The sequence below is a fragment of the Centrocercus urophasianus genome, unplaced genomic scaffold (assembly GCF_019232065.1).
Source record: "Centrocercus urophasianus isolate 14NV4802_14NV808 unplaced genomic scaffold, USGS_Curo_1.0 seq_14, whole genome shotgun sequence".
NCBI lineage: Eukaryota > Metazoa > Chordata > Aves > Galliformes > Phasianidae > Centrocercus > Centrocercus urophasianus.
Window position 1 is genome coordinate 20,845,825 of NW_024884586.1, and position 143,101 is coordinate 20,988,925.

The 143,101-nt window shown below is 45.3% G+C and overlaps 2 protein-coding genes and 1 long non-coding RNA gene across 14 annotated transcripts in view; 1 reads left to right on the forward strand and 2 right to left on the reverse strand.

Moving 5' to 3' along the window:
• The first annotated feature begins 13,972 nt into the window (after positions 1-13,972).
• Positions 13,973-96,741, forward strand: SLC8A3 (solute carrier family 8 member A3). Of its 7 annotated transcripts, none has more exons than XM_042814584.1 (7): positions 13,973-15,738; positions 79,528-79,636; positions 82,427-82,436; positions 94,134-94,255; positions 94,749-94,848; positions 95,505-95,780; positions 95,935-96,741. In XM_042814584.1, exons 1-7 carry the CDS (start codon positions 13,973-13,975, stop codon positions 96,309-96,311), a joined length of 2,760 nt encoding a protein of 919 aa, XP_042670518.1. In that variant the 3' UTR covers positions 96,312-96,741. The 7 variants fall into 7 exon arrangements, with proteins under 7 accessions (XP_042670518.1, XP_042670513.1, XP_042670519.1 ...); XM_042814579.1 differs by lacking the exon at positions 82,427-82,436 and adding an exon at positions 87,842-87,859 and having other exon boundaries at positions 79,528-79,634; positions 94,131-94,255; XM_042814585.1 differs by lacking the exon at positions 79,528-79,636 and adding an exon at positions 80,600-80,705.
• LOC122158146 lies at positions 39,295-46,898 on the reverse strand. The gene is made up of 2 exons (XR_006168146.1): positions 46,542-46,898; positions 39,295-46,382 (listed from the first exon to the last, which is right to left on the reverse strand). It is a non-coding gene; the product is annotated as an uncharacterized LOC122158146 (long non-coding RNA).
• A 7,831-nt stretch (positions 96,742-104,572) lies between the features above and the next one.
• Positions 104,573-143,101, reverse strand: part of SMOC1 (SPARC related modular calcium binding 1) — a 163,333-nt gene continuing 124,804 nt past the window's right edge. For 3 of the 6 annotated variants that reach the window (XM_042813562.1, XM_042813561.1, XM_042813565.1), the window contains 6 exons: positions 128,515-128,707; positions 127,549-127,631; positions 124,097-124,202; positions 114,591-114,841; positions 109,587-109,637; positions 104,573-107,971 (listed from right to left, as the gene is read on the reverse strand). In XM_042813562.1, coding sequence (XP_042669496.1) covers positions 107,955-107,971; positions 109,587-109,637; positions 114,591-114,841; positions 124,097-124,202; positions 127,549-127,631; positions 128,515-128,707 — 701 coding nt within the window. In that variant the 3' untranslated portion in view covers positions 104,573-107,954. The remainder of the gene's footprint in view (positions 107,972-109,586; positions 109,638-114,590; positions 114,842-124,096; positions 124,203-127,548; positions 127,632-128,514; positions 128,708-143,101) is intronic. The other 3 variants (XM_042813566.1, XM_042813563.1, XM_042813564.1) reach the window with 2 other exon arrangements.

Consider the following 143,101-nt stretch of genomic DNA (forward strand, 5'->3'; position numbering starts at 1 on the left):
TTCTGCTGTCTGGATGTGCCCTAGCTCCCCTTTGAGGGAGAAGTGATAGCAGGGAATCTGTTGCCAGGTTCTAGGCAGGCTGTGAAACCTACCCCTGGGCTCTGGGTGCCTTCTGCCACAGCTCCCCATGCCCACAGGGGTTGCCCAAGTGGTGATGTTCTATGTGGAGAAGCTATTGTCCTTCCCTCTCTGCAGTTTGCTATCAGGCCCCATTTGTTTGAGGGGCCCTAAGGCCTAGGTGTCTTGGTTTTCCACCTTGATGTGTCTGTTCCTAGATGAGAAGTAATATTTTATACTGAGTTGAAAGTTTACCTCCATCATCTTTCAAGATTTTGATTGAGTTTATGTGGTGACCCTTGGATGTGCATGTTGGCTGAAAAAGATATATGTGGAAGACCTTTATGTAGCAGGACAAGCCTGATAAGTGGTCCAGCAGATGCTGAAGGGGGAGACCTGTCCCTGCCTGTACAGCTGATGCCCCTGCCGTTAGTCATTTTTATCTTGATTTCTACAGCCTTCCCATCTGCTTGTTCCTGCTCCTGTTCCATCCCCTACAGGCAATGGGCACAGCAGTGTGTGAGCAGTTGTTGCATTCAGCTTCCTTTAGTGCCCGATCAGTTCCTGGTCATTATTCATGGCGTAGCTGTGCAGACTGTTAGGCCAGCAAAAAGGCAAGAAATAGTGCAGATAGGAGCAGGTGACTGGACATGGAAAATGTTCCGCTTGGCTTAAGAAGCCCTGCTTCCACCTGTAAAGCTGCTGTCTGTATTGCCTGAAGCAGTAAAGGCTTGGAGTGGGTTCAGCCTTGAAGTCTACTGTTGATGAGATGGATAGTCCTGAATGCAAATCAGTTGCACAGAACCTAAGAGTGATGGGATCTGCAAAGTACTTGATAAGCTATTAGGAGACACAGGGAAAAAAAAAAAAAGAAGATAAAGGAATTTTTAATGTAAAATCTTCCCAAGAACACGTACAGCGGTTGATCTAGATTGAAAAATAACATCAAATACAAGGAGTGCAGGCCAAGCTATTTCTCAGATGCAACATGCCAAATGGACCTCTTCAAGAAGAGAATAAAATAATAACTTCCCCTCTGCTCTCAATTCTTTCAAGTCCCTTGAAAGCTTTGCACTAGTGCTCAGCACTTCATCAGCAATGATCTCACCACGTTGAAGCTTCTATACTGTATTCCCTGGCAGTACAAATGTGAGCAGCACCGCTTGTTTTATTAGGTTTGCACCCACAAAATCCACTTATGGGGGAGGACTTGCCCCTCCTCCTCATGAGGCATCAATGGGCTGATTGCCTGCTGCCCTGTGCTCATGGAACGTGCCGCGATTGATTAGGCAGCATGGCCTGAGGTCCACGGGGGAGCTGCCTGCCACACAGATAACTGAGGGCCCTGGTTTGTGGACCCAAAGACCGGAGTGAGAGGAAGGTCCCAGTGTTGCTGTCTTGAAGGTACAATGCAAGCTGGATCTCTCTGCGTAAACTTTTCATTTGTGTAGGATCCCGATGAGGCATAATGGCATGCTGCTGCATATCCCAGACAGGAATGGGCCTTTCAGAATGTACAGTATAAGAGGTAAGCATAGGGAATGCATTTGGTGTTAGATGTGATGGAGAATTCTCCTGCCTGAGCACCCTAAAAAAGGGTGCAGGAGAAGTTGCCTTTACTTAAATTACCACCTGCCCTGACTATTCAAGCATCATTTTTTTGCTTCTGTTTTAACCTTACAGAGTAGTTTCAGGTTCACTTCTTCTAGTAAATGTTTCCTCTTCCCTAACTTCAATAATCTATCTCCCCAAACCTGGCCTGACAGATGTTTCCCCTGCAGTGACCCTGCGCACACAGTGCACTTCATGAAACCCTGGCTTCCATGGGGAAATGCAGCACCAGCAGTGATCCTGCTGCTGTCCCAGCTAAAAATAAGCCTGTCCCTTCTGGCAGTGTTGGGGTTTGCTTTTTAGTAGGTAGGCAGTTTTACCCATTGGCTGCAATGTGCTCTTATACCAGGCAGAAGGCACAGCTTCACCTTCAGAGCATGACAGAGCTGCCTCCCTTTTGGGGAATCACTCCAGGAAACTGAAGGTGAGAAGATACTCAGCTGCACTTGATGCACTTCTGTCAGCCAAATGGCTGCCAGCGCTTGTTGCTTGCCTAGATCTTCTCCTTGCTACCTCAATACACCCCAGTGAGTCACAGCCACCTCTCTTTCCCTCAGCTCTGGCCCTTTCCCTCTGCTTTTCCTACTTAAGTATATGGAATTATTCATTATACTCCAGTCGTTGTCCCAGCTCACTGAATCAAAAGTGGTTTGGGTTGGAAGGGACCTTAAAGGCCAACTTGCTATAGGCATGGACACTTTTGCACTAGATCAGAGTGCCTGGCCTTTAACTCCTCCAGGGATGGGGCATACACATCACACAGCAACTCCATGCCTTCCCCAGGCTTCTAACAGTATCTCTCACACATCCAATCCTTCATTTATGCTATGTGTAGCCTTCTGTCTGTTTCATGGGCCCATAGGGACTTGGATTTTAGGTTGAAGAGAGCATCTGGGCCAGTTAGGGCACAGACACTCGGTTAAGAAGGGCCTTCCCAGCTTGTGCTGCATGTGTACATTACGAAGTTTTGTGAAAACTCGTAAGCAAGCAGTTGAAATATGTTCTGGAGCAGGAGGGTTGCATCCCACCTGGTGAACCTATGGATATTTTGAGTATTTACATGCATATCTAGTTTTCCTTTGAGCCTTTCAGTACTTCTCTATTTATTTGTGAATTCCACAGATTGTACAAGTGCTCATCATAATAAGTATCCAGTGCTTGCTATGTAAAACACCACTGAGTCTGGGAGCTCTCTGGTGGTACCCTGCGGCTTTTTTTGGCCTGGTTCACTGTCCTTCTAGCCAATGCTCATTTTCCAAGAGATAGTGAGGAAGAGGCATGGGTACAATAACAGCTGAGAATGTGGTTGGTCATGCAGGACTCTGGGAACTTACTCTACTTATTGATGCTGAGATCTTGAAGAGGTGGCATGATTGTAATTTTCACATACCTACATGGGAGTCAATGCTTTCGTGTTGATCTTTCATTTGAAGGGATAAAGGGGGGACAACTCCTGCAACTGGAAGCTGCAACTTGATGTTCTTAAATTGAGACTAGGATTATGCCTCGTAACGCTGGATGTGATGAAGCAGTGGAACAGTTTAACAAATGCTGCCAATCTTGTAGTGCTGAAGTTGAAATGGGCTGCTTCTTGCTTGGCTGGGTGCTGAGTATTTATAGGTTCAGAGGAAGGGGCATGAAATATCGCTGTGCACCTGCGTGGACAGTGGAGAATGAAGACAACAGGCAGAGGATGGATTACTGATGAGTGGGGATCCTGTTGGGATACAGGGCTCAAATTCATTGGAAAACTATATTTATTCATTGCCTGCTCATTTTGCTCCCTCAGCAAAATAGATTCATTTCAAGTCTTTGGCTTTAAGAGTGACTGTCTTTTATTTTCTGGAGAGGCTGTCATCAGTGACTACAGGGACAGCTGGGTTCAGGATGCTGCTGGGGAAGTATGATGAGCAGGAGAGGCTTTGTGGCCCGAGGGGCCAGGGGATGGGCTGAGTGTGGAATAATGGGAAAATGCAAGCTGCTAATTTTTGCCTTAGCTGTTGCTCAAGCCAGTTCTCCACACATACTCCCAGTAAGTGAGGTACCCTGCCATTTTCTTGCCTAAACCTTGTCTTAGGAGAGATTTGGACTTCAAAGCAAATAGAGCACATCTCTATTCTAATCTTCTCTCTACAAAAATGGATGGAAGAGTAGTATCAATAGAAAAGGCTGTGCTCCTTGGTGGCAAGGCTGAGGCTGACCTCTCTGCCCCAGTGGCTTAAATGGCCCATGCAGCGGGAGGCTGTGTGTGCTGAACATGCTGTTCAAGCACTAGCAAGTAACTAGCACTAGTGACTGTGTCATTGCACTTTCAGGATGAGGTGCTTCAGGAAGTTGATCCAAAGTGACTCTGAACATGTGTTGGAGAAGAGACCTTTGCTGAGACTTGGGACTGTGGAAAGAGGTTTTTCTCCTTCCCTTCTCTCCTTTCAGTGCCTTTGGCTGATGTGGTCATCACTCATGACTCAGCTGCTCCTATTGGCAGGACTAACTGTAGCAAACCTGGGTCCAGTACAGAGGGAAGGCGGGAAGCAGGGGGTTGGTGAGAAGAGTGTTTGGTATGGCGAAAGCAGGAAGGTCCCTCCAACTGCTGGGTGTGATGTGAGTGAGTTACAGGAAGTAGATTAAGCTTTCCTGTTGGGGGATTATACTGTATGCAGTGATGCCAGAGCTCCTCTGGCAACTGTTCTTGGATTCATGGGAACTATGCTGAGTTGTACCAAAGAAGAGCTGGCCCAAGGACCTCTTTCTCGTCTGTCTTACCAGCCTTCATCTAATTGCTGGTAATCATCTAATCATCAGGTTGACAGGAATAGAAAGACAGTGCTCATCACACAAAAGTGAGGTGACTTTGCACAAAATGGAGACCATTGGGAAGGAAGCTAGCCAAAGTAGTGCTCTGAATACATGAAAGTGGTACTTCTCCCACTTTGGAGAAGAACGACACTACAACTGTCATGTACTGTGCTAGGAAATTCTTCTGATAGACACTGTCATGCATCCAAGTTACTACGTGTTCCTCGTTAATATCTCAGTTGAGACTTGAGTGCTGGGTATTAGGGTCTTGTCACTACCAGTATGTTTGACATGGTGAGGGGGGGATCGTCCATGTCAGGCAAGGTGTTTTGTTTTATGCCCCCATCATGACATCTATATTGTATCACCTTTATGTCAGCATACCTGCAGGAAATCTTGAGATTTTTGGAATCTTCTGGAAGAATCAAGCTACATACATGGCTTAGCTGTATACCTTTCAAATGTGAGACCTGCCCAATGCTCTTGTCAGGAACCAAATGAAAAAAAAAATTCATGAATTTCTTTGGAGAAAAGAGCAGTGGCCTCTTGTAGTAATCTGTTTGGGTTTCTGTGGAAATGTGAAATCACGTCTAGATGGCAAGTGGAAAATTCATTAATTCATGAGGTCAAGGTGTCCAAATAGGTTTAAAGAGATGCTCCATTAGACTTATAACTACCCTGTAAAATCTGGTCTCTTAGGATTCCCTCAGGAAATTTCTGAGGGGTGGCATGCTGCGCTCCTGTTTGGGGCAAAGGAGGAAGGTAGTTCTGTTGCAAAAGTAGAAGGGAAAAAGCAGATATTTAGGGTGACCAGCTCTAGGCTGCAATTCAGTTGTCTACCCTTGACAGAACAGAGTGGGGCAGACAGCCAGGCAGGGCAGACCAGCAGATAAAATGCAGACCAAAAGGTGAATAAACCTGTGCAGTAATGCCATAGCAAAGAACAAATCTCTGTGCTATGGAGATCAGAATGGCATGTGGGTTTGTACAGCCCGTAAGGAAAAACATCAGAGGGTGAGGGGGAAAGACATGAAGGTGGGGCAGCAGATAGCTTGGAGACTGCTGCCACTTACTGTAATTGCTGTAACAGCTCAGCTTCCACTGCTTGTTGTCCATGTGATCTCTGCAATTACCATATGGTAAATATGGCTTGAGTCTCTAGCAAATAATAGAGCTAATATTAAGAGAGAATCTGTAAACAGCTAGTGCGTAAATGAACAAAGAGCAGTAAACAGGCTGGACTTGAAAAGAATGAATTAATCATGCTAGATGTGAGGTTATGGGTGTTGGTTTTTTTTTTTTTTTTTTTTTTTTTTTAAGCAGATGCAGAATTAACAGCTGAAAAAAAAAATACCGAAGGATTAAGATGTCTAAATTGTCAATAAAATATACGTGTCAGTAAAAGCCGAGGGTGCTGTATGAAATCTTACTTGAGAACTGCATTCAAATGGATGAATTTACAGGTTTTGGCACCTTCCGAGTGAAGTGGGAGGTATTTTGAGGATAACCCGTATCAGTGTATTTTTCACATCCCCTGCTGCGATCAGATCTGCAGAGGCAGTGAGTGTTACAGTGCATTTCACTCCTCTCAGCTGGAGACCTGACTTTTGGGTTGAAACTCTGGAAATGTCACTGCCCTCCTTTGTGTGCCAGTCAGCACAGCAGTCCTCATGCAAGCACTGGGTGTGCAGAAAGAGATGGCGAGACCCTCAAAGGGGTGGACAAGGAAGGCAGCTTGTATGTATCGCTCTAGATTTAAGCTTCATAACAGTCCAGCTTCTCTTGAAAACCTGTTGTTTTGGAAACCAGCAGATGATCTGCTGCTGGCTTTGGTGGGAGCAGGCACTCCCAGATATTAGGCTGCTGCTGACCATCTCAAAGGAACCAGGAGCAGAGCAAGATGTATATGAAAGGGCTGCCCGAGCTAATTTATAAAGATTAAAATAAATTCGTGTGCTGTGGCCAAAGAATAACTGTGGAGGAGAACAGCTATTTACAAGTATTTGAAGCATGTAAATCTCAGGCAGGGAGGAGAGTGGTTGAGAGTGCTCCAAGGACGTGATAATGAGAACTAGAGGCATAAATTTCCTTAATTTCATCCTAAATGTAAGGAAGACGTCTAAAACCTCTGAGATAAATTACATTGTGGCACAGTGTCTTTGGGGAGCTGTGGAAGTGCCATCGCTTGGGTAATTTAAAACTGGGCTGGACAAAGTGCTGGGAAATAGCGTTCACAAGGGGAACAATGCAGCAGTGGCCCCAAAGGAGCAGGCCAGACAACTCTTCTGGTTCTAATTTGACTAATGCTGTGAAGTCTGTAGTAATTGGGCTATGCAGGAGCCTTTCCCATCTACATCGTTTCTGTGCCTGTTGCATAGAGGATTGTAGAAGTCTTCAGTTTAATGTGACAAACACTGAGCTTCTCATTCTGCTCTGCTTTGGTGAAGATGGTTTCTGAAGCATGGCCTTCTCTCCCTCCCAGCTCCTCATTGGCTTCTGCCCCTTCTCCCACCACCCTGCTTACACTGCTTCTGCCTCCATTCACTTTTTAACGAATGTTTTCTTTCTCTCTGAGCCAGGAGCTGAGTCCCTTCTGAAAAGAACTGTGGAAGACTCATAATTTCTTTTGTGGAAGGCTTATAATTTCTTTTGTGTGTAATTGGAAATTTTGGTTAAAATGTACTTTTGTCTGTGTTCAGACCAAAAATCAGAAATACTCATTTTTCCCTTTCTTTAGGGGAGGCATTGAGGAAGGAGGGAGGCCATATTAGAAGGATTGGAGTGGTGCATGAACGAGCACCAATCTGGCTGCCCAGTGCCAGCCCCCAGGTTTCTTCCCTGCTGCTCAGTGCTACAAACCCAGCATACCACCCGGCTTGCTCTGTTTGCCTCAAATGAGTGTTTTCTGCCAGAAAACTTCTTCAGATGTATTTTTCTTAACTAGTTCTGCATCTAAAGAGTGAAATATGACTGTAACAGTTTTTCCCCTTCTTCATTACAAGTTAGCACACCTCTGTGTACAAATAACTACTGGCTCCACAGCACAACTGTGCAGTTGACAACAAATCCTAAGGTCTTTAATTGTAGCTACTGCAGACCTGTCACCAGAATGCTAAACAAATGTCACAAGTTGCCACTGTCATCCTTCCTGTAGGCTGCTGTGAGCCACCAGGTGATAAGTTACACTCCAATGGTGGTGCCTGAACCAGCAGTATAATATGTCCACAGAGCAGGAGCACTAAATAACATGCCATGCTGCCACAGGCATTACATAAAATGTCTTTTACTGATGAGAAGTTTTCCTCACACCTCTAGAATCATTTTTTTTTTCCCCTTCACCTTCCCCAAATGGTCTTTGCTGCTCTTTGTAACCCAGCAAGACGGAGCAGTGAAAACTGCCTTCCAACCTGTGGCTCTGAAGAAAGCTGTGCTAGCCCTTGCCATGAATAAGAGCTGGGTCAGCAGTGTGACCCAGTGAAGGGCTTCCTTCAGTGCCTCCTCACGTGCTATTGCACAGACTGTAACCCACAGTTGGGTGAGTGGCTGCCTGCCTGGCGGTGCTTGGGTGCCTGGCTCCCGGAGCTCAGGGCTTTGCAGTGCGTGTCTCAGCATAGCAAGGCAGCTGTAATTTTTCAGCTGAGGTGAGAGTGAGGAAGTAAAATGCCCGGCCAGTCAAGTGCAGAGTGTGCAGTATGGGAAAGGGACAATTAAGTATGGGCATCTTTATGGGCTGGCTATTTATGGCACTGCTTCTCTAGGAGCATCACGGATACTAAAATACAGAAGAAACATCATAGAGCAGTTCCGTAGGGTGAGTTGAGCATTTGGAGATTGCTCTAGCTGTCCATGGACTTGTGATTCATTTAGGCCATCCTCTGGGAACAGCTAATGTAACTGGATCCTGTCACTGCCGCATTTCTGTAGGGAAATATTAGGCATCAGTTGTGTCAATTAACATCCCTTTGGAATGGAAGAAACCACTCAAATTAGTAGAGGCTCCAGCTTGTCCGTATTAAAGACTTGCTACAACGTCTAGATTTTTTTACAGTAGCTATGTGCATGATCTTGAGAGGAGAAAAAGGGCTTGGACATGTATTGAGGGGTTATTCTGTGGGCGGCTAATTCCAGTTTCAGGCATGTTTCCTGTGGAACACAAAGGAACAAGCAGCTACAGCTCCCTGCCATGACTATTCTATAGAGCCAAACTCTGGAGATACGTCATGGCCTAAGCATGATTTATCAAAAATACAGGTGGTGCAGTAGTAGGAAGCTGAGCTACCTGCAGCTGTACAGTATCCAATGTTTGCTGTGTTCCTGTCAGATAGATGCATGCCATCAGTGTGATTACTTAAGGCCTCACGTGTGTTTGGAAATTTGCATTTGTCTGACACAGTGGATCTAATTGCGCTGCTCTGGCTTTTGGATTGCGGATAAATCTTAATTTACACTTTGGGTCCTATTGTAGTGATGAGCAAAGGACTAGATGGTACTTGAATAATGATGACTGAAAAATATACTGTGTTTTGTGTTAAATACTTTTTATGGTTTTATTTTGGTGAACGAAGGAATGTGAATCAGGAACAATACCTATGTGAAAAATTTGTGTTCTTTGGCAGAAAGGCTATAATTTCCTTTTTTGCTGATGCTTATTAAAATCTTATGCTCAGTCAAAAAGCTTTTACGTGCTTTGGACTGAGGAACGTGAGAAAAATTTTGATTCTTCTGCTCATCTGTGTTATTAACATGAACCTCATTTCTGTCTCCTCCAACTTGAGAGCAGGACTGTAAGATTAGATGAATAGCAGTACCGCATCCGCTCTGCTCTGGGGCAGATGTTTGTCAAGCAGACAAAGCCCTTGATCCTGAGATGTCTGTGTCTGGACCTAGAGCTTCGCCCACGCCTGAGTGGGGCTCAACCAGCACTCCTATCTGATCTGTACCATTTCCTGTCTAGGCTGGAGCCAGGGGGAGAAAGGATGTGTGGCCCCAGATGTGCTCCGTGTGCCTCATATTTGGGGGTGGGAGGGAGGTGCCAGGCAACCTAATATTATTTGCAGGTCAATTTCAAAAGTTCTAGTTTTTATGGTAGTTCAGGGAGAGTCTTACCTAAATTAGAAATGAGTAGGAACTTAAAGCTTTGCCTTTGATTTTGTATGTACTGAGCGGTAATCTTGGGACTGTGCTGTATGGAGGGTTACTCCCTGTTATCTTGCCTCTTGATTTGATTTCTAGTCATGAATGTTTCCTTTTGAAAATATTTTTGTCTAAAGAGTCGTGTGAGAAGATGTATGCTTAATGGTGAAGTGCAGGGGATCAATCAATACAGCCTTCCCAGCTCCCTGCCTTGCCTTGCCATAGGTCTGCAGCAGAAAAACCGCCTGTCTTCTGAAACCTAGCTCTTATAAAAGATGTAAGGAGCTTGATAGTTATCCAAAGTCATTTTCAATTGCAAGCTTAATAGTGACAAGCATGGTCCATGCTTCCTTCTGGACTGTCTCCAGAAGTATTTCAAGAACTGATCTTTTTATTTATGGGTTTTATTTATGGATTTACAGATCACACAGCCGTTGTTAACTCTTGTGGAGGGAGTTTCCCCCACTATAATAACTATTACACATCTTCCCACAGCCTTCTTATTGAACACTAACTCCTCGTCCTCTCCACTTTTTGTCTCTCTTGGCACCAACAGGATGCTTTCAGAACTTATCCTATCAGATAGGGAACAATTCATTCAGAACCACTGCCCTTATTTGCGTGTATTCAGTGCATTAATAATAGCAGGGCTGAGATCTGTGGAAGAAAATGATGTCTGATGGCAAAGAGATAGCAGAAATCAGCAGAATCATGATCTCAGTGGTATAAAGCCAAAGATCAGCTGATGCCAACTGACTTTTCACTGCTGCTGATGCAGCCTCCTGTTTGCAACCTCCAGGGGCTGGCCCATAGTGCAGCTGGAATTTCATCTCTGCACCAGATGTGGATGGGCTTTGTTGGGCTGGAGCTGAAGGAGTGACACCGTACCACCTCCTGGGTGGCAAGCTGTGTCTCTGGAGTGTGCTGCCAGCCCACCCCAAGGCTCCATCCTCAGAGGGAGTGGCTCTCATTGCAGCTAGCCCTGCTAAGATCAGTGCTGTTGCAGGGTCAGAGATAGGGAGAGCTGTGTCTTCCTTCTGGGAAGGCTACAGCTACACAGGTCCATGGCTGTGGTTTTGTAGGAGGTACACGTGGGGCAGACTTGCATCTTGTGTAAGCAGCCTTGCTGACCTAGAGCTACAAAGTGAGTTTTGAATCTTCCATCCTCTGACCGCTGAATGGTAAAATTGTTTCCTCAATATTTTATTAACAGCTGTTTTAAAATTTAATAGTTTTATTCTGCACTTTTGCACCAGTTCCCAAGTGTGGAGAGGAGGAGTAAGAATGCTTTCCTGTGCTTTTCGAATGGGTTAGTTTAACCCTGTTTGTGTTAATGAATGCATATTAAGGTCTTATTAGGCAGTTTGTCCATGGGCAAAGTTTCTGTTGATCTCACTGGGGAGCTTCGTCTGCATCAAAGAATTGCAAGATCAGGTTGTAATTTCAGAAAATGATTGTGACCTCCACTTAATGTTACAGTGTTTGTCAAGGCAAGTGAAAAGCAATGGAAAGACATGCTCCCAAATCCTGAGATTTTAGTTTACAACCAATAGCCTGAGTTTGGATGTCCAAAAGGATGTCCACAGAGGTTGCCCTGACAGAAGTTGTTTTTGAAATAATAATAATTTGAGGAATAATGATAGAATTAGGCTATGCTTAAGATCAAATATAAAATTAAAGGACTAGGAAGCTCCTGAAGTGACTAGTGTGACTGGTGACAGGAACCATCCCAGCATTATGTGAGGTTGGCAGACAGTATCAATGACACAAGGTGGCTGTACCACCTCATGGTGGTGGCAGCAATTAGTTTCAGTTTAGTCATTGTACTATTCCTAGACAGGGCTCTGAATTTATGCAATAATTAAACTATTAAGTCATTTTTGAAACCAAATTTAGGTGCTTGAGTCACGTAGATGGTTCTGAAATGACTCCTGTCTTTCTGTCAGCCGTTCCTACATGGCTGATCCTGGAGGACACTGCGCCTACTGGCTGCTGTTCAGTTAATGAGACGCTGGAAGAGTCAAGAGGCTGGTGGATATGTGCCAGCAATTGCAGCACAGAAAGGGATGAGCTGGTGTGCCTGGGGTGTAACAGAGCCGTACCTTGAGCCAGGGACACCTGGAACTTGTAATCTTGATGGGGATGTGCATGCATCTTCCTTGCAGATTAGGGATGGGCTTGTTGCTCCTCGTTTCTCTGTCTGTTTCTAAGGGATTCCTCTCGGTCTGGTAAAATACCCTGTGGAGAGGGAGGAAAAACAAAATGGCAGATGGGAGTGTCAAACTGAACCCAAGTTGCACATGCTGACTGAGTAGCTCAGTCTACCCTGCAAGAAGTATGGTGATGAGATAGAGCGGTTGGGGCTGCACCCCCCACCCCAGGCTGTGGTTTCCCCAAACTGTGGGGTCTGGACTGGGATGAAAAGGAAGATAAGTAGGCATTTGAAAGAGAAGATAAGTAGACTAATGTGAGAGAACCTGTCTCTTCTGGATTAGTCCAGGTAACGTGAAGAAGTGTATTATTTTTTCATATCAAGGGTGTCAGATATGGATTTGTGATCCTGATACTGCATAATCAATTCTTTCCCCTCTGCTGTGCTCTGTCAGGGATGGTTTCGCTCATTTGCAGTTCTTGTTTACACTTTCCTTCCTGTTTTGCTTGTCTTCATAGATTTTTATTTGAAAGTTGAAAAATTTTTGTTGATGCTGGGAAGATTTTGGGAAGATGTGAGTGATACAATGTGACGATAAAAGAGCCATTTGAGATGCATTTCTTAATGTTGATAACGTTAAAATGTTGCCTGGAATCCATACAGTGCAAAGGAGAGGCAGGACCTCAGCAAGGACTCAGGGGCCAGTTAATCCCTTTGAACTCTCTCCATCCCAAGGTCAGGCATTTGCTCTAAACTGACTGTTTGGACACCCTCTCTAGAGCATGGAAAGAGACGGTAAAGGACAAAATCCTTTCTAGAGATGTGCATCTTAAATAGTTCTTTTGGATTAGATCATCCCCTGGAAGTAGCTGTCTTTTTCCTCTAACAACAAAGAGAGCCTAGGCGACTTAATTTAATTTACTGTCCAAGATTTAGATAGTTACAGTAGGGGAAATGAATCCCCATCCTACTGATTTAGCAGTACAAACCTCAATGAATGTTAGTGGGAGTTAAGGCTCTTGAACCTTCCAAGTGCTTTAGATAATGCTGTTATTAAGTTTGATGTTTCCTGTGAGATACTTGGCTGTGGCTGGACTCACAAATGTGATTTTTCAGCTAAGCCTGAGACCAAGTTCTTCCTGGCGTAAAGGGAATACAGTAGTGTGTGAATGGCTGAACTTCTGCTTGCAACTGATGCAAGTTCTACAGTGATGCAGTCCATAAGACACACTACTGTGCAATGATTCACCAAATCTACATTAGACACCATTTGGCTTCTTTGTTTCTACCTGGTGTTTCAGGTTAGATATTACTTTCATTTTAGAAGATATTTGAAAATGCATTAATTTCTTAGGGACACAGAAGGAATCTTTGTAGGCACAATTTACTGTATCTTAAGTCTCTTTCTAATAACAGTCTTTTTGTAGGTTTTCTTGCCCTTTCACAAGTGGGATTACTGATGTAAAATGTGACCCTCCAGATCACAGTGGCAAAGTTAGTGAAAAATGGCCTTCAGAGCCTTTGCCAAGCACGGTAGTCTTCTGCCCTACTTTCCTGCTGACATCTTTACCTCCTGATGTGGGGGCCCTGTGCTTCAGAAGCTTAGGGGAGCCCTGGAACCATTCTGAATATTCTGCAGCCTATCAGGAGGTACTGGCCAGGGGGATGTTTGGCCACTAAGGTACTCCATAACTTAATTATGTCCTGCAAATGGACTTAATTTGGAGATTGCTCACTGGCCTTAAATTATGTTCCTTTCGTTCCAGTGATTCCTTGACTTGTCTTATCCCCTTGAAGATGAGACAGGGTTGCCTTCAGATTAGGTTTCTTGTGTTGAGCTTAAACACAGCATTCCGGGCAACATGGTGGCATCATTAGGAGAGTGACAGCTGAGCTAGCAGTATTCCTATGGCATATGCTGCAGGTCAATTGTGGGCTGTTGCATAGTTTTCCTCTCAGCTAGTTTTCTAGCAATTCATCCTCATCTGCTGGGCATGTAAATGCTGCAGTTTGTTATAGTCCCTGCTAAATGTCTTCTTCAAAGTGACAGAGAGAGACAACCTTTGCATCTCTACCAGTACTCTTCCATGGTGAGATACTGAAGTGCATTTGGATAAATGTTACATCTTCCTTTTCTCTCATGCTTCCCTCCCCCCTCTCTGTTTTGTTTGTTTCAGGTTCTCGGCCCTTTTGGATCTACACAGTGGAAGTTGCATCTTGTGTATGGCGTGGTTAAGCTTGCAGCCTCTCACCTCGGCCTTCCTCCATTTTGGGCTGGTTACTTTTGTGCTGTTTTTGCATGGTTTGCAGGTGGATGCTGGCCTGACGGGAGACTCAACCAGTTCAGTACAAAACAGCTCGTGTTCAGGATCTTTTGACTGCAAGGAAGGTGTTATCCTGCCAATATGGTACCCAGAAAACCCATCCCTTGGGGACAAAATTGCCCGTGTTATTGTATACTTTGTAGCACTGATCTACATGTTCCTTGGAGTCTCCATCATTGCAGATCGATTCATGGCATCTATAGAGGTCATTACATCACAAGAAAAAGAAATCACGATTAAGAAACCCAATGGAGAGACCACAACAACAACCATTCGGATTTGGAATGAAACTGTTTCCAACTTGACCCTCATGGCTCTGGGCTCCTCTGCTCCTGAGATCCTTCTGTCTCTGATAGAAGTGTGTGGGCATGGATTCATAGCTGGAGACCTGGGGCCATCTACAATTGTTGGCAGTGCTGCCTTCAATATGTTTATCATCATTGCCATCTGTGTCTATGTGATCCCTGATGGGGAAACCAGAAAGATAAAACACCTGAGAGTTTTCTTTGTCACAGCTGCATGGAGCATCTTTGCTTACATCTGGTTGTACATGATCCTTGCTGTCTTCTCTCCAGGTGTGGTTCAGGTCTGGGAAGGTCTGCTCACACTTTTCTTCTTTCCACTTTGTGTTCTTCTGGCTTGGATAGCAGATAGACGCCTGCTTTTCTATAAGTATATGCACAAAAAGTACCGTACTGACAAGCACAGGGGCATCATCATAGAATCAGAAGGTGATCACCCTAAGGGAATTGAGATGGATGGCAAGATGATGAACTCCCATTTTCTGGATGGAAACTTAGTGACTGTGGAGGGGAAAGAGGTAGATGAATCTCGCAAAGAGATGATCCGGATCCTTAAGGATCTGAAGCAAAAACACCCAGAAAAGGATTTGGACCAGCTGGTAGAAATGGCTAACTACTACGCCTTGTCACATCAGCAGAAGAGCAGAGCCTTTTATCGCATTCAGGCTACCAGAATGATGACAGGGGCTGGCAATATTCTGAAGAAGCATGCAGCTGAGCAAGCCAAGAAGAGCACCAGCTTGCATGAGGTGCGGCCGGATGAACCTGAGGAATTTATCTCCAAAATTTATTTTGACCCATGTTCCTATCAGTGTCTTGAGAACTGTGGTGCCGTTCTCCTGACTGTGGTTCGGAAAGGAGGGGATGTGTCCAAGACCATCTATGTAGACTACAAAACCGAGGATGGCTCTGCCAATGCTGGTGCTGACTATGAGTTCACAGAGGGGACTGTTGTCTTGAAATCAGGGGAGACCCAGAAGGACTTTGCAGTGGGAATTATTGATGATGACATCTTTGAGGAGGATGAACATTTCTTTGTGCGGCTCAGTAACCTCCGTGTGGTGGACAGTGAAGAACCTCCAGAGCTCGGTAACTCCCCATACCCAAAGGCCATACTGGCTTCTCCTTGTGTGGCCACAGTGACTATCTTGGATGATGACCATGCTGGCATCTTCACATTTGAGTGTGATGTTATACATGTCAGCGAGAGCATTGGTGTGATGGAAGTCAAAGTTCTAAGGACATCAGGTGCTCGGGGTACAGTCATAGTGCCATTTAGGACAGTAGAAGGGACAGCAAAAGGAGGTGGAGAAGACTTTGAAGACACTTACGGGGAGTTGGAGTTCAAGAATGATGAAACTGTGTAAGTACCCTATTCATTCTTGATCCTCACTCTAGTTTTGGTGTTTAACCTCACACTTTGCCCCCATTACAGGTGAATGCTGACAAGGGACAGGCTCCTTTCTTCAGCTTTTCTTCAATTTCCCTACTTACCTCTTTCAGGCAAGAACCGACAGCAGGATGTAAGATCTCAAAGTCTTTTGTCCCTTCCCTCTTGGGAATAACAAAGTGAGGCTTAGAAATACTGCAGGGGACAGGGGGAAAATATTTCATTTTATGAGGTCCTATACTCATGCTATGGGTTAATGGTGAGTTGAGGTAGAGGAAAGGGGGAAGCTTTTAACTGGCTGGGCAAATATGGGAAAGCCTCCTTTTGGAAAAAAAAAAAAAAAAAAAAAAAAGTAAAAAAAGAGGGTAGAAAAAATTCTTGATATCCCCACATGAAAATTTTACAACAGTTATTCCCATGCAGTCAAGAGCTACTCAGTAGATATGGGGCTTTATTCTCAAATGAACAACACATCATACCTGCGTCCTTAGGCTTCCTGTGCAACTTGCAGGTCTATGTGGCAGCTAATTCAAAGCATAGCCATAGCTGCAAGCTGTTCTGCTGGACTTGTGCAACTCTTACAGTACTTACATCCCCTTGGTCTACCTATATTCCCTATGTCACCTTCTCTATGATCTCCCTATATCTGTTTTTTTTTTTTTGCTACCTGTTGTTTTTCTCCTCATAAAATACCACGGCAATTGGCAGTAATGGACTAAAGCACTGCACTCACAGCCTGTCCATGTGGCTCTATGACCCAGTGTTTTCATACAGAATTAAGAAAGGAAGCAAAATAGTCTGCACCAGTCCTGTTAATTCAGCTCTTTTATTGCGTACAAAGTAGCTGATACGAAGCTAGGTAGTAATAAAGACCAGAGAGGCGATAATGGCTAATTGCTTTAAGTACCTGCTGTTAACATTAGTGGGGAATGAGAAAAATACCTTAGCTGAGCTGGGAGAGGGAGGGGGTGTGAACCTGGTGCTAAAACTCCCTAGTGTTAAGTGCCTAGGTTGCTCTTGTTAACGCCTAATCACTTGAGCCATCAAAAGAATTGTACAGACTTGCAACTGGCATCAGAGAAAGGAAGTCTTTGTACCCAGCCTGTACAGTATCCGAAAGGATGTTAATGTGTATTAAATGCCGTGGAATAGGGATGCCCTAATTCAAAAGCACCTTCTGCCTTAGCCTGCTAAACCACTTAATCCAGCTAATGTACATTAATGTCCTCATGCTTGATTGTAAGCACATGTTCTTCCCTATTAAAAGAACAGAAGTTCCTGGTTGGCTGAATTCAACCACAAGCAGATAAGGGGAAGGATCATCTGTGAATCTGGCCTTTTCTCGGAGATGGGCCAGGCAAGTTACTCTCCTAAATTGTCCCTCAAGCTAATTTCTCCAGGGAAAGCAAGGAAGAATGTTGACTGCGTGGATGCAGTCTTCTGTGAGACTTCTATCTACAGTGTAATATGTACTACCACGCTTCACCCAGATCTTGAAGAAGAAGGGCTTTAAGGGCCATCAGTGAGAGGCTAATATATTTGGGGTAACAGAGAATAAGCCCAAGTGCTCCATTTGCCTTCCTGCTGATAGAAAACTTCTGTTTGTCTTAGAAAAGTCAGAGCATACTCACATAGTTGCTCCCTTGCATTAAAACAAATTACATTCGGCAGGACCACGTACATTCCTGTAGAACAGACTAATGATGAGGAAGGTAGTCCAGAAAACAGATGTGCTCTGGGTGCTTAATTTGTAGCCCAGAGAAAATGCCACGGAGCACAGGTTGGACCTTTGTGTGGTCAAAACAATGTCCCTACCTAATACACAATGCATCTTTCACTTCTGTGTCAGAAGGCTGCTGGGAACAGTTTCCAATCCACAGGGGATAAGGGGCTAATGGAGAGAAATCTATTTTGAAGTTATGTTAGTTTTAACTTCTATGTGGTTGGAGACCCTACCCACAGAGGGGGGGTTGAAACTAGGTGATCATTATGGTCCCTTTCAACCCAGGCCATTCTGTGATTCTGTAATTAAATCAAACTAATAAACAAGGAGATGAGTCTTGTCAGCCTAACCATGTAGGCCAGCAAGCTGCCATTATTCATTGTCAGGTTTCATTTTAACTGTTTAGGTCTTCTGGGAATGGAGTTTTGGACTGGAAACACTGGAGGGTAGTTTTGATAATCACCCTTTGGACTTAAGCTCAATGAACACAAGTCAGGTGCTGTATGTTGCCAGTTCTTTGTTGCTGTGCAGGCAGCTACAATAGTACTTTTCCAGCAAATGCTATCTAGTTTGGGTCATCCCTAGTTCAGAAGGACAGGTGCACTGGGTGTTTGGGGAAATTTTGCAGGTTCAGAGGATGAAGTTCAAGTGTCTGGTGACTGCATTGTGCAGTACAAGGCTGTATGAAAACACTGGGTTACCAAACAGCTGGAGTTCTGCCTGGCTGGATGCTTTAAAGCCTGCCTCTTAAATGTCTTGCCACTGAGGGGAATCTACCACGAGGTGTCCCTATGTGCTGAAGGGGAAACTGTGGGTCCACAAAACCCTGGGTAAGAGAGAAGAAATAGAAGGGAAACAGTGCTCAGTGTGCAGTGCTAAGGATGCGTAGCCTGAAGGCAACAAAAGTTTTTGTGCTTCCCACTTCAGCCTGCTGGTCAGACCCTTACTTAGGAAAGGTGAAACTTGAACCTTCCTCATGGAAGTCGTAAAAGCTTTTTGGCTCAAGAAGGAAGCATGTGAATTGGAGCCTCATGCAAACATCTAAGATAGTGTTGAGTTTTACTGTGGCTATGCATGTATGCTACTGCCAAAAAGAAATGCTCATCGGCATATGCCAGAAGAGGGCAAAAGCTGCAGTTTATACTTAGCTCATTCTCTGATGGGAAATAAGGACCCTCAGATTGTATTCTGCAGTAGCAGGCTATCTGTAAGTAGATTTTAGGTCAGCCTCCTTAAGTATAGCAATGCCTAAATTAATCTGAGGGACACTGGATTACACAGCATCTTTGAGATCAAACTTTTGGAGGACCACCGCTTACCAAATCTGGAGGGCAAGGGGTGGCTACAGTGAGTGCTCTCCCTTAAAATGAAGTGGAGAAGGGGTCTTCCCTTAAGTCTGTCAGGTAAAGTTAACTATTACTGGACTTGTCCTTAAGAGGCTTTCCCTGAGGTATGTGGGACTGAAAGAATTTGATTAGCTGTATGAATTACAGATAAGAGGGAAATGGATCCTGCCGCCGGCTCTTGCTTTCTGCCTCTGTGATTCTTTCTAGATTAACAAAGTCAAAGTTTCCTCACTTACATTTGGGTGGGAGCACAGAGAACCTGTGCTGAGATGAGGAGATTCAGAACAATGCCATCATTACTGAAACATGCAGTGTGTGCGTATGAATGTGTATGGATGTTGGATAGCTATAAATCAAACCATAAGGTCTTGAATTCTGTCATCTGGCAAGAGGAGAATTGATCAAGTTTCAAACGCTTGATTCTGCTGCTGCTGCTTTTTCATTACACTTGTGATTTCTGAATTCGTGTTCCAGTGAGGCTCAGATATGACCTAATCAGCTGGAGGACACTTTTAGTTTACTTTTTGACTAAAAAGAGGAAGCAAGCCCAAAACTTAGATTTTTTTTTACAAGGTGGTCAAACATTTTTTCTATTAAATAATATTGTGTGGAAGCAAGTTGGGTTCTTGGATGTGTGAAAATGTAGAAAGGTGATTGACCATGCTGCTTTATTATGTCCAAGCAATACAGAAATCAAAGATTAAGAGCCAGCAGCAAAAAGTGAATTGGATTTTAAAGGATTTTCTTTCTGCATAATAAAGGGAACTCCAAGCAAGTAAGGAAAGAAAATTAAAGTTAAGTTTTATTGCTTTGAATTGGTTCCTCTGTTTAAAACTGTTTAAATTCATGTGAAAAATTATCTATGTCTTGCTTTAGAAATTTTCAGAAAATGCACAAGTTACCAGGAGCTGATATGCCAGCTGGAAGGCAAATTCTGCCATGGCCATGTCATTTGCTGCAGTTAAGGTTTAGGCCAAGAGATCTTCTTTGTTGCTTGCCCATGTTACTGGTTGCTTAATTATGTGTAGGATTTGTAGTCTAGTGGAAGTGTAGCCATCAGCCCTGAGGCAGTTTTCTCTGAGTGTTGCCTGTGGCTCAAGTTGTGATACTGTGGTTGAATTGGTATTAAATGTCTTGTGAAGTCAATCTGCAAAGTCAGCGTGGCTGGTCGTTGGTACAGCCATTTATGTGTCATTTATGTATTAGGCATAACTCACATTAATAAAAGGCAGATAGTGCTAGAGATAAATGCACTTAGGACATCCTGATAGCCAGTGAAATTTTGTTTGATTTTGGCCTTTATGATTTGGAGATGAAGTAGTGAGTTTATACATATCCTTTCCTTGCCTGCTTCCTCCCAGTAAGCCTTGGGCCGCCTCTGAGTGCATTCTCAGCTTGGTGGTCCTCCAGAGCTCTCCCAGAGCAGAAGGCAATGGAAAACCACATGCACTTCCTCCTATTTGGAGGCATTTGCTAGCAGGGGTGTTCATGGGGTGTGTTTGTGTTTATATACATGAGAGCCAGAGCTGTGCTAGAGACGGACCTGTTTCAGGTTGTACTGTGTCCTAGGAATGGTGGCTAATAACTGCCCCAAGCAGCCACCATGTGCTGCTGCTGCCTTCTGTTCTCCATGCTGTGCCACCATGTTTGGTGGGAAGGTCAGTAGTCACTCCTTTGCCTCCTTTCCCTCTCCTGTCCAGCCATGCTTGGACTCAGGGCTACCTAGGCCATCACCTCTTGCTCGTACCCCTGATGTGGTGGATGTTAGCTTCCCCCCATGGATCTGGTGGAGATAATAGTAGGGAAAGGTGAATAGCAGTTTTCTGTGTGAAGGATGTCATACTGAGGTTGGGTGCAATTAATTATCCTTCCTTCTTTCCTGCCCCTTGGTGCTTGAAGAAACTGTCAACTTAATTTGTTAATCTGATCACCTACGCAGTCATGGTTGTGGCATTTTGAGGAGAATGCTATTAACAACACTTAGCTCTTTTGCATGGTGCTTCCTCAGTAGATGTAAAGGCATTTTGCAGAGGAGATCAAGGGTTGTTATTTCCATTTTGTAGCTGGGGGAACAAAGCAGAGAAAGTCATTTCTCTTCCCTCTGGATTATCCAACAAAGGCAGAGGCAGGAATAAAACTGATTCCCTGAACTGCTGGCCTATGCTCTATGCAGAGAAGGGCCTGCGTACACTAAGCTTCTAATTTCGTGTCACTGAAAACCACAGTGAATTTATGCAAATTCACTGACCTCTCCCCGGCTATCAGGAAGCAGACTGGTACAGTCCATCTTCCCCTCAGGCTGTCAACAGTAACTGCAATTTTGGGTGCTCATTTTCCTAAATTGAATTTTGTATATGGTATGGAGGTGTATGGGAATCTGAAGCCCTTGGTTTATCTGTGTCAGCTGTAGTGACTCAAATTAATGACCTAGGTCATGATGAAATGATTGTGATAATCTAGTCTGAACTCTTGTCCAGCAGCTCTCGTGTACTCAGTGCTGCTCCTAATACTCTGGACTTGAAGTAGGACAGCTCTCAACAAATTAAGACAGCAGTGGGAATTTAGGAAATGAGAATTTGCTGTATGAATCTGATAGTTCCCTTCTCTAAGGACACTGTTCCTTCCCATTTCAACTCTCTTGAGATTTATCTTCTAATGAATCCTCCAGACTCTTCTTCAGTCTGTTTCCATCAGAGGATGAGCTCCTTCTGGCTTTCTCTTCCTACATTTTCACAGAAATTGGAAGTTCTTGATTCTTATTTTAATCCAGATTAATGAAAAGCAGTGACAGCTGTCTTTGAGAAGAGATAATGGTCTTGCAAGAAACAGTCAGAGGAGAAGCTCCAAAGTCGCACTGTGGCCTCATTTAATGACTTCCTGAAAGGGAAAGAGAAGGGCAACTTTTTTTCTCGTGGCTAGTTATCTCACCTGTACATCTGAACTTTTACTTGCTACAGGCAACATGTTCCTTGTCCACCCCAATTTGGTCACTTATACTGACAGTGTTGCATATGGTCCCAGTAAAGAAACAAACGAACAAACAAAACCCCAAGCAAACAAAAAAAACCCCAAACTACTCTAGTGGCTTCCCCCTCATGTTGCTGGTAGTGAAAGGCTATTGTATTTGTTTCTTGCAGTGAAATTATTATGTTAGAGTTTCTAAAAGTAGCGGTTTCTGATCTAACTGAAGTCATTTACACACGTACCTACTGTGAGCATCTGCATTAGTCCTGCCATGAGGTCTAAGTGGTGTGACCTGCAGGGATTAGTGTAAGGTGTCAAGGGGCTGCTCCTGGAGTGTTTGTGAAGTCATTGTGCAGAAATGTGAGACAGTGACACCATTCTGGGAAGAAGAGAAACCCTGAGCTGACCTTTCCCTTCCCAGATAGCCTTGTTGGCAGGTGTCGAATGGACATGCCATCCATTCATGAAGAAGGACAAATGCCATGCTGTCTCAGGGTCTGTGACTTCTTGCCTATCAAAGGAGCCATTTGTATGGATTAATGTAACAGTGTTAAACAAGGGGGTCTGGGACCTCAGCTGAAAGAGAAGCATGGACTAGGGAGTGGCTTTTCCAAGTTGGTGGATGCTCCAGACAAGTCCCTGTGAGCCTGATGGGTTCCTAAGGTAAGAGGCCCTGAGAGGGGCAGATCTGAGGTATCAGGGTGAGTAGTGATGTTCAGAGTTTAGAGCAAACACAGGGAAATTCATTGTGCCAAACAACACAGCCAAATTCTGGATTTAAAAACAATCCAAGCAGAACTGATCCAAGACGAAAACAAGCTTACTGTGTGTTGAGTTGAGTTTTGCCTCCTCCTCAGTCATGCAGTTCTGCAGAAATCACCTTTGGATGAGTGGCCAATAGATGTGCATTTTACATGTGGGATTGCAGAGCACAAATCACATTTTTTTTGCCCACTTACAAAAAGAAGGATAAGGCACAGTTTGAGTAGTGCTGCCTCAGGGCTGAGAGCAGATGCTGGGGCAAGGCTTGGCAGACTTTACATCGCTCAGTACAGGTATGGGTTTTTTGTGTGTTTTTTGTTTGTTTTGTTTTCACAGAATCACAGAATCACAGAATTGTAGGGGTTGGAAGGGACCTCCAGAGATCATCGAGTCCAACCCCCCTGCCAAAGCAGGTTCCCTACAGTAGGTCGCACAGGTAGGCATCCAGGCAGGTCTTGAACATCTCCAGAGAAGGAGACTCCACCACCTCCCTGGGCAGCCTGTTCCAGTGCTCCGTCACCCTCACTGTAAAGAAGTTCTTGTGCACATTTGTGCAGAACTTCCTATGCTGCAGTTTCCAGCCGTTTCCCCTTGTCCTGTCTCCACTCACCACTGAAAACAGTCTGGCCTCGCCATTCTGCCCCCCACACCTTAGATATTTATAGACCTGGATCAGGTCCCCTCTCAGTCTCCTTTTCTCCAGGCTGAACAGACCCAGTTCACTCAGCCTTTCCTCGTAGGAGAGATGCTCCAGGCCCTTCACCATCTTCGTGGCCCTCCACTGGACTCTTTCCAAGAGATCCTTGTCTTTTTTGTACTGGGGAGCCCAGAACTGGACACAGTACTCCAGATGAGGTCTTACCAGGGCAGAGTAGAGGGGGAGGATCACCTCCTTCGACCTGCTGGACACGCTCTTTTTAATGCACCCTAGTAAGCCATTGGCCTTTTTGGCCACAAGGGCACACTGCTGGCTCATGGCCAACCTGTCGTCCACCAGGACACCCAGGTCCCTCTCCGCAGAGCTCCCCTCCAGCAGGTCATCCCCCAACCTGTACTGGTGCATGGAATTATTCCTCCCCAGATGCAAGACTCTACACTTGCTTTTGTTAAACCTCATCCGGTTTTTTTCTGCCCAGCTCTCCAGCCTATCCAGGTCTTGCTGAATGGCAGCACAGCCTTCAGGCGTGTCAGGCAATCCTCCCAACTTCGTATCATCAGCAAACTTGCTGAGGGTGGCCATTATCCCCTCATCAAGGTCATTGATGAAGATGTTGAACAAGACCGGACCCAGTACAGACCCCTGAGGAACACCACTGCTTACAGGTCTCCAACCGGACTCTGCACCACCAACAACGACCCTTTTTTTAAATCTACAGTGGGAGCATTAATTATAGCATCACTTCAACGCCTCTCTAACTTTTAACAGTTAGATCAGAGTATGAACAAAGTTTCCAAGTAAAATATGGGCTTATCCTTTTCTATAGGAGATAGGGAGGCAGAATCTAGAGTATCCTTGACAAGTGGTCCTTCAGCACATTTCTGTTGTGTCTGAATAGAAGCAGCTGGCCCTGTCCATGGAGGTTTTCAAGGCCAGATTGGACGGGGCCCTGAGCAGCCTGGTCTAGTATTAAATGTGGAGGTTGATGGCCCTACATGTGGCAGGGGGGTTGGAGATTCATGATCCCTGAGGTTCCTTCCAACCCTGGCCATTCTGTGATTCTGTGAAAGAGGGGGCAGCTTTTTCAAATAAAAGGGAACTTGTCTGTTGCTAGCAACATGGCTTGTTTCTTATTTACCTCATGTCAGAATAAACTATGATGGTAAAAGAACTTGCTGCTCTAGCTGTTGCGAGCACTGTGAACCAAGTTCACCCTCTTTTTAGCTTCAGTGAAAACAGCAGATTTAAAGCTGGGAGGAATCTGGACTGGTACGTGCTTACAGCTGTCCTGGCAGATGGACCGCTGACAGATGAGGCCCTCAGGCCTATGCCCGGATGCCAGCATTTAGTGCTGCTAGCTTTTCACCTGGAGCCAGCTCTGCTGCTGAGCAGGCACTGGTGCTCCCAGCGTGGGGCCTTCTGAGTGGACTGTGCTGCACACCAGCTAACTGGGAGCGATGACTGTCCTTTCCACTTGCTAGCTCCTCCCAAGTGGTGGTGTTGAGCTCTTCTGGTTATTCAAGGAGCCTGGGGCTTGGTGCTGCATCTCACATGAATAAGAGCCGTTGCTCTGATCTCCTGGTTTTTCTGTTAGGCCGTGGAAGATTTCCTCTAGCTCTTAGAGTTTAGTGGGTTTTTTTTGCTTGTTTGTTTATTTTTGGCTCTTTATTGTTCTTCTCACCAAACAGAGCTTCCAGGGGTGGCTGCCTTTGCAGCTCTGGTGTGTTGAGTGTGTCCAAGTGGTTTGCCTACTGCTGTACCTCTTTAGTGCTCCATGTAAAGGTGTGTTGTTAAAGTGAAAAGTACGAGGAATTACCTTTTGTGCCTCTGTGTTTCTTTCCATCAGATAAGCAAGGCAACCAGTCGTACCTTCATAAAAGCTACCACCTGAGCACCGTGCTGCTCAGCTTTTATCCTAACGCAATAAAGCCATCAATATTTAATGCAGAAATTCTGCTCCTGTTATCTTTGCTGTTTCTGTCTTCCCTCCTGAGTTAGTCTCTCCTTTATTTCATCTGCTTGATGGTGTTGGCTTCGTGCTTCTATCTCTTTCTTCTTCAGTAAAGATAACTGGCCTACAGCGCTGGTGAGGAAGAACATACCAGGAGCAGTGTACTGACTCTGCAGGAGTAAATAAGCACACAGCTGTCTGCATCTAAGATATCAGAAGTACTTCTTGAAGATGTCCAAAGTATTTTTGGGTTGACTGTGGTTACTTTTGATAGCTCGTAGTACTTTTTCTGTAGTGTGGTTGTGGAGGGAAAATGTGTGATTTGGCAGGTTTTCACAGATGTGCCCTATTAGCTGACACCACCAGAGGTGGGCAGAGCTCTGAATAATGCAGAAATGCAGCAAATGGACTACATATGAGCAATAACTGCCTGCCTGGCAGCCAGGCTTCTAGGGCTGGATGGGCTGGACGCTGCAGAGCAGGGCTACATGCAGGATGGTGCAGCACGTCAGATTCCCGCCTGCTGCTTGGCACCATGGCAGCGTCAGCAGCTGCATGCCTTATCTCGGCACTGACTCTGGTGCCTTTCCTGCAGGGACGTCTTCATTTTCTATAATTAGCAAGTCCTTGGCATAACTATCTTCCTTGCTCTTTTTGCGGCCTGACAAGTGGAGCGGTGCTAGACACAGGAGTGAGCACAGTCTGTAGGAGTCAAAGCTGGTGACAGCTTCAGTAGGTCATTCCATCTTGTGGTGGGCAGCTGGTGCTGGCTTTCCCTTGAGGTGATGGAAAAAATAATAGGCTCAGGGGCCTGATTATCCCATCCTTGTTATGGTACAGAGCAGCAAAAAAAGGCATTGCAGATGTGACATCTCCGCTGGCTGTCAGTAAGTTGTAGGCAGAGGTCTTGGAGCAGAAGAGAAGCAGTTTCCCTGATGCACAGCACCCAGAGGAGAGGTTGGGGGATGACCCTGTTCCAGGGCTGCACCACTGCTTCTGAGTCACTGTGACAGTTGCTTGCAGCTCCTTGTGTTGTAGGACAGGCAGACAGGTAGGCTGTGTGTCCAATAGTCCCTGCTGTCTTTGAGGACTCCTCCTCGCGGGGTCCTCAGCTTTCCTAAAGATGCTGAGATCTCCCTTGTATGTCTACCCTGGCATTGATGCCTTGTGCAGCACTGTATCTGCTGAGCCTTGTGCTGGGAGTTGACCCAGAAAGGGTCACTACCCATCCTGGAAATGGGCCATGACTGCCCTCAATGGGGTATTTCTCCCTTGGGATGCAGGGCAGGGAGTTTGATGTAGTGGCAAGTCTGCAGAAGTGTCCCAAGGAAAAAAATACATAGCAGCAATAAAACTTTTGCTAAAGACACCTCCCTTCCAATTTTGTTTGGGGAGGGAGAGGGTTTTTAAGTGAATTGCTGCATGGTATAGCAGCCCACTCCCTGGAGGGTGCATCTAATGGAATTAAAGGGTATCTTTATCTTGTTCTGGGCAGTGAGAGCTTCCTCGAACCACTGCCCAGAATACTTGTGAGACACCCTATAATTCAATTAGAAGTACCCTCCAGGGAACATATAATTATATCATATCTATGAAACGTAATGACAGCCCCCTCGTATCACATGGTGAGCAACTCTCTGCTGCTGCCCAGAACCTTTCACCGGTAAGGAACTAATCTGCTTAGCGCAGATTGAGCTCGCTGGTCTGCAGAGCTCACCCGTCTGCCGCTTAAGGGAATCCCTGCCAGCGGAATAAACCTGTTAGCAGCACGCCTGCTCCACCACTCTGTATCCTCCTACCCTCCAGCTGGGTCTGCTGTCCTCTGCCTTGCTGTCTGCTCTGACCAGCTTGCTCTCTGAAGTTTGCTGGGGAATCTGACGGATGGGGAAGTTTCCCTTAACCTCTTCTTTTTGCCCTTTGTTGAGCAGTAACAGCCTGTGATAGCAAGTATGCTGAAGGAATTCAGCTGCAGAACAGGCAAGGTGGCCTACCTTCCTGCCCCAGCATGTGAATTTTGATAGGGGTTGGTATGCTTTGGGTAAAAGACTAGTTATTATTCATAGTTACAAACTCACCCAGCCCTTTCCAGCATTTGAGATAGTTTAAGGCCGGAATTGAGGAACACCAGACATGACAAACGTAGAGGGGATTTCCATGGGATACTGCAAGTTCAATTTACTTACGCTAGCTTAAATCAGTCTGCAGAAAACTAGAGAGGGATGGTGAGGAGGGGCCACGGAGTGACTTTGTGTAGCCTAAAGAAAAATCACATGGTGGAATTTCCTGTTGGAAAGTCCTCTGGGAAACAGCACCAGCTGCCTTCCAGGTGCCTCGTGATCAAGAGACACCCCTAGTCTATTCAGGTCTGGTGGATGTATTGTATCAGGTCTACTGGCAAGGCTGTATTGCTCCAGCCCTCTATGGTTCAGCTGCTCCAGACGGCTCTCACAGGTTTGCCCACTCACACAATTAATTAGTTCTGTCTACCTGCCATGAGATTGTACTTGCTGTCAATGCTGTCACATCACTGGCTGTCAGTCCCAAAGTGTCTTTTTGCCCTCGAATGCTGGAGCTGTGAGTAAGCTGGACACTCTGGAATATGAGATAAAAGCAGTGAAGAGGGTAGAGAAGGCACTGTTGGGAAGTGATGAAGGAAGTGAGTGACATTTGCTTCTGTTTGAGGCAGAAGAACGTTGTGCTGACCTTGAAGGGATCTGATCCAAATCTCAGTATGTGTCCTTGCCTGGTGTTTTGTGGGTGCGTCATCAACTGTGGAGCAGAGGTGTGTTTAACCGGAGTTTTTCTCTCCTTGGGGATAATTATACAGGTAATCATTGGCCAGCAGGGCCGCTGTGGGGATATGTTCAGGGTTTGAGAAGCTTAGGGGTAGATTGCTGAGTACTCTGGAAAAGGGCAGATGGAGAATAAGGTGGTCAGAATGGTAAAGGTAACGAATTGGGGTCGCTTGCGCATAGCCATGCTCTTCTCTCCAAATGTGGGACTAGGGTTCAGTTTCTTGTCGAGAGGCCAGTACTTCAGTTTGAACTTCTCAGTCAGTGGGGATGTCTTGGATGTGGATTCTGATTGGTCTCTGAGCTCTCTGCCATTAATTGGTAAGAGACGAAACTTCCAGCCTGTTGAGGCAAGCTAAGAAAGGAAGGGCTATTTTCAGCTTCCTTCTTTTTCCTGCTGCTTTCTCTGCTCAGACCCCCAAAAACTATTGCATCTTGGAGCCTACTTTCTCCCACTGTCTATTCCTTATGAACACTTCAGATCACACTGGGAAGCCATCTGCTCTTTTTCAGGCATCAATGCCTTTAACTTAGCATAGTGCAGACTGAAGAAAGAAGCAGTTTTCCTGCCAGTGCACATCTTCTCCTCCCCTCTTGGCATCCAAGTGCCTATAATGATGGTCCTAGTTCTGAAGGTTGCTACAAAGTGAGATATAGCACAGAAAGAAAACTTGAACCATTATGTAGCCCCTGATGGCTCTCAAGCACCATATCTTTGTTTAGAACTGGAGTGGGAGGTAGGCAAGCCGTTATGGCAGGACCTTCCCTGCCTGTTAGGGGTTATGTTTTCACTAAAGCTCTGGAGTAACTCTCACTGCTGACCTGCATTTGCATAAAGAAACTGTGAAACAACACTTTGGTTATGCTTAACTTACATAGAATTGTTTCAGTTGGAAGAGACCCTTAGTGGCCATCTAGCCCAATTCCCTTGCAGTGAACAGGGACACCCACAGCTAGTTCAGGGTGCTCAAAGCCCAGTCTGGCCTGACCTTGAGTGTGTCCAGGGGTGCGGCATCCACCAGCTCTCTGGGCAGTCAAAGAAACAGTGCCTCACCACCCTTATTGTAAAAATCTTCTTCATTATATCCAATCTATATCTCCCCTCTTTTTGTTCGAAACCATTTCCCCTTGTCCTATCACAATAGACTCTGCTAAAGAGTCTGTCCCCTTCTTTCTTACAGCCCCATTTAGATACTGAAAGGCCGCTTTCAGGACTCCCTGGAGCCTTCTTTTCTCCAGGCTGTGTGGCCCCAGCTCTCTCAGCCTGTCCTTGTAGATGAGGGGGTTCCATCCCTTGGAGCATTTTTATGGTCCTCCTCTGGATGCACTCCAACAGGACTTTGTCTCTCTCATATGGGGGACTCCACAGCTGGAGTCCAGATTTGGCCTCACCAACACAGAGGAGCAGATCACCTCCCTTGATGTGCCCAGGCAGCCTTGAGACTAGCAGCACTGGATGCAGTGCCTGGCCTGTGACGAGTCACGCATTGCTCTCAAGACGTGCAGTGACTGCCAGAAGGGTGTTCAGGGAGCGCTGGTCACATGGCGCTCAGCGCAGGTGGGGCTGTCAGTAGGGATGTTGGTAGCCCTCATGTCATGCTGTGCCCCACTGGCCTGGGCTGCGACAACGTGCTGCAGGCTATCTTCCCTGAAGAGAACGCTGGGAGCTGAATGTCAGCTGCTGCTGGAGGGCTGCTGTGGGCCTTACTGGAGCCCCGCCATTTATAGTACCTAACCCTGTAGCAGCTGCAGAAATACTTATTTGTCTGGTGTGTTTGCAGCCACTGGGCACACTGATCTCTCTGTCTCACACACACACACACACACACACACACACCCCACATATGTTGTGTCCAAGGTGAGGGGAGATAGGGCTGCTGTCGTCTTTGCTTGTGCTGCCTATCCAGAGAGCACTAGGATCCTTAAAAACTTGATCAGTCTAAGCATCCTTGTGCAAGGAGCCCAGGTGGGGCCCAGGGAGCCATCAGCAGTTGCAGGGTGCAGGCTGGGGGCCATCTGGCTGCCAGCAGCTCTGCATGCAGGAACTGTGCTGCAGGGAAGCTTCTCGCTTCAGACAGCTCCAACCAAATCAGGATTGAAGTGGTGTATTGACTTATAAGCAGTGTGTAATTAACCATCAATCAGTGAACTCTATAAGGAGGATCAATATCAGCAATGCAGTGGATAAACCACAATAGTAGGCACCTACGCATTGCTGTTGTTCAACTGTGGATTACTTAACAGCCTTCTATAAATGATCTCTTCATGGTGGTCTTACCTCAATGGTTGTTTTGCCCAGGATGGACTCTGTATACCCCCACCAGACCTGCTAGTCTCCTTGGACATGAGTCAGCATCCTCAGTATTAGCACTGTACATCTGCACTGCTGACCTGGGATCCCTATAAAAAGAGAAGCACCTGCATCCCTCCTGGGGGGTGCGGGGAGCAGGAAGGGCCCCAGGGAAGATCTCCCTGGGCTGCCTGCCTTCTGCCCTGCTTCTGGGGAGAGAGATATCTGTATTGAGCTGGAATTTTCCAGCAGAAGTCCATTTTGTGCCTTTTTTTTTCTTTTCTGCATCTGGAACAGGTGAGATGTTAAGCATCTCAGCTGTTGGTTGTTAGACATACAGCAGAGTTCCCTGGAAGAGCACAGCCAGCACTGTAGCATATAATGTTCGGCAAAAAGGTGGAAAAAGCAGAATTATATTGGAGTAGTAGTTTGTGGGTTTTTCTTTTTTTTTTTTTTTTTTTTTTTTTTTTCCCAATGCTAATGGTAAAAATGATATCTTTTTGAGATCTCAAATACTGTGTATTTCATGCAGAGTAACAAAACAGCCAGCCTGGATGTCTTTCAACCCTAAAGCCTGGTTGAATTTCTTCTTCTTTTTTCTGTTAGTGTTCAATTTTAAATAGAGTAGTCCTCTGAGGGCCTCAGCTGAAGCCTGTTACGTGTGATAGAAAGGCTCCTGCCTTTGTAGCGGGTAGAGGGATTGCATTAACCATGTCACTGCTGGCATTTGCTGTTCTCTTGACAAGGACAGTGTTCACCCAGCACAGAACATTTTGATGTCATTTTGATGTGATGGGATGGAAGAACAGAAGCCATGCAGTCATGGCAGCTTATATAAAGCACCCCTGCTCAGGCATCCATGTGCCATGAGGGCACATCAGTAAATAGACTTGAAACTGGGACAATTTTAACCAAGATCTGCCAAGACAGGAGTGCATGCAAGCATTGAAAATATTTAAGTCCTATGCTGGGTGGAAGAGCTTTCTTTTTCATAGCTGAGAGGGTATGGAAATTTCACAGGCCCAGAGGATGAGCAAGTGAAATTATCCTTGGGAACTCCAATTTTTCTGGTGGCATTTCTTAGTGAAAAAAAGGAATAAAAAGGCAGTTTAAACACCTTCAGCTGCATATTTTTGTTTCTTCCAGTAACTTGAAAGTACAAGAAGTGATAAGAAGATGCAGTAACCAGTAATAGCTGCAATTTGGGGCTTTTCCTGCAATTGTCCCTACTTCCCCTGGGTTTCAGTGAGAGTAGGAAATCTGTGTCTCTTCCATACGCTTTCTTTACCTCTGTGAGCATTAGGAAGTTTCCTCTGAAGTCTGTTGCGTCAGTCGTTGGGAGGGTTAAATCTCCATGATCAGGGTAGGAAATGTGACATAGGAGATTAGATCTAGAATCCCATTTTGCTGCTGCACTGATTACAGGATCTTATCAGCCTGCCACTCTTATTTGATTACTAACACTGCTACTGCAGAAACTGAAAGGGAGAGATGGGAAGTGGCTATTGATTGGCAATCAATAGGATCTGAGGTACTTTCATCAACCCCAGAAGACAGCACATTCACCTGCTAATTGCAGCCTGAAAATCCCAAAGGGGATGCTCTGGGCGCTGGTATTGGCATGGCTGCTTGTCATGCTATCAGACCTACGACGAAGAGATCAGTCTTGAAATTAGTGCTTTTGGCACTGGCCCCATGAGCTGTGCCATTCTGTGACAGCCACCCACACTCCAGCCTAAGGTTAGCTGCATTGACTGAATTCATCTAACGTACTCTGGGAGGAGGAAGAACAACTCAGTATTGTATGGTGGAGCAGACTGTGCTTACTGTTTGAATACTGATTCTTCATTAAACAATAGAGGCTTGTGCAGTTGGGAATAGGAGCGTCTGTGATCTTGAAAGAAGCTGGATGGAAATTTATTTTTTTCACTTTTTTTTTTTCTTATGTATAGTTCTCTATTATCTTTCATCTCCTCTCCTTCTCCTTCATTTCTTGATTCACTTGTGATTTCATCTCCAAGTGCATCTTTGCTTCATATGCTTTAAAGTACCTTGGAGAAAGGAGCCAGGATTGGCAAGCAATGCAAATACAAGGAAAGCTGAGGGGTGCCATACATAATGTCAGCATCACCTTCACAACGGGAATATTAAGAGGTTGCAAAGGACAGTCTCTTCTACAGTCCCCTGCATTCAGCATGCTGTTGTAGATACAGGCTCAGGTACAGATGGCCCCTAAGCGACTAGTGACTGGAAGCTGGGTGCCAGTGGAGATCCTCTGCCCTTTCTTGAACTAGAGGTGATGCTGGGTAGGACCAAGATCCCTCCTGCTATGCCTGGTTATCCTTGCAGAGCTGATATGCTGTGGCCTAGTACAGGGCCATCAGTGGCAAAGTGGGACATCACTGGGCCCAGCTAAATGGTCTTTGATGCTCAGTACATATCAGCGTGACAGACATTTGATGATTTTTAGCAGCAGGCAGGGAATGTAGCTTTGTTCTGCACTAGCAGTTGCTGAACTGTGTTCAGCAGTGGGATTGGCATGAAATGGAGACTTTGGACACAACTGAGTTTCTGATGTGGATGTTCATGAATGCTATGTGTTCCAACCAAACCTGCTCTTCTTCCACTTATTCCTTTTTACTGTTAGGATTCCCCCACACCTGTGCAGACTGTTTGAAGCAGGAACTGGGATAGGATGCTTAATGTAGTTGAGAGCCCTTCTGAAATACTAAGGTGGGGTGTGATCATCTCTAAGGTTGATCCTCTGACCCACAGATTACTGGCTGGAGCTGCCTGGGGCAAATGTGATGTTTTTGCACTAAATCCAGTCCTGGGATGGAGAGCCTTCTTTCTTGTGTTCTCCATTTAAGCTCATGAGAGGCTATTTTAAAAAATCTCGTTAAGCGAATGCTCCATTTGCATGATTAAGTCCTAGAAGTCAATAATGCCAAGCAGAACATTAATTTTGCCTCCAGTGTGTATAGTTATAAAGTGATATTTAATTACACAATTACAAACTGTTTATCTGATAATCAAATGTACTCTTAGTGTCTTCCACACACAGAGCTTCATATGTGAAACATCTTGTCATATTTTTGCAGTCTGTTGTACTTCCACCAATTTAATTACCCTGATCCTGCCGCATGACCTGTGCTTAATTCTCTCTTAATTTTTACTGAGCCACTGGCATTCATTAGAAGATATTCTCTTTGCATTGATTGAGTTATGCTGGTGTAAACCAGGCAAAATAAGATAAGAACCTTGTCCTTGTGCAGGGGTTGCCGGCCTCCCTCAATTTGTGAGCCCTTCGAAATATTCTAGAGGGATACATAAGCCCCTTTGAAAAAGCTTCACTTAGTTTGCTTTATGGTGTGTAATGATCTTGTTTTTTTTGCAGTAGCCTTTCATGAATCCCTTAGGAGCAGCCTGCAGTCTGCCATCAAAACGGCAGGCTGAAAGCCACCACTCTAGACTTTTTAGGCTAAACGTTCCTTTCCAAGTCAGTGAGTGTGTGCTGTACCATTCACTGTCCATTAGCACTCCATTTTAGAGGATGAAGTGTTTAACTTCAGAGCTATTCTAGCTGCAAAACTTAGGTGGCCTAAATATGCCTGCAGTGTTTCTCTCTTATTATGCACTATTATATTTAATTTCTAGTAGGTTGCATAACAGCAGTCTACTACACTCTTCTCTCATGAATGACTCCAAGAAGTTCTGTCTGTAATATCTGAAGCAATTCTTTCTACTGAGAGGTATTGCACCTTGGGAAATAAATATAGCTTTGTAGTATTGAAATAACAAGTTGTGGTTGTGTTGGTAGTATCCGTACCACGTGTGAAGAGAGAACTGTGGGTAAGCATCTCTGTTGTGCCATGGAACAAAATTAATTGCCATCATCATGTTCTCCGTGACATTGTCATTCAATTTTATCTATGTAGTACATGTGCCAGAGCACTAACCTAAAATGCAGATTCAAGCACTGCTTTCCTTACCAATATCAAGTCGTGCTTTTTAGGTTTGGTTTTTTTTTTTTTTTTGAGTTCACTTCATACAAACATATTTGTATTGTTTTACTCTTGCCATCAAGAAATATGTACCTTTTTTTAGTGCATAAAAGATTCTGAGTTGGAAGGTATTGAAAAGGACCATGAAGTCCAACTTACAGCACCATCCAAAATGGTGCCCTATGTCTCAGAGTGTTGTTCAAATGCTTCTTGAACTCTGTGCTGCTCTTCAGGAAGCTCATGGTGGCTTTAGGCTTCTGCAACCACAGTGGGAGAAGTCTGTGGTCATTGTTACAACGTAGTCTTTTTAATTGAGATAAAGATATGCCTGGAAGCTGTGGAAAACTTGGAACAAAACTGGAGGGCAGTGCTGCTGGTGTTTAGGTTTGTGGCCATGCACTGAGCATACACAGGCTGCTCTCTCTCAAAACCAGGCCGGGCCACTTGTATTTTTATTGACTAAGGGATTGTCTGCAGACATTAGTTAAAGTCTGTTAAATCCTTGTGTGGCTGATCTCATTCCCTTGGCCTTATGCTAGCCTAATTGCCTTTGCAGGAAGATTAAGCTGAACTGAACTGAGGTCGTGTTCCTTCAGAGTGAGAGCGTTCACATGGGGCTTTCTCACGCCTGAACTCCACACTCCTAATTAACGCAGCTAGTCTTTCAGGAGCATCCCCAGGCAGGTGAATGCTTCCCAGTATTGCTGGGCTGCAGCTTCCTTATGTGACATCTGGAGCATGTGCTCTTCTTCGTGCTGAATCTGGAAGACAAGGGGAGCAGAAGTAATCTAAAAGTCCTCAAAGAAACAGCAACTGGTCCTGAGGCTTTATCCTGGGGCACCTGCAAACACCTCTGAGATTTGGCATCAGTGGAAGTGACTGGCCATGTGAACTATGGGGGACCAGAGCAAGTGCAGCTTAGAGTTAGTTCATCCTGATGTGGGTCTGTCTTGTTGTGATGAGCAGCTGCTAGAGCAGCGTGCACCTTCACTGGCAAAAACAGAAATCCCCCCCTTTTGTTATGTCTTCATTTGCTGTAACTGAGTAAGCTGGTTGTTAGATTGTGTTTTATACTGTGGTTTTGGTACATACTTTCTGTTGGGATTTTTTTTCCCAACAGTGATAGAATTGTGCTTCTTTTCCAGTTTTGGCCATATATGATGAACTGGGATTTGTACCCATAGAATGAACTGTTACAGTTCTTAGCGAAGTAGCACATGTAGTGGGGAGAAGCTGCCTTCCTCTCCCAGACCTGCCTCTGATTTGCTATACAGACATGGGGAATTCACATCACTGCTCCTCGCACAATGATGGTAATGTAGCAGTTATTACACTTTATAATCCTACATTGCTGCGGAGGGTTTCTTGCCCTTGATCTGGCCCCAGAATTCATGTTCCTACTCAAGATGGAGTATCTTGAGTGTTGTGGGCCGCACAAGGGCTGAGCATCTTTTCCTTCTAGGGACCAAGTAGATTTTTCAAATACATTCATTGAGCTACACCTGAATAAAATGACCTGCTGCATTACACTTCTGGGTCAAATGTATTTATTTGTATGTTAGAAGCATAGAAGAACATTTGCTTTCAGATGGAAGGAAAGGTCTTTTAAATTTACTTCCAGAGCACTGCCAGCTTAACAATCTCTGTCCTCTATTTTTTAAAAACATTTGAATCACCAGGTGGACTTGGTGGTTTTGGGGAATGATCAGCATGATGTTAGCTACATGGCAGGGAAAGCTACTATGTGCAATACACAGCACCATGGAGGATGTGGCATGTGCAGGACTTTTCCCTTTCTCCACCAGCTTCACAGCCTTAGTGTTATCCACGGCCTGGTTTCTCTGTGAATCACCTCTGTTCACTTAGCCTGTGTGGGTAAGCTGCTCTGTCTTCCAGAAACAAGACAGTCAAAACAAGGAAAATAGACTGGGCTGCCTTTTGGTTTGTGTAGTAGTGCCAGACTCACTGTGTAATTATAGGACCTTTATTATGGGGGAAAGCAGAAAATGCCTTGCCTGACTCTCATATCCTTGGCTGAGCTTGCAGAGGTGGTAGTTAAAATAAAAAAAGGGATCTTTTGACTTGAAAACTGAGCCTGTTCCATATGGAGGGAAACAAAAGGACAGAAAAGCAACAAAAGCCACCATCACCTATAAAACAACTGAAAAACAAATGACAGAGTTCTTCTAGTGCTAACTACAATCTGGGGAGCTAAATATGTCTTCCTCAAACACTAAAAGCATCTAATTAACAAAGCCAGGCAGTCACTAAGGACACCACCAACCATCTCCAAGCAAGACGTGCATCTCACTGGCATTGCTTGCAAGGTCACCCTTTTCTATTTTCCCTGCTCCCCACCCCCAAAACTGACATAGCAGGGAACATCTGCCATCCATTTCCTCCTGCCAAGCAATGACAGGAAAGGTGCGCTGAGAAGATGAGAAGCATGACTGATGGCAGCAAAGCCTTGCTGAATTATTGCCTCTTGTGTGGGGAGCAGAGATTTGCTTTTGGGATGCTGGACTGTAATTCATCTATCTCTTTCTTTTAAAGGTGAACTGAAGAGCTTTGCATGTGGAAGAGAATTAACCGTTTTTTTTTTCAGAGGGCAAGACAGTGTTTGTAAGCTTTAAGCTCGGATACATTTACTTATTGAAAACGAGGACTGGAAATCGCTTTCTTCTTTATTTCTTCCCTTCCAAAGCCATTGATTTTTGTTAGTTGCTTTTGTCTGGTCAACAGCAGCCACTGACACTGTAGGTGTCAGAAGGAGTTGCTAGTGTTGTTCTGCCCTAATACCATGTGTTCGCTCCTACTCTCGAGATGTAGCCACCCTGCTGCTGTCACATCTCGCTTGAGAGACATTTGAGACTCTAGTGGGCATGGTGGTGATGGGTCAGCTGTTGGACTAGGTAATTTTAGTGGTGTTTTCCAACCTTAATGATTCTATGATTCATTGAGATGGGATAGGGGTTGGTCTTCACAGCCCCAAATTGTGTAGATCTTTAGATCTGTTTTATCTGGAGACATTATGGAAGTACTGGAATGTTACGTGCATACAGAAAATCTGTTTCTGTGTTATCACAAAATGAATATATATCTATCCATAGCAAGATTTGGGGTAAATAGTAGCATTTTTATTGAAATCTAGGCTTGTGTTAAGAGTAATTCTAGGGTAACTGTTTAACATAAGGGAACATCTAATGTCAGCATGAAAAATCCCAAGCGGCGACAGAGTTCTTTGAGTATCTCAGCCCCATTGTGATGCCCATAGTCACCGCAACAGCTCTGGAGACTGCAGGGCAGGGATCCGCCTTGGATTCAGTCTTGAGCCCTAGAAGGGAGCCCTTTAGGCACCCTAGACAGAGGGGAGAGCATGAAATCCTGGCATAGATAAGGAGTTAGGCAGCAAGTGAGAAGCATCTTTTAAAAACAAAGGCTGCATTTGAAAAGCAGCTTCCTGGTGGTCATAGTGGAGTTTGGTGTTAACCTCCCTTGGAGAATGCTCAGAGCAGTCAGTCGCACCATGGTTTACTTTGGGTTTTAAATTTCTGTTTGACAGGAAGATAATTTTTGCTCTAAGACAGACTGTGGTGCCTCCTGGCTGCTTATAGGGGCGCTAGCTCCATACGGAGGGAATGGCAGTGCTGATTACATTTCTGATTCTGATTGGGTCTTCTGTGGTTTGTTCTAGGGCTTGTGGGTCATGGTGACCATTGGTACACTGCTCACCGTAGGAGACGACTGCAGGGAGAATAAGCGGAGTATAAAGCAGACTGTGAGGAAGCAGATATGAGTAGCCAGAAGTTGTGCTTATGCACATCAGCATTGCTTGATTGCCTTTACTGGGCCTTGTGGCCCCCAGCCACAGTGAGGGAGCCTAACTTGGAATCTGTGCTATAGCAGCACCTCTGCACTTTAGCAGCATCTTTTAGTGTCCTTACTGACCTAACACTCTGTTTTGTAGATGAAACTCTAAGGCAAGGTATCAGTTTTATGAGGTTAAGCCATGATGCCCTGCAGAGGAGAGAATGGGACTGAAACTTCCAGGGGCTTTTCTCAGCTACAAACCCTTCTCTCCATTTTCAAGCATTAGGAGGAAGGAGGAAAGGTTTCTCTCTCTTCTTAGGTGAAAAAACTGCAGTGTCTTTATACTATATGTGCCATTTGTCCAGGGAGAAGGTTGGTGAGTGAACACAAGGGGCTCACCTGGGTACTGCTGGTGGTAGGGAGTGTGGAATTTCAGTGTCTGGGTGAGTTTTGGAGTGATTTCTGCTTGTAAACAGTGCTGCATAAATTCCAGCGCAAGAGGAATAGTGTGGACCTGCAAGTGCTTTGTGAAGGATGGAAAGAAACCACAAATTCTGTGGAGTGCCAGCCCTCAGGCAGGGAGATCTAATCTCATGTTCTTTTTCTGAACATAGTCTCTGGATCACAGGGACTGGTGTTCAGCTCTGCTGAACCCAAGCGAAAGGCTCCCACAGAGAATTTGCAAGTTACCTATGCTTGCAGAGCACACTTATGTGGTGGCATGGGGACTGTTCATTCTCTCTCCAAGCTGTCCTTAACAGAGCAGGCAGTGAAGTGAAGTGTCTAGGCAGGAGTGAGGGAACTGTAGTTTATTGGCTATTGCCCTGACCTGAGGTGTGGAGATGTGGGTCAGGTGGTAGAAGTGCTCAGGCACTGCTGTGTCTTCACTCCTTGTCTCGAGCATCTTGTTACCCATGCAGGTGCCCTTCCACTCGAGTGTTTTACAAACTCAGAGCCCAGTGCTCCCTCTGTTTGACTTTTCTGTCCTGTGTTGTGTGAGCGTGGGCTGACATTTCCCCTTCCAGGGAATGCATTGCTCACTGCCATTTGGGGTGATCTGTCCCAGAGAACAGTGTCCCCTTATGTCTGCCTGAGCTTTATTGAAGTACAGCCTGGCTCCAAGGCTCCCCCAGATCTTTCTGTCTCTTTTCTTTTTATTGCACTAATAAATCTCCCAGGATCTCTCTAGCTGGAAGGGTGGGAGGGATGGAGAGAGGAGATTTCCCGTCTAGTGCATTGCAGGCTTTTATTGACTGTCAGAAGCAGCAGTAAATCTGCAGCAGGAGGTGTGCCCGGCATTGGTGAGCAGAGCATCGCCAGCAGCTGAGGCTGGATAGGAGATGTGAGGGAGCTGTAATGGCTCTGTCCTGTGGCTGCAGTCAATCTTGAGGGTGGGACTACCATAAAGACTTCTACCTCTGCTTTGCTTGACCTGCTTGCTGGTTCATGCTACTTGTGAGGTCCTTTGCAAACTTCTCTGTACAATCCATATTCTCCAGGGCTTTCCAACTGCAGATCACTCTGGGATTTGCCAGCCTAGTGTTCAGGTCTGTCTCTGTTTTGCTTGCCCCTGCAGAACTGATGTGTTTCAAGACACAGCTGGGTATGTATCTTCAGTGCAGCTGAGCAAGATGGGTCATCTGCTTCTCCAGGGCTAGGGTTAGTGTGTCTTTGATGGAAGAAAAACCAATCCTGACATGTTCTGGCCAGCATCAATGCAATGTGTGGATGCCTGGCTTCTGGGATGCAGATAGCTGTGTTGCTATAGCCAATATTCTTCATGTCTAATCCCCAAACCCAAACTATCTTTGTGTTTAAGCCTACTCATTTTTGCCTGCTACAAATTTCTTAGCTGTGTTTCTCACCAGCAGTGTGTGTGGCAGAGGGGCTGATGGGTGGGTGGCACATTCCCTGCACAGCACAGCAGGGTCACCCAAGAGCCCTGCTCTGCATCTGGGGCAGCACAGGCTGCAGCTGTCAGAAGAGCTGGGGCTCTGGGGTGGCCATGAAATCACAGCTCTAGTCCTGCTCTGGAGGGGGGAATTCAATGCCAGAATTGATAGCCTGCAGCACTCATACAATCTCTGTCACTGGAGGATTCAAACAATGGATTGGATGACTGTCAGGAATGGCAAAGGTAAAATAAAAATCACAGACAAAATAAATAAGCTCTGAGCATATGCATCAACAGTCCTTCCCAGCAGGTTTCAGAGGGAGCACATTGTATGGTTTTGTAGTAAGTAAGTACTTAATACTCACCAAAACACTGCAAATACTATTTGAAATACTTACAAATAGCTTTTTCCACAAAAGCTGTTAAGCAGTTAATCTAGTAGGGTTCTTTTTGCTTATCTGCCCCATTCATCATATTTAAATGCAGGGCTGCAGTGTAACACTTGCACTTCTTAACTTCAGCATGCACATGCATAGCTACATCCTCCTCTGATTTTAATTTCAGAGAAGCTTTCTCAGACTCCTCAGTAAGAGTTGTGACACAGGATGTATGTCACCTGGATTCCTCTAGCTTGGGAAGAATGACAATGCCTCTTCTCTTTTGTGTTTCCCTCAGTGCAGCACAACTGTGTCAACAAGCTCAAGTGCAGGGATCCTTACAACTGTCAGCATCCTGCTGTTAGAGGAAGGCTAGGGTGTTGTCCTCAGATGCTGGTAATTCACAAAACCTCTAGCCTGCAGTCCAGGTCAGACAGAGGTCTGTCTCTTTCTTGGATCTCTGAATGATGTCACTTTTCCCCTCCATTATTCCAGCAACCTAGATATGAGTTTCCCTTTCTTCCCTGCTCTGTTTTAAAGGGAGAGCAAATGTCGGCTCAGCATGTGGCCTCTTCAGTATTGACAACCAATTTTTCCCCTGTTATTCAAATGAGTAGTGAAAGCAGAATGTTGCTCTGGCAAAGGGGCTCTCTGTCACTTAAGCTGGGATACCCAGCTTTTATAACTTATGGCATGAAAGATATTGATGTGGCTTGTCTCTCATCTTTCTGGCTCTAACTACTCTCAATAGCCACCTTAAGGAACCCTTCAGGACATGGTTCTGCAGCCATAATGAATCATCCTTGTCGTCTGGCTCCCCAACCTTGAACACGAGAGACAAACATGGAGGTCTGTGTCCCGTCTCTTGTTTCTTCTGCCGCATAGACAAATCCTCGACCAGGAAGCCTCTTTGCAGCCTCCACACCCGGAGGGGACATTTCTGCATCTCTTGTGAAGTTTAGATACTTATACGAATTCAGCTAGAAGCAGGAGTATCTTTTCACATTAGATTTCAGCACACTGACTGTGTTCTTGGCCAGGATCTGGCAGTTTGTTGGCAAGAAAAAGTGAAAAGAAGTAGGGGGGAATATGTAAAAAAATGTCAGATTTTTAACAATATTCTAAAACTGGTGATGCTACAAAAATGGCCATGGATCTCAACTCTGTGAAAAAAATTCTCGCATCCTTAATTCATAGCCTTTCTCATGTGAACACTGGGGCCAAATGGTTTGGCAGGGGAGGTGATTGAAAGCGTTTATACTACAGCACACATAACGTAGTTCTCTACAGTTCTGAGGTCAAGTCGGGTAAGCAAAGGGTTTTTCTTCTCCTAACTAGCCTGCTCTCAAATTAGCCTTGCTGCTCATCCTCTGTTGGCTCTGATGTTTATGGAGGAGAATACCACTGCTCTGCTGTGGTAGCTGACCGTCAACAGTCCCCATTATTGCCTGCTTTTACTTGGAAGAGATTTCTCTTTTTCCTGGCGCCGGCCTGCCTTCCAACAGCTGCAGCCAATGCAGTGTGCTGTGTTACAGGAGCGGGCAGACAGGCAAGGTGATGGGTAAGCTCAGTTTATGGAGTGTGGTAAGGATGGCCAACATCTACAACTCTCAAGAGGATGATATATCTGGAAAGGAGAATCCTCCTTTTGCTGTCCCAAGATAAGCACAATGACTCTTGCTTGTACAGCTAAGAAACCTGAGCATAACATGATCTAAAAAATGCTCTATGCAACGTCATCTCAGCCTAAGGCAGAGCCACTTGCATCCATGTCATTTCTGACAGATATTTTCCCAGCCTATTCTTATAGGTCTCTTGGTGCAGAGATATCTACAATATCCCTAGGCAATGTCATGTAGGCCTTCACTGTCCTGACCCCCTAAAAAGATGATCCTAATTCTTAAAATAAATTGACCTTGGTCCAACTCTAGCCTCATATCTGAGGACGTGGAAAATACATTTTCCCCACATCTCTTTTTCTCTCTTTCTTTCTAGATAGACCTTTTGCATCCTCAAATGCTATGCCTGACAGTTGCACTTTCCATCCTATATTCTCTTAGTCTCTAGGGTAATCCCAGTTTCTTCAACCTTTCCTTGAGTAAACCAGCTGTCCAGTTGTTCTCTCTGCTCTTCTGTGAACTCTTTTCATTTGCTGCATGCAGAAGCCTGAGCTGGACTCCATACTCCAGCTGGGGTCTTTTCAGTATAAGGTGGTATGAAAAACTGCATTGGTCCCAAGACAGCTGGTCTAGGTCCTGTCAGCCCACACTGGTCCAGGCACTGGAGAAGATCATTCTTTCCAACCCTTATTTCTGCTTCTTTTCCTAGTCAATTAAAAGTAGGTCTTGTCTATCTCTGCAGTAATCAGCGCAGTCAGCAAAACTTTCCATTCGAATCTAAAGGCATGCTCCCTGTGTCTGTTTTTCTGCTCTCGTGCCTTCCTCTCAGCTTTGTGCTGCTGTAAGTCCTCTGTGTCCTCTCTTCTGGCCTCATGACACTCTGCAGGATATGCGCTTTCATGCCAGGGTGCACTGGTGCTGCGCATGTCTAAAGACCATTCATATCCCACGTCCTGCCTGAGACCATATATTATACTTTGTATGCACTTTGTAGTATGCACTGTACTTGAATTCAGCCTGAATTGAGCTGCCATGACTCACTGCTGGGCTGGGCAAGGGACATTTTGAACAACTCCCCAGAAATCCTATGAGGAAAGCAGCAGGAGTTGAGTCTTTTCTCCTTTGGTCACCTAGCAAGGTGCTGGGCTGGCTGTTTCTTGAAGGAGTCTCTACTGGTGCTAGGTCTGGCTCTGGTATTATGCAATATGGATGAGCAGATGGCTGAAGAGACTGGAAAGAGAGTAAGGATTGTTAGGAGAGGAGCTGGGGAGGTTTTCTTTCTCAAAACAAATGTGTTAGATCTGTGTTAGATCTACCTGTGGTCTGAGCATAACTGGAGGAAAGAGAATGTTGAAAAGGGATGGGGAGGAGAGGTAAGGTGGTTACTGTCAGATAATGGCACCAGGATAGCAAAGTAGTGTGAATGGGACTGCAGCAGTGCAAGCTGGAGCTGCTGGGAGCTTCTCCAGTGCACAAGGTCTTTGCTTCTATTTGCAAACAATATTTGTATGAATTAAATTTTCGTGGAATAAAAATAGAATCAGCAGTTGTACAAATAAAGATGGAAGGATTCCACAGGTTTCAAGATATGAACTGCATGCTGTTCAAGGCCAGGAGGAAGCGAAGACCATTTGAGACCTCTAATGCAGATAGGCACTCTGCAGACGCCATTCCAAAAGCAGCTGGAGGCCTTGACTGCCTAGATGTAGAGATAGGGCAACAAGTTGTCTTCTTGATGTGGCCGATGTCCATTACACTGTTGTGGGATGCAGGGTGAGGACAGGGTCAGTCCCCCACTTTCTGGGAATTAAATCCTTGCTGGCTTTTCCTCTTGGAAATGCAGTTCAACTGAGAGTGACGACGGCTGATGAAGAGGTAGACTGCCTACAGTGCCTTCTCTCTCTGCCCTTTTGAAGATCTCAGGGGGGACTTCAAGGAGATGTTACTTTAACAATATCTGAGATCTGAGATCTCAAAATTGTTTCCACTTTCTGAGACATAGGAAAGCATACAAAGCATCACTGTGGTATATACAGGGCTGCTTCCATGAATATCTTCTAAAATGTCACTCTTAGAGATTGGTTTAATGTTTGCCTTACACAGCAGTTTAAGAATTACTTATTTTTACCAACATGTCTTTGTTATGCTCAGCATGTCTATAGCCTCTTCGAAGCTTGCTCTTTTTCCTGGGATGTCACAGTTGTTTATTGTATATGAGATGGACCCTACGCTGGCCATCAGCTATCATCTGCCTCCGTAATGGTTGTGAGTAGGAACCAGCAACTTAAAGATGAAAATTTCCCAAGTCTGCAGTCAACTCTCTGCATTACCCAGGTCCTGGAAGTTCTGAACACATTCCATTAGCCCTAGTTTTTGTGGTGAGTTCTTATGTGGTGAATGCCTGAAGTCTGATGGAAATGATAAGCCTTCTTGTATGGCAGCAGTGATGGCACTGTCTTTGGGTCCAGGACAGACCATGCATTTCTGAGGTTTGGATGCACCCACTCAAACTGTTGTTCTGTGTGAAAGAGGGACTCAGATGCTGCTGAAACAGTTTGTTCGTACCTAGCTGAGCCCTGAGGATGCTTTTTCTCCCTTGGGAAATCAGGCTTGGCCCACAAAAGTTTTGTGGCACCATTCAAGTGTACGCATTGCTCCTAGCTGCTGCTGCAAACCTGAGAGCTTCCCAGCCCCCTGGAGGTGTGTTAATCACAGCACAGGTACATGCATGATACTTAGGCCACCAACACTGTGGAGAATGCAGTGGGAAAGGGATTTCAGTCACTGGCAGGTAGCTGCACAGCTAGACACAGCCTTTTTAGTTTTAATCTTCTATGTAACTTGAAATGGAACCTTTCATTCCCCTCTGAAATATCTTCACTGGCCACTGAGCTCCTTCCCCTCTCCACATCCATTGGTTTTTTGTGTAGAGCAGTTTTTGTACCGAGACATCTCCTGTGCCTGCTTTCCTCAATGGACACTGATGTGACACGCAGAGCTGAGCTGTCAGAGCTCTGGGGTGTTTTTTTTCTTCTCCCTGTGATGAGCTGCGACACTCAGCTTCCCAGCTCCACAGGCCACTTCTCGATGCTTTTGTTAACATCACATTGTGAATGCAGCAGGAGGCCAGGAGCAATGCGCGGTGGCTAGAGGTTTGCCCAGGGCAGTGGGCATTGTGCACCATCGCATTTTTCAGCTAGGTAGCACTGCAGAATATTCTTGTTCCCTTTTGCTCTTTCTTCTCCACTTCTGGAATTTTTTCCTGTTATTCTACATCATCCCAGCCATTTTCTTTTCCCTCTGCTCTTCTTCTGTCTGGCTCAGGAGAGCATTTTGTGGGTGGATCGTGGGCTCTTTGGGGCAGATTTACATCCCTTGGTGATGCAAATGAGGCACCGCATTACTGGCGAACAGCATAAATGAAATTATCCCAGCAGGCTTATTTCCATGGAACAGAACAACACTGGAAATGATAAAGGAGCCAAAGAGATATGAGTGGAGCTTCTCTGTTAAATCTTGTTCAACAAATGCTCACCTGTGCCCCACGTGAGGGCCCGCTGTGTCCTCAGCAGTTATACTAAAGGGGTGTTAGTGTGGCTTTGGCCGTGTGTGGATTTTGCTCCACATTAAAGATGGAGCAGTTTATGCTCTGTATGTACAGTTCTGCAGACTACCCCCAGACTCCTTTGTGGAGTGGCAGCTGTGCACTGGCATGATTGGTCCAGAAGGCAAAACATGTAATCTCGTAGGGGAGACATTGATGGAGGTGAGGTGAGGTCTGGAAGGGAGATCTTGAGCCTCTTGGTCCCAGCGATCCCAGTCATGCATCATTTGGAGCTGCAGTGAGCAAGAGGCAGCATCGTGTTTTGCACTCATTAGAAGTCCAGCATCTGCGTTTTGCTTTCCTTGGGCTGCAGGCATGATCAGAAGGTGCTGGTGGTACCCTGGTTGGTGGGAGGCATGGGAAGAGTGGTCCTTGGGAACATACTGGCTTCAGCAGAGCAGGAGGGAGAGAGAGATGTGAAACCAGGTGTGGGAACAGGTGGAGGAGCAGGCTGTGGTGCCAGCTCCCCTGTGCTGTCTTGGCCCGATTCCAGAGAAAACAGATCTCCTTTTTTTTTTTTTAAATTATTATTTTTTTGCTTGAATAAAAGGCCGATTCCTACATTTTCCAAAACTCCGTGCATTTTAACTGTGCTCCAGATGCAGTAATATTGAACATGCATTGCAAAATATCAGTTCTCATCTAGCACATGCCCAAGCAGGAAATCCTCAGAGAGATTACCCTGATCTCACAAACAGTGGAGCATGGAATAGAATAACTTTAAACATTAATGCAAATTTAACCTTAACTGTGTCTTTGTTGCTGGTGGGAGGTGCTGCTGCGACACTGCCAACAAGTTGAAATCTTCTCAGACTTCCTAGTCCTATAAAACAGAGATGGAAAGGACAAAGCAGATGCTTTGTGCTGCTTTTGTGCAGACTGGTGGGAGATCTGTAGCCATGAGGCAGCCAGCCTGTGCTGGTGATTCTTTGAATAGTATGACAGATTTGGGGGGGAAAGAAAACAACAAAGGAAAACTCACCTTGTAGTGGTTGCTGCTTTTTTTCCACATTAAAGGAAAAAAATAGCTATAGACATTCCAGAGGGAAGATTTTAATTTGTTGGAACAGCATTTGAGGGTTTTCTTCAGGTCTAGGTTTCCGGAGCAGGTAAAATCCTCTGCTGGCAAACACGCTCTGCATAAATGCAGAGCTGGATTCACTTTCCACAGTGGCAGTGCTAACAGTAAACATACACAGATATTAGCGTGCTTGGAGATCTCCAAAGACACTTGGCCTTACAGTGCTGCAATTATGTTGAAAATATTGCTGAATCTGGAAAAAAGTCATCTCTAAATTAGATTCGTTGCTGCAGCCCCACTGCCAGCTATGGGACTTGTGCTGTGTCTGCAGAAGAGAAAGCTAACTTTGGCTTTAGCCTCAGTGCACCTTGGACTGTGATCTGTGATCACTCTGAGACTTTCTGGTGGGTGTTTGTTGATAAAACAGGACTGCAGTGCTGTGGCCAGGTGTTGGGAATGGCCAGCCTTTCTGCTCAGCACCAATGTGTGCTGGTGGAGATCACTGCTGGTTTTTCAGGGCCACTCCGGGGCTGGGCCATTAGAGCTCTGCGCAGGTTTTCCGAGCAGCAGAGCAGGGACATGCTCAGTTCTTGGCTGAAGAGCATTGGCAGATCTGCATGTCAAAGTGCCCAAGACCCTGCCTATGCTGTTGTAACAACAAATCATAGCCTTTGTGTATCCATACGAATTTCATGAGACTTAGAAATATTTTCCCCCCGTGTACTCTAATTGTTCTAGAAATCCAACCAGGTATGCAGTTATGTGAAAGTATTATGCAATGAGTGCTACAGAAAAGCACAGCATGCTCTGTTTTGCAGCAGTTGAGAGGCTTTTCCAAAGCATTTAGCAGCAGAGCTGGTACAGTCATGCCCACAGCCATGGATGTACGATTTCTACATCTCTTCTGGATGCAACAACCTCAGTTGGCCACTGTGAATATGCCTTATGATCCTTTTTGTCCCAGTTTAAAGAATTTTATGGATTTGCTGATAGTGTTGGTTGAAATATAGCCAAACCCGTATTTATTGGGATATTTCCTCAGCAGTATCAAAATGTCTGCTACCTTTGTGTCTTGCCTTTGTGGGTAAAAGACAGTGAAAAAAAAAGCCCCTACCTCCCTTGAGCTTTGGATGAGCGTGTATATGCATGTTTTTATGGACTCTTTTTTCCTGTGCTGTTTATCTCTAAGGTTTAATTCAACTGATGGGCTTTAAGCAGCAGATCTGTAGATTGCGCATTGTAAACTCGAAAGTGGCAATACCATTCTATGATTCAATACAGCCTTTGGGAATGAGACCCTACCCTTGCTGTTGTGAAAGATGAAGGCAGAGCTGAGTGTGGTACGTGCAGAGCACTGAGAGCTGTCTTTCAACATGAGACACTTCAGATTGTTCAGTGAAAGAAGTGAAAAGCCAAAGAAAAACAGAAGGTGACTGCAAGGGGCTTCTTTTCTGTGTTCAACCAAACTGACCCTGGGGTTTTTAAGCTTGAGGCTCTTAGAGATACTGGGAAAATAACTCCTCTTCCCTCAACATGGTTAACGTGGTTTGGGGATGAGTGCTGATGACCCTATTCTGCTTTGACAGGGATGAATCATGTCTGTGCATATGTCATGCTGCAAGAAACAGGAAAGGAAGGAAAGGTCCCCTCATTGATGGTCATAATTCCTCCTTTCCCTTCAAAAACAAGTGAGGAACCTGCTGCAGGTCCCCTTTGTTTGGACACTTCATCCTGAGTAAAAGAAACACAGTGCAATGCCTCTTCAAAGGACATTGTGTCTCCCATTATTCATGAATTGCAAGGGTTAAGGAGATTAGCTGTTTCAGTGGATTAGTAAGGGGCTGTGGATCTGTTCATCTCAGTGTAGCTAGCTGTCTTGTGAGTGCATGTGTAGAGAATCTAAAAATAATTCATTTATTTGCGCAAAATATCTGTCAGGCTGGTTTCCCTCAGGCAGATGTTCACTCCCGTGGCATTGCTCTCACAGCGCAAGGTCCCACCCAAGGAGAGATGGGAACTTCTGATGGATGTAGAGCATCAGGATGCCAACTCCCCACTCCTCCTTCCCCCATGCACCGTTTCCAGGGGCGGGTTTCTCTTTTCCCAAGACCTTGGCTGCCCAACTACTGTCTGTCCCCTGATGTTGGTGGTTGGAGGTGGGTGTGGAGCCTGGCCAAGGCCTCCAATGGCAGTCCCTCCTGTGGGGCCTGGTGCTGGCCCTGCACCAGCAGGGCTCCCAGGGGGACGAAGCGGGTGGGTTGGTAAAGAACCCTGTTTATACGTTGCTGTGTCTCTGCTTGCTGCTGGGGTCATTTGTCTTTGGAAATAACTGTGCCCAGACACCCAGTATTAGTCTTCTCCACCGCCAGTGCAATAAAAATCAGTGGCCCTGGGCAGCGTGAAATGAACTTTAGAAGCCTTGGCTGTACATTCTCCACCTGTTTCAATATATGAAAAATAATAAAATTTTTATAGAACCCTAAAGCATCTCTGAGGTATGGGAGAGCACTTCAGCATTCTGTGCTGGCGTTACTTCTGCCCACACACAGCTGCTTGAGCTGGAGGTCCCCAGGGTAGCTGCTCAGGGTTAAAGTCACTCCACGCCAAGGGGAAGGGAGCAGCACATAGGGAAAGGGCTGGAAAAGCAGGAGCTTGGATTCTTTCCCATTTTTTTCACTGAGCGCACTGGCAGGTCACTTACCTCACTGTGTCTCATTTCTGCTGTTTGTAAAATGGGAACACGTTTCACCTCACAGGGCTGTTGCAAAGCTTAATTAAGATTTGCAAAGTGCTTTGGTGCTGTATAAATGCCAGTCACTTTAATTAATAAAATGAAACGGCTGTGCACTCTTGGCTTCTTTGTTTACCTGCAGCTAGCAGGATGATGTTCAGAAGGGCTGATATTCCACACAGCTGTGTTTTACAAATGTCCTATTTTCCTGAAAGCATCTTGAGATGCCTTACTGATCTGCTCCAAACTGGACATGGACTTGCAAACCAGGAATGGGCCAAACCTGTCTTACAAATCTTATGAGGAGTTGCTAAAGGAACTGGGATTGTTTAGTCTGGAGAAGAGGAGGCTCAGGGGAGACCTCATCGTCCTCTACAGTGACCTGAAAGGAGGTTGTGGTGAGGTGGGGGTCAGCCTCTTCTCTCAGGTAACAGCAATAGAATGAGAGGTAATGGCCTTAAGTTGCACCAGGGAGGGATTCAGGTTGGATGTTAGGAAAAACAACTTCTCCAAAAGAGTGGTTGGGCAGTGGAACGGGCTGCCCAGGGAGGTAGTGGAGTCACCATTTCTGGAGGTGTTCAATAAATGTGTAGATGTGGCACTGAGATACGATTGGCAGGCAAGGTGGGGATGGGCTGACAGTGAGGCTAGATGAACTTAGTAGTCTTTTCCAACCTTAATGATTCTACAGTTCTACGTCACAAGGACTGTCTGTGGAGTTGGTCAGGACTCCCTCATGCAGAGGGACCCAGCTGAGGCTCTGCTGAGGGTAACTCCCAGCTTGCTCCTTCATAGCAGGCCTCAGTGGAGCACAGGGAGCTGTGTAGTCCCACGCCCTGAGCTGCAGGATGTGAAAACAACAGAAGCATCCATGGAAATGGCTTTTCTTTCTCGTTTGATAGTTTTCCCTGACTATATTCAAGGGAGAATTTTAGCAGCCATGTCATCTGCATCTTTATAAAAAAAGCTTATTTCACATTCATGAGAGCTAAAAACGTCCAGGAGGGAGAAGCCAACAAAAGGATTGTGGAGGGATTCTTGTTGCAGTTTTCCAGATGCTGCATGCTCCAGAGAGCACTTTCAGCTCTGTCCCTCGCTGCCAGGTCCAGGCCTCAGCAGTCCTTGTGCCCAGTGCTATGTGAGCCAGAGGTGCTTCACGATGCAGTGACCCAATGTCACATGGTGATCCAACGTGAGCAACCCAACACCTCTGCATTTCCAGCTGTTCCGTTCCCACATCTAAGCATCTATAGTCTGTAATAAAGAATCGAAGGATAAGATCAGTGTTCTCTTGAGTTTTCAGTATGTTGGACTCTACATCTAGAGAATGCACCTTGGCAGTCTCTGTGGTGCTCTGTTGTCCAGGAGACTGAGGACAGGTCATTCGAGTGGAGCCCTCTTCTCCCAGTGCCTCTCTGCTTCTCAGGCACGAGATGATCATCAGGACAGAAGACACACTTTAGTCCTCTCTTCCTCACAGTGCAAGACTTTTTTGTCGCTTTCAAATTAGAAGATTCTATGCAGGAGGAGACATGGTTTGATTATATGCGATCTTTTTAAAAGCTCCCAAATGAACAACAGCAGGAGGGAGGAAGAATCTGTAAGAGTACATCCTTCCTTCACCAGTGCATGACCCTACAGCCAAAGGCACTGCAGGTTGGCACAGCAGCACGTCTTCCTATGGAGAAGACCACTTGGGCAGGCAGGAAATCCTGTGTCTCCCACTGAGGATGGTGTTTCAGCACGTAGGTAGCAGTGTTGGTACACTCTGCTAGCTGTATAGCTGTGTGTATCCCCACACCTATCATTTGTAGTATAGAGAAGCACTACCTGTTATCTGGGAGTCAGCACCACAGGGCAGAGTGGGCGTATGTATAAATGACTGCTTTTTTGAGCTGCCAAAGGTGCGTATGTGCAGCACGTTGGGGTGCTGGTACTTGAATACCATGTGTAGCTCTCTCTTTTCCCACTCAACCCTCTAGGCAGGACCATAGGAGTTTGCTGGTGATTTCTCAGCACTTACCTCTGTGCTGGACTATAACTAACCTTTGGTGTCTGATTATCATTCCGTGGTTCATGCTTTTAAGCAGAAATCCATATCATCTTTCTGCCTTGCAGAATGTGAATAACTCAAAGCACAGGCAACAGTGAAGGATCAGGCTGCTCATGGGCTCTCGTATTGCTTCTTACTCATCCCGGTGTGACTCTGATATTATATCACAGCTTAATGTGTTGTCCAGAATGTAATGTGTTAGCATAGTAGCAAATACCAGAGAGAGTCACAGGATCATATTAAGCTCCCTGCCTCTGACAGATTTGATTTCAGGAGTGAATTTACAGCAGAGGATGGAAATTTACAATCTAATTGCTAGCCCAGTATGAATTTCCAAATATAATTGGGTCTTTAAAGAGTGATAGTGCTGGGATCAGGAATATGTTACTTTTTGTTTTATTTAGCCATTTCCACTAAAAGTGATCATGATGTGCTGTTATTTTAATTTAAAAGGGCAATTAGCAGTCACATCTGGCACAGTTAGCCCTTAAACAGCTTGCTGCTTTTATCAAGTTTAGATGCCAATGTTAGATAAGTTTTGTAGCTTCTTCATACATCAAGGAACAATTTGTTCATTAAATGTGTTGTTTCATTAAACATATATGTACACCAAGGGTCTAGTGTCTCTACCATGGTTTGCACTAGCTTAAGGCTATCAAATTTTAACCCTATTAGATGAAACCACTATGATTTCTTGTATGGACAGAAGTAAAGAACAGAGCACTTGTTTGGCTGTCTGTGAGCATCACTTTATAACCAAGAAGTAGCACCTGTGATTCTGGTGAATGTTTCCTTGTGTCTATGTTATGAGACTCTCCAGTGCATAGTAAGAAAGAATATGCTTTTCTGGTGACATGTCCATCAGTGAGAAGGTGATGGCTGGTATTGGACACTGGCTGCCAGCCTGTGAAACCACAGGAGCCTGTCTGGGTGTTTAACTTATTTTAGAGGCATCCAGACCTTACAGAGGAAGTCGAGAGAGTTGGGCAAAAAGCCACACCATCATCAATGATGAGGCAGAGTGCAGCCTGCATTCTCTCAGAAATTTCCGTTTTTTGCCATGAAGTGCCAGCATCCTCATTAGAGAACCAGTGGTGTGTAATGGCTCAGCTGTGATGGAAATGCAGAAGAAGCCTTATTATTGCAAGACAAGCTGGTACCATGCAATGAAAATAAAGAGGTACTGGGTTTGGTACTTACTGGGTAGTGCTGCTTGTGCTGAAAAGAGCTGCTAGCTATGGCTAAAGTCACAGCCGTCGTAAAGGCATGGGACATGATTCTGGCTGTAGAACTGACAGTGAGTCCTGAGGGTGACTTCAAGGATTTGATTAAAAGTGTAGCTGGAATTTTGAGTGTTTAAATGTGTTCAGTCCTTTTCAGAGAGTCTGAGACTGGAACTCCGCTTCAAGAGCCCTGGCATTGCTGGTGTGATGCTGGACATGACACACACACTGTGAAAACAGCACTAGTCTGCTTGGTCGTTTTATCATCCAGAAGTGGAAATGCAAAGAGCAGGGAAAAGTTACAAAGCTAAAGAAGCTCCTTTGAAATCTCATGGGTGGGGTTCAGTTCAGATGCTCGCAACAAAAGCTCCGAGAGAATTTCTTTCTTTTTTACTCTCCAGAGCATTAGCTGGGAAACTAGAATGAAGAAAAAAAGAAAAAAGGAAAAACAAACAAAAAATAATACAAACCACCCCGAAACCATTCACTCACTGTGGCTGGCTTCAGCTTTTCAGCAATACTGTGTGACCATTCCTGGTGAGAGCAAGAGGAAGGGATGCTCACTTCCTCTCTGCATGTGCTCTGACCCAAAATGAGCAGCATGCCTGGTGTGCTGGCTGCATAAGAAGACCTGGCTCCTTGTGGGGCCCTTCTTTATCAAAGGTGGGGTGCCCTGTTTTACTTGCAAAGTCGAGAGCAGCACAGCCCTGGGAATGGGAGTATTTCCATGATGCAGAAGTTGCTGGGATGCTGACTCACTGTGCATGCCAGAGGCACTGCTCTGCAATCCCGAGCATGGAAGGGGAGGGAAAACAAGCCACTGCGAAGATTGGTGGAGAGATAAGGTCACCTACTGCCTCCAGCCACCAAATCAAAAGAGCTGGGACTTTCAGTGCATAGTTTCCCCACATGGAGAAGAAAGCAACAAAAATCTTTCTGCATTACCCACAGAGAGATCGTGGATTTAGCAACCCTGGTTTCATTCTGATGCATGCTTTTTAACTACATATATCAGGAAAGAGATCAATGAATTACTTGATGTTTAGCCAGCCTGTCTTGATATGCTGAGTGTTGTACTGAGCAAGATTAGCCCACCATAGTCTGTGCTCAGGCATATGCAAGGTGTGTGGCACAGCATCCTGGCACATCTCTGCTTTGTTAGGCATTGGTGTCCTCCTTTCCAGTAAGAACCACCTTCAGCTCTAATCCCGTGCTCAGAATCAATAACACTTTGTTGTGATACTTGTTAATTCTCCCCAGGCTGGAGCCATAAATGCCGAGGCACTGGGACATCTCTGCCAGGCACAGCCAGTGCAGGGCACTGGAATGACTTCCCACAGGAGCAAGGGACATCTGCAGACATCACGCCTCCCTTTCTAAATACAAGGTACCTCTTCGCAGCTTGCTGTGCCTAACGTACCCTCACAGCAGCCAGTACCTTGGAAAAGGAAAAATACTAAACCCTACTGAGGCCAAACTGTGCTGCACACAGAGCCTGCCTTCTGTGTGCAAAGCCTGCGGGGAGAATGAGTGATAACAAAGCACACGTGACAAGCATTAGTCACGTTGCTTAATGAACAGCTAGAAGGCACTCGGAGACTGCGGACTCAGGGTAGATGAAGGCTGTTCATGTGGATTTTTAGGCCCTGAAGTTAAAGAAACACAGAAGATCTTGTTCTTACAAGATTTCAGGGTAGGTTTTTCTATCAGGGAGTTGCATCTATTCAAGATAACCATGTAAGGGAGATACTCAAAGGAAGCTGAAAATGTAGGGGCTTTGTGAATTCTTCTTTTGCCTTTGAAAATCATCCACCAGGATGGTAACAAGGGATTTCTCTGAGTGAATCCTGTTGACATTTTAACTTGCCCATTGTCTTCCTCTCTTCTTCCAGCCTCAGTTCTTGACATCATTCCCTCCCTGAGGCAATTACAATACTAGAGCTAATTATTTTTTAAAAATATATACCAAACATCATAGGAAAAGCAGGTGGTAAACATCTTTCCAGTGTGGTGGGCACAGATGTTTGGTTAGACCACCCTGCCCAACATGGTGTTTGTTGCAGCTTACTTATTTTCCTTACAGACCCTTCTGTAGATCAGTTGCAGTGCTCTTTGTGTGGTTTGTGGTGCTCTGCCTGGCATTTTTCATGGCTCCCTTTAAAAAAGTCAGTCATCAAAAGGAACTGTGGGAGAGCCCAGTGCCTGGCACAGACAGACAGGCTTAAGTTCTTTGTCAGCCCAGTGGCAAAAATAGTCTCAGGGAACTCTGTGAGGCTTGCACGGGAGAAGAAAGAGCAGGGCAGGTCACTGCTTGAAAAGTGACAGATGCTTTGCTGTTGTGACAGCAGCCCTTCTGCTGACCACACAGGAATGCTCTGCAGGCCACTGGTGCCCCACAGACCATGGTCTAAGAACTGCTGTCTGCCATATGGGTTTTTAATTACTTACCCCTTGTGTTCTTTCAATCACTGAAATATTTAGCATCCTCTTGCCACTCTGTGTTGGCTGTTCTAGTTCAAGATCCCAGGAGTGAATGGTTTGACTTTTCTCTCAGTGATTTTCAGACTTCATAATGAGTAGGTCATATTTTCCTTTCAGAACAGAGGGACAGGAAGTCATTTTCCTTAATCTGGTGGTGAAAGTCCAGCCGGTTGTTTAATCTGTCTCAGAGCAGGGGTCACCAATCCTCTTTCCCCTGTGGACATGTCATTGAATCAGGTGAGTGGGGGGAAGGCTTTCACTGTGTTTATCCAGAGAGGCACAGCAAGAACATTTAAGACAGAAGGAGATATGTACCAATGTGCTGATTAAATGCATGCAGGTCAGTGAAGCGAAGTTCTCAGCCTGAAATATTACTGCTATAATCAGCTTGAACCTTGTAGGCTGTTGCATGAGTCCCAGGCACATCACATCAGCTCATGCACACTGACTGTATCAGTATTCTCACAGTCTTCTCATCACATGCTGCCATCACTATTTTTTGTGCTCTTTAGGGAATGGTTATTCCTTTGTAGAGTAGCACATCATGATGCTCATTTCTGGAGTGTTTGACATCTTAGCATCCAGCTTACTCACGAGTTTCACAGAATCATAGAATTACAGAATAGTCTGAGTTGGAAGGAACCTTAAACATCATCTAGTTCCAACCCCTCTGCCATGGGAAGGAGCACCTGCTAGACGAGGTTGCAGCCCCATCCAAGCAGGTCTTGAGTACCTTAGGCATCCACAACTTCTCTGGGCAGCTTGTGCCAGTACCTCATCACCCTCTGAGTAAAGAATTTATTCCTAAATTATAATCTAAACCCCTCTTTTAGTTTAAAGCTATAATCCCTTGTCCTGTCATTATACTCTCATAAAGAATCCCTCTCCAGCTTTCTTGCAGGCTTCCTTTTGGTACTGGTAGGAGTGGCTGAGGTTGGCAGTGACCTCTGAAGCCATCTGGATCAGCCTCTGCTCAAACCAGGCCACTCAGAGTTCTCAGTACTGTGTCCAGGTGGTTTCTGAATACAGACATTGACAAGATCCCCCGAGTCTTCTCCAGGCTGAGCTATCTCAGCAGCCTCCTTATACAGCCTGGGACACCACTAGCCATTTGCTAAGATCACATGTTGAGTATGTCTGAGCTCCCTTGCTTTGTTTTTCTCCAAGTCAGCTCAGCCCTTTTCCTAGGAATCCATGAATGTATCCACCCTCCACATAGCCAAGTGCCCCCTGAGCTTTTTCTCTTCCCTTACTTTTTCCTTTTCTGTTTTATTACTGTCCATAAAAAAAGTCAGACCTAGCCTGCAATCATGACACTCTGTATTTGGAACCATGACAGAGCTCCACAAAGGAAGAATTTTATACCCAGCTAGGAAATGAAAGTACCAATCTGAAAAACACCCACTGGGAGTTCAAGAACAGCCTGATGTGGAGAGGCTGAAGAACAGCACTTCTACCGCTTTCTTGAAGGCTATTTTTCACCCTATAGCCCGGGGGAAGTGAATGGGGCTTCCTTAACTAACTGGTGCCAGCTGGGAGGGATAAAGTGCTGTTGGCCCCAGGTGTCTCTTTCACTGATCTCTAGTGAGCAGCCTAGAGGAGCTACAGCCACAGCACTTGCCCAAAGGTAAGAAACCTGTGGTTGTTAATAGCAAACACGAGCTGTGTTTGCACAGCATCTTTGGGGGGCAGTTAGGGTGTCAAAAAGATAAACCTTCTATTTTACTTTTCTAGTTCTGGGTGTCTGTGTTGTGACAATAGCTTGTAAAAGGAGACATGAAATGATTTTGTTGTGGCTTGGAAAGCAATGCGGTCCATGATTTTTTACTCCGATTTGCAGGTAGCTTGTAGCCTGTGAGGGGCTCTGTGCTGCCCTGGCCATATTGGCAGCCACCTCCCATCTGGCTGCTGACAACCAGCAGGGTAGCTCAGCATTACCCATTGTGCTACAGATGCAGCCCCCAGCATGCAAACCTGAGAAAATCCTACCCGTACGTAAATCTCAGTGCATATGTTTATTTGTGTCAAGAGCTAAATTAAATAGAAATGGATGGCTTGCCAGGACTATAAAAATGTCAGGCCTTCAGAAGAGCCACATCTCTGCAAGAGCATTTGAAATACTGCATATATATTGGAGGAGATTAGAGCCAAATGAGAAGATACCAGATAGAGCAATAAACTGAGCTTTGCAGCCTGTTGTTTTCAGGGCTGATGAGAAAAGGGACTGCAGGTTCACCTTGCAACAAGGAAGTTAATTGTGAGGACTGTAGCAGGCTACTCATGTATGCAGGAACGGACACAACTTCACCATGCCAATGTGAGATTTGAGCTAAGCGGATGGGGGTGTGTTCTGTGAGTTTGTGGTCAGCTTCTTCAGAAATCAACCTCGAAGTGAGGGGTGGATTTCTGATATGGAGAGAAATAACCATGGCTCACTAGTAGTAAAGTGGGAGACAGAGCAAGCTCTCAAGAACATATTCTTCCAGGCTTCAAGCTAATGATCTTCCCTTTGAAGGTTTACAAGGTGCCCCTTTAACCTGAGCTGTTAAAAAACAAAACCCAAAAGAACAAAAGCAAACTTTCCCCTTGCCTCTTGACCCCGAGGTTTAGCAGGCTGCCATCAGCAAATGTGACAAGAGCCAGGTATTTGCCTAGGCTAAATCCTGTTTCCCATGCAGCCTGTAGATTTTCTGCTGTTGCTCTTTTAGTGTTTGTCTGACATTTCTTCCTCTTCCATCACAGAGGAATTTTTCATTTCTTTGCACAAAGCAATACTTAACACGGCTTTTCTGCCTAAGTATGGCATCATTTTGGGTAATAAGGCGAGACTCAGTTTAGACATCTGCTCTTAGCTACCTTATGCAGAATGTAGGATTTTATCCAAGACGTGCACTGCAAATCTGTCACCTCTGGTACCTCTGGCAGGCTGCTCTCCAGAGATGATCAAGACTCAGATGAGGGAATCACTTACGCGTGAGATGCAGGCCAGAGGTGCTTGTTAGGCGTGCTTTAACAGAAGCGTTGTCTCTATTTCATTCTCTAAAATCCAGATATTAACAAATAAGTAAAAGTGAAGTGTAATGATTTTATTATCCTTCTTTTCTCTCCTGTTGCCTGACCCGAATGTTACAACAGCCTGTTAGGAGGGTGTAATCTACTGCAGACTTCTCTTTGCAGCCAGCATGCCAGATTGTGTGCGCCTATTCATAAGATAACAAAACCCCTTCACTCTATTTTTGGGTGTAGTTTTATTTTAAGAGCTCTTGTAAAGCAAGCCAAATACAAGGCAAAGCTTTGACTCTTCCTCTCCCACATGCTGTGGTATTTCTTAAGAGCAGGGAAGTAGTAGAGATGTATCTGTAAGTGGTTCAAAACCATAGCACATTCTCCAGGTTTGTGTGCTGTAGTGTCTTGTTCTTTGTGAGTAGGTTTGAAGATGCTCATGTTATATACTTACAGCTCCATCTTACAGATGGACCTGGCTACACTGGGTTTCTTTACAGCAGACAATGTGTCCCTGCTCAGAGGGGACACATTTTCTTTCTTTCTAGTTTTTTTCCTTTCTGTTGGAGTGATACAGTCATGGGGAGCTATGAACCTATGTGCTTTGCAGGGTGGGAGTTTGACCAGCAAAATCTCTTGACTCTCCATTTGGAGACATCAGACCTTCGCAACATTCAGATATAACCTTTTCCATCCCTTAGCTATCATCTACAGGAATCCTTGCGTAGGGGAGGGTCTTCTCCCCACTTGAAAGCTGGTGGCCAGGAGCTGTGCAGTGCCCAAACTGACGGGTGCTGTGGATGGGGACATCAACTGCTGCCTGAACTCCTTCTTGGGCCTCTGTCTCCAATAGCAGATGTGTGAAAGTGTGCAAGGGATTAGGACATGAAGGGGTTCTGTAAGAGACCATATTGCTAGAAATGGCTGTGGCCGTTCTAATCACAGCTTTTATGCTCTGCCAGCAAGACTCATAATTTGTAACAAGCAGAGGTCTCTGGGTCTGTAGCTAGGTTTTCTTGACAGATCTGCTGATTGCTGGTTTGTGAGAGCTGGGGATGCAGTAGGGGTGCTGAAAAGACTCAGGAGCTAAGCCAGCCCCAGCCTTCGCTTGGTTATGTGCCATGTGTCCCTGCTGTGGTGTCACACTGTGGATACCCTCCTGGCAACAGAAAAAGAAGGTCCACGGCAGTTGAGCTTTCCCCTCTTGGCAGTTTTATCACCCTTGCAGCCAACTCCCTATCTGCCTCAGTGCTGTTGGTCCTGCGCTGGTTCTTCTAGGGAGCCAGGGAGCTTGCATAGAAATTGAGGGGAATGAGACTGGTGTTTAGAAGCCTTCCCAGCTGAGAGCATCCCTAAGGAAAAATCCTGGAAAGGGAGAGAACATGAAGTGGGCAGGTTGTCTGAGGCCAGGTGTCTGATCTGCTTGGTGAGGTGGAAACCTGCCAGAATTATGTGCCTCACTGTGAAGCGTGAAAACAACCCACATGCAAAGCCTGTGAGAGTAGCTTTGGGGCTAAAAAAGGCCTTACTGCATTTTTACACATGCATACAGTATATATAGTAAAGCAAGATTTCCAATCTGTCTGGAAATGAGTGCTCAGCAGTGTGGCTGAAGGAGGGCAGGCAGAGAGGTGATGCTTTGGGGTACATGGTGCTGGGCAACCTGTTCTAGGTGTCCCTGCTGGAGCTGGGAACTGGATCAGTTGGCCTCCAGAGTCGCTTCCAAACTCAGCCATTCTGTGACTGAGCGCTCTGTGGCATCTTCCCCATGCTCCAGGATATGGCCTTTGGCTCTGCAGTGGAGCCTGCTCTGACAGCTTACATGCTTTCAGTTCCTAAGTGTAATCTGCAGTTTATAAACTCACTATGTTATTTTCCTTGGTAGACCTAAATGAGCTATTGCTCTTTCAAAGAGAACTGGGGCACCATTGTGTTTGCTGGAAGGAACTAGTGCCTACCTGGTGGAACTCCAGCTGGTGTTGTTGAGAACTGAACAGGCATTCAAGAGTATTCTTGAGAGTTTGGCCTCTTACTATTATGCTCCATATTTTCTTTCTTTCTGGTTTTTTTTCTCAATATTTTTTTGTCTTACCATTTCCAGGTTGTATGATACTGTATAGCTATTTGGGTGATTGGAGGTAAACTATCTGTATCAGTAACTGGAACCTTACTGCTTTTGGTCTTGTTGCAGCAGATGTTTCAGGCTGCATCTCATCTGAGTTGTCTAAAGTCAGAGTGGTAGAAAGCTGAAGGATTTCTAGAAGCCGATGAGGATGCTGACTTGATTGCTTTCTCACTTTTAAGTAAGAAGTTAATTAGCTATTTATGTTGCTGTAAACTGTGATGGCCTAAGGATATGAGAGTGGCAAAGTCTCTGGGGAGAGAAAATGTGAGCCCAGCTGATTGGTGTGAGTTCCCAGGAAAAGGCAGTTTGAGTAATGCAAATGTTTTTACAGGCTTGAAAAGAAATCCCAGTTTTCAAACTGAGTACATCTTGGGCACAAATCCCTTATGCTCAGAACTCATACAGAAATATTAGTTGAGCTAGTAAAGCCTATTACCTCTCCTTAAAAACCTTGCTTCTATTTATTTACACATTTCAAGCATTCTCTCTTCCATAATATTGAAGCATCTTGAAACGTTAATGCATTTGTGCTTCAGATGTACTTCAGGGGTAAAGGAGTGTTTTTTCCCATTTTACAAGTGGGGCAAAGAAGTGGCTTTCTTGGAGCTATAAAGGAGGATGTCGTTAGAGGCAGAACAAGGAGCACATGGGGGCATCTCCTTAAGCCTTCATCTAAGTGAAAGTGTGCTCACAGACTGACCTGCCCATTTCCCCCATTTAGAGCTGAGGTCCAGTAGCCCAGGTACCTCCTCTGGTCAAGGAGGCTTCCGTAGTGCCTCTCTTGCATCTTCAGCCCCCTTCCCAGAGAAGGGCATACAGAGCATGGCCAGCGTTCTGTGTGGGCAATGGTATTTCATGTCCCTAAAATTCCAGAATGGTTTCAGCATCTTAATTTGCACCACTGGTTTTTGTGCCGCGTGTTGTTTAATATGTACCATGTTTCATCCTAGCATAAGGCGCTTTCCGTGGGGTGGAGAGATGATTTTCTACTGTAGCTTGTGAAATACTTCATGTTGTGTTTCAGTAGGTTTGTAACAGGACACAAACTTGTTTGAGCAGGAAAGGTGTCACAGGTGGGAACTAACATATACAAAATCAGCTTGTGTAGGAGTAGATGCCTCCAGATGATGGCTTCTCGCATCAGTTGGAGTGCATCTTTATGCTGGGCAAGTTTCTCTGAATTGGAGGGCGTCTGAACTGAATCACAAATAAAAACAGTGTTTTTGTTTTTAACGTTCAGAAATACGGGCTTTCTGCCACGCTAGAGGAGCCTACCTGGGGCACTTTTTGGGGAGTGCTTGATTTTGGCCGGGATTTTCAATAACAAGCCGCGATTAATTCTGAGAACCTTGTTTTTTGTTTCCAGTGCCAAATACTTAGATCTGGAGGGAGACTGGGTATTCCCTTTTCCCATGCCTCAGTTTCTCATCCAGAAAGTGCAAATGTTAATATTTACCTTTTATTTTCTTTTGATTTGCTGCAGTTTATTTTTCGTCCTTTGATATGAAGTAGTGTTTGAGTACAAGGTGGTATATCACTCTATAAACGAAATAAGCAGAAAATCTCCAAAGACATCTGTATCATGGAGAAGTACTGTATGTTTCTAATGGAAGCAGGGGCTTTGATTTGTGACCTGATGATCGTTTTCAAGCAATGAGTAGCAATGAATTGTCTGGGAAGAGGCTAGCTATTTCTGAAGTTCTTTCCATGTTTTGCAGAAATAATCTATGGATCCCTAAACACCCGTCAGGCAAGAGACAGCCCCTGCTGATGTAATGCACAGAGCTGTGCACATCAAAGTGGGATTTTAGCCAGCACGTATCCATACCCTCATACGCAATGTAGGAGGATCAGTATGGAGAACAAGAGGCAATACTCAGTTTTATTCTTATTCGAAAGCCAGGCTTACAACGTTTTTTATCCCAGATTTTCATCAGCTGTGATGGTTGTTTTGGGGGGGTTTTGTTTTTTTGTCATTATTGGTTTTTGCTTTGTGTTCCTTTTCCTCCCCTGCACTGGCACAGAAGACATCATCCATGAAATGCTAACCAATGCCACTTCCCTCGTGACCTTAGTTGTCCTCAGGGCTCTGGCTCGGCCAGTCTCAGTGCTGTGTTTTATGAGCTATGGCAGGAGCCAGACTTTACCGAAAAGGATTTCTGTAGCATTGGTAGGCTGAAATGGGCTCTTTGATTTATCCCTATTTTAATATTTCTGCCTGTGTGGGTGATTGAGTTTAATTAAGGCCTACTAGTAAATATTTATCCTCATGCCAGAAATAGATGCAGGTTTGTCTGTTAAAAATACTACACAGCCTGCCTCCTTGGCTGCAGCTAACTGAACTGAACACTCAAAAATGTTATTAATAACGGCAAGGAAAAAAACCTGAAGCCTGACTGCCGCAAGCTTTCCCCATGCAGCCGAGGAGCATCGTGTCCCCCCCTCCCTAGCAGCCCCTCCATGAAGCTTGTTGCCATGGAAGCCTCATTAAATTTGCATCTTGCCAGGCCTGGGCTGCAGGGGCTGCAGCTGTATTTTTAGCCAGTGGTGGTTGTGTATAATGGGATGGCTCCTCAGAGCCTGGCCAGCAGGTAGCTGACGTGCCTTCCAGCCTGCCTTGGTGCTCACCTGGTGGGAGCAGCACTCTGCTTGGAGCCACTGCCAGCCAAAAGATGTGTCTCTGCCGAGGGGTTGGGCAGCCTTTTGCAGTCTCTGTTGCTGATAGAGCTGAGTGTGGGGCAGATGCAATGCCCAGGGCTGTTTCATGGCCAAGTACGCCTTTTGGGCCATGGCATGGTTCTGCATAGTGCTGGCAGCTTCCAGTGATGGGGTCTGGTTAGATTAGGCTGCACATGTCAAATCTCGCTTGACTTGAGCTAAACCTTAGTGCCTTGGGGGGAGCAGGAAGAAACTCATCTGAGCTTAGCTGAAGAACAGTACTACACTTCTAGCTGTGAATATTTTGGGAAGTAGAATGCAGCTAAAAGGAGGAAACAGCTAGGTGGTACCATAGATGCTCAGTGCTAACGTAGTCCTGCCCACATCTGTTTCAGAAACTGAATTTGACCCTATATCCCTACTTGCGGAACTGTAGTCTGCACTTACTACACAAAAGAATTCAACAAATTCCCTCTCAGTCATTCCAAATTGGATTTGTTGGCACTGGAAGGAAAAGGACGGGGGGAAAAAGGGTTTTGGTATCTGTCAGTACTGTGAGGATTTCTTGGCTTGAAACATGGGCCCCTTTCTCTCAGCACTGAATCTCAGCAATGCTAAATGCTCCATAAAACAGATTTTATCCTGAATTACACCTGGGCAATCTTTCAGTTTTTGGCGGGATTCACAGATGGCCAGGAGAGCCTTGTTTAGCCTGGAAAGCTGCTCTCATTTGTGCCAAGGCATGAGAAGGGAAGTGTTCTTCACCTCGGTCTTCACTGGTGGCCAGGATTCTAGTCTTTTTCACGTCCCTGAGCCCTGCATCCCCAAACCTCTATGTGGGGACCAAGGAGGTAAATCCCTCCCCACTGTAAGGGCAGAGCAAGTCCGAGAGTGCCTCCTTAGACTGAATGAATACAAGTCTATGGGGCCGGATGGCGTGCATCCCAGGGTCCTGAAGGAGCTGGCTGAGGTGGTTGCCGAGCCGCTCTCCATCATATTTGAGAAGTCGTGGCTGTCAGGTGAGGTCCCGGATGACTGGAGGAAGGGTCACGTCACTCCCATATACAAGAAGGGGAGCAGGGAGGACCTGGGGAACTACAGGCCGGTGAGTCTCACCTCCGTGCCTGGGAAGATCATGGAACAGATCCTCCTGGACAACATGCTCGATCACATAAAGAATGAGCATGTGATCCGAGACAGCCAGCACGGCTTCACCGAAGGAAGGTCATGCCTAACTAATCTTGTGGCCTTCTATGATGGAGTGACGGCATTGGTGGACGAAGGGAAGGCGACCGATGTCATTTACCTGGACCTGAGCAAGGCCTTTGACATGGTCCCCCACCACATCCTCATCTCCAAATTGGAGGGAAGTGGATTTGATGGGTGGACGACCCGATGGATAAGCAATTGGTTGAAAGGCCGCAGACAGAGGGTGGTGGTCAATGGCTCTATGTCCAGGTGGAGGCCGGTAACAAGTGGTGTCCCCCAAGGGTCTGTCTTGGGACCGGTGCTCTTTAACATCTTTATTAATGACATCGATGAGGGAATTGAGTGCACCCTCAGCAAGTTTGCTGACGACACCAAGCTGAGTGGTGCAGTTGATACGGTGGAAGGAAGGGATGCCATTCAGAGGGACCTCGACAGGCTGGAGGGCTGGGCTCGGGTGAACCTAATGAGGTTCAACACGGCAAAGTGCAAGGTTTTGCATTTGGGCCGGAAGAACCCCAGGCACCCGTACAGGCTGGGAGGAGTGGTCCTTGAGAGCAGCTCGGCAGAGAAGGACCTGGGGGTCCTGATGGACGAGAGACTGAACACGAGCCAGCAGTGCGCTCTGGCAGCTCGAAAGGCAAATGGGATTCTGGGCTCCATCAGGAGAGGGGTGGTCAGCAGGGACAGGGAGGTGATTGTCCCTCTCTACTTGGCTCTTGTGAGGCCCCATCTGGAGTACTGTGTCCAGGTGTGGAGCCCTCAGTACAAGAAAGACATTGAGATTTTGGAAAGGGTCCAGAGGAGGGCGACTAAGATGATCAGGGGGCTGGAGCACCTCCCCTATGAGGACAGGCTGAGGGAGTTGGGCTTGTTCAGCCTGGAGAAGAGAAGGCTGCGGGGTGACCTCATTGCAGCCTATCAATACCTGAAGGGAACCTACACCCAGGAGGGGAGTAAACTCTTCAAAAGGGCTGACAATAGCAGGACTAGAGGAAATGGATCCAAGTTGAGGGAGGGAAGATTTAGGTTGGATGTTAGGGGGAAGTTCTTTACAAGGAGAGTGGTTAGGCCCTGGAACGGGCTGCCCAGGGAGGTTGTGGATGCCCCGTCCTTGGACGTGTTCAAGGCCGGGTTGGATGGGGTCCTGGGCAACCTGATCTGAATGTGTGTGTTTGGTGGCCCTGCTAGGCAGGGGGGTTGGAACTACATGATCCTTGAGGTCCCTTCCAACCCGGGTGATTCTGTGATTCTTTGATTGTAAACCAATAACTTGTCTCTAATAAAAGTCATCTCTATGAGAATTTGATCTGGAGCAGTTGGGCTAAAAATTAAAGCAGAGACCAACGCTGCTGTCCTTCACAGTCACCCTCTGTCAGGGCAGAGTTGTGTTTGATGCTCCCAGGGCTGATGGAGGCTGCTACTATCATTGCTTTTTAAAGAGGTGGCAATGCCATTAGGAGTGGAGGCTTTTTTCCTTTTTTCACAGATGCGGATTTCCAAACTTCTGCTTCTATGGGAGGCATCAATTGGTAACTAAACATATTAAAAAAAAAAAAAAAAAAAGGAGATTATTTCTAATTTGCAGAAAATGGGATATGCCCTGGATCTCTCTGAGCCTGACACAGCCAGCTTTTGCAGCTGCAGGCTGATTCTGCTGTAGGCTGTCTCTAAGGCCTCAGTAGGGAGTTATTTTCAAGGCCAGCTCTGCAGACCCTGCTCAACATTAGGGCCATGAAAAAGCCAGAGCCTGTGGCTGGCAGGGCCGAGAGGTTCTGCTCTACCACTGCTGTGCATCCAGGAAGCACAACTCTCCTTCAACCCTATGTCAGATTAGGGCAAGATACATCTTGCCCAGACAGCCTCATTTCTCCTGCTCCTGATCACGACTTTGAGTCTTGCACAGCCTGAGTGGAGTGGGAGTATGCTGCTCAAGCTGCTTCAGAAAGCCCTCAGTATCCCCTTCTAGCTCTTGCTTTGCTTCCGTTTCTGAATTAAAGCACCTGAGGCAGTGAGTTCCCACCAAGGAGAGGCAAGGACCCAGAGCACCCACAGCACTTCTCCTCCTGTGTGCCAGTGGCACACAGAGGCTGCAGCAAACAGGCCAGAGGATGGATGTAGGCTGCAGGCGCAAGATCCTGCCCTGCTCTGAGGAGGCACGCCCATCACGGGGCTCTCTCCCGTGTGTCATTCTGGCTGTTCCAGCCAACTGTTGTGTGTAGAGCCAAGCACTTTTGATACCTTCTCTGCTTCAGTTCTGCTTCTGGAGAGCAGAGATAAATGCAGCTGAACCATGCAAAGCCATGGGAGAACCTCAGCCTAACAGAGCATGTGTTCAGATCTGGTCTATGGCTGATCAGGATCAGCTGCTCGGGGGCCTTGAGCATTTAGAATTGATTTTTCAGCATACATTTTACTATAGCACATGTTGGGTTGACAGAGGAAGCAGAGAGGAAGTGTGATAGCAGGGAGCTGGGAGAGTCAGAAACATAGTGAGCAGCTGATAAACACTAACAGACACCCAGGTTCTCAGACAGACAAAGCAGAAGGCTTCCACTCCTGACAACCTTCCCAACATACAGCAGCATCCTGGTTAGGAGCACTGGCAGTGCAGGGCATGTGTGAATCAGCTAGAAGAGAGCAGGGGCTGAGGATGGTGCAGGCACCAGCAGCATTGCTGCCTGAATGAGTTCTCTCTGGAAAGGGAGCTGGCTGGTACCTTCTGTCTGATGGAGAAAACATCAAAATCAACTCAGAAAACATCAAGTGCACCTTTTTGTTTGTCTTCAGGAGCTCTTTATATTAGGGCTTTAAGTCCTAAAAAGTCTCCTAGGTCCCACAGCGGGAAAGGCACTTAACAGAATGGGTAGTATGGTTAACTTGTGGTTGGACTTGATGGTCTTTAAGGTCTTTTCCAACCTGTGTAATTCTGTGATCCTATCAGGGATTTATATTTTTAAGATGAGAGGGCTTGGAAGGCAAATGCTAATTAGGCAACATTGGAGTCACAAGGGATTCCTTGTTAGAGGTCTGTGAGAGGTTTTGTCCTTCAGAGCTCCAGCCAAAGGCAGTTGTGCCACGTCACTAAACCACTGGGGGTGTGTTTGCTGATGCTGAAGTGAAGGGTGCTATGCTCATCACTGAGCTGGGTGGAACACCAGATTTGGGGGAATTGTTATTGTTTCATTATTAGGTTATGATTCTGCTCAGGCTGTGAGAAGTATGGGACATCAGCTTGCAAACCTCAAATTCAGTGGAAGCTTGATGGAATGTACAACAAAGTGGATGAAGAGTGTGGCTGGGGCTGTAGTGTGAGCAGGAGGCTCCTGCCTGTCAGCCAGGGACCCCAGGAGGAATTCAAGCTGTCTCTGATGTGGGTTGGTCAGATAGATGAGTTTGAGAAAAGTGCTTCCCATAAAACAAGATCCACATTTGAAGGCTGAGATGAGATGAAGTTTTATGGTGGAAATTACAGCAGTAAAGTGGTTGATGGTTGATTAAATGTGGGCTGTGGTCAGTTAGGTTTGACGTGAAGCACTTGTTCCCTTGCTCTGCTGAATGGGGCTGTCCTGTGAGTGGACTGGCTGAGGGGAGGCAGGGAGGCTGGCATCCCAGCTCTGGGAGTGAAAGCAGAGTCATCTGCAAAATATGGCAAAGCTTGAAGGGTGTCACAGAATCATAGAATGGCTTGAGTTGTAAAAGACCGGAATGATCACTAGTTTCAACCCCTCTGCTACGTGTCCTTCTGAAACACTCTTGCTCACTGCAAAGACAACTGATGATGTTATTTTTGGATGAGGAATGGTCTTTTTATGGTCTAAAGCTTTGGGTTCTGGAGACACAAGCTTGTGGCTACAAGCCCAACAGAACTGTCCTCCTTCTAGGAACCTGTGTTAGCTCCTGGGAGCTAGCAAGTCACCCCATTTTTAGTTGGTTTTTCCAGTGTGTTTTTAACTAGGTAAGAAATGAAATGGGAAAACAACCCCAAAGAATGAAATGGTGTAACTGGGTATCCTCTACTCCAAATTCATTGCTATAGAAGAGAAAAAAGAAAACAGTGAGCCTGGCCAAATGCACATTGCCTTGGATAAATATACACTATATTGGCTCTGTGTAAATGTTTGGATGTTTAACTGTGATGTTGCTGTGGAAATTCGGCGTGATGTCCCTTATCTTGGTCGCAAGAAGCCTGTGACCAGAGCCAAAGCATCCAGGATCCGGCTCCAGTTCCTTTTGTTCATATATAATAATTCTATCTGCAGCATGCAGAGCAGGCTCATTGCAGGCTGGCAGCTGAACAATGTTGTTTGCAGCTCATTAATTTCATACAGATTGCTGCCTTGCTGCTCTGTTGAATGTAGAGCAACTCAAATGTCTGGGCTGAGTGCTGCCCTGCTGGGTTGAAAGCATTGTGTGCGTGGGGAGGGAGGGGAAGGAGGGCTTGTGTCCGCAGGTTTCCCTGTAGCAGCAGCAGCAGCTTGTACAGGGTTGGAAGGGAGGAGACTTTCTCTTCCCAAGTTCCAGAGCGCAGTCACCTGGTCTCTTCCCAGCTTGGGACTGTGTACCTTCATGATGTTTTCTCCATTGTCATCTTTGAGGAAGAGCTGTGCTTGTTGACACACAGCTTTTGTCAGCTATACATCACACCTGATATTCATGTGTCTCTACGACCCATAAATCCGGTCAGTTTTTGCTTTGCTCCTCACTGTTTTTGATGTGCTTTGAGCACTGAAAGCTGGAGATGCTATTAGGTGCTGAGGATCTAGAAGGTATGAGAGCTGAGATATGCCAGCTTCCATGTGAGGAACTGAGGGTCTATTCTGACCTTTATTGGAAAGCAAAAATTTCATTGTAAATGCAGTATGCGTAGGTCAGGGAGTCTTGGAAACATTCCTTCCGGTGGAGAGGAGTCCTTGTCCTCTTGTGCTGGGGAGGATCTCCTTACAGCTGCACATTTGGTCTGTGCTGCAACTGTTGCCAGCAAGGGGCATGTGGATGTGTCAAGGAGGGAGACCAAAGGCTGTAATTCCTGTTAGCAGTGGCCACCTTTTCTGCTGCTACAGTTGGCCACCTGTGGTGGTGGGACCAGCAAGCTCAGATCTTCATGGTCACCAGCCTCCCTTGTTCTACTGAGTGGCTTGTCCCTCGTGTTCCCACTCTGCCAGGGAGCTTTGACCAGCTCTGTCCCCAGCTGGGGCTTCCTGTCTGCCTCCTCAGTTGGAGGCAAAGCCATCCCAAGTATGCCAGCAGCTGGCCAAGACCATCAGCAGCCTTTGGGGGAATCACGGTGGCCATCTTCTTTTTCTTCCTTCCTTTTCCTCTTCTCTTCTTTGAAATTTATGCATGCATGACAGCTGGAACCTGAGTCCTTGGCATCGTCTCCTTTGAGTAAAGGCATGCTGGGGCTGACCCACTGCTGCCAGTCTAGCCATCAGAAATAGATGCTGCGGCATTTTCACATGGCTCTGCTCTCTGTTCTTCAGTTCCTGAGCAGGATCATGTTACGTGGTGGTGTTCCTTCATCAGAGCTTTATAAATCAGTTTTCCTGCCTCTCATTCCCACCTGAGCCCCTGGTACAGAATAAATATGAGCTTGTACTGCATTATGAGAGTAGTAGGGCTCAAGTGGAGCTTGCAGAGAACTGGCTTTGGCTCTTAGACGGCAGCAGCTAACGGGTGAGCTGGGATGCCACATGGCATTACAAGCTTGTTTTGGGCACCCCATAGCTGAAAGTTTTAGCATATCTGTTGATAGTTCAAAGAATTGAATTCTGAAAGGAGATTAAAGAAGTTCCTCAGAGCTCAGCTGGGCAGCAGCCAGCAGTGGGTGGCACACAGCCCTCTGAGCTGTGCCCAGATAGGAGGACATGGCTGGTTATCCTAAGGAGGTGCAGAGTAGATTTCCTGGGGATGTGGGTGGCTGTCAGTGCCCAGAGGGTCCCTAAAACCTGCCACAGCAGCACGGAGCAATGCAGGGCAATGCCAGGAGACTCTTTCAGCTAGCAGCTTTCAGTGACTTTTGCCCTTCAGGGAATTTCAAGCCTCCCCATGCTGGTGGTACGTTTGAACCTGGCACTTCTCATTCCAACTTCCTTTCCCCCTTCATCCCCACCTTCCCATCCTTGCCAGCATCTCCATGGTAACCCTGTTGCTGAAGAATAGAGAAGATGTCTAAATATAGCTTCCAAATCTCCATGCCTTCAGCTGAAAGACTAAAACCAGGGGGGCTGCTCGAAGCCCTGGACTACTGATAGTAAAGGGACAGTAAGGGGCATTTGCAGGTGGGAAAGCACTTTGGTAGGACAGGGTCCTTCCAGCTGAATTGTTTGTGACAAACTTGAGGTACTTTGAGGTGACCAGCCTGCCTTCTGCTGCCCAACGCGCCTCTGCTCCTGCACAACATCAGCTTTTGGAGCTGTTCTAAAGAGCAGACAGCAGAATCTTGGTACTTCATTTGGCCGCCAGTACCCATGAGGGGTTGGACATCACAGTCTTTTGTTGCTATGTATAAGAAGAGCTGGAAGCAGAGAAATTCAAAATAATCTGATAAGGAGTGAATTGTCTCCTTTCCTTCTTTCTCCACCATCTAATTTTTTCTAAAATTCTCCCAGAGTTGTGTCTGAGGCTTTGTTCTTCGTAAAGAACAAAATCGTAAAGAATTTCTTTCTAAGAGAAAAAGGGCACAGCATCATCATAGAAAAGCTGCTCAAGCAGCCCAAGTTAATGGGGGAAGAAACATTTATGCCCAGGGTCCTGGCACTGCTCTGCAGCCACAGCGGGATGATGCCCACCAGAACAGTCTGGTTCTATGGACTGCCGAGCTGCATTACTGCTTGTGTAAGACAAGTGCTTATTGTACAGACCTCAGCACATAGCTCCATAGGCTGCTGAGGCTGTCTGCTCTCTGCTGCCCTGAAGCACCAAGTCTCAGGGTCAGCAGGAAGAAGCTGTCCTGCAGCTGGCCAGGTGAGACCTGTGTGTGTGCACAGCACTTCAGTAGGCAGTGCTAGCAGTCTGGAAGGGGATGCACAAAGCAGCCCAGAGTGTGTTTGGTTTTGTGTGTGTGCTTTGTTGGGTGGGATTTATTTATTTATTTATTTATTTTTTTAAGAGAATTTAAAAACTATATAGCTGAGCCTTCAAAATGCTAAATGTAAAAATAGCTTTATTAAACCAAATAAATAGAAAATATCTGTGGAGTTGGGCTATTATGTTTGCGTAACCAAATTTAACTCAGCTGATCAGCAGTGTGTAGGGGAGTTTAACAAACCATGCTACCATGTTCTTCTCATTTTTGCAGTAATTCTTAAAAACAAATTGTGGCATTTCCTTGAGGAACTTCTCTGTACTGGAGAATTTTATCATGCTTGTACAAAGTGAAATGTAGAACACTTTGGAAATCTGCTTATCTGGCAGAGCTGGCTGCGCTAAGAAGGCTCCCAGGGTGTTTTGCTGTGCCTGCCCAGCATGCCTTCTGCTCTTCCAAGGCTTCAGAGCTGAGCTTGAAACGTCTGCCATTTAATAGCTCCAGCGCTGATCCCTGTGCTGACATGAGTAGATGTGCTGCATCTCTTGAGTTGTCCTGAATACCATACCAGGTACTTAAGGATTTGTTTGCAAGGAATGACTGTGTTTAATGGGCTCACCTGCCTGTGACTTAGCAGTTCTGATTTCTTATTGCTTGCATAGTTGTTTGCACCCATGTAAAGTAGCCGTGAAACAGTCATGTGGATTTGGCTGCACTTTCTATCTCTTTGCATGGAGCAGGTCCATAGGAGGGCCACGAAGATGATCTTAGGGCTGGATCACCTCTCCTATGAAGAAAGGATGAGGGACTTGGCTTGTTTAGGTTGAAGAAGAGAAGGATCTGATGAGGTATCATCATGGCCTTCCAGTACTTGAAGGGAGCTTACAAGCAGTCAGGGAGCTGACTTTATGCAGTCTGATAGTGATAGGACAAGGGGGAACGGCTTTAAACTGAGAGAGTGGTGATTTAGGTTAGATGTTAGGAAAAAAATCTTTATTCAGAGTGTGGTATCATGCTGGCATAGCTGCTCAGAGATGCTGTGGATGCCCCCTTCCTGGAGGCATTCAAGGGCAGGTTGGATGGAACCTTGGGCAGCCTGAGTTGGTGGGTAGCAGCCTTGCTCATGGCAGGGAGTTGGAACTGGAGGATCTTTATGGTTCTCTCCAATGTAAGCCATTCTGTGATTGCATGGCAGTGGAAAGTGAGGGCTGTGCTGCTGTGGCAGGAAATGAATGCAGGCTGAGAGGTGAAGCTGACCACAAAGTGCTCACCAGCTTTTCCATTCAGGATGCAGGAAAGATATCAGATATACTTCTCTGACTTTATTTTACCAGGTATTGCTATACATCTTTCACTGGTAGCACTTTGGACTTTTCTAGTGCAAGTAAAGATTATAAAAAAAAAAAGAGGCTTTAGTCTTGGCTATGTCCCTTTAATTATCATGTGTCAGCTACTAAAGCATTTCCAATAGTCCTAATTGAAACATGAGCCAATTTACTAATTAGCCAAGACTACAGGAGGAATACACAAAGGGAAATCACCTTTTTGTGTCAATATTTCCTCTTTTATCCTTCAAAGACATGGTGCAATGTGAGCGAACTTTACACCACAGCAGCCAGATGGATGGGGCTCCTGGACAGTCCCCAGTACAGTGCCACTAGGACAGACAAGGGAAGGCACACAGAGTTTGGTCTGAGCAGCCTGACCTCCATCTCAGGCTATGGCCACGTCTTGCATAACATTTTCTTCACTGGAAGTTTCCTCCTCCCTGCGATCTGCCTTGGTGTAAGATGGTGTTCCTGGCCTTGGTCCTTGCAACAGTGGCCATGTGCTGCTCGTGTAGGGGGGGGAGCCTGTCTAGGGCAGGGGAGCAGCAAGCTATAGGTTGCCTGCACAGGTCCCAGCTCTAAGCTGCGGGAAGCTTCTCAGCAGCTTCTGTGCTGGCTTCTTTCTCTATCCTTGTGAAAGGAAGGACAGCAAAGACATTGGTGCTCTATAAGGAGCAATTCCTGAAGTCTCTGCCTTCCTCTGTCAAGGAAGTTTGCACCTTGTGAGTCAGGGTAGACATTAGGAGCAAGGCTACAGGGATGAAATATGATGGAAGAATGTACAGAATATTGCCTGTATTGTGAAGCTTTCAGAAACCAGCTGGACAACCACTGACCTGTCAGGAATGGCTTAGTGGGCCTGGCTCTGCCTGAAGGCAGTGATGATAGCAGTTGCTTCCAGTTCTATTTTCTGGGACACTTTTGTCTAATGGCACAGAGGGACTCATGTGAGGGAGTGCCCTAGAGAAAGGCACAGCTCCGCTCAAATGAGAACCAAGGCAGAATATGTTCATACTGATACATACCACTTCTACCACTGCTCAAAGCTCTCTTGCTTCCTTCCTTCACCCTCCCTTAGCTTGCATCGCTGTAACATCTTCCAAGTGAAGAACTCAAATGTTCTGCAAATTGCAACTGTCCACTATCAAATCTCTGTGAGAAATAAGAATCACAGCCACTGCATGGATATGGAAACTGAAGCACAGACATATCAAGTGATTTGGATAGCCTCAGGATTGCCTGGAGAAATAACAGGTCATATAATGATTAGCACTGCAGATAACCCTGTTGTAATGATAACTAGTTATCATTGGTTATCCCACAGGCTAACTTGAAGACAAAAGAAAAAAAAAAGCCATTTTAGAGGACTTCTGTCTGTGATGCTTTACAGCAGACTGATCTGGTTGTGAAACAGTCCGAGCTGTTCCCTGTGTGCTTGTCCCACATGGTGGGACGACTCCTTTACAGCTGCTTTTCCAAGGTCCTCATGAATGACACAGCCAGTTCCTGGAAATTGGCCCGCAATGGCTCATCTCCAGTTTCTGCACTAGCACCGATTCTTCTGTAACTCTTACATCAGCAACTTATACATCAACGATCTGCCTGAAACTCTATCCTGGCAGTTCATCTATCCTGTGGACATCTGCTTAGATAATTGGTACCAAGGTCGACTCTGACCTTAGAGGCAACTTCATTTCTGACCTGGCTGCTAGAGGAAACTGAGGCCACCCCTAGGGGCTGCAGCTGTGTGCTTCTAAACCTGCTCCCCCCTCCATAATTATTCTGGGAGCCAAAACATTTCCTTTCATGGGCATAGGCTGAAGACCAAAGTGCATCCTGTCTGTCTTGGTCTTAACACTGGATAGTTGCCTAAATTACTATGATTTCCAATTGACAGTAAGATCACTTGTTTCCTTTGCGACCTTGAATTGAACCTGCTTTGGGACTGAACACTATTCCCTCTCAAAAACCTCCTGTCTTATGTAAGTGACAGTGTAATTCCTTGCTTCAAAATGGTTCAGCTTGTCCCAGCTGGATTACTCAATGTGCAGCTCTGTGACCATGTGCATCATATCACTGTTTCTCTTGCTGTCTTTTTCACCTTCCCTGCCAGCACCGTGTCACAATGCTCTGTTAAATATGTGCCTCCCAATGAGCTGGGCAAAGACAGCTCCCCACTATACCTAGCCTTATTTAATCCTCTCTTGTTTGCCTCACATTCTGACATCTTACTTAGTCAGCATTTCTGCCACAGAACTTCTCAATGAGATCTTCTGGCAGAGAGAATAGGTCCTACCCGTAGGGTTGAAAAGCCATCCTGGGGCCAGCAGGTGCTGAGATCTGGGCAAGTCAGACAGTAGTGCTAAAACTTTGAAACTCATGCTGCTACCTGCGCCCACAGCAAATCAGGTGAGAGTCTGGGTGTATCATGGTGCATTCAGGATGTCACGGCTTGATCCAAAATGTGTGCTCCAATGATTCCCATTAATGAGTTACTAAAGATTTCCTGGTTCTTCTCACTGTCCTAGGGACGTTTACCTTGCTGTCCTGGCTGCTTTCCATCCTGGCTAACAGCATCCCACCGGGGACTGTAAATTCTGCCCTTGCACAACCCTGCCTGTTTCAATGGTATACTGTATGTGACATTTCCTGACTTACACTGTTTTTAGAGCTGAGCCTTATTTCACATTCCAAAGTCATGCAGACACATCCTCTTAACCTCCTCTGCAATAATTCCTGCAAATGAGAGTCTCCACACAGAGAGATACTCAATATTTTCTAGCACATTAATCAAATAACCATCCAGTTGTTGCCTTATGTGTTAGAAGTGGACGTGTTGTCAAATAAAATGATTTTATAGATTATCCTCTGTACTTCCCAGACGGGGAATTTAGCAACATCATGCGCTCAAAGTCCTTTAGGAGAAGATCGATGTCTATTCATTTCATCTTCTGTTGCTTACTCAGGGAAATCTTGTTCTTAATGTTGCTCCCCAGGAGGGGAGCTTTCCCATCTCTAACTTTTGAAAACGGTGATTGTTTTTAGATGCATGTTTAGAGGAGAGCCCGGACTGGCACCATGAGGGCTCTTGGTGGCTGGAGAGCATGGTTCAGTGCTCTTGGAGATGGTACCTGCCAGGCCCTGTCTGACCCATAGGCAGGCATGCAGGAGGATGCTACCTATGCTTGTCCAAACTAAAAGAATTGCTCAGTCCTCTGAAAGCATCACAGAGGGCTGAGTGAGAGTGCTTTCACATATCTAGCCATCTAGGGGCTGGGATTGAGCTATGCTGTGGCTTGGTGCTGGTACTGGAGCTTTAGGCTTTGCAGAATGATTTCTTGCTGCTAGTTCCTGGAGGCATTTAATGAAGGTGGTTGACTGCTAGGACAGGCTTTTGGATGTTGTTCTGTTGTTATCTGCTTTAGAGCTGTTTGAGGTGTGCCTGGGCCATGATGCAGTTGTCAGAAAGGGGAAAGATAGCAAATATCCTCCTTTCCCATTGCAGAGCCATCAGAGTGAGGTGCAAAAGTTGCAAAGCTGAGTGAAATATGGTGCAGATCTCATCAGGGAGAGGAATTGGAATACTCTCAGTAGCCAGAGTTGTCACAGAGCTTGGGAATCCTTAACTGCCCTCCATCAGTGGTGACGTTTCTGCAGTGAGAGTCACTGGCCCAGTGATCTGCTGAGAAAAGAGCACTTCTCCACAAGGAAGCAAGCGTGGCCCAGCACCTTGCAGGCTGCACTGGAAACAACCTGGCTCAGGAGCAGGCAGTGTCTGTACCATCCACCCACATGTGGTATCAGGGTTCCAAGCCACAGAAGTGTCCCTAGCACGCACCCACACCCCTGGGCTCCTGTGCTGGGTCCTGGAGTTTTCAGTGCCATAGTCTTGCTGTGCAGGTCAGGTGTACTGCTACCCTGGGGCACCTTCTCCTGTGGGCCTCAGGTTGGCTGAGGGCTGCAGTGTTTTCCCTGTGCTCGTGTTTGGCTCCTTCACCTTCATTTTAGGGAAATGAGTGAGATGAAGCTGAGGGAGGTAACTGTGGCCAGATGGAGCTTGTGGACAGGGAGCATACAAGTGTTCCACCACCAAGCTAGAATACATGGTATGTCCCCAGCTCTCGGACAGACAAGCTGATGGCCCTTGAATTGGTTGCCAAATCAACACCATTTTTTGAAAAACCATGAGTGCAGAGATGATCCAGTTTGCCTCTGAGCTGATGTAGGAGTTCAGATGATTAGTGCTTATATAGAGGTCTTACTAGATATTGAGGAGTTTCTGCCTTTGAGTTGGACAGGACAAAGCTTGAGCATCTGTTTCTCTTCACACAGAAGAGAAAATCTGAATGTTTTTCTTGTTTCCTTTGGCCTTCCCTAGTACAGCTAAGGTGTTCTAGCAAAGGTATAGGTTGTTTGGGTTTTTTTCTTATTTCTTTTCCTTCCTGAACTTTCCCTTGTGACAAGCTCACTTTCAACCAAGTCTGAGCGATGCTATCATTGCTCAAACCTCAGTAATTTCCATGAGAACCAACCATCATCAGGCAGGGGATGCTGTCACAAATGAGATTTTTTTCTTGTACAGATTTTCTCCTTTGAACAGCCCTTACTTTGGATCATGGTTGTACTTTACTGCCTTGCAGGTGGAAAAGGGACTGGGAGAGGACTGGACTTTGAAAGATACAGTGCTTATGTCCTGAGTTAATTATGCCTGTGGCATGCAAGGGAGGTAAAGCTGTTTGTGCAGTCAGACTGAACGTGAGTTGCTGTTCTTTTGCTCCTGTGGGATGGAGAGCTAGGGCAAGGCAGGCTGGAAAGAGGGCAGCAGGTACTGACTGGGAATTGGTAGCAAGCAGGCATCAGTATGTATGAACCCAGAGGAAGGAGGGGAAAAAAAAAGAAGAGGGTGAGTTAGAGGTAGTGGCCCTCTACTTGATTTTATTTTTGAGTAATTGTGTGTGGTCCTAGCTTTCTGTGTCTCTGCAAAGCAAGGAAGCTCAAGGAGACAGCCATATGACAAGTGGAATTCTTGTAGGGAGACGTTGCATGGCTGACAGAGGAAAGCGTGCAATGTCTCAACCCCAGGAGACTTCTTTTTGCAGAGTCAGCATTTTAGCATGCATCCTTTCTATGGTCCTCACTGTGTTTTATTTCATTCTTGGATTTTAATAAAAAACAAATAAACAAAAAACATTTTAAAAGATCGCTATAAGGAATTCACTTAAGGAATTTGCATCACATAAGTGATGTGATAAGGACTTCTTAGCATACCATATAGAGCTCTGGTTAACAAAATGGGCACACAATGAGTCATTATTCCTTAAGTCCACAGCTTTGTGTGTGTATTGTGCAGGCAGGTAGATTGTGGGAAGTCAGGATTTCCACACACTGCACAACCGTAGAGATATCTGCCATGCGCACTTTCTCATTAAATAAGCATTTCTCCTCTGCTCTGCTATGTGCATGTACTACTGATGAAACGGGACAGTCACCTCATTAAAAAAAAAAAAAAAAAAAGGTAAAAGAAAGTTACTGTGTGAAACCCAAATTGTGTATGTGCTTAATAAGCATAATTATGTAAAGCTTTAGAGTGACTTTAATTCTGGAGATAAGTTTTGTTGCAGTTACTGAGTAATATGGGGCTCTTGGAGTGGAAAGCAGTAAGCAATAATAATTATGAATGGGATTTTAAGAAGCAACCCTTATTCAGGAAGCGCTGGCTGCTTTTGAAAATCCCACCTTCTGTTTTGTAGCATGAGAGCAAGAAAGAGATCAGAGCTATGAATCAGATGTGTATTTAATTCAGCAAATTGAAAAAGCTTTGCAAAGTACCAGGGGCCCAGACAACATCTGGTTCAAAGGCAATAATTCCATCAACCTCTCCAAAGAAAACACAATGAAATCATTGTGATGAAGTCTTAGCAAAGCACCGATATTAACAACAGACCTCTCATTTAAAATCCTACGTACTTCGGGCTGGATTAGAGGAGTTTGAAGGGGTCTAGAGAAGGGAAAATAGGCTTGCTGGCATTAGTGCAGCATATTGGTAGAGCAAGCACTAGCAAAAATAAAGCTGACTTAGCTTAGAAGAATTAAAGGTGAAGGTTTTTGTTTTTTTTTTTTGCATATTCATATACTGATGGATATAGCAGGGGTTGTTCGAACTCTTCCCTCTATCCAATATGCCATCATCCGAAAGACATCTCAAAGCAAGAGCCAAGCACAGGGAGTGAAAGTTCCCATCAGAGCACAGAAGCTGTTGCGATGTAGATGAGTCAAGCTGGAGAGAGACTGGATAGCTTTGTGGTTGTTAGTGTTAGCAGTAGGAATGCAAGCTGCAGCAATGGAAGGCAATCAACCTGCCCATTTTCCACTGTGAAATGGTGATTTTCAGGGGGATGCTGGCAGAAGTGTGGGTTGCAGCATCCCCAGGATTCAGGAGTGGATTGCTTAGTCTCTGAAGCACTATGGGACCAAAGACGCCACTTGTGTTTAATATCTCTGCTTAAGGGAGCAAGGCTGTAGGGCCGTGGTCCTTTTTGTAATCAGGCACAGAGAATGGTACTTTCTGTCTTATCTGTGAGCACGTGAGCAGAAGCAGCAGCTCAGCTTGGGGGAACTGAGGCATGCTGTCATTTGAAGCCTGGGGCTATTTCTCCAGGTTCTTCAGTTGCCAGTACTGCTGTTCTTATCCTTGCCATCCACAGCCAAGACCAGTTATGCATGAAAGGCAGCAGGAGCCAAGCTAGTGGTGTGCGCGTGCTTTGGTGTGTGTGTGTGTTTGTGTGTGTGTGTGCAGCAGCAGTGGTGTGGGTGAAGTGTGCTCCTCTCCTGCATGGTGCAGCCCAGCCCTGGCTCCTGAGTCAGAGCTGTTTGGGTCTCTCTTCATTCTGCACAGCATGCCCTGCCCTTGGGCCTGCTTGTTAAACAGAAATTGGTCAGTGTTGCTGGCAGCAGTGGGCTTTAGCCCTCTCCAGAGCCACATTGAACTCATTCTAGTGGGTGAGAAAACTTTGACTCTCTAATGTTTCTGTTCAGCTCCCAACCTTACTTCACTTTGCTCCTCTGTTCCCTTCTTCCCTTTATGATGCTTACTATTATTTTTCCATCCACAGCAAAACAATTCACATCAAAGTAATTGATGATGAGGAGTATGAAAAAAACAAGAGTTTCTTCCTTGAGCTGATGAGCCCCCGCATGGTGGATATGAGTTTACAGAAAGGTGTAGTACTGGCCCTCCAGACTAACGTTAACGTTCTTCTTTCTTCTTCTCTCTTCTCCTTCCTCCACTTTTCCTCCTCTTCCTCTGACTTCTCTTTGTTTCCAACTGCTCTGTCCTAAACACTGCTGTGCACGCACTGTGTCACATGGTATCCATGGAGTGGGGGGAATGGGGGAAATGGGGGCGGTAGGGGAGCCTGGGGCAGACATCGTAGGAGAGAAAGAAAGAAGAATGGTCCTCAGTGAGTATATTTTTCAGTGAATGTTTCCACTGATGAGAAGGGCCAAGGCAAATTCTGTAGTGCTGGGGGAAGATGCTGACTAGAAACATGGAGCATATCTGGAGCTCATCACCCAGCTGTGCTCCAAGAGCTGTGTCCCTTAGTCACAGAAGAAGCTGGGGGAGGAGGCAGGCAGCATTAGGGAGGAGAAGCAATGAGATGTGCTGCTTTGAAACTGTGGATTAGGAACGCTAGCCTGCTGCAGCTAGCAGTGCTGTAACCCCACAGAGGAACATGGCTGTGAGTATGCGGCTCTTTTTTCTCAAGCTCTGAGCCAACAGTCCCTTTGTTAATTGTGAAAGTAGCAGAAACAATCAATCTTCCAGCTAAAATGCAACTGGTACCCCAGATATTAACTCCTGTTGATAACCAGGCAGCTGATACCCTTTCCAATTACCATGTGACACCGAAAAATGTGCTGCAGAAGTCGCCTCCCACTAACCATCAGCAAGGTCCGACCCCACCTTTCCCCTCCCTCCTCACCTCCCCGCCAGCCCTGTCTCCCCCTAACACCCTCCTGCTCCCCAAGGAGCTGCAACCGATGCGCCATGTCCAAGAGGCCGGCCAAGGCGCGCTGCCCTGCGGGAAGGGGCCGCACGCCAGGAGCCTGCGCTGCTGCCGTCGCCGCGTCACCTGCGGCCTACCAACCCACTGTACACGGTTGTCTCTCTTGTTGTCCCTACAGGAAGACCGTAAGGGTTAAGATAGTAGATGAGGAGGAATACGAAAGGCAGGAGAATTTCTTCATTGCCCTTGGTGAGCCGAAATGGATGGAACGAGGAATATCAGGTGTGAGATCCTTTATGAAAAAAAACTCAAAACAAATAGAATCAAGTCTCCAAACCCCAAACCCAGAAAATATAATCCTCTCTCTCTCCTCCTTCCCCCCCCTTCCTTTTCTCCTCCTCATGTGGATGGATGGACTTTGACTCTCTGCCCTTCCGTATCCTCGCTCTCACACTGTCCCGGCGTCACCTCTCCTTTTAGCGCCCAGCTTACTTCTGATCCTCCTTTTGTGCAATGCTTGAGCCTCAGAGACTGTACTATTTTGACGGGATTTCTTTGTCTTGGTCTGTTTTCGTTCTGAGCACACCTCTGCTGTTCTCCCCTCTCCTGCTCCTTTGCCAGGACCTTGGGGAATGTGAGAGACAAGGGACGGGCATAGTGCATGGCTGCCTCTTCGGCTCGTCCCGTACACCCCCCTGTCCTTTCCTCTGTTGTTGCCTGCCAGTGGCATTGCCTTGGTGCTCTTGGGTCCCTATGAGACGTGGTGAAAAGCCCACAGAAGAGGGAAGGTATGAGGTATCCTGTTCTGTGTTTATTTTGCAAAATGGTTCTCCGTGTCTTTCATCTGAAAAGCACCTTACTGTGTCTCAGACAACCCCAGCCTGTTATGCACAGAGTGTAGAGCTCTGTTAATGTCCAATGTGAGCATTGGTACAGTGAGACCTGGGATCTCCTAGCAGATCAGGATTGTAGTTGGTATAAACTCGGAGTTTCTGTCACGCCTTGCCTGCATGTATCTTTGTCCTTGTATATGTGTTTGACTTCTTTCTCATTGAGCAAGTCTTGCCATTGGCGTCACCAGCTTAGGGGTGGCCTGGGAGAGCCGATCTTTAAATAGAGAAGCACTTTACATGCTTTTGTAAAGGAATCCTAACTCACCTTTTGGAGTCTGAAATGAAATAAAACCAGATGTGCATGCCTGTGGGCTTATTTCTGATCCCTTGTACTGCTGCTGGTGATAGAAACATCTGGCAATTTCCAGTGCATCACACAGCTTTCCCTTGTTGAAACATTTCCATCTTTCTTATCTCATAAGTACAGGAACTATCCCCTAGTCAGTCTGAGCTCTCCTGCATGGTTCTCCAGGACATTAGGATAGACACAGCTTGCATTAGCATGACAATGGCACATAGTGTCTGTGGATTTGTAAAATGTAAACCCCCAAACCATTAGTAGTTTAGTGCCATTAGACCATCCCATGCCTCCCCTGGGTGGTGACCGACTTGAGGTTTTTCTGCATGCTGAGTTCAGCCCTTTAGGTTTCACCAAACTCCAGCTTTAGTGAGCATTCACTCTTAATAAGAAGCAGTGATAAGCCTGCCATATCCCATGGTATGTTCACCATATGGTATGGAGGTATGTTCACTCCCCTCCACTGTAAAGATGTGGGCATGGCTTCTGCCTAGAAGTTGCCTGGCTTCAGCTTGTAGCCACTAGTTATTTTCCTGCTTTTCTCCATCAGATTTAAGAACTATGTAGTGTTCTGCATCTTCTGGGTAGGTGCTCACTATATCTATATTACAGTTAAATTTCTTCTTGGAAGGAGACTCAGTCTTTGAATCTAAGACTGCAAAAATGTTTTCTTGCACTCTAGAAGATCTCCAGGGTCTTCTCTCCACACATGCCCCTTTCTGTCTATGGGGCTCATGCCTCTGTGTCACTGGGCATATGAGGGAAAGCACTGCTTCTGACTCCCTCCTGCACATGCAGGAGCATCTCAGTGAAGCTCCTGCTCAGTTGTTTGCCCTCTGTGAACCCTGGATCCTTTTCTAAAGCAGTGAGATACAGATTCTAGCTAGGGTAGGGCTGGCTTTTGTTAAATCCTGTGTTTCTGTTTCCTGCCTAGGCTACCATCCTCATTGTTAGAAGGACAGTGATGCTAGTTTGCTGTACTGCGCACGTCTCATTTACACTAGCATCAGTGATAGTCAGTGGGATTGCCAGATCTGTCACAGGCAGAGAGATCTGTCGGATTACTTGTTCACCACACAGCCTGCACAAGGCAGCCACTTCCACCTGAGGTGAAGGTGCAGCCTCAGCTGGACTCTGCCTGTCAGAAGGAAGTGCTGGACCATGAAGAGAAGGAGGCATGGAGCCCTGGTTGGCCTCAGTAGAGAAAAGTCAGAGCAAGAGCTGTGTGTTTGTAAAATCTAGGAGACAGATTAAAGCACATCTGTAAATATTCCTGGCACAAGGTGGCACAGTCGCTACACTGATTCTAGGGCACTTGGAAGGATTCTGCGCTCTGCAGAGCTGCACAACACAGCCTCTCTGGTGAGCTTATCTGGAGCCTGAGATGATAGAATGAGGAGCTCAGCAGCACTGGGAGGGACAGCCAGCCACTGTCATCACCAGCAGCGTCGTGGATGGCTCCCAGTGGAGAAGGCTGTGCAGAGCGTGGACTCTCAGCACTCATGAAGTCATGTGCCCGTATTGCTGTACTGCATCACACATGCTTCTACCTTGAAGGATGCCCAAAGCAAGGCCGCGGCAGCCTCTTCTGTGCAAAGAGGCCTGTACAAAGCTGGAAGGATGCAACTACAGGCTGGGAAAAAAGTCTCCACACACTGCCATGTGGCTGGGACTTGGTTTCAATGCAGTGATGGATGGGACCCACAAGACAAGGGCAAAGTGTGGCTCCTGGCTCTCCTGGGAGGTTCAGGCTAGTTGCTTTTGGTGAAGTCTCTCTGGGTTTCAGCTACTCACGCTTCTTTCTACCACTGCAAAAGACGTGGCTTTCTTGACTGTGTGGCCTCATTTTGTTATTACTCCTCACTTGGCTCTGCCTCACTGTGCCTGCGCCTAGAGTGCTGTAGAAGCGTTTCTTGTTTTCAGACTGCCCTTCATGGTGTCTTCAAAACAACTCTTCTGGCCCCCTTGGGAGCAGGATTGTGTTGCATGGCTCGGCTGGCTGCCAGCCATGCTGGGAAGCAGCCTGCCGCCCAGCTGTGCTGAGGCAGCTTCTCCATCCCTGTAGTGCCTACAGGAGGGCTGTGTCATGTGAGTACCACACCTGCTCTGAGCCTGCAGACATGTTGCTGTTAAACTGTGCCGTAAGAGTTGCTGACCGCATACTCCATTCCGTGCTCTTCTTTCTATATAGATGTTGTGTGTGCAGTACCAAACCCTGTCTGGCAGCCCATTTCTTCTTTTTCATCAGTTGCTTTCTGCAGCTACAATTTCTCAAAGACTTTCTGGTCATCCAAAAAGTGCAAGTTGGCGTTAGCAGCTTTTTTATTGATGTACTCAAATAATTCAGAGATCAGAAAGATCCCTTTCCTGCCACCTTTCTGGCTATATTTTTCTCAGCAACTTTTGAAAGTATTCCTTCTGTGAAGTGAGTTCTTTGCTTTATGACAAGATGCAGTATTTTGGTTTCACTGTTACTCCCATGGCAGCTCTGGTATGGTGTCACTGCTCAGGTCAGAGATAAGTTTTTACTACTGCCAGCCCTGCAGGATGTTAGAGAAATCCAGCCTGTTTTTACTTTCCTCACACATCAGCTTTCACGGTTTGTCCATAGCCCTGGATTGTGGGAGCAAAACTTGCTTTGCTTTTCCTGGAAGTAATCAGTCTTTCACCTAAATTGTGGTTAACCTTAGGGTTGATAAAGCCCAAATGGCTGCTTTGGAAGATTTCAGTTGATAACGGATAATGGTGAAAATAACTTCTGGAAAATTGTTTCATGAGGGTGATTGGGAATCTGCTCATGAGAATCCAACTAGCGGTACAGTGGCAGAAAATTCAACCCCAGGGATGGAGTGCTGATTCTTCAGCATTATACTCTGTAAAAGGGACCAACATCCTTCATGCAAGATTTTGCTTCAGAAACCATGATGTGACTACGAGATATGCCTTCACTGGAAGTGGGAGCACAGGTGGTTTGTGAGCACTGTTAAATAAGTAGCTGGCTTGGGAAGATTTTGTCTGAAATCCCCTTCAGCCTTTCCAGCACAGCATGATGTGGTGTGGATGGATGTCCTGAGACATCTCTGTCACCTCCCTGTACAGGAAAGCTTCATTGCTAAGAGGGCAGATGTGGCTGGAAGTCAGAGTGAGGATTAAACTGCAAAGAAAGATGGATTCCTAGATTGGATAGATCCAAACAAGTTATCTGTTTCCAAATGTTGATGATGGCACAACTGGGTATAAAGGTCTGTGCTGGACAGATAAGCCACATCGATATGGGAGGAGTTGTGTGGCAGCTTTCTGTGGTATGGGCAGGTTCTGAAAAACTCCTTCCATTAGCTGCTAATGGGAATATCAAATAAATGTTAGATTGCTGCTGCCTTTTTCCCCAAAGGTTTAATAATTTGTTGCAGTTCTGTGATTAAGCTGACTGCTGCTGATTCTCTTGATGGACAGAATGGATCATGGTCTGTTTCTTGGAGTTTCTGCCATTAACTTCAATAATAACAGGATTAAGGCTAAAGCTTCAGAATCTCTGCCTTGTTTATCTAATGAAAAATACGCTTTCATAGCTCTTCACAGTCCTTTAGGAAAGCAGTTCACTCACTTCAGTGCAAGCTAGAGCTGGAGCCCATGGGCAGTGCAGTGAGCCCTGCTTTGGGCTAGTGGGCAGGTAGTTTGTAGCGTGGTGTTTCCTTTGTATGCCCCAAGGATCCAGGCTGTGCTCTTTATCAGTGACATCAACAGTGGAACCGAGTGCATCCTCAGCAAGTTTGCAGAGCTGTTTACACTAAGGGTGGTGAGGCACAGGCACAGATTGCCCAGAGACGCGGTGGATGCCCCATCCTGGGAGATGCTCAAGGTCAGGCTGGATGGGGCCCTGAGCACCGTGACCTAGCTGTGGGTGTCCCTGTTCATTGTAGGGGAGTTGGACTAAATGGCCTTTAAGGGTCCCTTCTAACTCAAATGATTCCATGATGGTTTGTATTCACCTTTTCTCTTGTGCTGTAGATGGGGCTCCCCTCCAAATCCTCAGCCTACCTCATTTCCATTTGCTCTGCAAGCAACATGCATTTAACCACCTATGTGGATCCTTTTAGCTATGTAGCAGCTTTTTGGAATTGTTAGGTACATTGATTAGAGAAGATTTATGTAAATGACCAATAAGGCCAGAATAAAGCATGCAATGTGGTGAACCCTTTCTGTGACGTAGAAAGAGCAGAAGAAGGTATTTTATTGTTCAGAAAACATCTGAGCTTGTGTGGTTTTATTTGTGCAGCACTCCCTGTGCTTGTTCCTTTCGGTATGTGCCGCTATACTCTTTCCCTGTGGAAATCAAGGCTTTGAGTCTCCTGAGAGTCCAGGGGAAGGCAGTATTAGTGCCCATGGCCTTGTCTGCAGGCGCAGGTATTTGTCTGCACACCTGCTGTGCATGGTTTAGGCAAGGGATTTTCAAGACTACTCATCTGGATTTGGCTGCTGAGCTAATTTTAGCAGCTGCCTGTAAGGAGACGCTTGCCAGGCCTCTGAGGCTACCTGATATGCCGACAGCAGTGCTGAGATGATCTGGCTTGGGCTTGGGGTGGGACAGAAGAGCAGGGGTGGAGGAGAAGAGGTGCGGGGAGAGGCCTGCAGGAGCAGCACAGTGGTTGCGGGAAGCTGGTATAGGTACAGCATCCACAGACAGACTGTCAGTAAGCTGTACAGGTCAGGACTGAGGGCACATTAGCTGATGCATGTGCGGGAAGGAAGCTTTAGTCTGTGAAATCATTTTCTTGCTTGCATGCACAACGTTCACTCAGAAATATACAGATAAAATAATCCTTTGGCTTTCTGCTTGCTGTATTCTTAATGTTTCATTCATAGCTTTATAGGCTTCTTCAAATATTCATGTATCATATCATAAGTGAAAGGGAGAAAAATACTTCTCTTGCAGGCTCAAAAGCAAATGGGAAAAAAATAAACTCAAATCCCAGAGTGCTAGGATAACATTTTTAAAAAGCATGAGGAACCAATGATTTTTATTATTATTTTTTTAATAAGCATGGTAGCTCAGGGGCCCAGTAATACTTCATTATATTAAATTTGAACAGTGAGCCGACCCACTGTACTAATACTTGTAATTGCAAAAGGAAAATTAAATTTCCTCCCATTGTCTGAAGGACCAGTAGACCGTGGAAGAGGAAGGAGGCCATAGTATGGAGCTAGGACAGAGCTACGAAGTCTCAGGGGCGATGACCAGGGCCATTGATGGTGCCGAGCAGTGGGACTGGTGTTGTATGGTCAGTGCCTCTTTGCAGCCTTTGAGGCAGGGTTTCTGATGGCACGCAGGTGAGCCAGGACGCAGCAACGCTCCCCTGGCTATGAAACCTTAGATAAATTGCTTAGGAAATCACTTTCAAACAAGCATAGATAAAATTAGGTACCTCTGTGCAAAGGTGCCTGCTTCTCTGAGGCCTGAGCTGGCAAGCCTGGGTAAATTAGCACTTTTGGACTCCTGCCCATTTCTGAGTTCGCAAAATGTTCCCTTTAGCCTCTCTTTGCTGGTTTCACCATCTGTCAAATGGGGATGTTAATACTGACTCAGTCTTTGTACAGAGTTTTAAGCTTCTGAGACTCAAAGTGCGTGATAATAAGTGTTAGTAATTACAGTACCGTCATAGCATGCAACCGAGTCTCTGGAGACAGCTTGCTGCTTGAAGGACAAGCAAAAGTCATAGCTAAGGCACAGTGCTCACTACTTTTGGAGAGGATTTGGTATATTTTGCTGTGTGATCTCTCTTACAGGCTTCACTATGGTTACTCTGAAAGCTGGGCCTAGACTGTGGCTTTCTAGGGGGACCCCCATTGTATCCAGACCTCCCCTGGCGAGGCTCTCGCTGAGCTGCAGCTTGGGTCATGCCAGGCCCTGATGGCAAGCGTGGCTGTCCCCTGCTCCTTTCCCTTCCCTTCCCCACCTGCATCCCATTCCTCTGCCTTTGCTTGGGGGGTGATTTTTGGGAGCCCTGATGCGGTGCTCACCAGCATCACTTCCATGTTGCTGCCATGTCCCTAGCCTCTGCCTGGCATGTAGCCCTAAGCAGCTCACACATCGCATTGGGCCATGGCCATTGCTCACTGAACGTTGTCTTCTGCTAAACAGCTTCTCCTGCTTTTCCCAGTGCGACATTAACTTTCTCCCTGTTTTCTTCTTTCTCTCTGTCTGTCTCTTGTTGTTCTTCTCTCCCCACAGCTCTGCTGCTCACCCAAGGTAAGACTGCTTCTTCTCCTTTCCTCATCCTGCTCTGCCTGTTTTTGTCCTCTTTAGTCAGCCCTCTCTGTCTGTATTTGCTGCGTGCAGGAGCGAGGTACCACCCCAGCTCCAAGTGCTCCCGTCCAGCAGGGGCTGGGTCAGAATTGTGCATTAAGACCATAAAATGACTGATGCCTGAGAGCCTTCCTCCCCATTCCAGAAATTTCCCTGCAGTTTCAGCAAATGGCCCAGCCAGGGCCTGCAGCTTTGACCCCAACTCTTCTTCCTGAGGCAGCTCCGGAGGTTTTGCTCCTCATGCATCGGGTTTTCCTGCAATCATAGAACCCCTTGGCCAGAGCAGGCACATGAGAGGTCCCCACTGCTATGCCGGGGGCCACTCAGTGCCAGCAGCACAGCTGAGATGTGATGGGCTCTTGCTCCTCACCTCCCCATAGCAGCATTTACCTTTATTAGTAATTTCATTGCCTGAAATCCCCATTATGCTGGTCTATCTCAATCACACATAGTGGTGATTTATGTCTCCTGTATTTTCTCAGTCCTTCAATCCCAGGTATGATTACAGTTCAATTTGCACTAAAGAAACATTTATCAAAAGCTCAAAGCCAGGTGAGCAGGGTGAAGGGAAAAGCTGGCAGCTCGGCATGCCAAGTTGAAAACCAACAGCCTTGTGTGTAGCAGTAGAAGCTGCGAGTCCTGCAGTGGCTGCAGTAATGTGGGGGCTGTTTGCAGGCTTCAGAACCCCCAAGAAGAGCTCTGTGCTCCTTTGGCTCACCATGGACCGTGGGTTTTAGTAGGCTTTGTTGCAGGTGAAATCAAAGCGCTGATTGCATTTATTCGTAACACCCAAGCTATGCTGCAAACTGACAGTATCTCTGCCATGAAAGCTTCTGTCTCTACAGTTTTCAGGAGGATGCCAAATGTGCTGTGCAGGGATGGCCTGAGCCTACAGGAGATGGGGCTAATTAGGAAATTGCTAGTGGCAGGCAGAAATCCCCAGCTCCCCAGGTATCAGCTTGGGGTGTTCATGGAAAACTCCTCTGAGTAGTTTGGATGGCTTCCTTTGTTACTCTTTCAACTCCAGGATGACTAGGAATAAGTTGAGCACAGCCTCCTTCCCAGTAATTTCATTGCTTTAATTCAGTAGCTGCCTAATTTGATCAGAAACTCGGGAACCAAATAATCTGTGTTAAAATAATATAACTTTCTCCCTCTGTTGCAATCCAGCTTGATTGCTTTTGGCAGCTGTTAGTGGATACTGTGGTCACCAGCTCTAAGAAGCTGATCTCCAGCTAATGGTGAGGTTTGTGGGGCACAGCCTCCTGCTGTCCCCTGTGCTGGGATGCCCCATGCCCCTGGGGCACACAGTGAGTACTTGGCCGTGTTCTGGTCTGGCAACACTCGCTCCTGGAGTATATTGCTGGAATGTCACTCAGCAGCCATCATGGCTAATAAGGAGAGAAGTGATGTTCTCATTTAGTCCATGTCATGTTAGATTTAGGTTACACAGAAGTGCAGGAATCTTTGTAAAAACAGCTTTGTTGAGAGTTCTGGGGGAGTCTTCCAGTCCTCTCCCTCACAGACCATCTCCCATGTTCCCCTTCCCTTGCATGGCACAGCCCCTGCTTGCCATCTTTTTGCAGAAGTTCCCTGCATGCATGAAGAAGAACCTGCATGCAACACAGATGGGGAGATGAGCCCAAGCGCGAACACGTTTTGTGTCCAGGTGGTCTTTGGAGAATATTGGAGAGCCTGAGTGTGCCAACCCCTGCAGACCTATTCCTGGGAAAACAGGGCTGTGAGTTTCACACGAGGCAGCACTGCTGGGTCGGGAAAGCCTTTGGCTCAGGTTCTGCTGTGCTATTTGCGTTCACCAAACTTCCAGGCAGACTTCTGAGCTTTTCTTGGGCTTAGGATGTTTGGATTCTTAGCTGTATGAGGAATTACCAAACTTTAGCTACTTATCTACCCTCACTTCCACATATTCATCCAGATCAAAGAAATAGTAGTTCTAAAAATGTTTCTTTGTGCATTGAAATTCATGGGCCCGCTTTCTGCATGTGTGCTGCATGGCTGCTGCCCGCTTTGTGGTGGGAAGGCTGAGGAGCAGGGCCACCAGCAAGGGCCTGAGAGCAGGGCAGCAGGGAACTCATAGAATCATAGAATAGCCCAAGTTGGATCCTTGGGTCCCCGTAAGGAGTATTAAGTCCAACTATAAAATCTGTGCGTTGGCTGTGTTAGCACTCTTCTTATGGATGCACAGTTTCCTAGTTAGCACTAAGGACACTGGAGCGTGTATGTTGGATGCATCACGCCTCAAAAATAGCTTTCAGAGCTAAGTAAGCAGATTCCTCCCATTTTAGACAGTGGCACAGGCTGTGCGTGCATGTGTGTGTGCATGTGTTTCTTTAAAGGGCATATCAATATGCCAGCCTCCACTGCCAGTGCATCTCTTAGCCAGCAGCCTTCCCAGGTTGTGACTGATAGATTGACAGTCCTCTGGAGAGAAGAGCTCATTCACACGCTGTGTTTATTTTGTGTAGCTAGGATTATATTTTATTGAGCCGCAACAAAAATCCCACTTTAATTGTCGCTTTAATTTCTTCCTAGCAGCACAGTCCCCAGAAGGGGTGACCTTCATGCAGATCTGTGCCCACTCTAGAAATGGATGGATATGAGATAGCTGGAGGGGTGTGAAATGGCCTTCGTAGCAGTCTTTCATGAATGCATTGCTAGTTTTAATCCAATTTATTCAGAAAGTGACAGGGAATGGAGACTGGCCCGTGGTTGTTTGGTAGTCTTGCAGCATTTCCTAGGTGATAGGCATCTACCTCTCCAGCAGTGTTGCTGGGCCTTGTCATTGCTTGTTTCAGCGCAAAGCTGGCAGTGGACTTTATCTAACTGATTTACAATGTACCCAGACAATGTCCAATTCCCACTTGTTCCCAGTGCTCTGAAGGGATTTGAGCAAGCGAGCATTCAGGTGCAGTGCATGCTGTGGGAATGCTGCTCTGCTTTCCCCTTTCCTAGGGGAAAAAAACAGAAGGAGCTGCCACCCAGCCTTTGCTCTTGCAGACTGGCAGGTCTCCCTTGCCTGTAACAGCCCACGAGCAACCTGGCGTGAGGAGCTGATGATGAGTACCTGGTGCATAAGACTCAGCTTGTGTAGCCTGAGCAGTCTGCACACCTCCTGTAGCCCAGATGGGCTGTTATCCCTTGGTGGTCACAGACCTACATCCCAGTGCAAACAGGGTTTTGGGGACGGCTCTGTCCCCACCTTCCTCTTCCTGGGGAGGAGGTGACAGCTGTCCTGGAGGCCCTGGTGAGCTCCTGTTCTTGCCAGGCATATCCAGACCTTATCAAGCTTAATTGGGGTTGACAGCTGGGAGTCCAGGGTGCAATCCGCATTGAGGAGTAGGTGCAGATGCTGATACAAACAGAAATCAGGCTAGTTAATAATTAAGCTGCAGTTTGGCAGTGTTCACCTTGTCAGGTTTGACCTTCCAAATTAAAAAAGTCTGTCTCTCTCATCCAGCTCAGCTGCTGGGCCTCTGCTTATGGGGCTCCACTCAGCATCCAGTTTGAACAAACGGAATCGGCAAGCTCAGTTCGGTTTGTGTCTTAAGTTAGGATGAAAGACTTAGGTTTAACAATTTCAAATTCACCTCTGAAATTTGTTAGGTTTCTGTACTTTGCGTAACAGGTTCTCTTTCCTGTTGCATATTTGGAAATATTCCAGATGTATTTCTGCTTTTTGCAGCCCTGGGGCATGTCCAGAGAAGGGCAGCAAAGCTGGCGAGGGGTCTGGAGCATAGACCTTATGAGGAGCAGCTGAAGGAGCTGTGAATGTTCAGTCTGGAGAAGAGGAGGCTCAGGGGAAACTTTATCGCACTCCACAGTGAACTGAAGGGAGGCTGTAGAGGGTTAGGGGTCAGCCTCTTCTCTTGTGTAGTGATAGAACCAAAGGGAATGGCCTCAAGTTGTGCCATTCAGTTGGATGTTAGGAAATATTTTTTCTCCAAAAGAGTGGTCAGGCGCTGGAATGGGCTGCCCAGGGAGATGGTGGAGTCACCAACCCTGGAGATGTTCAAGAATTGTTCAGATGTTGTGCTGAGGGATGTAGTTTAGTGGGAAATATTGGTGATAGGGAGACGGTTGGACTGGATGATCTTGAAGGTCTTTTCCAACCTTGATGATTCTATGATACACGAGTCGTGCAGGAATCATCTCCTTTTGCAGCTGAAGTAAGCTTCCTCTGTGAATGTTTCTGTGAGATACCCTATCAGGCATGCTACATGTCAGTTGACACCTATTTGCAGCTCATATCTGAGGGTTTTAGCACGGGAGTGGTATTCAACAACCTGCCTGCAGTGGACACCCTTGACATGGCTTCTTGGGTGACCACATTTCTTCCTCAGTGCTACAGTCCACTGTATTCACTACAGAGGAGCTGTGTGGGGGCAGCTGGACCTCCCTTACTCAGGTCTTGGGACATGCTGTCAGCAGACTGCAGCTCTCCAGCTCTGGCCATCACCTGGCAAGGCCTCGGTCATGAAGGTGCCACTTCTGCTGACACTTCACAGTACTGCACATTCCACAGACACCTGCCAGCAGTCAGAGGTCCTGGGCACAGCGTTCTGTGTAGCCCTGGTTTCGCCCGCTCCTCAGAGTGCTGCTGCAGCTCTCGCACTGCCCTGCCTGGCATAGGCACATCAAACAGCATGAGCAAGGAGGCAGGGGTTGAGATAAGTCTGTGTTGGATGCTGCTTCCCACAGGGAGGAGAGCATGTTCTGTGGTGCGTGCATTTAGAGACCTGTCTGAAGATGGCTAAGATTTGCATGAGACTCTGTTGTCTTGCCATATCAGAAGCTTTTGTCAAATCAGTTAAAACAGGGACTGAGATGTTTGTGTGTTGGTTTTTTTTTGTTGATTTTTTTTTAGCACTTCTCCTGTCGTTGTTAAGCTAGGGAAATTTAATCCAAGATTCCCAGCCTTCTGGGAAGACGCTTTCTTTCTCTGCTGCATGACAGGAGCTGGTAGGCAAGAGCCTGGTGCTGCTAGCTGCAGCCCATGTCTGCTCTGATGGTATTACTTTCCAGGGAAGGTCATAGTGAGCCAGATTGCAGCAAATCTGGGTTGTGCAGCCCTGCTGGGATGGCTAGCTGTTGTGCTTCATCCTCAGCTCCCTGCTGTGGGTACACACCAGCACCATCTGCTATGCTGGGCCCCTGAAGAGCTGTGGGTGCTTCCTCCTGTGAGCTTTTAATTGTGGGGGGGTGAGCCACACTTGGAACAACAACTGATGTGTAAGCACCCGAATCTTTGATGTTAGATACAGCTTGTCATCCTCATACACTTCTGGATAGAGGCAGAGACTAGATTTTCTAGGTCTCTGTCTTGGAGAAAGAGATTAAGGCTGCACAAACTTCTTGTTCGTGTGAATGTAAGTAGCTTGAATCTTGCCTCCAAATGTAGCATACAACATAAGGTTTCTCAAAGTATCCCCTCTGGAGCCACTTGGCCTTTGCCTGCCATCATCCTCTATCCTTCCACCACCCTGAGTAGCTCCAGCTGCTCTGCTCTTCTGTTTCTGTCAGTACTTGTAAACTTCTGGGGATTCCAAATCCACAGGACATGTGTTGGAGTTAGGCAGTGATGGTTTTGATGTACTTCATTGATTTCGAGTGATGGATGTGGTTGTTTGTGCTTCTGTGATGGGCTATAGGAATACCACTTGACGTAGGAGTTCTCGTACATCTTATAAACCCTGCAGTCTCACAAGGCTTACAGTCTCTGCAGTCAGTCTAGCAGGGCTGACAAAGGGAAGGCAGAGTTTACAATTGGATTCCACTGGGAGTTTATCACTTCTGTGCAGTTTTGGTGAGGAGTAAGAGATCTGCTGGAGTCCACGTGGGATTGGTCACATCTGAGGCATTACCTGGGGTGTCTGTAAACTCAACAGGAAGCCTTGGTAATACCTGACCCACTACTTGGCCAGAATGGGATGCTGTTCCTTTGTGGTACCTCCCCAGATTCTGCTGAGCTCCCACAACTGAGCATTTATCATCCAAGAGCACCAATGCAGGCTGAAGAATTTTTTTCTTTTTAGAGACAGCCATGCTTTATATGCTCTCAGTGATTGATAGGCAAAAATCTTGGTCCTTTGTTCCCATGGCCCAGCACTCCACCCCTGCCCCAGGTCTCTGTGTTACTGCAGGGAGCTGCAAGGGAGCTGCTGCCTGCAGCTCAGTGTTGGTCTTGCTTTTGCAGAAGGGGCTGAAAGGAAGCTGACAGTTGAAGAAGAGGAAGCCAAGAGGATTGCAGAGATGGGCAAACCAATACTTGGCGAACACCCCAAACTAGAAGTCATCATTGAGGAGTCATATGAGTTCAAGGTCAGTGGTTGTCCCAGGAGTCCTCCAGGTGGGGGAAGCTGTGTGGCAGTGAAGAGCTGCCATGGAAAGCAGGGTTGAGGAGGCCAGGTATGGCTGCGTTTACAGGGGGAGGAAAAAGAGTGTGTGATACAATAGAGGGTAGGGAAAGACTGAATAAATGCCAGGAGATGTAGCTGCTAGTAGGCAGAGGTTAAGAGAGAAAGACAGGGGAGTCCTGTTAGAAGCAGATGCCACCATGCCAGAAAAGCAAACTGTGCAAGGCAGGATTGACAGAAAGGAGCTGAGCTTTGTAGAAAGGAGTACCAAAAAAGCAAACTCTGGTGAAGTACAGCTCATGATGTACTGGGCTGGGAGTTACCAGTGGGTTCAGCATGGAGCTTCTGATAGGAGCATTTCTGTGGCACCACCACAGTTTGACAAGGGGCAGAAGGGAAGGTCAGCTTTGCCTGCTAGCAAAGGGTCTAACTGCTGTGCATCTTTATTCCCACAACAGAGCACTGTGGACAAGCTCATTAAGAAGACAAACCTAGCTTTGGTTGTAGGGACACATTCCTGGAGGGACCAGTTTTTGGAGGCCATCACCGTCAGTGCAGGTGAGAGGGAGATCAGCAACCCCATACCAGCATCCCCTGGGCATGTGCAGACAGGGATGAGATGTGTCTGGGCTTATGAGGCAGATTCTTCCAATCTCTGAGTTAATCTTTCCCCTCCAAGAGGTCACTTATACCCTCACACAGGTGTGACACTTCTTGCTGGGAAGGGTCCATCAGCCCATGATTTGGAGCAGGTGGACCAAGAGAGCCCTCTAGTTTCCCTCAGTGGCACTCATTTCTATAACTTTCTGCTGTGTGATTTCATGGTGTCTCTCAGCAGTGATTTCCACAGGGTAACTAGGTACTCTATGATGGTCTGTGGCTGGGGATGAGAACAGGACAGCCCCTGAAAGTGTTGCTCAATGTCTCACAGCCACATAGGGTGGATGTGTGCTCCTGAGGTGTCCTAGGAGTCCTTCCATCTTGCTGAGCCCCACCACTGCCACTGAGGGCTCCGGCAGCTGCTAAGTCTCACCAGCTCATTCCCATAGTGGTGGCTGGCACCAATGCGGTACGCCTCCATGCTGCTTTGTGTGGGGAGGGAGGCAGCCCCCCAGTCTTGTACCCAGTGGCCGGGCTGGAGAAGTGCAGCAGAAGGTGGGTGGCCTTGAGGATGCTCAATTGTATGAGCTGGACCTCTTATTCCATGTTTGCAGCAGGTGACGAAGATGAGGATGAGTCTGGTGAAGAGCGCCTGCCATCCTGCTTCGACTACGTGATGCACTTCCTGACTGTCTTCTGGAAGGTGCTGTTTGCCTGCGTGCCCCCCACCGAGTACTGCAATGGCTGGGCCTGCTTCGTTGTCTCCATCCTCATCATTGGCATGCTCACAGCTGTCATCGGTGACCTCGCCTCCCACTTCGGCTGCACCATCGGCCTCAAGGACTCGGTGACCGCCGTTGTGTTTGTAGCCTTCGGCACCTCCGTACCAGGTGGGGAGGCTATGGGGAGCGGATGGGGGGTCCAGAGGAGATTGGGGTCCATGTCCCAGCTGTCTGGTAGCACACCTGAGCCTCCCTCATCCCCCAGCATGAAGGGTTGCCCGTTTCTCCTGCTGGACCCTGATGATCCCTCCTTCCCCCGCAGATACATTTGCCAGCAAAGCTGCAGCCATCCAGGACGTGTACGCCGATGCCTCAATCAGCAATGTCACAGGCAGCAACGCCGTCAACGTCTTCCTGGGCATTGGGCTGGCATGGTCGGTGGCAGCGATCTACTGGGCGTCACAGGGGCAGGAGTTCCAGGTGTCAGCCGGTACCCTGGCCTTCTCTGTCACCCTCTTCACCATCTTCGCCTTCATCTGCATCAGCGTTCTCCTCTACCGCCGGCGGCCCCACCTCGGGGGAGAGCTGGGCGGTCCCCGGGGTTGCAAACTGGCCACGACGTTGCTCTTTGTCAGCCTGTGGCTGCTGTACATCCTTTTTGCCACCCTGGAAGCCTATTGCTACATCAAGGGGTTTTAGGCGGCAGAGAGATGGTGCCGCCGAGGGAGGGACCCCCTCCTCCATTACCTCACCGGACACCGGCCCTGGATGAGTGGTTTCACCAGGATGGACAGCTGTCAGCTCGCCGCCCTGACAGGTGCCAGGATGGGCAGATCCATCACGGGACGATAAAGAAATCCACGAAAACCACCCCAAAAAATGATGCAAAAGAAAAGAAAGCAACAATGGCAAGCATTTAAAGGGACAAAATGAAGTAAACCCAGCCACTGACTCCAATCGATGTGACTAAGAAGTCTCAGCCATCTCCCAAGGCCACCTCTCCCACAGGTTCGTTTCCTCTTCTCCAGAGCACCCCTCCGCTGTAAGGAGATGCTTTCTTGTTTTTACTCTTTAGGAATTGCAGAAGTCTGATAGGAAATTTTTTGGTTTTTTTGTTTTTTTGGTTTTTTTTTGCCTATTGCTTTATAGTTTGGGGGGGAGTGCACATGGCTTGATTTTTTTTATTTTTATTTTTTTATTATTTTATTTTTACTACTTAGACAGAAAAATGTTAGAAGTTTAAAATCTAAAGCTTCAAGCTGCCGTCAGTGCTGGAATCGAAGGTGTACTTTTTGAAGCCACAACAGACTCTGACACTGTCAAAGAACTTTTTCAATCTCACAAGTTTCCTCCCCCGCCTCCATCCATTTCTTTCTTTTTTAAGAGCATCACAGGACTGATATATTTTTAATACAGACACACACATACATACACACAGCACACCAGTTCAGTGATGAAGGCTGAAGCATGTAGCATCTCAATCACCTGCCTGGGCTAAGAAAAAAAAAAAAAGGAGGAAAAAAAAAAAACCAAAACAACCAACCTTCTAATATAATATGTATAATGTATATTTTGACTATGGCATTTCTCTTTGTGTAATTAACTTTGAGCTTGTGGTACTGCAGGAAGAGAAAATGATGTTAATGGGCGAGAGGTAGTGAAATGAACAGCGGTACAGTCACAGCCGGCTGAGGGGTCCGTGAGATTGCATAGGCTGCTCAAGATGGGGGCCTGGCACAGCCCTGTCCTGTAGGCCTCAGTGGATGTGGGAGTGAATCCCAGTAACACGCTGCTCTGTTGTACCGAAGTGAGCAGGAAGCCTCCGTGTGTCTCCCACAGCTCTCTCAGCGCTGGCCTTTCAGGTTGAGGTTAGGTCTAAACACGCAGGTTGGTGAACAGGAATGGGGTCCTTGTCCCACCCATCACCCCCCTCACGCTCCATGGAAAGGACCAGGCTTCAAACTGCTGGGTACCCGCAGTCCTGTGCAACCCCAGCACACCCCTGGAGAGCAGACAGGCAGACAGGCACACCCTTTTCATCTCAAGTGCTTTTCTTTTTCAGGAAAAAAAAAACAAAAGCAAGAGTATGAATTACATCAACGGCTGCAAATCAAAATGTTGGGTTGGTAATAAAATTAAATAAAACTTATACCTATATCTATATAAACAGTTCTATCTATAAACACGTTTCTTAACTGAGAGACCTGGAAGACGTTGTTAAAAACCTTGCTTTTTAAAAAGTGTTTCCAAGAGGAAGATAATTTCTTCTATCAAGAAACAGGTGCTGTACAGAAAAATCCGTGACTTTGCTAGCATCAGCCAAACCCAGGCAGTCAGCACAGCACAGACTGAGGGGCTGTCAGCATACTGGAGTGCTTCCTGCTGCCCTTGGAGATGGTGGCTGCAGGTGAGGGCAAAGCAGCAGGAATTAGGCTGTCATGGATGGAACACGCGTATCATTATAGCAGGTAAAAAGATGAGTGGGACATTGGTCCTTAAAACACAGAGGAAATATTTATTTTCGTACAAAAGGTTTATTGAATATCTCGCTGTATAAATGTGTGTAAGCATGAGGCAAAGAAGGATCCATCTTGCAGGAGCTTTGCAGGTGAAGTGCCCTTCATGGAGGCTAAAGGGAAGACAGTCTACTGCCTCTTCTCCTCCCTCTGTGGTGGCTTTTGGGGGAGGGCACAAGAAAGAGGGGGATCCTGCCAAGTGAGTTGCTCTCTCTGATATCTGGCCATGCCACCACCCACCGAGCAGCTCCTGCCGGCATTGGGCACCACTTCTGCTGCCATCCAGGCTGGGACCCCATAGCACAGATGTGTGACTGGTGAGGAAAAATGAAAGAAGTCCCGACAAATGATCTCTGGATGTGTGTGTAGGGGTGTTTAAGGTGCAACGGGATTATGTTATCATTGCAGTTTTTAATTTGGACATGTCAAGTCTGTTGTTATTTTAACCACATCAGTTCCCCCATTCCTAGCTAAAACTCAGGCGTGGGGAGCTCACTGTTATGCAGTGCTGTTATTCTGTTGCTTGTGCTGTATCGGTCATGTGCTTTTCATCTGCAGCTTTCTTAGGCTCACTCTGTGGGAGGGGGTGCAGGGGGGATGAGCATCTGTGACTGCCAATTGCATGGTGACTTTGGTGCCCTCGATGCACTGCGGAGACCTGTGCCAAGCTGACAACTTCAGTGGAGTGTTTATTTTATTTTTCCTTTTTTACTTCATTAAAAAATATGCAAGCTAAAAAAAAAAAAGAAAAAAAGAAAAAAAAAAGTAAATGTGGTGCCTTGGGGATTTGTTTTTGCTGAGGCTTTTATGTTTTATTTTTGGTTTGTGTGCTTGCATCTGGGCAGGTGTGTGGACACCATCGCTCACCCTGCCTCTTTCACTCTCTGCCAGCATCAGGTTTTGCTGGGAGGATCCAGCAGCAGCTTTACCTTTGAAGCTTTGCAGAGGAGAACTTTTGCTGCTCTGTTTTCCTTGCTTCTGCAAAAAAGGCAAAGCCATTGCCTTTAGTGTTAGTGACTGGGTTTGGGGTGCAGGGTGCTGGAACCCCCAGCCTGCCTGGCTCACTGTCACCACTGCACAGAGGCAGGCCAGCACTCAGAGGATTAGGTCCGGAACCTAAGGATGCTACCCAAGGGAAAGTTGGGCTGAATGGGAGGAGACTGCAGGCATTGGGAATCAGCTGCAGTACACAGTTAAGAACTGAGTGGCTATTAAAGCTGTTGAGCAAAGTTTTTAAACCAGGGAGGAGAGCATTTGCAGCTCTTAGCTCAGAGTTTCTTACCTTTTTGGTAGTTACTGCTGTGTTAGTGTCATCAGAACTTTTCTGGACAAGCACAAATTAAAGACAAAAATATTCTGTGATTTACGTTTTCTCTGATCTCACAGCTGTGGCTGCTGGGCTCATTTATAAGCCACTTGTCCCTGGTACCAGAGGACTTCTCCACTCTCCATCTTAAAGCAGCAACAATGCCTCAACCCACAGCATCATCTGCAAGGAGAAGCCACCATCAATCTGCATGTGCCACCACCATGGGCTTCAGTCGCCTTGGCCCATTGCTGTGGTAGGATGACGCCAACTCACATGCCTTCCCCAGCAGAGCACTTTGCTCTGGGAAGGCATTTGCAAGGCTGCTGTAGTACCTCTAGGTGGTGAGATATAGAATAATAAAGGTTAAAAAAACCCACTGAAGTCATCAAGTCCAACCGTTGGCCCATCCCCACCATGGCCACTAACCATGTCCCTCAGTGCTACATGTACACATTTCTTGAACGCCCCCAAGGACACTGACTCTACCACCTCCCTGGACAGACCATCCTCAGTCACTTTTTGAACGTGTGGTGTTGCACAGCTACAGGTAATCCTCGTATCATTCACCTGATATTGCTTTGGGGTTGGGCATGGCAATATTTCTGGGTTTATTCAGCTGGGGAATTGTCATGGCCATGACCTTGGTGTATGAACAAGCTCACATGAAAGGGAGCAGCAGTTGCTGAGCCCTGGCCACAAGCTGAAAAGCACTGTCACCAAGAATAACCTCTGGAATATTGTATGGAAAAAAATGTTTTTAATGACTGTTGTCATAACGTGTGTGTGTGTGCCAGAGGCAGCCTGCTTGTTAATAGTGTTATTTGTGACTTGCCTCCACAGGGGGGTGAGGACGAACGTCCTCTCGGTACTTAAGTGAGCTATTTACAATATAATGTCTAGATAATTAAAACCATGAGTAAATGACTCACCGATATTAACGCCCTGAGGAGTTTTACCCAAAACACACACCCCTCTGCCTCCCCTTCCCTGGGAGGCCATGCTTTGCCTCAAGTGGTGGCTGGATTGGGTTAGTTTTCCTCAGGAAAACCAAGATGTGCCTCCAAGAAATGATGGCTTGAGCTTAGACACGGAACCAGCAGGTATGACATGATGCTGATGAGCTCATCACCTATAACTAAGGATGCACCGATGTCTCACAGTGCCATTGTTAATGCCACTTACATGGTGAGCTGAGTGTTGTAGCTAAAGGAAAAATCATTACCTACCCACCTCATCATTGCTGAGGGTATACTCAGAGATTGGCCCAATTTAAACAATGCAATAAAAAAATAACATAGGTCTAGAAAGTTAAATTTAGTCTGACATTTAGGTAAATTAAAGAACTAAACCCTTTAAGCAAGATTGTATTCTTTTAGAGTGTGAATTTATAATTCATATAATATAATTGTGAAGTTATAAATAAATTCTTGGGATGACCTCTCTGGTGTCTCAGGAAATAGGCTTCATTACAGGAACACTGGTCGTGTTTTCTGAAAACGACATGCATACAACTTGGGTGCACAGAAAAGATGTAGGCAAGAAACTCAACATTAAAGCTGAAAAGGGGCCTTCTCTCAAGGACACCTCAGTAGAGCATGCTGTAGAGACTACTCCCATGGTTGTTCAATAAGCTTTTAAAAATGTAGCAAAAGAGGTTGTATAACCTCCTTTCCTTCAGTAGCATTTTGCATAGGAAATAACAGCAAAACTAAATGGTTTTCTTTTGCCCTGATGACTTTTTCCTTCTTGTTTTATTCACAGTGGCACGGAAAACCACTGATTACCATCACTCATAGGAGTATGCTGGATGTTAGAAAGACCTTCAGGTTCTCTCCTTTTTCCTCTCTCAGCTTCTAAGCAGTATTTGCTACTGGATTACATTTTGTTTGTACGTTCTCCTCAGTATTCCCATGGCAGGTCATTGCATACTCCTTTGCTGGAACTCATCCTGCTGACTTGGATGGTTTCTCCAATTTATCAAGCTTTCTGGTTCTACCCTTCCTAAGTGCTCACTGCCCCACGCAGTTGGATGCCACCAGGACATTGTATAGCAAAGCAGATTCCTAAAGCTGCTGATGAAAATACTGAATAGACCTGGACCCTGGACAGACACTCAAAAGACTTGCCCAGAAAGCTCTCTGACTTTGACACTGAGCTCAATGTATTGTGAGTCTAGGTTGCATTTCCTCAGCTTGCTTATGAGAACGTCTTCTGGGACAGTGCCAGAAGCCTTCCCAAAGTCAAGATACATCACATCTCATACCGACCCCAAAGCAATGAGGCCAGTTATCCTGTCAAAGAGTGAAATTACATTGGTTTGATACGATTTGTCCTGAACAAAACATCAACAAATCCATTCCAGCCATTTTCCACACACTTATACATGTATTAGGTGATTAAGGGAGTAACTGTTCAGCACCTCACTCTTAGAAGTTTTCACACAGAGACACCATTAAAATATCAGGTCTGTAACTCCCTGATTTGATTCATCTCTAGTTAGGTGACCTTGTCTTGCCATCCTTAAGTCCTCTGGGAGCTCACATGTATTCTACAATGCTCCAAAACCCATCCCATGTGAGTCAGAAGCACTTGGGCCAGTACTCTGAATTTTCCACAGTGAGCTTCACCTGATCCTGCTGCCATTCTCCTTAATGATCCAAGTATCACTTACCTTGCTCTTTCTCCTCATCAGGGGGGTTGGTGTGGTGTTATGCTCTTTTCTCCTTAATAAAATTAATTCTGCTAAGAATAGGGTCACATTATTATTTTTTTTTTTAAACAAAGTGAATAAAATAAGCTTTCAAAATTCTGCTTTCTTTAAGTGAGTGTTTCACATCAGCTTTCATGCTATAACAGAATTTACCTTCTCCCTCCACCTCTTTTAGATCACATGCTACTTAAAGGTATTTTTAGGCTTCAGCCCTTCTGATCTTACTCCAGCCTTCTCATGCCATTGCTGTATTCAGAGCCTTAGGTAAATGCTCTTGCTTCAGGTTCTGTGTTTTTTCTTTTCAAGCTTCAGGACGCTAAAGCTCTTCACAAGTGAAGGCCTTGGTCTCTATGTTCCCTCAATTTCCTGTACAGCAAGATAGTTTCTTATTAGGACTTTGACACCAGCCCTTATATCAGTTCTCAGATCTCTTTTATCCTTTCGGACAGCTATTCAGAGATCCTGCCCCCACCAGTTCCCTGAATTCATTGATATTTGCTATTCTGTCTTTTTGAAGTTGAAGTACTTTAACTCATTTTACAAAGGGCTGATATTTGGCAGCATTTCAAGCAGAAAAAGCCTGTAACAAACACCTGACCACTTCAAAAAAATCATAACAGGTCAAGAGATGCAATAATTTGCATTCATATTGGACTACAGGAGCCCAGATCCAACTTTAGCCACCTCCATGCAGCTTTATCTGTTACAACTGCCAGTTCACAGTGAGAACATCCAAGTCACTTCAGAAATAGCTGCATTTCTTCAGCCAAATATTGTGTCAGTCTTTTCTGTAGAGAAGTGTAGAGAAGTCAGAAGGCATCACTTGAGTAGTCCCAGCCAAAATCATGTGATAACATTGGCACTACATGCAATGCAAAGCCAGAGTGCTACTCTATAGTGGGACAATGGACATTCAATCACTGCAGTTTTTATTGCCTAAAGCACAACTCTGAGATGCTACAGAACTCATTTCAGCAAACCAAGGAAGAAGGTCACACACACAGCTGAGTCCTTCATCCACGTATCAACAATTCATGCATCCTCACAGCTAAGTACACAGTGAGGCTGTAGTCCTTCTACCTGGGCTGAGAGCCACAGACCTCCAGTCCAGACCCAGTGTGGTGAAAGAACAACACAACATGGATTAAACACTCACTCTTGCTTTTACAGGAGGTGGGGATGTAGTTTGTATTGCAGCATGTAGCTGGTGCTGTTTTCCAAACGAAAGCTAGACATCTCCTGGTGTGCACAGGCAAGGCACTTCTAAAAAGCAAAAACAGCTGTTAAAATTGCTAAGCGGGGCAGCCCACAGATAGAGAATAGGAAAAAGCATCATTACTTGTGGCCCAGTCAGCCTCAGGCTTTCTAGCAAACACTCCTTAGAAAATACTTGCTTGTCGTACTCCTAGTTTCTGAGGTGCTGTTTTTGAAAACCCAGGCATTCTCCAAGTCAAGCAGCACCACTTATGCAGATCCTGCTGTCTGATTTAACAGCAGCTTTGGAGAGCTGCCAAGTTATTTTGCCCAAAATGGCTTGTAAGGGCTGGCTGCTAGAAGTCAGGAGGTTGGCCTTCTGCATAGGGATTTTGTTACTTATGTCAAAGATAAGGGGAAAGGGGAGGAAGAAAAGACTTTTGCTGGAGGCAGAGGCAGAAACAATCTCTCTGTCGTTCTTCTGACTTGCTTGCAGAATCACTGCAAGGCCAGAGAAGGATGAAGGCTCCTCAGAGTGCCATAAAGAATGGCCAAAGAATTACTTTAAATAAAAAAAAAAAAGAAGAAGAAAAAAAAGGCCTTTCCTACTTTTAATTCTTTAAGTCTTGTAGGACTCCAGAGATGACATCTACTGCTTCTTCTTGAGCCCTCAAATTTGTCACCTTGGTAATACAACAAAATCAGCTTAGGTTGCCAGTTTAGTCCAGAAAGTCCACATTGGCTTCACTCCTCTCTTTTTCAAGTTTGCAATACTTTCATCATTTAACTTGCATCTGAGGACAACAGCTTTAACAGTTCTTCCTCATTCAGCAATGTACAAAGTCTCCAACATGAGAACAGATCAGAAGATCGAGTGAGGCTCAATGGCTGTCTTCTGTCCCTGGTTTAGGAGAGGGTGCTTTGAGATCACATTCTGCTGTAGCTGCCACCTTTGGAGGTCACCTCTGCTCTGCCACTGAATCTTCAGTCTTTTGAAGTAGATTGAGCAGAATCTGTCATTAAACCCCAGAGGACAGCACACGGGTGCATGTTTTAGTTCATCCTGGAGGCTTACACACAAGAAAGAAGCATCCTCAGATCCAATCAATGGCTGAGACCCGATTCTGGGAGAAGGAAAGTCTCCTTTCCTCATTTGGCAATATAATTGAAAAAACATAATGTGAAAGAAAGATGAGCTCTGAAAATCAATATTCAACAAGAAACAACCAAAGACTTTAGAGCAAAAGTTATCTATTTTATTACAAAACTAAAATCAAACAGATGCCTTTCAGTCTAACAAACAATGCCATAGGCAGAAATGTGCTGGGGCAGGATAAGTTCAATACAAACTTACGCCATGGAAAGCAGTGCCTTCATAGGAGTGAATCCCACCATAATGCAACTCCCTCCAAGACACTACGTCCTTGGAGGATCAGCAAAAAAGGATATGGTTTTGCTTCAGGCAGAAGAGCAGATGATTTGCTCTGTAGACCCCTGGTCCTCCTCTGTCATGAGTGTTTTCACCTGTCATTTAAAGTAGAGCTGGAGAGGCCCAGGAGGACTTGTAGGATGAGGAGAGATACCCACGGTCTGCTTCCAGGCACAACTGTGACACACCCTCTGCCCCAGCTTCAGTAGGATGCTACTGATGCAAGGCAAAGCAGAACATGCTTGTCACTGCCAGATAAGGACATTTGGCCTGGCAGCCTGGTGACTGGCAAGAAAAACAACAAGGGATGAGGGGAGCTGAAGCATTGCTCTGTTCTGATGACTGTTTGGACACTCAATGGGTGGATTATATGAGTCAGGACCAGTACAGCCTTCTGTGAGCTTCCAACACACAAATCCTGAACAAGTAATCTAACCTGTGCCCAGACTTTATGCAGTCATAGTGGTTGGGTCATGCATGTCAATGTACAAATGCTGCCATAAGCTGCTCTGAGGCCTGTGCAAATCCGAAGTTGTGATGCTGGGAGTTGGACTCCTCCCATGAAACTATAGAAACATAATGCTTGGAGGACCCCCATCCATCCATTAAGTCAGCACTAATATAGCAACACGAATATCCACCAATACCAAAGCCAACCTTGTTTGATCTCCTCAAACAACTGACTCAATTTTCATTGCAAACTACATGTGAGCGCAGGCCTTTTAGACCTGAAAGATGCAAAGAGGAGAAAAAGGTCTGCAGAAGGATATTGTGACAGGCAGCAGTGCTGGCTGTCTACTTTACTGACATTCCCAGCATTTCCAGATGAAAAGATGCAACGATTTCTAGCAGCTCTGCACACCCCTGCAATTCTGTGGGGCACTGCCTGTCCCAGTGGCTGGATGACAGAGCTCCTGTTGAGATCCAACTGTCTGGATTTGCTGGATGTAACTATGCAATTAAAAAAAAAATAAGAAAAAAGAAACAAACAAGAAAACACCCAGCAGCCAGAGCTTTCACTTTCTAAGGCTAGCATATAAAGACAAGGAAAAGTGTTTTTTTTTATACAGTTGGGTTCGTTCTTTGCTCCTACAATAGGAATAACAAGAGATAGGAACATTTCTAACTATACACTAAACCAAATCATTCCAACACACAAAAGATGAGTGCTGGGCATTTTAAAAAGAGAAGATGCAATTGAGAAGTTGGCAGTTTGCAGTCCAGAAAAACACATACATTGTATGTGAGGAACCATAAAGGATCGAGCTGCAGGATCTGCTCTTGCTAAAGAGAGCTTTTCTATACATTACAGTGGTGTAATGTACACTTCAGAGACTACCAGAGGTGTTTTCAACCATATAAAACGCTTCAATCAGCTCCAATTTACTTCTCAGGGAAGAGTTGTCATTGCTACTATATGGCTATTTCAAAAATGCTTGTTATTTTTTCTAATTTTCTATTTTGGCAACAAGGCACTAGCTTACTGCATCAGGACACTCTTGCTGTGATGTGTCTGCCATCAGGTGACATGCCACAGAGTGGCTGTGTTGTAACATTTATACAAAAGCAGCAAAGCCTCAGGGGACAAGCTCACCTTCTGCAGTATCACAACACTTTTACAAACAATTGTTGGTGTGATCTCATATCAGCATGGCACAAAGTCATTTCTTACTACTGGTTCCGGATCCAAAAATGAGTGGCACAAGGATTGCCAAATCTGAAATGGGAAGTTGCTCAGAATTCCTCTAGGAATAGGCAAGTGCCACTGGAGGTTGAAAATGAGCAAAGCAAATCACAGCACAGCGTGTCCCATCACACTCTGTCCAAACCCAGGATAGCTGATCTGCTGACTTTACAGCTGCATCTGACTGAAGTTTAGCAGGCAACAAGTTTGGAAAAACTGCAGGTGGTTGAAACAGCTCCTGTGGCCTCCAGGAGCACCAAGCTCTTCAAGCCTTTGCTGTTACTGAGCACAAAAGCACGGGAGATACTGATACCAATGAATCAGGTGAAGTAGGTAATCGAAGCTAGACAGGCTGTCCCCTGTGCAGGAGAGGAGCCACCAAAGACAAGATCAGTCATTGCACGCAATCCTTTACCAGCAAGCATGGCCCAAGCTGCAGAGTTGAAGCATAAGTAAAAGCAGACTCTTGGGAACCAGCAGAACGTGTCCTTCTGCACTGACAAATTTGTTCTTTGCTCTCCAGCAAAGTAACAGGCAGTCTGATGCTGCTTTTAGATGGTTCCTCAGTATTTTTATTGCTTGCATCATATAGATGAACATTGTGTCAGAGAAGAAGATGTGTGACATCACTCCGCTGATTCTACTAGTGTCTATGGTTTCCATGCCCTTCCAGTAGCATTAGATTCTCAGGACATGGCACATCTTTGCTAAGCATGTCTTCCGAGCCTGAATAGCGATGCGTTTGCAATTCATTTCTAACCATTTTGCAACAGGTGCAGAAACTACTTCTACATTTCCTTAATACAACCCTTTCCTACCCCTACTCCGAGTAGCTTTGCAGTGCCCAACTGCTGAGGAGAAATCCTTGCTCTGTCAGAAGTCCTGATGCCTGTGACTTGAACAGAGCTGCACAGTAATCAAAGAGGAGGTTCTCAAGAAGCATTTAGTATGTGGGGCACTGTTTGCTCAGGTCATGCTGATATGCTTACTCCTTCGTGCATGGGGACAGTAAGAGATCAGTTTGCAACTGAATGATGGATCAGTTGGCAGAAATGAATGCATTACTGTAATCCGTTAAATGCAAAGTGTCCCTCTAACCCTAACAGCCTTCAGAAGCAAAGGGAGGAACAGAACAGTGACTCCAACCCCTGTACAAGACAACTGTACAATTTACATACATATTTATATACAGTATATAAAATTCTCTTTCTTCGAGTCCCAGTGAACTCAATTTTAAGTCATCAGTAGCTGTTCCAATTTTAAAAAGTCATGATCCTGTTTCCCCCCGCTCTCCAAAGTATTAGATAATGGCATTGAAAAGAAATTAAAAACAAACCCAAACCAATTATTAGAAAGTGCAAACGTTCTGGGTGCCACTTCTGCTACGTTGGATGTTTCTGATGCTGTATGCTTGCTCTTAAGAAGCAAGGTGTCCATCTGTCGCTGTATCTTTCCTTCCTTTGGGTTGGCTCCTGCCTTCCCTTCTGTCTTCTGTTGCTGCTACACCAAGCGGCCTACTGAAATGGGTGGGGTGGGCAAAGAAAGAGGAACAAAACAGAAGCAGAGAAAGTGAGTAAAGAAGGCAAATTAAAACCAAAATGTCTTCCAAATGAAGTAAGATACAGTATACAGCTTCTGCTGCAAACACGGCCCTGTAAAGCTGAGATCTCAAGTAAGCTGTGAGGCTGAAAACAACACGGGGCTAATGAGACAGCCTTGCTGAAAAAGTGTTGACTGAGTCACACACAGCCCTAGGGATTGATATATTTTTAAACATAAACCACCACTTCCCTCTCCCTCCCCCCTCTTGGAAATCGGCAGGCAGACTGGGCAAAATGCTGGCCTCTCCCTCTGCTGCTCTGCCTGTGATGGCTGATGCAGAACCCCACTGCTGCATGGCTGCCCTGTCATCAGCAGCCCCAGAGCCAGCTGCTTCCATCCCTCAGCAGGCAAGCAGAAGGCAGACATTCAAGATCTCTCCCAGTCACTGTGACGGCAAAACACAGCAGTTTCCCTTCAAGACCTGCCTGCATCACACCCTCTGAAGTCTTAACAGGCCAATGAATCTGCCCTGCCGAGCTCCAGCTGTCCCAGGGGATTGTGCAAGTGTGCTACTCAGTGAGTCAGGTGGACGTGCACACTCCCATGCCCCGCTCTTCAAAAAGCATTTTTTAAGTCCCTCATCAAAGGTTCTCCAAGAATTTACAGGATTAGAACAAGCGCTCACTGAGGATTAATTACAGGGAAAACATGGCAAAGAGAAGGCAGCAGTATGGATCTGATTTTCAAAAGGAGGAAAGTTAATAGACAGGCCTCACTGGAACCAGTGTCAATCAACATACCCTCTGAAGTGGGGGCAAATATTGTTAAATGCAAAATTACTCCGGGCTGTCATAACTGAACCTCATTACACAGCTTTGAAAAAGGCTCTCACAGTGCTCAGTGAATAACAACAGCAGACTGACCTCAGTGTCTAGATGATCTGTCCTACACTAAAGACTATGAGTGACTAGGAAAAAGCTTGAAGCCACAGGACGTGATTTTTGCAACACCTCTTCTCAGCTTTTAGTGGCAACAAAACTCAAATATATGCTCAGAACTGAGGACACACCAGGAAACATCACTGTTTCTCACAAGACAAACTGAGACACACCCAAGGAAACCATGAGGCAGCAGGTCTGAAAGGAAAGCAAACAAAAGTTGTTCTTCGCACCCGATGAAAGGGTGCAATTCACTGCCACAAAGTACAGAGGAGAGCAGACATTAACTGGGACACAGAAGAATATCCATGGGAACATGGCCGTGAAGCAATTAAACATAAATGCAACTAATCACTTAAATTGTTGCTCGCCAGAAAGAGGAAGAGTAAAGCAAGATGAGTATTCTTGCTCTATCCTATTCCAATTCCTCAGCTACATGCTGTCTGCCATAGCTGAAGACATGGTACTGGACTTTGAGCTGATGCTGTAGACCAGCATGTTATAATCTTCACACCTCTTAGGAACAACCCTGGCTTCTAGTTATTTATGGATTGCTATTTGTGAACATAGAAGAGCAGGGAGCACAAATTTTGGGACACATGGGTATCACAGACAAAAGAAAAAGTAACAAATATTTTGACAAGATACTCACTGAAAGGGTTAAGGCCTTGTCTTTTTCCACTGGGGAAACTGCTCAGGCTACCTGTAAAATCCAAGAACCATGTTAAATGCAATAAATGTCACGGCATGACCAAGAAGCATCCCCATCATCTGCTGGCAGCAGGCAGACTCCAGGGAGCTCTTCCTTTCTGGATGTGCACACAGCAAGTCCTGCCTCTGGAAGACTCATGTGCAAGAGTCAGACCTACAAGCTTGATGCTAATCTCCTGATGTTCTAGTACCCAAACATCAGGAGAACTGGAGGTTTGGTCTGGGCAAAAAAAAACTATTACAAGGTTAAAATAAAGTCTGGAAGGAAGAAAAGGAAAGAAAAGATGCAAGTAGTGAACATGAAGTTTCCCAAAACAGTCTTTGCTATGAAATGAAAGATCTGAACTCATATCTGGCAGAAGGGCAGGAACAGACTGCACAGCAATGACTGTCACAAGATAAAGGCACAGGCACCCCACACCAGATGGAGCTAACAGCAAGCACTTTTGCCTCTACAATAAACTAGTTCCCACCACCTGCTGGGTACTGACAACACAGGGACTATAGGAGCTGAGCACTTCCAAAAGTATGTTTCAGTCCCTGCTGGCTGCTAAGTAGGGATTTCAGGCAAGGGCCTTGTTAGAAGGGGGACCTCCTGCTTGTTGCCACCCCCAGTTCAGGTCAGGATGAAATCTTTGATGTGTGTGTGCAGCTAACTTAAGGTGCAAAGTAAGGCATGATTTAACTTGCACCAGTAATACAGGAACTCACACCTAAAGAACATTTTGCTGTGGGAAAGAAGATGAGCAGAAATGTAGCAACAAGGTGGGAGAGCAAGGAAACTGCAGGAAGACAGATGCTGCACCCTGACAAGGAAAAGGGAGGAAGAGAAAGGCGGCAGTTGCATTTGAAATGGATCACAAAGCAAAATATTTTAGCTTTAAAAAAAGTTAATAAGAGGAACTGCATAAACACAGCGAGTGAGTGATTTCAAGGTCCCTGAATGCCAGCCTCGTCTCAGCCATCTGCCCTGGCAAGATCAGAGAGACCGCCGTTAGCTTATTCCTATGCCTGCACATAAAAAGCAGGGCTCCGTAGCCAAGAGGCAGATTCTTCCAGAGCTAATTGGGACTCACCGAGGGGCCTGGCAATAAAAGCACAGTCCGCTTATGAACCGCTGCATCCTCGGGCGGCTGTTCCCCTAGAGGGTGCTGCTCAGCCGCGCACAGCTCCGCTCCGTCATCGCCCTTTGCCCTCAGCCTACCTGTAGCTAAGGGCCGCACGGCCAAGGGTCTGCACTCACCCCCTCGAGTAGTGAAGCTAGGACTAGTGTGCATTGCTGTGACTGAAACTGCTCGTCTTCAAAAAGATTCGGAAAACAAGAGATAAGTTGATCCAAAAGGCCAGCAATGGCAGGGGGTCCCAAGACCCCGTGCATGGCAGACCTTTGCAGCATGCTGGCAGGGCTCTGTGCTTTCTGTGGGTTTACTCCCAGACGCATTAGTGCAGGGAAACTAACAACTGCCATAAAACTGACTATCTTTCACTCCAAAGGCAGAGAATACGATCTTCAGTCAGCTACTTTCAATATAAAAACAGGCCAGCACGCGTAGAGAAGACAAAACCCTATCAGAGTAACACTGTAATGAGCATAAAGTTGAAATGAAAGAGAGGAAGGGGTATGGCAGATGGGGACGGTGGATAAATAGAGCATACCTGTGAAGCATTTGGGTATTGCAGGGTGATATCCCATCAGTCACTAAATTTCATAATTCAAAGTATTTGCTCAGGTATGCTATTCTGGGTAATAATTCTAGCTACAGTATATTTGGCCAGATGTCTTCCAAAAGAAAAAGCTCAAGGAAACCCCAGCAGTTTTTTATAGGTAGAAGTAATTCCTCTGATTCACTGAGCAAACCTATCACTTCTGATGGGGAAGAAACATGCTTTCAGGAATCCTATCTCATGTCAAGACCATACAAATGTTCCAACTGGTACTTATCCTCAGGATTAAAGGAGACAAACTATAGCATCCCAACTGAACCCCAAAGGGGAATATCTGAGCAAAGCAAACAAAACCAAGCAGTGAATCAGCAGAGCTTGTTCACATCTCAATCTACATCTAATTTCAATTAAATATACTCTGAATTTCAGTTCAATTAACTCAGTCACTACCTAAAAGCGTTCAGCAAATAGTACCTTACAGTTTCCTCACAGCCTCTCAGACTGTCATCAGCTTCCTATTGTCATCAATTCAGAGGCCTTTCTGAGATGACCACTCCCTGCTACCTGTTCCCACACAACTGCTTGCCTAAGTAATGGAGCTTTTCACTCCCAGAAGTCTCCCAAGCGCAAAGAAAATCAGTCACTTCTGCAGGTACTGATTAGAAGGGTCTCAAACACCACTAATTAATCAGCCATTTAGATTGTCGATTATTTTTCCTTCTTTCTTTAGTAGCAGCATCCACATAATGGGTGACCACAAAGATCAAGAACCTACTGAGGAGGGGAGGACAGATATAACTCTGCATCTCAGACAGATTTGATCCTAACTGGAAAGAGCTCAAATTCATGCTTGTCATTATGAACACTGCAGATGAATCCTCCCACATAAAGCTTCCTTTTATCCATGAGACATGTAACATCACTGATTTGTCTATGCCCTGTCCTCCCACCAAGGAACATTATTTCCATGTTTGGATGGAACTGATTCCAAAAAAAAGAACAAAAAAAAAACCCAACCAAAACACTAACAAAAATGCAGAAGCCTTAACACTTGTTTTTCTTACCATTTCAGATTGTACAAAATTTGTATTTAAGGTTTATTTTCAAAATCAGTGCAAGTGTTCAATTTGCTTAACAGGAGGCACACTCACCTGGAACGATGACCCACCTCATTCTAGTCCTTATGCTGCGGGATTCCAACCACAATTTGGAATATTTGAGGCAAGTTCACTAGTAAAGAGGTATATCAAGGGGAAGAATGACTTTCCTTGCCTTCCTCAAGCCCTTTCTCATCCAAATCCAGATCAGAAAAACCTTCCTAACAAAGATTTTGTTGAAACAAGCATTTCCATTAAAAGTTTTAGATTCATTTGACTGGCAGCTTACAACAGAAACTTCCCAACCAGTGTTTGGTTTGGACCAACAGTGACCTCAGCCGCAGCAAATGTGCAGAGACCATGGTATAGAGTAAGAACTACAGAGAAGGAATACATGGACTAGCTGGCTGATTGCATGAACTCATGCTTTGAGATACGATGACATGTAAAAAAGGGCATTACTGGCTGTTTCTTAGAGGTTCTTGTAAATAGAAGGCAGAGCAAACATTATCTACTGCCTCACAAATTCGTTACTCCTTTAGGAAAGTCCATCACAAACTTGTATACTGTGTACTCCAAGTAGTCTCATTTGTTTTTTCCTACATGCTGGTGGGCTGCTCCCTGCACTGGCTCCCTCTACTGCTTGTTAGCCCTCATCATTCTGTAGCCATCCCTAGGTCCTTTCTTAAGAGTTCTCCTTCCACATAACTTACCACTTTAACTTTGATCCTCAAGACCTACCAAACCTCTAGTAGGCATGTGGAGCTATGTGACAAAACAAGGTTGGAGCTCTTTTTGCACACAATCTTGTCCTCATATAATGGGACAACCAGGAAAGGTCAGACTGTGTTCTCAACATTTGGGGAATCAGGGACTCACGGCAACACATCTCCCTTGCTGCTTGCTTTCCCCTTCACTTGAGCTCAAAAATTCTCTTTTTCTTCTTTCTCTTCTTTTTTCTCCCCCTTCCATAAAAATTCTGAACAGTCAGTGGGCCAAGGCAGCAGATTCCAGAGAGTCTTATTCCAGGCCAAATAGCAATAAAACTCATTTGGCATATTCATCTAGTGGGAAGGTAATAAAATTAAGGAACAGGGCTGCTATTTTGGTATGTAATTTCTCAGTAAAGTACAAATGACTAAGAAAAAAACTTCCACTGAGCTAGGAAATCTTGAAATTTCTCACAGTTGACAAATAATGCAATGGTCTTATTATGATAATCAAGATATACGCAAAAAAAAAATACCCAAAAAAAGAAACTTCTCAACACTCAACGGTACTCATTCCCTTCTCATGCATGCTAAACCTGAAGAAAGCACTAAGGAAAAGCTAGGACTGGAAAAAGAAAGCTAGCCATCCTTCCCAACCAGCATGACAGTTACAACAACAGCTGTCCACACAACCAAAACACCTGCACAGGAAATTCATCCCTTGGAATCTCCTTGTTTACCTTCTCCTGCCAAGCAAATCTGCCCATAGTCAAGACTGACTGATAATTATTGAGTATGGGTTGAAAGGTTTCAATTCATAGAATCTCCAGAAATATCAGTTTGGTCCAGGTTTTGATAGAAGGTGAGGTGAGAATGAAAGAGGAATAAAAGGAAGGGAGGTGGGCCGATTGCTCAGCCACTAAACAGGAAGAACAGCTGTTCCTATGCCCTAATTCTCCCCCAGTGTTAAAATGTAATTTAACTCTGAAAAAGTCCAAGAGTACAGTCCTGCACTTTCCTTCTGAGTTGTTCTCTCTGCGTCATCCCCTCTCCTGCATGCCGGATTTAGCAATGAAAATAAATATTATTTCTGTTAGTCAACAGGGCCTCCGGAGAAGGACTGGGTTTGTGCTGCCTCATACATCATCCAACCTACATGGTTGAGGCAACAGAATATTGTTAGCAGTGTATTACTCAGAGAGGTCCTGAACTGAACTGCAGTTTCTAAGGACTTCTACAGTACAAGCAGGGTTCTGAGCACGGCTCATCTTTTTGCCCTGTATCCATTTAGTTCTTAGCACAAAGGTCTGTGATAAGGACTTTAAGACAGAGCCATAAAGATAATGAACTACAGCTGCATGGCAGAATATTAATCACTCATTTTCTCATGCAAAACGCGGCATTTTTGAATTACCTGGGATAAAACCGATTCCTGAATTTATTCTCACAGAATGGAGAAAGAAAGCCACTTACTTCCTTCCTTGCTGACTCCCAGGCACCCCTTCAGCTCCTGAAGTGAGATAGACTTGTCCTTGTTGAGGTCACAGTAGTCAGTGAAACGTCGGGCACATTTCTTGGGCTTGGCTTTCTTCTTCACATAACGCTTGAAAGGCTTCAGCTCTCGCTTGTTGATGTCATTGCTGCTGTTGTTGTCCAGCTGGCTGAAGTACCAATGTACCACTCGCTCCTCCAGCGTGTGGCTGGGGTCTGGCTCAGAGAACCTGCTGGGGAGAAAGCAGAGGCCCCCAGCAAGTGGGCGCTCTTACCAACGCTGTCATGTGCATGGAAGAGCCACATAGCGTGACTTGTGTAAAGCAGGACAAATACACAAATCTTACAGTCTTCTTCTTTTAGCTGAGATCTTTAGAGAGAGAGAGAGGAACTTTATCTAGAAATGCCTTTTAGCACTAACAAGTGGTGACAAGGGATTCTGGGAGTCTGATACCCTCAGCTCTGTCTCTCCTCACACCAGATGCTGTAACTGCCTAATCCCAAAGGATTCCCCTCTGGAGGGCAAAAAGCAGTCTTCATGCTCCTTTTTACTCTTGAGCTACCAATGTGAGAGCTGTGCATGCTAGCTGCCATGGTAGTTTCTGTGATAGCAGCATCTAGGCTTCGGAAAGGGAACAAATTTATTTAATGCAAGACGCATTCATTATTTGAAAATGTCCTTGGCAAGACGAAACATTCTTGCTGTATCTATTTATATGATCTGAACACCCGTGCTGTATTTGCAGCATATTTAATGCTCTTCACGTGGTTGATTTATACGCAAGAATTCCACAGCAGACAAGCACCACAAATCCATTAAAAACAATACTATGGAACTGGTAACTTCAGAGTGCTCCATTTCTTACTCATTCTCATCTTACAACTTTGATATTATTTGGCTCACATTTCCTTTCTGTGGACAACAACAAAAAATATCAGAGAGGAGGACAGGAGGAGGAACAGCCTCAGCTGAAGACATGTGAATAGAGAACATTGCCTTTCAATCTCAGGTCCTTACTGAAGAGGCAGTAGGTCATACTGTTTATATGGTATGAGGTGCTCTCCCAGCAGTAGGAAAGGGGTTATTCCTCGTGATACAAAGAATCAGGGAAGAAATCCTTTCTAGAGAAGACTTTTTTTTTCTTCTTCTTCTCTTTTTTAAGTTCACTAAGGTAGCCTGTTCTTTCTCCAAATGATGAATGTATCATTAAAAAAATTAAAATGATGCTGAGACTTGAGCCTTTTTCCTCCCAAGCATAAAGCTTTTTAGGGCACGGAAATTAGTGGACAGGCAGTCAGACATGCTACACTGGCACTGGTTACTCTGACTTATTCCAGGAGACACGTCCAGCTGCTGCCTAATTCCTTCCCCAGCGATGAGAGAGGGACAGTTGTGTGCTGCAGGCAGCCAGGTTCTGGTGTGAGTTTTGGGCACTCAAGCTAGGGAAATATGAACCCAGGTTCAGTTTTACTAAGGTGTACCTTATAAAATGCATTTTAAGACCATCATCAACCTTAATTAAGAAACTGGTGGGTTATATATTTAAATGGCCACTGAAAAATTCTTTTTTTGGGAACTAGAAGGGTAAAAACCCTATTGACCTTCTCATATGACCCCTTCTGCCTCTACAATGCAGCTACAACGCCTGAAAAAGAAAATCACAACCTACAGTCATGGCACATCGGTAATGTGAAACATAGTCGCTATCTGGGAACATCTGCACCCCCACACCCTCCAAAGTAAATTCACACACTGGAAAGAGGTAAATAACCTACACAACATATTTCACAAGATTTTACTTGAGAATGTCTCCTCATCATTTAATTCTTAGCTGAGAAGCATCCTGGCATTCAGTCACAGTGTCTGGTCAATGTACAGTGGGATAAACACTGCGTGGGAGGAAGAGGTTGGGCATAAATTTGATTTAGTTTTAGGAGCCAAAACACAAGGCAAACCCCTGGAGCTACCTATGGACAAGTAGAAACTGCAAAAATCTCCCCAGGAAGCTAAGGGAGTGCCTGGATTTTTTAGAGCCCTGAAACTCAACATGAAGAACAGGATGACAGGAGAGAATAAAAACACATCCTGTGGCTTGTTTTTATGACATTTATAAACACAGTCATTGGCCTCTCTCCCTTTTGGAAGTGAGCTGGCTATCATTTGAAGGCTTGAATGTTTCCAACAGCCACAGGGAAGAACCAGAAGTTCTGTATTGCAAGAGAGAAGCTTCTGCTTTTGCTGAGATAGAGGAATACAACCCCAATTTTTGCATGTGAGATTCCCTTGGTGCACACCTTGGCCTGCCCTTGGCTCTGACCTTTGCTTTCTGAAAACCCAGATCTCAAGCCGCAGAAATGGAGAAAAGGGAAAGAGCACCTCTAGCACTGACAGTAAGCACTGTCAGAAAGACAGGAGCACTAGCTTCTCTCTGCCTGCTGAAGAGACACTCCAAAGCAGGATTTAAAAGGGTCTTGTTTTTTTTCTTTTTTCAGAAACACATCAATGAGGAGCTCTCCTAGTTACTAGAAGAGGCAACATGGCTTTCTCCAGCACTTCCAAAAAGAAAACCAAGGCAATCCACAGGCTAATACAAATACATTGACTCATGAGGTGATGATGTATCAGTCTTAGCCACTACAAACAAGCTGAGCATTTATACTGAAAACAGCAGCACGCTAATGGAACTAAAGGGAATTAGTTTAACTTCTGTGACTGTATGAGGAAGGAAGATAGAGCCATTACTAAGTTTTTACCACTTCCTGCTGGCTGGCCTAAAAGTACTGCAGTTCCTGAGCTGGTTGCCTGCCCTTTCTGATGATAATCCAGAATCCCAGAACAGGGAGGACTTTGACATCATCTCAGTGCAGCCATACCTTCCCTGTGCATCGTGCAATTACATGATAGACTGAGAATGCTGAGGTTACAACATTCATCTAAATATCTTGACTTTCAAGACTGTCCATGCAAGACATTTACTTTCCATCTATGAAACATGAGTCGAAGCAACTTCACAGCATTGCTAAACCACTTAGTTTTGATGATGTGCCATGACAACAGCCATACATGCTGGGTCAGCTGAAATGTATCTGAGGTCTCTAACTGTTCTGCCAGTGCAGAGTTTGAAGTAGTGTTCGTGGGGAATTTTATTCTATTGCCTCTCCTTTGTTGTTGCAAGAGAAGTGCATCAGTCCTCAGATGCAAAGTTAATTTGCTGAGCTGCTTCTCCACCGCACATTTTCAACTTACAATAAGACATCTCTTACTCCAACACCAGTCATGTGAAAAATCCACTGAACCTGTCTCTTGCTGCAGTATGGTAACAATTTCTCAGGCTTCTCGTGCAGACTACATAAAAGCCAGCAAGTTTAGCTCCACTATGCAGCATGAGTCCACCAAGAGCCCAACAGAGAAGAGAAGAATAGTTTTGTCTAAGTAATCTTTTGCTCCTCTTCATGTATAATGTGCTGTCAGTTCCCTCATGGGAAGCTCTTTACTTATCTCTTCATTGGCTAATGCCTGAAAACACCTGGGTTAATGCTCCATTACTTTTAACAAGACTATTTTTCCAGCCAAGACACACTTCCAGGGAACATCATCATATCATCTGGTCTAACTGGGCTAGGGAGAGAAAGCAAAGAGTCTATGAATAAATATGGACACGTGCTTCTTGCAGCTGCACTAAATTCTGGAGCAGAGAGGGAAGAATATGCCAAAATACCACCTAGACAGCTTGAACACGCTCTTTGCAAGCAGCCTATAATGCTTTCCAGCCCTAGCAAGAAAGAAGGAATTAACTGCACAGGAAAGAAGAGGAGGTATCTAGCTTAAAATACAGGAGAGCAAGGTCAGACAGTGCACACATACCGAAACATGTACAGTGTGCAATCACATTCTCCTCCACTGGGCTGTACTCTCAAAGGGTAATAGGCTCAACCACATTTTACTGAGTAAAACAAAGTCCCTTCCTTTCAAAGTCAATCCTTTGCTTCCTGCACACTTGCAGCCCCACTGCATCCCACTGCACAGACTCTCTATACTACTGCAGTGACAGAAAATCTGCGAACACAAAATATTTCTCTGGGAGAAAGCAAGGTTGCAAGCTCTGAAGTACCCAGCAGATGATCACCTGTTTGAAGGTTTTTCCAAAATCTGTTACTTTCTGATACAAACTTTAATTGGCAACAATAGCAGCTGAGGCAGGAGGAGGGAAGGGGATTAAGACCAGGTTAACGTCCCTAACTCCAGACTGAAAATGGGGCCTATAAACCAGTGGGAGCTAATTCCAGGATGGAAGTGCACTGATGAACAAGAAACTACTAGCAGAAGCAACAGAGCAGAAAAAAAGCCCAGCTTCCACTCCCACTCGCTTGTAGTCAGGTTATCTACAGTATTTAAACCTGCAAGTTTGTAAGTCTCAACGTTATTTTGCAAGCATTTAAGCCTTGCTTGGTGCTGTTGCTGAATGAAGGAGGGATACAAAGAAATATCAGGACTGACCTTGCCAGTCAATGCCCAGGAGAGCACTAATGATGCCCACCAAGGTGCCCAGGGGAAGTGATGATGGAAAGCGGCAACAGTTTTAACAGACCAAGTAAAATTCATGATTCTTCTTGCCTGCTCTGCTTCCACTTAGTCTCCTTTTGTCATTCCTTGAGGTTGTCTATTGTAAAGCTAAAAGCACTAACTGTGGAACATGGCTCGAATCAAAGAGGATTACTCTAATGAAATTGTAAAAAGGATTGTGTATTTGTTTTCTTATTCTCCCTTTCCCATAGGGAAAGAGTCAAGAAGCTAACAAAAAAAAAAAAAAAAAAAGCTGCGTTCAGACTAAACAAAAGGTTACTGCGCAGTCCAAATTCATTACAAGGAATGCATAATTCCTCTACAGCTAAAACTGAAGCTATCTTCTCATTACAGACCCAGTTTCTTTCTCTCCTCCCTCCGGCTAAGTTGTGTATGAAACATTATTCTGAACACAACTTTTCTGAAGACTGAGGGATAAATCATTTAGGAGGTTTAAAAATCAACTCCCTTCATTCCTCATTGACTTTTTAAAAGATCCTCCTATTACACGATCTCTTTCATATCTTTAATTAGGCTAGAATTTCCATAGAAGCATAAAGAGAGTTCAGTATCCAACTTCAATTGAATTGCAATAGGAGCTGGGCATTAACTTCCCCATACTGTTTGAAAGTGCCAATCTTTATTAAAACATGGCTCAACTTCAGAACACCCTGGAGATGTGCTGAGCTTTACTTGCCTGCTTCCAACTGCTCAACTATAGCATGAAAGGGAACCTTGGGGGCAATTTTCTGAAGTACCTTTTAGGGCTATTACATGGGAAATAATTGGCAGCTTACAATGAAGGCACACAACTGCTGAGTTACATGATAAGGATAGCTGTCAGAAGCTGCTCTTTTAACCCAAAACTCCACAGGGCATTCATATTTTTCCTGATGGTGTAACAACCTACAGTGAGAACATTTTGGCAATTAAAATTTATTCCCAAATTGGCAAAGACTAAAGATAGTTTCTTAGATTGGGTAGAGAGAAGCTGGGATCTCCTTTGACCTATTCTAGTTTAGGCCCCCATGTGATAGGAATATGTCTGACTTACAAAATAGAATACAATGTACTAAAGTGAACTTGTTTTTTTGTTGTTGTTGTTGTTGTTTTTTAACAAAAAATGCTGCTCCTATTATATAGGATTTATGCAGGATACAAAACACTGTTTAATAAACCTATTTCCTACAAGAGTTCCCTTAATTAATTTGAAAACATACAGTAACAAGATGTGCCTTGGAGTTTATGTAATAAACTTAAGAATGAATTTTACCAGAGATTTTCTGTTTCAAAAGTTTAAATGAAGTCTATTTGGCTATTTTGCTGTAATACAAACCAGGGCCATGACGAAGGGAAGTTCTCTTCTCATTTACATTATTGTAAAGCAAGAGTAACTCAATTAAAATCAATAGCTTTGAACTTGCTTAAACGAGACAAGACCTATAAGGGATTACAAGGCTGTTTTAAGCATGCCCAATTAAAAAAAAAAAAAAAAAAAAAAAGTCTTATCAGGTTTTACTTACATTGCCTGAAGCAACAAACAAGTTGTACTGCATCACTTTGCTGCTACTAGATGTTTTGGTGTGTGTCAAGTGTAAAGCAAGCAGATCAGCACAGCCTTATGTAGACTTTAAATGCAGATCTCCAGCATTTTTTCTCCTTACATTTTTCCTTTCCCTCCAAAGAAAAATTAATAACACATTCATTGCAAAGCCATAGAGAACTTTGCAGCATACATAGGCAAAGTCTTGAAGACACTCAGCAAATGCAGGCAGTTTTCACTCCACATATTCAGGCTCAGGCTGAAAGCTGCAAAGTCAGCTAATCCAACCTCCTGTACATCACACGCACAGACTGTGAATCAATTTACTTTTAAGACCAGAACTTCGATTTGACTAAAGTATTTCTGAAAGGTATCAAGCCCAAAAAGAAAGCCTTACAGAGTGGGAATCCATCACCACCCTCATTAGTTCGTTCTGCCTTACAAACACCTTTGCTTTAAAGAAATGTTGATCACAAGTTGATTTATATTCAGCTGATCATGTTCTTCCCTGTTAGACTAAAGAGCCTGCAGAGTTTGTGTCCCTATGGACTCGCTCAGATTATAAGTAATCGTCTTTCAATCCTTTTTTCTTTCTTCTAATATCCCATGGAAGCCTGAACTCCTTAAGACTCTCACTCTTAGGTCTTTTTCAGCCCTTAAAAACTTTGGCGAGGCTCTTCTCTGTGTTGTTCCCTGTTTTAATGTTTGATACCACAGGTGTACATTGTGTGACAGTTCCATCTCCCTGCTGTCACAGAGAAATGGAAATAACTCCTCTTTGCTAAAACTGCCTCTTGTTGATAAATACTCGCTTTTTGCCACAGTCCCACACTGAAATCTTGTATCCACAGCTCAATCCATTTCAGTAACTTTCTGTTTTGGGTACTGCTCCCTTTCTGCCCCTGCTCTGGAAGCAAGGCCTTACATCCAGTCCACATACACCCAGAATGCTCACACTTAGAACTCACTGGACAATACATGGGGCCAAATGACGAGGGGAAAACAGCTTGCGTGTATCGAGTTTGCCTGTCCTCTGTGACTTCTAAGCTTACAATAAACTATCTTCATTATTGGCTTCATTTGTTCAGCCTCTAAAAGGGTCCAAAAATGGTAAACACTTCAAAGAAAGAGGTAGGTTACAGAGGAAGCCAGTGTGTGTTTAAGTGCAGCACTTCCCTTCCACTGTTATCATAAAGACAGAGAAGAGCCTGCAATAAGAAAAACTTGCCTCACAAACGTAAGTGTCTCTGCTGACATTAAGCTAAACCAGATCTCGAGCTTTTCTTTCCAATATCACCTTCTCAACAAACCTGGGTGAAGGAGGTACAGGATAAGCACTGTTGTAAATTAAGTATAATGTCAGTTGTTAAGGCTGGAAAAGAGTTCATTAGCCCCATAAATAAAATATTCATGAAAAAGAGCTTTCACTTCTAATGCCAGAGTGAAGTCAGGTCACCCAGCAGAATTTCAGATGTTCCTGAAGAGAGGACTCTAGGCATTTTCCCCTCTGGGAAACTTGGAAAGCAGAACTCATTGCACAGAGACTGCTTCCTGGCTTCTCAGCTCTGCAAACTCATACCAAATGAAAGCTGTACTGATTGAATTGCTAAATTCCTTGAAATTGTTTTTTGTTTTTTTTCTTTTCTTTTCCAAAATAAATGGTTCCATAGTGGCACATGGATGGAAAAGCTTGATGTAGGCTCTTTGGGGTATGCACTTACCCTAACTGATCCATGCGGAAGTTTATGCCAGAGCAATTTCCTGAATTTAATCACAGCTGTGAGCAGGCAGAATATTTGGGTGGCAGCAGCCTTTCGCCTTACAAAGGACAGACTGCTAAAAGATTTTTTTTTTCCCCTTTCAACTGGGCTGCTGACACTGCAGCTGAAAATAAATCAATGTGGCGACTGTGAAGAGCCGGGCAGTGAAAAATTCCACCAGAAAGGCTTCTATTCAAAGCTGAGAAATACACAAAACTTGGGGAACGTTAGGAAGAAAGCCTGCTGGGTTTATGGAAGAGCAGTGGGGACATATATGTCTCTGGTCTCTACAATATTGGTTTATATTAAGCTTTATTTTAAGAGTGATGATTACACTGGCTGGGTTTCGGCTTCTGTGCCAAAGATGCCAAATAAATATCAAATACTCTCCAGGGCTTCCTGCCACCCCCACCCACAGCATTTGAACCATGCAAATTACACAGAATTGACACTGGAATGCTTATGGCTGGGAGAGAACAACGTATTTCCCATCCTTGGGGCATTTTTCATCCTGTTTATATGAGTACAGACATGCTAGGCATATACTGCTAATTCGAAGGGTTACAGACTATCCCATGCGCAGGCATTCAGCAACCAGCCTCATCTGCAAGGTCCAAACACAAAGTTAAAAACATATGGACTCACAAGCAATCCATCCAGCAACCAAGAGGCACAAAGGTGCCACCCAGGAAGTTTTTGTCTTTAGAATTTAAAGATGGTATTGCTTCCTCATGCATTTTGAAAGAGGGAAGCAGGGTATCAACATTACATGCTGGAAGCAACATGCACAAAGGTACCTCCATCTCTACATCTGCATTAATGCGAGCACATTATTTGCTGTGGCATCCCTGCCTGGTAGGCTAGCACTGTCCCCTTTTATAGTCAGAACCATAGAAGCCTTGCCTAGTCATGGCCACACAGTAATTTTTTAAAACTCAACAAAGTCCATCCCCAGTGGCCTGTTCTGCCTGGCGCTCTGCAGCACCGCAGCTGCTGCACTAAGGAGATTTCCTATCATCAAACAGGAGGGGGAGACAAGATCTCAGCTTTTCCCCAGCTCCCCAGAAAAGCACACTTCTGCCCACCTCTTTCAACAGGCCTGACCTGCTGCTCCTTCCAGGAGGGATGAGGAGGCAGCTGGTCAGAGGGGAGGGTCATGAAAAACAGCTTCTCTCCTCATCCACAGGCTGGCTTCAGCCCCACAGCAAAACCACAGCACTTGTGCTGCCAAGAATTCCGTTCACATTCTTCACTCCCTGTGGTAGCCACTAGGCCACACGGTCTCCTTCAATCCATTTGCATTTTATTAGGTCTTTTCATAGACAGGGGACAAAAGAACAAGACACTTCCTCCCACTGAGCTCTCATTTCACACTTCAAATGGGCTATACTAACCTTTATGGTGGAACAGCTGCCAGGGAGGAGGGGTGGGAGCAGGCATGCCAGACTACAATGACAAAACAGAGCAGCCTCTGATGGTACAGCACTAGCTCCTCTCCCAGCAATCCAGATGAATGGGAATCAGCTCAGAGCACCACTCTTCCTCCCACCCCCACCTCACAGGCATCCAGAGCAAGAAGGTGATTCTTGGTGGGTTCAGCTCAAGTGCTTTCCAGACTCACCTCCCACCTCCAGTAGGTGCTGCTGAGTTAATAGCCTGTACCATGTCCGTAGTGAGAGCATCGAGTAAGCTGGTGATAAATTCAACTTTCTTCCCATCTGGGCAACCTGCAAAAAGAAAAGAGGGGGTTTAATGCAAGAACACACAAGACTGATCTCCCAGCCCAATGCAGCAAGTACCAGTCAGAACCCCCTTTGTTTGTAACATTGTAGACATCATTGCAGGAAAGGCAGAAGAATTCCTCAGTGGGTTCCTCTGCATGGCAATTTGTCCTGCAGCTTTGTCCAGCACACACACAGTCACCAACAATATCTGGCAAGAAGATCATGTGGTTGGTTTTACAGCCTCTCCTCCCAGTTCCCTACCAGCATAACCACAGGGATGTGCTGGAAGTGCCTGGCAGACAGAGTTCCCATGGTAACACTTGTACAGGAGTTTAAAAAATAATTCATTACCTCCCGGGTCATCTTCCTCCAAAAATACGGCTGTTCTGAGGCTCTAGCTGACAGCTTAAAGCTTCTTAAAGCAAGGGCCAAAGTGAGCGCTGCTGTTCTTACCTCCCTCTCCAGGCACAGAGTACTGCCTGCCAGGAGCTACCACAATAGTTCAGTTCTTTGCCTGTCCAGACTGCACTGGAAATATGTCTGACCAAGTGATCACATGGCAAGAGCCTCCAGTCACTGCTGATTTGGGCAGGAATTGGACGAAATGGACTGCAGACAAGTTTGGTAACTATTTCCATGACTTAGTCCTGAGACCATTCAGTTACTCACCATTATAACTACAGAACGATGGAGTCTCTGTCAGTCTTAGAACTGAATCTCTGCCTCCTTACCTTTATGAGGCAAACTATGCAGTCACTGTCCAAAACCTACCACCTACCATTCTACTGTTTTCTACAACATGACACTGAAGCCACCACCACCTTCCTTACTCTTCCCCAAAACCTCTGTTCACTACCAATTATCCATGTAGAAGAGTAGTACCAGAAAACAGTATTGCCTCAGTAGCAAGTAGCAGTGTCAACACTTTCTGCTTCTCCTAGTCAAGCAGAGAAGCATGTGTACCCCAAACATAGCAGCAGAAACCTAATGTAATCTCTCGACAACTGAAAGCAGCTTGCAAATTGATCTGACAAAACTCCCTCCTTTGCAGCATTACTGGCTCTGTTTTCTGCAATAGCCAACCAACAGTCCCCAGCCTGCCTCTATATTACGCATATTACACACACACACACCCCTCAGCACTTGTTTGGCACACGGTCCAGAAAATGTCAGCATTGTAATGGGTAAGCTGCTATGGCAGTCAGAGGAGACCACTCACTTAAAGGAGCTTTTTGTTGCAGTAATGAGAAGGTTGAAAAACCATTTGCTAGAAGTCATCTCCCTGGGGCCTCAGCATCTCACCGTCTGCAGGAATTAGCAGCTTGCCATTTGCTATGTGCAAGCAACACGTTCCTTCCTTCTTTCTTCTGGCTCTCGTGGGAGCAGCATGACACAGTTTGTGAAGAGGGTATGCGTAGGTATGCACAGATTCATACTCTTGTCTCTCCCAGCTTGGCCTGTGCAGGATCACACAGGAGAAGGATGCTACTGCCTGAAGCACTGAAGGTCTGGAGGATAGGCAAGACTCTAGAAAAGGGGTAAGTAAGGGACCTTCATTGGAGAGGTGAAGGCAAATGGAAAGATGTCTCAAATGAAAGTAGAGATTTTTCTAAAAGCTCAGCTCCAGTAAGAAAGATAAAAGGTAAGAGAAAACATCTTTTCTCATTCCCTGTAGTTCTGACTCACCAGTGAATTTTTATATACAAGAGTACCTAATCAAACAAACCTCAAGTCTGCATCAAAAGACCATGGAGCAGACAAATTAGGATTGTGCAGACAATTAGGATATGTGACTCCCCTGCTCCATCTCCTGCTCTCTTCATAGACAAGGGTATTTCTAGCAACAGGAATCATCACAGACAGGAACCACACATCCAAACAGAGCTGAAAGTTCACTAAGGTACAAAGAAGTGGCCTGAGCTGAGAGGAGAACTCTCCTGGAGTCTGATGCAACAGAGCATCCTACATACGTCCTCTTGGGCCTCATGTAGTTCCCATCCCCTCATCTACTTGAAGCTGTAGTGCAGAAGAAGGAAAAAGAAACCATTCTGTCATCCTGAGAGATCAGAAAGAAACTCTAAGGAGTCCAAAGGCAAAGGGTTTTCTCTGAGTTCTGCAGAGACAGAGAATAAATGCAAGAAGAAGAAAAAGCAAAGGGAAAATAGCAGGGAGAAGAAAGGAAGTCAGGTTGTTCTGTTTTACAATGATTTCCCAAGGAAATGAGCCTTAATGCAATCATTTAGCTGATTCACTAAATGGGGTGATCTCTCACCCATCAAAGTAATACTTGAACCAATTGGCCAATTTCATTCAAATGTAAGAGGAAGGCAGATAAGAAATTTTTACATGTCTTGTAAAAATGAGCAGCTGCGTAGTAGAGAGCTGTGCTGGGGGCAGAGCTGCTAAGAAGAGAGCTATGGAGCCCAAGGTCAGGAGCTGGCAGGAGAATCAAGAGATGCAAAAGGCAAATCTCATTTTCTTTGCTAACTTGTTCACAGAAAACTCACTTCATGTTAGCCCTAGGAAGGGCCAGAAAAAAGTGAAGCAGATTCATTGCTACCAGCTTTTTCTGTGGAGTTTCTGGTCTCTACTTCTCCCTCACTGTAGAAAGGACTGGCTGTAGCTTCTGTTTTTGGGAGTCTTTCCCCTCTCAGAAGAGCAATGGCTGATCTCTCAGTGAAGGCCCTTCCCTCTGCACCTTACAAAGGCAGAGGGAAGTTAAAAACAGAGCATGTGTGTATAATATTTTTAACAGTTGCTCAGACACCTATTCCCAGCATCTCTTCCTAGCAGTAACAAAGCAAACAAATAGGAAATTATGGCTTGTCATGTTGTTAAGAGGGGAAAGGAACAGAAAACAACCAGCAATGGGAGATAAAGTGGGTCTCAGGTAGAAAGTGAGGAATCCAGACCAGCCAAGTAAGCAGCATGAGATAAGTGACCTTAGTGCACCAGGAATACAGTCCTGCAGTGCCAGGGAGCCAGTTGATCCACTGACAATTATCATCATTGCTCATCAGACCATCAAGCTACTAAAAAGCCCTGCTATATGGGAAGGATCCTGTCCTGGCCAAGCTTTGAAGAAAGGTTTTGAAGCTGAGCTCATTCTTCAGCCAGGGTACATGCAGGCACCCAGGTGTTTTTTTTCCCAGCAATTCTATCTCAGCCATGTTTCCAAAGAAAGGCAGACAGGCAATAAAGCAGCCTCCCAGGCTCTTCCAGTTACCCAAAATAACAGAATAAAACCCTCGGTAAAATAAGCATAGTTGAGGAAAATCCCCTCAACAACACTGTAGGCCTCTTGAGAGTCCCAAGGTGAGATAAGCAAAGATGGGCTCTCTTTACCAACCTGGAAGTTCTCTGTCCTTGAATGGATCATCAATTTCTGTACTCTTCGATCTGGCATCACTTTCACATACTGGAGTCTCATAGCTGGAAAAGAATAGAAGATGCTAAACTATGTGATATGGCTTCAGTGTCATCAGATAGTTGCTAAGGGGTCATCTTATCTGCTCACAACAGGGGAAAAAATAAACCTGCAGCAGAAACACTGTTCTCATTCATGTGTCTGCTTATGGACAGCCAGCAGCAGCAGTAGCAAGTAGAGAGAGGAGTGGGAACATGCTGTGAAACCCAGGAGCAGCTTAAACCCACAGACAGCAAAAGGCCCTCTTCCAACTCTTGTGGGTGCAGATTGAGCTTTTTTTCAAAACTGCCCATGTTCTGCAGGATCACTGTGCTGTGCAGAGTTTTAAATTCCTGACCCTACCGGACTGTTTTTGTAGCTTTCCAGAACCACAATTTGTTTCCGGTTCCCAAATGATAAAATATTCCAAAGGTAATTTTAAGATCCAAGGCAGCTGAAAAGCTAAATTTACCTTTTGCTTAAAATCTATCAATGTGCAACTGGGAAATGCTCTAAGTCTGTTCTGGCCAGAATCTAAGTGGCTGCAGGATGGAAACATAAAGCAGAGGATAACTCAACACAGACACTTCTGTTTCTACCCCTCATAACACGGGCCTGTATTTTGAGCAAAGGACTGGTGCCTGCTACCACCAGAAAGCTGCATGCCAGAAAAAAAAAAAAAAAAAAAAAAAAAAAGGCAGTTTTATATAATAGTTCTTTGAGAGAAAAGCAGTTGGTGTGTATCAACTCCTACAGAGGACACTCAATATGGTACATCACATCGCTAGCTCTAGGGAAGGTAGCTTAGAGCACGCTGCCCAAGAAGTACTAACTTATCTGGTACAGCAATACTATTTTTCATGGCTCATCTCCCCCAGGCAGGGATCCCACCAGGCTTACAGCTCTTACCGAGTGGAAGTACCGGGCAGGGGGCGTCCAGTGTCCACCAGGACACACCAGCAGTACCCGGTGGACTGATGACATTGCACTGGTTTGTAGAGCCCTCCTGGAGCACACTCGGGGATGACGATGCCCTCACGAGGGTTCTGCCTGGCCTCCTCCAGGGCACTCTGTCTTTCCTGGTCGCAGGAGTGAACTTTCTCTGGAAGACAGGAAGGAGATGGAGGTGTATAGTGAAAAAAGGCCAAATAAAGATCACCTTCCTCAGCTCAGCAGGTCAGGAGTTTCCTCCACAGCAGACCTTAGTGTGCTTTCTGCCCAATAAACACCAGTATGCCTACACCGTAGATAATGAGAGATTCCAGGGCTGAGAACTTCATACAGTCAGAGACTATGTTACAAGATTATGGATTCTAGAGGCTGTTTGATGCATGTCCAGCAAACCAGGAAGAGCAAGAAATTGCAGCCCCTGGGAAAGGTTTTTGCAGGTGATATTTTTGCATACTTGGAGGTCCTCACTTATGACTCATGGCTTTCAGTTACACAAAGGTGCCAATAGCCAAGCTCTGCTCCCACCACCTATTTATCCAAAACGCAGTGCATTCTTCTGTCTCATTTAGCATCCTTGAAGGCTGTTAAATGACATAGAGCTGCATGTGCCCAAGAGAAGAAGGAAGTTATATTTTAACATCACTTTATCAAGTACATGGGATAATATTTCACAGAACATTACAATCTGTTCCTCAGCAGCCAGAAGCTCTCAATAAGAAATCTGCAAACATTCTGGTCATTTAAGGAGAAGGAAAAGAACTTCACCTTTGGAAAGCAGGGAAGATATCAGAGAGAGGAAAAAAACATGCATATAGGAGAAAGAAGTCAATGCTTATGACCACAAGATTGAAACACACGAAATCTAGGGTAAAAAAAGAAAAGGGCAAAGGACAAAGGGCAAAGGGAAAAGAATAAGAAGAAGAAAAAGAAGAAGAAAAAGAAGAAGAAAAAGAAGAAGAAAAAGACAACCGCTGACTTTAATCATTAAGAGAGTGATGAAAGCCAGAAGTGGTAACAGTTCTATCCTTCCCTAGCTTTCTTCTTCTCTTCTGGTTTATTCTGGTTTTTGTTGTTGTTTGTTTTTTGTTTGTTTGTTTTTAATTTGAAATAAGCCAACGCCAGGAGCTATCTCCTGCTCTCGATACACAAAATGCTTCAGCACTGCCAGGCAGTGATGCCAGGGGTTCATTCCAAACCTGCAGTTGTTCCTCTGCATTATCTAAGCATCCTACCCCAGGACAGGCTGAGCACAGACCCAGCAACACTCACTGTCTCCCTGTATTTTGCCTGCCTGTCTGCACTCCCTCGGCTTCATCTTATATCTTGGCCACAAACACCAGGACAGGCAGCAGGTGTCACACACAAATGGCAGCAGTTCTGCACAGCACCGCCTGAGCGCACCGTGATCTGGGTACCAGACTGAATTGTAGCAGCTAACACAAGGAGTCTCAAAGACCCAGAGTGGTCTCCCTCTCTCCTCAGTCTGTCAGGAATATAAAGGGCACCTCAGCTCTGTCACACACAAATCCGTACAACCTGAAACACAGACTAAAAACTTCTAAGTGTTGGCAAGTCTGACTCAAGCAGAGAGAAACTTGATCAGGAAGGAGCAGGAGGGGGATAAAGTCAACAAATACTGAAAGGGAGCTCAAGCCTCAGCTGATATTTAAGCTGACTTCATTTTGCTGACAGATTTCACATCTGAAAAAAAGGCCCCGTGACTGTTCCCAAGCTGTGCCTGGACAGAGAACGCATTGAGCAGAGGGCTGCAGGCTCCCCAGCAAAGCACTCAGAGCACAGGGCCCCGCGTCTGCGGGCTGCCTGACGGCAATTTGCACCTCGGTTTGCTGCTGAGGAGGAGTGTTCACTTTGATTGTCATCATTTTGTGTAATAAGCAGAACAAAACAAAAACACCTCCTACTGAATAGATCCAGATTCCAGGAATTCTTCTATCTAAATCCCAAAACTTCTTGAGAGCACGCACTGAAACTAACATCTCTCAAGCCCTTTGAGTCTTGCACAACTAGCGCTAAAAATGGTTCTGGATAAAAATATCAACATTTTGTGTGTATGTGTTGGGACAAAATGTGTCACTTTTATTGAAATGAATAAAGAAAAAGGAAAGAAAGAAGTCTCTTTTAATAAGTTAGTACCTTATACTATATATGTATTTCCAGTGAGCTATATTTCCAGTAAACTACACAGAGAATAAATGCATGAACTTAAACATACCATGTTTGTTCTATGCCATAAAAATAGCAAGAATTTGTCTGTGCGTATTAAAATAAATGTGTGGGAATGGAAGCCAAGGCATTATCTTCCAGAACACAGAAATAATTGTCAAGTACTCCCTTTTGAAAGGTGTTCAAAGGCTAAATGCAATGCATCTTGCTGGTATTCTTCAGCTGACATCAAACTGATATAACAATGCAAAACCCATCACTGTCATCAGTTTCCAGTGGTCCATTGCTAGCAATCATGCCATCACAGCTGAAGTAGCAAAGAGATCAGATTTTTCTCTTTGCTAGCACGCATACGGAAGTAATCACTACTTAGAAAGTTTCATCTATTCCACCGCACCCTGAAGAACACAAAACAGCCATGCTGTGGCAAACCAAGGGCCCAACTTGTCACTATCTCATCTACAACACTAGCCAAAAGCAGACACTTAAGAGGGTAACAGAGAAACAGGACAAGCATATAGTTATTTCTCGCATATATTCTTCCAGTCTCAACCACTCATGCATCGGAAACTTGCAGAGAGGGACTTTGCTTTTAGAAAGTAGCTATAATTTCTTGCTTCTACGAGTTTGCCACATCCCTCCTCATAAACTTTTACTGACTATGACACCCCGCAGCTCGTTTTTGGCTCGACTGCATATTGTGTGTGGAACACAGCACATACTTTGGTCTGATTTAAACCTGGCTCCAACCAGTTTTGTTTGCCGACCCTGGCTCTTCTGAAGGATGAGACAGTGAACAACCAGTTGCAGTCTCTCCCTCCCTGCCTCTCATTGCTTTATGGATTCCTGCTTCATCTCTTTTACATGCAGAAGAGTCCCAGCTGACCTAGTTGCTCCTTCTCTGAACTTTTTCCAGATCTACTCTATCTTCCCTAAGCCAGAGGGGATCAAAACAGCAAATACAGTGACATTAAACGGTGGATCTGACAACAGCCTTGTGGAAAGTTCCTTTGGTGCCATATATCTAACAGGCAGAAGACAGAATTAACTAGCACTAGCCCCTGGAGAGGCCCTTTCCTCCAAGCTATCACTCTAACAGCACTTAATTCCCTTAAAAACAAACACGAGTATTAATAGCAAGGGTATATTCCAACAGCCAGCAAAATCAGCTGGGAAATCCATACCATCAGCTTCCTCAGCATGGGACCTGGCATGAACCACACACATTGTCACCCTAAAGACAGCCTCACTGGTAATAAAGGAACCATCAAATGCTACCCTGGCTCCACACACTGAAGTCAGCCCATTCCAGTCAGACTGCTTACTGGAAACTTTGTTGTTTCCAAGGCCAAGTTTATGGAGGATAAGGAAGGCCTACGGCCAAGCCAGGTTTAATGCCAGGTATGAAATTAAAATGCCATCTCACTAAGCAGCATATCTTTGTTGCACGTGCAGGGTACTTACGCCCTGTTTGAGTTAATGGTTGTAGACACAGAAAGATACAGAGAAAAGGCTTTCTTTCCGTCTCTACCTTAAACAGAGAGAGTAACATTTAAGACAGCAAGTCAGTGTGAGACAAACAGCCTTCCCAGGACCAACAACAACATTACTTTTTTTTTTTTTTTTTTTTTTTTTTTTTAAAGGCACTGTCGCATTCCCTTTTTTCCTTTCGTCCCTGCTCTGACTTATGACAGCCATCAGTCGTCAGCACTCACCAGCTTGCTCATGCTGGGCTACAAAACCTTTGAGTGACATAAATCCACCTTACAACAAATCCAATGACAGTGAAATAAAGATAGGGAATACATACATGCACGAAAGAGAGAATCACAAAAGAGAGAAATAACCATTTTACTTTAACTGTTCAGCTCTAAAATGCTGATTTGCTGCTGCTTCTTACTCTTGGCTTCTTCTAACACTCCTTGAAACACGAGTAAAAGTAGCATTTCTGAAGCCACAAGCTACTGCAGGAAAGCAAAGGTTGGACATCTGTAGTCTCAGTTATTTACACATTGTTTTCTCCCAGTAATGGCATTCAGAGAAATACATGGTCAGATTCATAAAAAGGTCTCTCAGGCCTGGTCCCTTAAGTAGACACATTCAAGAATATATCTAGTGTCTGCACAATAAAAATAAAAATGATGGATGAGGTAAGGGACTCATCTGTCTGTCTAATAAACGAGATGCTCATTAAAGGGATGGGGTGCTTGTTTACCTTACAGAGTTAGAAGGGAGGGTGTCTAGCAGTACTGAACCAAAGGCTTGTGCTTGACAGCTCTCATGCTCAGCCTGCAGGGCTGGCTGCAGTTGAAGCACTGCTCTGAGTCCAGGCAGCTCCCAGCTGCCTGAGCTCATTGCTGGCAGAGGCAAAAGACCAAACTCTGATCCCAGGGCTGCAAGACACTGGAGATGGTTAGGATGGGACACAAGGAAGATTCACCACTCAACCACAGTTATTTTTTGAATATTGATCATCTGTACTCAATGTATTCTTATTAAAAAAAAAAAAAAAAAAAGAGAGAGAGAGAGTAGCTGCGACACTGGAACCAACTACCTTGGAGAGATCCCTACATCATCCTCAAGAGACAGGAGTCCTCCTTCCAACTGAGACAAAATAGAGGGTGTAATCTCCCTCCGTGCTTCTCTCCACCCCTAATGAATGTCTGTGAATAATCTAACTCAGAGCTCCTGGCTACTCCACAAACAGGGCAGACCTACATCCCTTTTCCTCTCTCTCTTCTTTTGACCAGAAATTCCATCTGGACCAGAGAAACTTTTCCCATGGAGTTCCCACAAAAAGCTTCAGTTTTCATGAAGGAGCATTCATCAGAAGGGGAGGAAAAGGTCTTTTACTGAAAGATTCTTGACCAGCCCCTATTGTTAACACTGCAGTAGAGACCTGACTTCAAAATACGGCTTCAAAAAAATCACACACATATCTCTCCCAAATTTCTTTTGTTCAACTTTGAGTCCCTCCCGCATCAGGAACTAGTGTAGTACAGAATAAAAGGCAGCACTAGGGATATCTAGTGCCAAGTTCCTATTCACATCCTGTACCAATCCAAAAGCAAGGACTAAGTGTCTTTTTGCCTCTGTTCTCCTCCTGGTGAAAGAAAGCATTTGCCAGTCTCTCAGGGAAGCTTAATTCAAATGGGCTTGATTTTTGTTTTGGATTAGCTGCTTGTTGCATTGCTCTGGTGGAGAAGAGGAACCTTGAATGGTTTATTTTAGCATATCCTCTGTACCAGCATTAAAGTGCATTCATGTTGCATAAGCGAGCTGTAATGTAAACAGGGCTTGAGGCCACTCTAGGACAGGTGCCTCAGCCCAAATATGGAGCATACAGAAGCCACAGGCAGAAAGCACATTCTCACTCCTAAGGGAAAGTTCAGCACATGTTAAAAGAGCAGCCCAAATCAGCATCCCTTCCACTTTGGAGGGGAAAGAGAATTGGAAAAGCCTTTGGTACTCACATTCACAAAGGCTGGCAGAACTTCCATAGTAAGGCAATGAATAGGCACCAGCTGCCTATCCCCAGAGCAGGGATATGGGTGGAGGAAGAGAAACAACCCCTTCTGTGTTTACTAGGAGCACAATGCCAGCTGAACAAACATGGCTCACAGGGACAGCATAAATCTCTCCTCACCTCTGTTAGTCATCAGTACTGCTACCCACTCCACCCTGTTCTGTCTGGGATTGTGGTCTTTTCAGAGTATTCTGGCTAATGTAAAAGTAAAGAAAAAAACCAAACCTTGCAGGTGCTCCCATACTGCACCAGTTTAGCAGTCCTTGCTTTACCCTGGGACTCACTCACATTCATTTCTCAAGGCATAAACTACAGAAGAAACAGAGGTTATTACTTGTTCCAGTGCTGAACAAGTACAATGAGAAGCTTCAACAGGTGGCTTATAATTTTACAAATGCATTGTTCCAAGTGGCTCGTTAAACTTTAGCTATTCAGGAACACATCCCACCCATGCCATTTTCATTCTGCTCACAGCACTAAAGCCGCCCTGCACTTTGCAATGCAATGTGGTGAGAAATTTATTCATATCTACCTCAAGCTTGAAATGATGAGGAAGAGCTGAAGGAGCAAAGCCTGCCTCATGGATCAGAGTGAACCTGATGAAGGTAGAAGCTGCCTTTAAATGGACAACGTGCAGAACCTGTGGGCATTACATACAGCCCAGGTAGGAAGGGAGCCTGCTCCAGAGTTTCCTAACCACACAGAATTAAAGCTCAATGCATGGCAGATGAAAGCTACCTGTCCCAGCAACCCTTAACTCTCTTTAAGACAGGGTTTGGAATCTTACCACCATGCTGTCTGGCAAGCAGCCAGTCTCATAGTCCTAGCTCCAGGACTAGGCACACTAGCAGAAGCATGGAAGGAGGACAGTACTATTTTTTTATGGCTATAGTACATTGTCCTGGCAAAAAAAAAAAAAAAAAAAAAGTTATATCATTTGTGTGACCATAAACAATGCATTAAACAGAGCTCTGATTAAATCCTAGTTCATTAGAGCATATTATAAGTTGTGTCATTCTCATAAGCAAACAGGGAAATGGGCACTACACACAGTCACTGTGAGACTGTTGCCCAGTGCTGCAGGTTAACAAAAATGTGCTCCAGTAGAATGAAGCTCTCTGTGAAACATTTTTTCTGTACTGAAAGCGATCATCAGATGTGTCTTGCATCAATTCTTGTAAGTGATCAGTTTGGCTTGTGGAACACAGCATCCATTTTGCAGATGAAAATTCAGGAAAAAATTCGAAGTCATCTTGACAAATGGTTCGCAATCAGTACAACCACAACTTACAAATATAAAGCATAACAACCCACAGAGAAAAATCCAATGCACGGAAAAAAAAACTACTGACAAGATAACACCTGGAAAAATATCATCAGGAGTTTAGATAGACCACAAAAAAAAGAAAAAAGGTCTTCAACTTTGTGATGCTGCAAACAACGCAATTAGTTGTGGGCCGTAGTGACAGGGACCTCATATATGAGAAACAGGCACTGATGACTTATGAGCCCTTAAATCAGCACAGTGTCCAGCTCTGGGCAGTGCCCTTAGAGAGAGAGGTATGCCATTTGGCAAGAGTGCAGGAGAGAGCAAAGGGAACAGGCAGAGGTCTAGGAAACTTGATCTATGAGAAAATGCTGAAAGAATTCCATTTGTTTAGTCTAGGGATGACATTCAGTCTTCTGAGACTTAAAAGCTGTTATATTTTAAAAAAGAGATGGTCATAGATCATTTTTTTTCTTCCCCATGGGTATTTCAAATAGCAAACAGTCTACTTAGAGAAGTGATATAAAAACACCCCAGCAATTTGCGCATTGGAAGAGCCAGAGCAATTGCTGTCCCCGTTTCGGGCACAGGTTGTACATTAGAGCTGCAGTTAGCTGGATAGGACCCTGAGCTGAACTGAGGAGGAACAAACCTCCTGTTTTTTTCTGCTGTCCTCTTGTGGGCTGATAAGCTCCAGCAGATCCTATATAATTGAGGCATCCTCCTTGCAAACACAGCCTGAAGCCTTCAAGAGATTTGAGCTGGTTTAAGTTTCCAGCCTTTGGGATCTGATCTTCCTAATGCATCTGTCCGCCACGTACAGCATGACAGCTGTAGCCGTGCAGTACCTTCATGACAACAGCTTCCAGCATGAGCAGAGAAAGTTTAGCACCAAAATGGAGCATTGTTTGGTTCTTTACATCAGGACAGCTCCTTAGTAGTAGAAATACTTTCAACCTCAGATGCTGCTTTTGTGACTTTGTGAGGAAGCTACCCAGAGTCCATGGCTTTCCTCTTGCAACTGCTCTTTTTTATTTCACATCACTTCTAAGCGCTGCAAGCTTGTGGCATACCTAACTTTGAGATAAGCCACCTGTCTTTGAACAGTCATTCATTTTCCCTACTCTCCTTTCTTGCTACACTCTTTCCATGCTGAGAAACGCTTTTCAATAAAATGAGAAGCCATAGGTGTTTCCACTGGAGCCTTAACATTACTGGGAAACTATTTTTCACTTCCACACCTGTTTTTAATAGTACTTGGAACAACTACCAGAGCAATTCCTGGAGAGTTTGCCTACCCCTGCTGGCTCGTCTATACACAGCATTTTTACGGTATTGTAAGTGTATAATTAATTATAGGACACCAAACAGAAAGCTTTTGAAAACTGTCACAGGCAGGTAAGAAATATTTCGGGTTGGGCTACCTAATTAGAGTACCATTCCTCTTTTATGCTACTGCTAGACAGTAGGAGAGGGGAGAGAAAGATTGCAGTGTGATGAGACTCTTCATGTAATGACACAACAGCTTCCTCCAGCAGCATTTAGCACTTGACTAAGAGGCAAAGGGAACTGCCTCCAACAGGAGCACTAGCACTCACTGCTGGACACCTGTCTCAAGCCAGGCAAAATGGTCAGGGTTTAGAAACTCAATGACAATAGTGTACGGAACTCAGATATTTGACAAAGAAACAACGCCCACCACATCTGTGTCAGCTCCTTTCCACAGTCCGGTTTGAAAGGCAAGGGAAAGACTACAGGGTGATACTATCTCTGAAGTCAGTATTTTTCCCAGAAGGATTTTGCTGACATTACATAGCCTTACACCATGCAATCTGAGGGTCCCAACTGCAGAGAGAGCTACTGCAGCTTTGTGCTATCAGAGCTTGTTCAGTGAGAACAAGAGAAGGCAGGAAAATGACAATGTCAGCAGGATCATGTTTCCCTGCATTACAAAAGATGAAACAAGAAAAACACCCTTCCATTCATGTGCCAACTTACATCCTCCTCTCTCATGTGCTCCAAGAGATTGAAGGCTGCTTTGATTTTTAAACACACAGTTCCACCTCTTCCTTGGCTGTGAGGGTGGGTTCTGTGCACATCCCTCTTTCCTAACTATTCACAGACAACCCTTGGGATATTCCACCAGGAGACCTTTCCTACTATTTACATGCCTTTCAAAAGCCTGAAAACATACAGCTAAGACACCTCTGAGTTGTACCACAAAATGTACTCACTGATCTCCATTGACCACCTTATTATGATGGCCTGGAAAAATGCAAAAACGTGAGGATCACAAAGAGGAAAGGAACATAAGGATAACAGCTTTTATTCATTGTCTCCATACAGAAATACACACAGCACTCTTAGAACATAACATGTTCTGAACACAACAGTTCTGTTAACATGAGGCTGGTGAAAGAGAACACAGCTGGCATTTACCTCAAATGTTCTACACTGCTCCTCTACAAGGATGGTCCTGCAGGACCTTGCACATTTTCCATCTTCCCTTGGTCTACTCACTCCACCTCTAAGCTCCACTGAATTCTAGAATATCTCTTCCATCCTAAAATGACAGCAAAAGAAGGAAGCTTTCACAGGACAGATAGGGCTTTCCAATGGTTCTGATACATAGTTCTGGTCTTTCATAGCTCTTTTAGGTGATACCCACAGCTTCCTTGTACAATGTTGGCGCCAGCAGAAGTGGTACACTCCAAGTGGTACACTCCAAGTGGTACATTGGAGTGTACCACTGAACCAATTTTTCATTCAGTTGGCTTCTTGCAAACCATGTGGGTCCTCAATTTCATAATTGCCAAACCTTAGCAGAGCTTTTGGTTTTGGGAGAGGCCTAGTAAATCTACGCTTTTCAAAAGGGAATGTAGGAGCTCAGGACCAACCGTTATTACCACTTCTCCTTATCTATGGCTCTTCAGAAATGCTATAATCTTTCCCTTGAAGTTGACAGGAACATTCCAAGAAAAGCAAGAAGGTATGTCAGTGTCAATACATGTAGTCTATCAGCAGGCATCACTGGATGCTCAAATGGATGCCTGAAGTGCAGATCCAAGCACAAGTCTGTGTTAGTATATACAGTGAAGAACTTGCCTCAGTAAATGAATGTAATTCCTTTAGTATGAATCAGCTCCCACTAAAAAGCAAAACAAACTCTATAAAGTTGACCTATCCTCTCTCCATTTGTCACTATAGGTTTTGGCAGTGCCTGGTGCTGCAATCTATTTCCTTTCCTTTTCCCCTCCAAATTCTTATTAATTTAACCTAAAATGCATTTGTTGGGGATTTGGGGTTTTTTTTTGTTTTGTTTTGTTTTGGGTTTTTTTTGCTTTTTTATTTCATTTTATTTTACCTTGGCTTCTTACATCTTTGACACCTACTGCCCCCCCTCCCACTGCTCCCTATCCACTCTCCTTAACTGGCAGCTGTAGCAGTCATGACTCCATGTCTAGAGCAATTTGTTTTCTTTCTTTGGGGGATATGGAGGGGAGTGTGACTGAATTCTTTGGGAATGATTTATCACACAGCACTCAGGGGGAGCTCCATTTATTTGTCTAGCTGCATATGGTTTAACACCTATGGTTGCATGCCGCTTATTATACAATGTTATTTTTCCCACTTGTATACTTTGCACCTTTTCATAGAGCAGATTAACTGGTCCCCAGTGGCATGTTATTTATGACTTTGTTTGCTGGCTGTCTGGAAAGGGTCCTGGTCCTGCTTTCCCCTACCTACTTCCTTCTTCACCACACCTGTCCCACTGAGACTGTGGGAGAATCACACTTGGGTATGATGAATCAGACCTCCTCAGGACTTCCAAGAGGGAGAAAAAGACAAAGATTCCCCATGCAGCCATACAGAGCAGTGGTTGAACCACAGATGAAGCAAGAAGGAAAGGAGGGATAGAGCAAGGGAAAAACAATACTGCGCATTATGTCTTCCAAGGAAGCACTAACTCAGCAGAGAAGAGCACAGCAATTTGCAGTGCAAACTGAAAGGAATTAGTAAGTTTTTGTGTAATAATCAATATCAGCTTCTCCTATCTTGCTTCATTTACAGAAACTAAATTAAAATGAATTCCTAAACAAAACCAACCACCCTCCAGACCACTAACAAACAAAACCCTCATTAAAAGGAAGGAGGGGAAGAGAGGAACACCATCAAGGTTTGAAGATAAGTATTTCTGACAGGTGGGACAGTAAAATGACAGATGTTAGCCCAACTCAGAGGAGGACTATATTGGGAAGCACCAACTCAAGATGCAGGAGGAGCTTGCAAACAGTAGGAAACACAACATCTTTCAGGCTCATGATTCCTTTTCATGAACTCTTGTTCTAGACATCATGTCTGACAGCTATGGGAAAGTTCAAAAGACAGTGCTCCTAGGTGTTAAGCCCAGAGCAGAGGCAGGTACCAAAACATTCAGCAAGCAGGGCTGCGGTCCACGTGAGGATGCCGTGTCCCCATACCAAAATGCTCCGGTTCCAATGTTACTGTAACGTTTTATTCAGATGTCACTAGATCATATTTGTGCCAATCCACCTCCCTTTCTCAATCTGTTTTCTGTTCAAATGAGATCACCTTTTGATTCCTCCATTTGCTAGCCTGACACTAAGCAGTCACAGACTGTGGGGAAGAGCCTGCAGTCCTGTGATAGACATTCAGATAGTAACATTAACACAATGGCAGGGAGAGAGGTTGGAACTAAACACAACCAGTTTAGCAGAAGCAGAAAGTAGCAGAAAAGTAGCAGGAGGAGAAACAGAAGCCCATGGTCTCACATATCTTTAAATAATGAGGTGGGGAGTGCAGTGTGCCAAGACAGGACAGCTAAGGAATGTGGCTGAGAAGACAGAAAGGGATAAGCACAGGTGAGAAACTGCCCCCTTGAAACAGTGCTTTGTTTTTCAGGAGTCTCATCTGAATCCATCTCCAGCTCCCCGGTCTCTGTGCTGCTCCAAGTTTCCAAGGCACAAGGAAATTTGTTTCAACTCCAAATAACAATACATTCAATAGGAACAGGTACAGTCTCTCCTCATTCTGGAAAATAATATAGGAGTTTTCAAGCTCCTTGAACTTAGTCCTCACTACTAAAAATAAAAAGCCTACTAACAAATCAAACAAATTTTTGCCTACTTTTTGGTGTATTCCACCAAAACTGCCATTTTCTTTCTTAAGGGCAAATCAGTAGACCCTGCCTTGATAGATGCTGGTTGGCCTCATGCGACAATCTGACATGGGAGGAATTGCATCAGTTCTCAAAGTAGGTGGCTTAAAAGCAGACTCCTTGTTAACGTACCTAGCAAGATCCCATGTGCCTAGCAAGGAAACATGAGTATACTTCTGCGAGCAACCACTACCCCGATCATTAGGAAAGTCATGTAGGAAAATGGTATCATTTCTTAGATGAGTACTGGAGGGAGCTTCTGTGGGGTTTTCTCACTTTTTGTTTTCCTCTCCTGTAAGTGGGGGGGAAAAAAATGAGATAAAGCAGACAAACAACAGAACCCGAGTCCTGATAATACACCTAATTTAACCACATTCCACCTCACTGTGCAAAGTTTTGGAGATGAACTACATTGTCACGCCCCACCTGAAAGTACACAGGCTTCCTTTGGGGTGGCTGGCATATTCGCTGCTTCTTCTTGCAGGAGTACGTACAGACATACATCTTGCAAGCTATTTCTCTCTTTGATAAACTCTGAAGTTTGGACACCACGTGAATGCAATTGGAAAAAAAAAGGAAGGTAAATACCACCACTCTTGTTTTCAAAGCTCTTTTACACTTACAACCCTGTCTTCTAAGAGCTTCAAACAGCAGAAAGCTCACATAAGATGCTTGCATGATGCCTGAGTACCAGAGCTGAATAGAACAGGCCATGTGGAGTTGGCTCCCATTCAACAAGCAAGATTTTGAAATAAACAGCTACTATTATTTTTTTTTTTTTAAACTAGGCACACACAAACCTGTCTTCAGCTGCTAACCTTAATGTATTACTCATTCTTCCTCTTCAATAACGTCATGTTCAAAACCCCTGTGACTACAGAATATTTACTTGAGGCTGCTACTGCAGCTTTCTCTAGAGCTGTTTATTTTTCCATGCATGAGCTCATTACATCACTCTGTGGTTTTCTTAAAGGTTGTCAGAGTAAGCTGGATATAGGCTGGAATCTCTTGCTAATCAAAACCAAATCACTAAGTAGCACAAATGAATTTGGAGATAACCCAACTTTGGAAATGAGGAACAACCATGGATTCTTCAGTGGAGATGGGGTGCTCCCAAACAGGCTACCATCAGATTCATATACTTGGAAGCTAGATTAACTATCAAGTGCTTCCCTAGAGTAAAAACTATTAAAAAAAAATCATTTGGATTGTTCTAGGCTGGAGTTTATTGAGAGGAGGAGTACAAGTTTGAAACTTAAGAAGTAGTATGAAAAGGTAATCCTACCCATCCTGGTTGGGGATTGGCCAATGCAAAGGTCCCATCTGTATCTCTTCCTGTCCTGGCAGCATTAAATATAAACGACACATTACAAAGGCAAGTGCTAAATAATAGGCTTAGTTTGGGGGCTGTGTGTGTGCGTGTGTGTGTGTGTGTGTGTGTGTGCGTGTGTGTGTGTGCGCGCGCATGGGTGCACACACTTGGAAAAGGTGGAAATCAATTCAAACCAAACAAACATAAAATATTTTTGTCATCCTGCCACAGCAAACAAAATATTGTGTTGATCTAGATGTTCTCTTTACCTTAAAAAATTAAAAAAAAATTTAAAAAAATGAATTATGGGTTTTTATGATTCACAAAAAAAAGCAAAAGGCTTAATTAGTAAATGTACAAACAGTTTTTCTCCTACTTAACAGTCTAGATGTTACAGCATGTTCACATTTTTATTCCTGCCTTTGGCTGAGAGTATTTCAACCTGCATCTCACCCCAGTAAGAAAGAGATCTAGTCATCATTCAGAAGGTGGACTGGGATAAAAGCATTAGCAATCCCTCTTAACAACGTTCTGCCTAACACAGAAAAATTCACTGGCAAAACATCTGGAGACATATGGTATCTCAGTCAAGTACTCTGATCCCTAGCTTAATTAATATTTACGCATATTACACAAAATGTAAATGCTCCAAAACAAAGGCTGTTTCTGGAGAACCTCTCCTTCTCATCCACACTAAATGGAAAGCAGAACACCTGGATTTCAAATACTGCTTGTGTGAGATACAGATGTATATGTAATGTAATGTACATGTAATATAGGTATTTTCTTTTAGAAGGAAGCAGAAGAGTCGCTAATTCTGCAATGCTCAACAATCTGCTGGCTGGTTCATCCTGAAGGGATGCAGGAAATTCCAACTTAGACTGCTTTCACTTCTGCTATCTCAGTAACAAGAAAGTCCTATCCACCTCCACTACCAAGATGGATACAACAAATTCTGCAAATCTTCCCAACTTCCTCACTTCCATCAGGTACACTGCCACACAGATGTTAATAGATACAAGGCCGAGACACAGTACAAGGACCAAAGCCTTGCTGGGAGGTGCTATTAACAACAGT

Bases quoted from the DNA above. Each gene is read 5' to 3' on its own strand.
- SLC8A3 (XM_042814579.1), top strand. From the start codon at position 13,973: ATGGCGTGGTTAAGCTTGCAGCCTCTCACCTCGGCCTTCCTCCATTTT. The intron at 94,256-94,748 runs GTCAGTGGTTGT...TTCCCACAACAG, and splicing joins AGGAGTCATATGAGTTCAAG to AGCACTGTGGACAAGCTCAT. The intron at 94,849-95,504 runs GTGAGAGGGAGA...CCATGTTTGCAG, and splicing joins GGCCATCACCGTCAGTGCAG to CAGGTGACGAAGATGAGGAT.